Source organism: Castor canadensis, chromosome 2 (genome assembly GCF_047511655.1).
Source record: "Castor canadensis chromosome 2, mCasCan1.hap1v2, whole genome shotgun sequence".
NCBI lineage: Eukaryota > Metazoa > Chordata > Mammalia > Rodentia > Castoridae > Castor > Castor canadensis.
In genome coordinates this window covers 106,889,203-107,011,098 of record NC_133387.1, presented here as the reverse complement: position 1 = coordinate 107,011,098, position 121,896 = coordinate 106,889,203, and the positions used below count along the sequence as shown (strand labels likewise).

The 121,896-nt window shown below is 38.2% G+C and overlaps 1 protein-coding gene across 10 annotated transcripts; it reads left to right on the top strand.

Annotated features, from left to right (window-relative positions):
• Positions 1 to 3,657: 3,657 nt before the first annotated feature.
• On the top strand, positions 3,658 to 81,591 carry LOC141420747 (ral guanine nucleotide dissociation stimulator-like). 10 transcript variants are annotated; one of them, XR_012445306.1, is made up of 10 exons: positions 3,664 to 3,963; positions 20,439 to 20,632; positions 22,451 to 22,498; positions 24,775 to 24,843; positions 25,838 to 25,870; positions 26,178 to 26,299; positions 26,836 to 27,407; positions 27,879 to 27,993; positions 49,760 to 49,816; positions 70,526 to 80,279. XR_012445306.1 is itself a non-coding variant. In XM_074065484.1 (7 exons), exons 5-7 carry the CDS (start codon positions 27,363 to 27,365, stop codon positions 70,624 to 70,626), a joined length of 261 nt encoding a protein of 86 aa, XP_073921585.1. In that variant the 5' UTR covers positions 3,667 to 3,963; positions 24,775 to 24,843; positions 25,838 to 25,870; positions 26,178 to 26,299; positions 26,905 to 27,362; the 3' UTR covers positions 70,627 to 81,591. The 10 variants fall into 10 exon arrangements, 1 of the variants encoding a protein (XP_073921585.1); XR_012445307.1 differs by lacking the exon at positions 49,760 to 49,816 and having other exon boundaries at positions 3,660 to 3,963; positions 20,352 to 20,632; positions 70,526 to 80,269; XR_012445308.1 differs by lacking the exon at positions 49,760 to 49,816 and having other exon boundaries at positions 70,564 to 80,283.
• The last annotated feature ends 40,305 nt before the right edge of the window (positions 81,592 to 121,896 follow it).

Genomic DNA, 121,896 nt, shown 5'->3' with positions numbered 1-121,896 from the left:
AGAATTGATGATTTATAAGTACCAGGCTCTACTTACTCCAAGCCATTTGCATGCCAGATCCTATTTAATCTCCACCCAGGGCTGGGGAGATAGGTGTTATTCTTGCTCCTGGGACTGCCTTGTCATTATCCCACTGATTTGCTCACTTTTGGTACATGTCAACTTTGAAAAATTGGAATTCATAGTGGTTTTTTTTTTTTAAATCTGTACTAGAATGCTCAGGTTGCCATAACAAAATACCAAATATTGGGTGGGTTAAACATCAGACTTTGTAGTCTGGTACACACAGTCAAGATGTTAACTGTGGTTGGGCTCTGGTGAGGGCTTTCTTCCTGGGTTGCACACAGCCACCTGCTTGCTGTGTCCTCACATGACCTATTCTATTGTGCATTTATAGAGCTCTGGTGTCTCTTCCTCTCCCTCTAAAGATACCAGTCCTATGAGTATGGGGACCCAACATTAGGACTTCATTTAGGCTTACCTCCCTAGAGCCTTTCTCCAAATATTGTCACATTGGAGGTTAGGACTTCACCCTAGTCCATGACACATTCAAGGTCAATATCCACTTTGGTATCTAAATTTGTACTAACCACATTATTATTTATTGATATTTAAAAGATCCTTACAATTGGATAAGGTTCTACAATAACTGACTCTGCCTTGATTTTTCTCATGTTAAGGGGGAGGAAACTTAAGGCCTAGAGAAAAGGATTTTGCTCTGAGCAACACCTGAAGCTCAGTAGGATCAGACCTGAAGCTACTATGCATGACCCTCAGTTCTTGCTACTCAGTGTACGATCCATGGTGCATCAGCCTCTGCATATCTGGGAGGTTTTTTTTTTTAATGAATACAAGCTCTCCAGTCTCGCCCCAGGACCAGTGGGTCAGAACCTGCACTTTAATAAGAACGTCAGAAGCATTTTGTACATTTTCAAGTTCAGGACATTGTTCTAAGTTAGGTACCTCTACTACTGTCTTTGTGGGTCTTTGACTCCTGTGTCTGGGCTGAGTGTGTACTGTTGAGGCCTCAGAGGCCCAGCCAGGAGAAATGTTAGGCCTGAGAGGGGAATGAAGAAGATATGGATAGAGGGAGCTAAGAATGTTCCTCAAGTGGCCCACACTTGGCTGCTGCTGCACATACAGCAGCTCTTGCTTCTTGGGTCAGGAACTGGCATTGTTGACATACTGAGCTGTAGCTAGGGCCACCAGTTACAACTGGTACAAAGTTATAAGCAGGTGCTCTGCTGTGCTCAGTGACTAAAGATACAAAGACATAGCTTTCATCTGGGATGTAGGGATATGAGATCTGGAGAGCTGCAGTCAGACTGCCTGTCTCCATGTGATATCAGCCCAAATTGTCAAACACTTAACTACAAATCAAGGTGCCCTCTCTCAAAGCCATTTAAAAACATTTATCAGAATACCCCTTTTTTTTGCATGATCATAAAATATTTAAGGATGGTCAGTATCTGAAAAAGTGCTTATTTCTTGAAGGCCATTTGAAAGTATAGGGAAGAAGCCGTAAATAATATCTTTCCCCTTACCTGTGATTCTTCTATTTGCCCTTACCTGTGATTCTTCTATTTGCCATACTAGAAAGTCAAGAAGCACAGTAAAGAGAATGTCCTGCTCAAGGACCTTAAAGGTCAGATCAGTCTTGGTGTTAGTCCATGTCCTATTCCTGTTTCTCACCACCTGGCTGCAACAGCTATGCCCCCTTGTTTTCTTGTCCATTTTCTTATCTAGTTCCCTTTCTTAATTGCCACATTTATTATACAGAGGGGTTTCACTGTGATGTTTCCATATGTGCATTATAATGTATTTTGATCAACTCTACCCCCTCTGTTACTCTTTATCCTCCCCATTTTAAATAATTTTAGTGGGCTCATTAATCTATTTTTATACATGCATATAACATACTTCCATCATGCTCAACTCCTATCAACCTCTCCTTTCACTCTCTCCTGGTCCTTTTCTAGTTCTATCTGTTAGTGGCCATTCACACACGACACATATGGCTAGCACCTAGTAGATGCTTCAAAATTCCTGTTGACTTGCACAGTTTTGGAAAACAGCTATACATGGGTGGATCTGCTGGGACATTTACCCATGAGGGAGGATGGAGTAGCAATATTCACTCTCTCAGGCTCTGTGTCCTGTTCCACAGCTGGCACATAGGGTTGACAGGCCTAGGGCCCTGAGAACGCAGTTCCTCCTGCTGGTGGAAGTTGCCCTCTGCCTCCAGTGTGACAACTCAGTCTTCACCCTATAATATTTAGGGATACTGGTCACTTTTGTTTTTCTGAGTCTATGATGTTTGGTGGTTTCCAAGAGTCTGAGGCTCTCCAGGACAGAAACTAGGCCTCTTTTCTGGGACAGCAACCAGAAGCTCAGCCTATAGTGTCCATTCCCTTTCTGTAATCATTTTCCTTTACACTATCTCTTGGTGGAAACTCTTCATCAACGACCTGCTTATGACCTCCTGCTGCTCTCTTTGCCTACCATCTGAGACATTGGGTTGTTCTGTGCTTCTGCTGTTCCTTGGACACACAAGACTTACTTACTGTTGCTGCCTTCTCTAGTCCTTGGCTTACATGTCACCTCAGATCTAGTCTTCTTGGGGACCTCAGTGCTGTCTAGGCCCTGAGGCCTAGTTCTCAGCTAGTTCTAGTTCTCATCTCTGGCCCCTTCCAGACTACCCTTTCCCATAGTGGTGTCCAGAGTAAGGAGGAACCTCAGAGATCCTGGGAGGGAATTTCTGATACCTACACCAGAGTTGGAAGGATTCCTAAAGACTCATTTCATTCAGGGTACTCTTTATTTTCTAAAACCTGACTGCACCCTGCTACGCACTATCTGTAATGCTGAGAGTAGCAAATAAATCAGACAAGGGCCAATGTTCATTGAGGTTACATTCCAGAGGAGGAGATCCATGACAAATGCATGAATAAAATATCCACTGAATGATATGCACATGTGTATATTTATATTCCATGTACATTAATGTATATACCTGTATCTATTTAAGTACTTAAATAAATGTAAAATTTTATGCACACTTACATATAGGCAACATTTTATTTGTAAGTATAAGTAGACATAAAACACGAATATATTTATTTATATGAATATGCTTCTATAAACAGTGATAAATGCTCCATAGAAAAGCTAATCAGGACAGAGAAGCAGCATGGGATTGAGGGAGAGTGTGCTTTGGTACACAGGGGTCAGGAAAGGCCTCCACGGAGAATTGGCATCTGTGAGAGCTAAATGGGACAACCACTTTTCCTTCTGCTCTGTTCCCTTCCTACAGCCCACCTCCCCTTCCCTCCATGCACAGCCTCAGGTGTCAGGTGATTCCCAGGAGCTGGCGACCCGGGACCTCCCCTACACAAGCTCAGAAGTGGCACACTTCCACTGGGGAGTGGAACAAGAGGGAGGAAGCCCTCAGTGGGGTATCCTTTCCCCCCAGGGGCCACCACCCCACGGCAAGAGAGGCGCACAGGGCAGGCTCGCAGGCAGAGCAGCGGGGCGGGGCGGGGGCGGAGCGGGGGCGGAGCCAGGGGCCAGCGGAGGTGAGGCGCGGGCGGGGCCAGGGCCGAGCCTGGGCGTGCTGAACCAGCGTGGGTGGGCGGGGGCGCGGGCTGCGCGGGGAGGGGCCGGCGGCGGCGCGGGGCTGAGGCGAGGGGAGCAAGGTGTGCGCGCCCCCGCCCAGGCTTCTTAGCCGCACCCACCCCTCCCCGCGCAGCCGGCGCCCCCGCCCACCGGGGTTCGGTTCCAGGCGCTTCCGTCCTCTTCGCTGGGCCACTGTCCTCCGCCGGCTCTGCGTGGGAGGGCAATGGGTCGGCGTGGAAAAAGTGAATGAGGACTCCGGTGGCCTCGGCCAGAGCCTGACTCCGTGGGCCAGGGCCCGGCCGGCACCATGGACGCGTCGAGCTTCTTGGCGGCGAAGCCCCCCACAGGGTAAGCGGTGTTGGGCGGGCGCGGGATCCTCGCGGCGGGGCCTGGGGCAACTGGGCAGGGACTGCGGCGCGCACAGAGGGCTGGGGGGTGGCGGGGTGGCGCGGGTGCGCTGTGTACATGGGCGCCCCTGTCGTTGCTCAGGTAACCGTGTCAGGCCAGCTGCGAGCCTGCCTGGGTCCCTCCAAGTGCTGGCCCTGAGGGCTGAGGGACACAGGGGGACACCAGGTCTCTAAATCCAACTGACTCCCTATCCTGTGCCTTGGGGGCGTTCCAGTCAACCCCCCTCCCCCCATCAAGGGCCATGGTGGCCTCTTGTCCCCTGCCACCCAAAGGGGAGCCAGGACTTCAAAGGCCAGCAAGAGGCCTGTGTGGATGTTTTCAGGACAACTGTTGGTCCTGCCGCCGCCTTCAGTCCAGGGTTTACCTTGACAGTGCTGGGACACCCAGGGTGGGATCTGCCCCACCCAGACCCCAGCAGGACAAGGACTTCAGTGCTGCCATCCTTGCCCTGCCCAAACCTCTCCAGGTTTCTGTTTGCTCTCCCCACCACTTAGTGGGTAGGGATTCCATGGCACACTTGGAATTTAACTGTAGAAAGGGTAACTTCCCTAATACAGGATGATCTTGCCGGTAACCGGGTCCTGAGCAAGGTTGAACTGTGCCTGTCTGTGCCCATCCGGTCCAGGCCGCTTTCTGCTTGGCCTGCCCTGGGTCAGTGCACCCCTGGCGGACTGTGGATTTCAGCGCAGGCCCTGACCTTCCCCCTCGGGCTCCCTGGAGTCCTTGTGTTATGAGTGTTGCACATGGAATGAGTTGGGGTGTGCCCTGCACCTGCTCACCAAGTGGCCCACCCTCCATTTCAGCAACTGGATCCTAGAGGCAGCTTTGGGGACAATGGATCTCTTTTCTTTTGCAGTTGTGTCCCACTGACTCACTCTGCCCTATGCCCATAGGCGGTGTGTTGCTCAAGTGTATTAAAGGTTTTTAAACTGGCTCTTTAAAGAAAATAAAATAATTTTAATGCCAGCCAAAATTGAGCTTGGTTAGTAACTCAAATAATCTTAAGTATAGGGATATTGACAAAGTTTTGCATTGCACTTAAGTGTGGTTATGTAATTCCTTTTGAACAAACAGATAATCCCCAAAGAAAATAGATATGGTAAACCCTTTTTCATAGGCATCCCAAATAAACAGGGAATTGTGAGACAGAATTATCTTTAAATCTGTGGCTTTTGTAATCTATTAAATGATCCTGTTTAAGGGGACTGAAATATTTTGTCACTGTCACCTTAGAAGTAAACATGAGAACATTTAAGAGGCTAGCAAAACTGCATCCCTGGAATATCTGTAAAAGCGTGTAAAGGAGGCTGGTTATAGGACTGAAGCTGCTCTTTGCAGTCTGTTGCTGTAGCCAGAAGATGAACTTGTTCCCTTCCCCAGATTGCACAGCACCGACTGGCCTTCCCGTGTGAGTCACAAAGGAACAGGAAGGACTTGTCTTGTGGATATGATAACAAAGCTTGAAATTGTCATCACTGAGGCATTTGATTCTTTCCCCTCATATCCACACCATCCTATTGGCCTGTTTGTACCTTTGTCCAAGAAATGGAGAGGTGCTGTTTTGAACTTCTGTTATACCCGTTATTTTATCATTTGTCATTTGTTACTACTTTTAGTGAAGAAACATCAAGACAATATCAACATACTTATAATTTTCAGAAAAGAATTAGAAGTTTAATAATATTTTGTGTTAAAATATGAGGCCGGAAGTGGCATTTAGTCTTAAATGTTTTTTATTATTTAGGTGTACTGCTCGCCTGTCACAGGATAGATTAGGTTGTGAAATTTCTGGCTGTAGTACACTATTTGACCAGTCAGCTTCTGTTGGCTCATGTCTGAAATGACTGTTTTCTTTGTGCCTTGCAGCTAGTATTTGTGATATGGTTGATGGAACTTTGTGTTCTACCTGATATAGCAAAGGTTGGTTATAAAATCAAACTTTCAGTAAGCAATCATTTTTCCATGTGAAAACAAACAACTGATGTGACGAATTTGCTGTTGTTGTTGTCTGAAACTATGAATCATTCTTGTACCATGTTGTCACTGGCTAGAATGGGCACAATGAATTTGGGAGGTTGCACATTATAAAACACAGCCTGAAGAGCCCTTCTTTAAGATTACTGAAGGGACAAATGGGTTGTAGAATTAAATTCATCTGACTAAAATATTAGTAGATATTTATTAGCTATCTTTGTTAGGAACACAAATATAAATTTACTTGATTGAGATCATATTTTTATTAGTAATTTCACTAAAATAATGACCTATGACTACAACTTCTGGGGAAAGTGTCTTTTAGGAAGGAGGCTGTGTACAAAAACTAACAAGTGAGGCTTAATGGACTATTTGGGGAATTGTAGAGCTCAGTTTGATTAGTTTGAAGTGTAATAGCTGACAGACTATTTTAAAGCACAGATAAAGTCAAATTGCCTTTTGTTGAGGTTTTAAAATATATGTAAGTCCATATTTTAATTTTATTTGGTTAGGTTTAGTTTGAGCATTTGTGATATCCATCCATTGTTGGTTGTTATGGAACTCAGTGCTGAATTTTGCATTGCGCTCTAAGTGAATAAGGGACAGAAAGTTTGGGATTTGTTGGGATGGTAGTTATTTTTTCCTTGGAGGACACACATTTTGTGTAGAGTAGAAAAGATACCAATGACACAGAATGTCAAAACAGCAGGAGCATTTGATCAAAGGTTGTGTTCAGTTTGCTTATGTAAAAATCAGTTAGCTTCATGTAGATGTAACTGTTACTCACTTCTCCTCATAAACTTATATTTAATCATATGTAGTCCAGGCTGCCCTTGAACTCATCACCATCCTCCAACATTAGCTTCCCTAGTGCTCTGATTGTACAGGTATTCAAAACTATGCCCAGCTCAAAGTGGGTAACTTGAGCCTTTCTTATCATTGTCAGCAGCCAACAATATATCAACATAGAGGGCCAACCACAGTCACATTTTGTATTAAATCCTCATAAATGCTTAGCTATAAAATAAACATTAATAATTACACATTTAGGTTCCTTAGGCCTTCTTGCTTTTGGCTAAAATGTTGGAGAATGTGTTTACATCCTTGGAAACCAGAGAATAATAATAATCGGTTTTATAAAACTTTACCACTTAATTTGAGCTCTCTTTTTAAAAGATGTTACTTTTGAGCTACTCTTTCCTTTGGCAGTTCATTCAAGAGTGCTAGTGTTAGATATTTCTTGGTGGGAAGTTAAGAATATGCCTATTTTCTCTAGGGTTTTTTTTTTTCAGATACGATTTTTCTTAAGAGGATTTGAACATTTCCCTATCACAATATCAAGTAATCATACAGCATTTTCTTTATTTCTTAGTGATTGTGTCAGAATGATGGAACTGAAGTACCCCTGACATTCGGTGTAAAGATATTTGTAAACTGAGATTCCGACCTGCAGCCCCTCTGAGTTTTCTCTCATGCCCTTCTTCCGTGCACTGGGAGAACAGATTATTATTTGGTAGCACTGTGACCCTGGAGGGGTGTCAGTCTCCACATTTATGTGGGCCTCAATTCTGTGTCTCTTTTAATTTGGGACTTGGGAAATGAAGTCCTAACTTGTGTGCACCCAAGTGTACTTTCATAACTAGTAAGAAAAGAAAGCAGTAATTATAGGATATATCCATACACTAGAATAACTAGTTTAAAGTTCTAGGTCTTTTGTGTTTGTTATTAAATTTATGATTAAGCTTGATTTTGTGATTCATCAAATATTTTAAAAAGGGAGAAGAAACATTTGGTATCAACATAGTGTTTAGGTGGAGCATGTTCAAATTTGAAATAGAGTAACATTCAGTTATCATTTAGACTTGAACTAAGGAAATACATTTCAGAGGGAATTAGTGCATTTTTATGTGGTATTTCCTCATACTCCTTCTTCTTTCCCCATCCATATTTCATTATGAGCTCTGTGGATTTTACATGTCATTTAATTTTAGCAATGTGTTTCAGTTACCCGGTACTACACCTGACACAGTTATTATATCCAAGAACCTCTGAGGACTTTTATGTGTCCTCTCTTTGTCCTTTTTTATTTAAAATATGTAGTGTTGGTTTATATTATTGTCATATTGATAATGTGGGTTTTTGCTCTTTTATGAGTTTCATTTACTTAGTTATACATTTTAGTCCTCACCCCTCCTGCAGTCTGTGCCTCTGCTGTGTCACCTGCCTTTTCCCTCTAGCGTTTCTGTATTGTTCAGTGTCCCTCACTGGGTTTTAGTGCCTCAACTGATGGGTGGCATTGTTTTATATGATTTTTTTCTTCATGTTCCTATCATTCTGTATTCCCACCTGTCTCTTTCTTGAGTGGCATTAAATTATTTTTTCATGTATGCTTGATGTGGTTTCAGTTGGTTTTGATAAAGCTACTAATTAATAATGGTGATACCTTTCAAGACTAATGCTCATTACCTAGACTTTGCTGTGGAATCTGGAGTGACACATGAAAATGGGTCTCCAAAAGTATATGCATTTCCTACTGCTTGTCTCAGGGACCTTCTGCTTGTTTCTGAGTGAGCCCCTGGACAGAAGGATAGGAGAACCCTGTGGTCCTTAGGTTTTAGCATCTTCTTCCATCTAGTCTCCCTCATCAGGTGGTAAGTTGCTGCTGGCCAGGACCATGTCTCTGATGGGCCAAGAACAATTAGAATTCATTTCCCCGGCCAAAAACATTTCTATTAAAGAATAAATCAAAAGGTTTTAAAACCAACTGTTAAAATATATTTTGACACTTGTCCATTTGGTTGGACACATTCCCGTATCACAAAAGGTATCGCATAAATGCTTTTGTATATCCAACTCCCACCCTCCACCAAAGTCAGTGAGGCCATTTTGGAGATTTTGATTGATTTAGAGGAACCATTGAAGTCCTTTCCCTGAATAAAAGGATACAATCCACAAAGATGAGCCAGCTAAATCAGAAGTCCTGAGTCCTCTATCTCCCCACCCAGTGCTTACTCAATTTTCACTGCCCAAGAACCATGGGGAGGAGCCTTGATCTTAGGGTCACTGTTCCCACCTTCCTCCAGACCATGTCCAGCATGGGTACCTGCTGATGGCCTCACACCCCAAATGGGTGAGGACAAGGGGCATCTAAGGCCTTTCTTGGCCATGTAGGGCAACTTTCCTGATTCAAACTACCTTCTGATTGTTTGTCAATCCTAATTGGCTTTCTCCCATCATAGCCAGAAAAGGAGGGTGAGTGGAAAGAATTTTGGCCCAGGGATGAGAATATTTGGGCCCTGGTACCAGTCATGCAAAATTAAATTTACCCTTTGTAGCTTAGCCTGGGCCCTCCTGATGGGATTCCTGCATGTTGGCTAGTCCTGGGCTTTCTAGTAAAGCTCTTTGCCAGGGTGAATATGGTATGTCAGTGTCTGTCAATGCTGCTCTTGCTGGAGCATTGAGTGCTTGAGAAGTGGCCAGTGTGACTGAGGAAACTGTATTCCTCCTCTGCTTTACTTGTCAATTTAAACTTAAATAATTCTGTGTGTGGAGGAGGGAGGGAGAGGGAGAGGGAGGGAGAAAGGAAGGGAGGGAGGAAGGAGGAAGAAAGGGAGGAGGCACGGTACTGTGGCTCCATAATGGATGGCAGGGCTCCAGCCTCTAGTTTTCTCACTCTTGGTTGGCAGCTGCAGCTTTCCTGCTTGGAGGCCTCATACATCATCTCCCACCTTGCCCTGGAGGCCTTTTCTCCTTCCCTGGAGTAGTTAAGTCATTTTTCAGGCTGCAAGAGCCCCAGGACTCCAGAGGGACTCCCTCTGGCTCCAAGCTTTCTCCTATCAGAACTCCTCATTGTGATTATGATTTCCCCATTCACATGCCTCTCACCCATGGAATTCTGAACTTGGAGTCAGGCATCTCACTTTGCGTTTGTGTCATCTGTCTGCAGCACAGCTTGCTCAGTTAAAACCCAGTGAGAGAGCTCTACTTCCCCTTTGTTGGTGAGGCATTTGGATAAGATGAGCCCTAAAATGATATGACTCAAAGTGTTCCAGAATAGGCTATATCCCTCTTTCAAAAAATTGACTTTTTCTTAAATTGCCACTTAATTTTATTTCTGCCAGACCATGTGAGAACAGACAGATCAGCTGGCAAGAAACTATTTCTAACAGCTCTGCTCTGACTTGGCTTGCCAGAAACGCAGCCCTGTTCTTTGCAGATTTGAAAGGTGTTGATGCTGTATTTCGAGGACCATAAATCCATGGTGGTTTCAAGAGAAGTGTTTCTCTCTTATCTAAAAGTCTGTGTGGGTAGTCCATACTGGATTTGAGGTGTGAAATTATCAGGGAGTTGTTCCTTTCTCTGTTGTTCTGCTCACATGTTGTCTGCGTGTGGCTGCTACATGCTCTAGTCCTGACTGAGGAGGGGAGATGGAAGAAAGTACCTGCCCTTTCCTTTGGGGCACATGTTGCCCCTAATTCCTTCACTCATGTCTCCTATGGCTGTCCATAATCACAGTGTCATTAAACAGAGGCTCGGAGGCCATGGGACCAGAACCCTTTGCCTCCATGACCTCATTTCCAACCCGATGAGGGCTAGGAGTCTAGGCAAAAGTGGGCTGGGGGGCAGGTGGCCATGGTGAGCATGTGGCTCTTCTTCCTCCCTTCAGGGTCCTAGGAAGTCCCCAGCTGTCTCAGGAAGGCATGTCCAGAACAGTTTCCAGCCTCTGCTGAAAAATGTGTCCTTAGTTTGCTCAGAGTATAACTCACCAGAAATGGCCTAGGCTCCATGGCCAAGGTTTGACTTGATCCAGGCTTGTTGGCAGCTGCATTTCTGACTGCAGTCTCCATTCCAGTCCTGAGCATTGACAAGATGCAGACACTTCTCCCCACCTGTTCTGTATCAAAGGAAAGCACCTATCTACACAGCAGGCATTCTCCATCCACCCACATAGTTGAGGAAGTGACATTTAACTCAAAGGCTGGCGATAACCAGGGCTTTCTGTCTGACACATCAAGGTGCTGATATGCTTTGCTTTTCATGATGTCCATGCAACACCCACTTCTTGTGCCTGGTGGGTGCCAGCGAGGACAGATGGAGAAGAGGATATTTTAGGCAGTCATGGGGAAAGTCAGAGCCTCCTTCTTCCTGCTCTCTTGGTGGAGGGAGGCATGTGGGACATAGACCTGGCCTGAGGTGATGAGCTTTTACAAAGTGTATCATCTTAGATACCCCTGTGGCCTTGACAGTCAGTGATCTGGAAAAGGAGGGAGACCCGATGCACTGCTGTCACAGTCATGTGTAAGTAGCTTGAGCAATTAAATACCCAAGTAGCACCCTAAGGTTAAGGAAGCCTTTGGGAAAACCACCTGTATGTGTGCAAGTGTGCATGTCCACGCACACACACAGGGGTGGTGTATCTTCTAGTACTTGGCAAAGCAGGAGATTCCCAAATCAATTCTGGCAGTGTTTTTCCAAACTTAATGGTTTGGAAGTTGTGTTTAAAAATAGTGTTAGATGGGAGTGATAATTTAGAGAAGTGTACACTTTTGTTCTGGTGGTTAATTTTTTAGTTTCTAAATACAGTTTTGTTGGCTAGACTCCTACTAATTAAGAGCAAAATTCACTAATGTTCAATAAACAAACCATTAGTTGGAAAGAGCCTGGTTGAATGTGGCCAGAATCTAGACATTTACCATAGAGAATATGGCCTTGCCAAGAATCCCCATCCATCTGCCCACCCTTCTGTCTTGCTGCCTATAATTATCTTGTGGAATTGGTTTTGGGTGGATGTGAAATGTTGTCCCTCCTACTCAGTGCTTAAGCCATTTATTACATGGTAGTAGTTATCAGTGTTCTAACAACATCATGCATGTGAAGAATGAATTATGGACCTCTTTTGCCACTCCAAACCTCCTAATTTGATTTAAAAAGCTTAATGAGGGTACTGAAGTCTAAGAGATTCTTATGTTATATCAGTCCCCTACCTTGCTGTCTTTTACCTCTTCTCAGAGATATTTGATTGATGTAAAGGACTGATCCATAGTCAAAGAAAATGTAGTGTGCAAATTTCACAACATTCACAAAAGTAATGAAAACTAGTTTTGAAACGAGTCTGATTTTAAAGTTGAAAAGAAATTTCAATGTGGAATATTTCCATATTGTTTGATAATTTGTTTTTACTTACCATAATATTTTTCATTTTTGGGTTGATACTTTTTGGCCATAATTTTTCTAAAAGGAGGAAACAAATTAATCCTCACAGGACTTGCATTATGTGTTTCAGTCGTTTGTGGTGGGTTATAGCTGACAGAGATGGTCTGGCATATCCTGGGTGACTGGATCCTCCCAGTGGTGCCCACTGAAGTCAGCAGGATGATACTTGCCTTCTGCAATTTGCAGGTTAGATTGTTCCATGTCTCTTCAGTCAGGAGTCCAGCATCCAACTCCTCATCTGTTGGTAATCCCACTCTATCAAGTGGAAAACAGGACTCAGTTTCCAAAGTTTCCTTTGCAGGATTCTATGCTGGCTTCCTGCAGGGTTGCTGATGATGGCCCTCTTATGTGTTTCTGAACTGCTAAAGCTTCTCAACAGCATTTTTTGAAAGGAACAGTCATCTTGTTACGTATCTATGTGATTCCTTCCTTATCCACGAGACTCCATATGTCACTTGTTTGATCAGAACAGTACTAGTGCATAACTCACAAGATTCTTAGGTGGGATTGCAAATTTTTTTCGAAAGAAATGATGTGGAATGTGAAAGAGGAAGAGAGGGTGGGGCCTCGCTGGGATGGTTGGGGTGGCAGTGGCCCAGCTCTGAGGGACAGGGGCTTGGTCCGGCGACTCCATCGTGAATGAGCAGGAATGGGAGGCCTGTCCTGGATAGAGAGGAAAGGGGGAGCTGGATGAAGGGAGGGGGATCCTGAGGAAGTTGATTCACTTATCTGTTTGTCTAAATATTGTTGTTGAGTGTGATGCGTGCTGGTAAGAGGGTAAAGATGCATCCAGACACAACTCTGACCTCTGGGTCCCTGTTCCCCTTCAGGAAAGATGGACTGTGAGTGTGAACGGTCAGGGGATCAGAGGAGTGTAGTTCCAGCAAAGGGCAGGAGAGAAGACAGGATAACTGGGTCCAGGCCCCATAACAGCAACCAGCCTTGTGGGTGTTGATGGACACAGGCACAGTCTACTGCCCTTGCTCATATCCCCTATTTACTCCTTGCAATAATCTGTGACATGGATTGGAGGATTCTTCCTATTTAAAAAGGAACACAGTAGGATAATTGGTGAGCAAGGGCACTTTCATGTATTTACCCAGTAATCACAAAGCTCTAGTCTATCCATGCGTTCCTCGGGTGCTCATGAAAAGAAGCCTGGGGGCCCTAAAGAAGTCCTGAGTCTAGGCTGAGTGGGAAGGGCGTGTAGGAAGTCTTGTTGGATGTAGATGCAGTGGGGGCTACGTAAGGTCCTTGAAAGGTACAGGTGTCCCAAGAGGAAGGTGGGGACAGTGGTAGTACTCGGGTCCTAAGGATGTTGACCTGGCAGTTCTTTTACTTTATTTGCAGAGCTTCCCATGAGAAAGAATTGACCTTCCCTATTCACCCACGAGAACACTCAGTTGGCATTCACAGGACAGGCAGGTGGTAGTGACAAGACACACCTGGGTCATCACACTGTCCCTCCTAATGCACTGTATGTGACATGCTTAGTGAAGGGCATGGAGGGTCTGAAATCTAAGGCTGGTGTGAACACCTGGGTAAGTAAAGCAAGTAAAAAACTAGGCCATGGGCTGGGATCAGAGATGAGTAGCCGAGCTTGCTGCAGGCCTGGGTGGCACTACTCAAATGTGAACTGTAGGTTCCTTTGGTCTGCAGTGAGATAAGTGTGTGATTGAGTGACTGACCATTTTGTCATTGTGTAGCATTTGGACATTATGGTGACACCCAAGTGCACAATCAGGGAAGCTGCATCCATGAATGGTGTATAGACTACTCTGGTCTTGTGGAGCTCGAAGAAGCCACCTAAAGCACTGAGTGCTCTTCATGGGTTTTGCCACTCATCCTCCTCAGTAGAGCTGGGTGAGGTACCGTTACTGTCCCTCACATTGGGGATGAGCAAAATCCCCATATTGGAGTTGAGAGATTAAGCAGCTGACTCAGGCTTGCAGAGTGCATGCCTGTAACAAGTAGGCTATGTGCCGCCCCCTCCCTATGCACCATTTCTGTTAATAGCACCTGCCCTTTTCAGAGTAGGAATGCCAGGTTCCTCTGGACTGAGGGTCACAGTGTCCATCCTCATTACCATTGCTCCAGGCAGGCCATGGGTCAGTTCCCATGCAGCAACTGAAACTTGTGACATTGGGAAAAAGAGGGATAGCCAGGAGAAGTTAGGCAGATTCCTATAGTCACTGCTGATTTTCATCATTTTTGTTCTACAGTGGTGTTGAAGCAAAGGATTTGTATACGTTTTTTGGAATATAATATTTTCTTAACAGCTAACTTCCACAGCTTCCAGGCAGCCAGGTAGTAGGGCATGGCTGCATGTGAGGTTGCCTGGATGCCTCATTGCATTCCTTAGTTTCCTAAGACTGCCCAGCCCTGTGATCCTGTGATCCGGCCCAGGGTTGTCTGTGGCAGTACTGCATGCCGCTTAGCTCACCTCCTGGTCTGGGTCTTCCCAAGCCATGTGGATGCTGCCGTCTGGTGGCGGCGCAGGAGCCCTCCTGGTTTTTCCATTTAACATGAAGTGGGAATGTTACACGCAGGCTGGGGGTGTGGAGGAGTCAAAGTTTTGTCCCTTCTTGGTGGTTTTTCCTATAAGGTGTATCTCCAGTGTCTCTCCAAGGTTTTACTTTAGGAGGCACGCTTTCTGCTTCCTCCCTCTAGCCACCATCTTGAAATCTCCCTTAATGTGGTTTGGATTCACATTTCCTTTATGGCTAAAGATGGTGAGAATTTTTTCATATGTTTTTTGGCCATTTGAATTTTTTCTTTTGAGAAAGTTCTGTTAAATTCAGTTGCCCATTTCTATATTGATTCATTGATGTGGGGAGAGTTTAGTTTTTTAAGTTCCCTGCATATTCTGGTTATCAGTCCTTTATCTGATGTATAGCTGGCAAATATATTCTCCCACTCTGTGGGTGGTCTTTTCAGTTTAGAGATCATTTCTTTTTTTGTGCAGAAGGTGTTTAATTTTATGTAGTCCCATTTGTCCATTCTTTCTTTTAGTTGCTGGGGTTCTATTGCAGAGGTTCTTGCCTACACCTATTAGTTTCAGATTGTTTCCTGCTCCTTCCTGTAGTTACTTCAGAGTTTCAGGTCTGATATTTAGGTACTTGATCCATTTTGAGTTGATACTAGTACAGGGTGATAGATATTGATCTCGTTTCAGTTTCTTGCATACGGTAACCACTTTTTCCAGCAACATTTGTTGAAGAGGCTGTCTTTTCTCCATCATATGTTTTTATCGCCTGTGTCAAAAATAAAGTGGGCATAATTGTGTGAATTCATATCTGGGTCCTCTATTCTGTTCCACTGGTCTTCATGTCTGTTTTTGTGCCATTACCATGCTGTTTTTATTGCTATTGCTTTGTTATATAGTTTGAAGTCTGGTATTGTGATACCCCCAGCATTGGTGTTTTTGCTGTGTATTGACTTAGCTATTTGCAGTCTCTTGTGTTTCCAAATGAATTTTAAGGTAGATTTTTCAATCTCTGTGATGAGCATCATTGGGATTTTGGTGGCAGTTGCATTAAACACATAGATTGCTTTTGGTAGTATAGCCATTTTTAGTACGTTCTTTCTCCCAATCCATAAGCATGGGAGATATTTCCACCTTCTGTAGTCCTCCTCAATCTCTTTGTTCAGGGATTTGTAGTTCTCCTTGTAGAGGTCATTCACATCATTTGTTACATTTACTTGTAGGTAGTTGATATATTTTTTTTTTGGTGCTATTGTAAATGGAGCTGTTTCCATATATTCTTTCTCAGGTTGTTGGTTTTGGTGTATAGAACATCTAATGATTTCTGTAAATTGATTTTGTATCCTTCCACCTTGCTCTAGCTGTTCATGTGTCTAGGAGTTTTTGGGGTCTTAAAGGAATAGGAACGTATCATCTGCAAATAGGGACATTTTGACAGTTTCTTTACCTATTTGTATTCCTTCTTCTTGCTTAATTTCTCTGGCTAGAAATTCCAGTACTATGTTGAATACGAGTGGGGATAGTGGGCACCCTTGTGTCGTTCCTGATTTTAGGGGATATGGTTTCAGTTTTTCACCATTAAGTATGAAAACGTTGGCTTCAGGTTTGTCATATATAGCTTTACAATGTTGAGGTACATTCCTTCCATTCCTAGATCTCTTAGAGCCTTTATCATGAAGTGATGTTGGATCTTGTCAAAGTCTTTTTCTGCATCTACTGAGATGATCAGGTGGTTTTTGTCTCTGCTTCTATTAATGTGCTGCATTACATTTATAAATTTGCTTATGGTGAACTACCACTGCATCCCTAGGATGAAGCTGACTCAGTTGTGGTGAATGATTTCTAATGTGTTGTTGGATTCAGTTTCTTGTTATTTTTTAAGGATTTTTGTATCTATGTTCATTAAGGAAATTGGCCCATAGTTCTCCTTTTTGGAGGTATCTTTGTCTGGTTTTGGGATGAGTGTAATACTGGCTTCATAAAATGAGTTTGGCAGTTTTCCTTCCATTTCTATTTTGTGGAAAAATTTAGGAAGGGCTGGTATTAGTTCTTCTTTTAAAGGTCTGATAGAAATCAGCAGAGAATCCATCAGGTCCTGGAGTTTTCTTTTTTGGGAGGTTCTTTATTGCTGCTTCAGTTTCATTTTGTGTTATGTATCTATTCAGGTTGTTAATGTCCTCTTGGTTCAATTATGGATGGTCATAAGTCTCTAGAAATCTGTCCATTTCTTCAAGATTTTCAAATGTAATAGAATATAGGTTGTTAAAGAAGTCTCTGATGATTTCCGTTGTGTTGTTGTTATCTTGCTTTTTGAATTTATGATTTTACTGATTTGGGGTTTTTCTCTCCTCATTTTAGTCATATTTGCCAGGGGTCTGTCAATCTTACTTATTTTCTCAAAGAAACAACTTTTTGTTTCATTGACTCTGTATGTTTTTTTCGTTTTTCTATTTCATTGATTTTGGCTGTTATTATTTCTCTCCTGCTTATTTTGGGATGTGCTTGTTCTTGTTTTTCTAGTAGTTTGAGATGAAGCATCAGTCACTGATTTGAGATCTTTCTGTCCTTTTAATATATGCACTCATATCTATAAATTTTCCTCTTAGGACTATCTTTGCTTGCCTCATAAGTTCTGGTAGGTTGTGTTTTCATTTTCATTAACTTTCAGGAGCCTTTTAATTTCTTCTTTTATTTCATTAATGACCCATTTATCATTGAGCAATGTGTTGTTCAGTTTCCAATTGTTTGCATGTTTTTTACTGTTGTTTTTGTTGTGGAGTTCTATAGTTTTAATACATTGTGGTCAGATAGAATGCATGGGATTATTTCTATTTTCTTATATTTGCTGAGGCTTGCTTTGTACCCTAAGATATCAATTTTGGAGAAAGTTCCAATGGCTGCTAGAAGAATATATATTGTGCAGAAATTGGATGAAATATTCTGTAGACATCAGCTTGGTACATTTGATCTGTGGTGTGATTTAGATCTAGGATTTCTTTATTGATTTTTGTTTGGATGACCTATCTGTTGGTGATAGGGGGTATTGAAGTCTCTCATTACCACTGTGTTGAAGTTTATATATGTTTTTAAGTCCTTCAGAGTATGTTTGATGAAATTGGGTGCATTGACATTGGTTGCATATAGGTTGATAATTGTTACTTCCTTTTGGTGTATTTCCCCTTTTATTTGTATATAATTTCCTTCTTTATCTCGTTTGATCAATGTATGTTTGAAGTCTACTTTTTCTGAGTTAAGTATTGCTACCCCTGCCTGTTCTCGGGTGCCATTGACTTGGCAAATCTTCTTCCAGTCTTTTACCCTTAGTCAGTGCTTGTTTTTGTTGATGAGATGGGTCTCCTGCAAGCAACAGGTTGTTTGATCTTCCTTTTTAATCCAGTTTTCCAAAGGGTGTCTTTTGATAGGGAAATTAAGTCCATTAAAATTCAATGTTAGTATTGATAGGTATGTGGTGATTCGTATCATTTGGTTGTCTTTGTTGTTTAAGGGTTTGATTGTATGCAGCTGAATCAGTGTTACTCTCTGCTTTCTTGTCTTGTCATCTCCTGTGGTTTGGTACTGCATGTCCTGCCATGGTTTTGTTCACTTTCATTTTCTGTGTTCCGAATTCCTTGAAGAGTCTTTGGTAGTTGTGGCTTGGTGGCCATATATTGTCATAGTTTCTGCTTATTGTTTAAGACTTTTATTGCTCCATCTATTTTGAATGATAGTTTTGCTGGGTGAAGCATCCTAGGGTTGAAGTTATTTTCATTCAGTGCCCTGATGACCTCAGTCCATGCTCTTCTTCCTTTCTCAAGGTTTCCATTGAGAAATCTGCTGTGATTTTGATGGGTTTTCCTTTGTATGTTATTTGATTTTTCTCTCTTACAGCCTTCAGTATTCTTTCTCTGTTCTCTGTGCTTGTTGTTTTAATAATATGTCGCAGTGTAGTTCTATTTTGGTCACATTTGTTTAGTGCTCTTGTGTCATCCTGTACCTGAATGGGCATAGTTTTCTCTGGATTTAGGAAATTTTCTGTTATTATTTTGTTGAATATATTATGAATTTCTTTTGCTTGCACTGCTTCTTCTTCAATGCCCATGAATCTCAGGTTTGGTCTTTTCATGGTTTGGTGAAGTCTTGCATATTCCTTTCGCAGTTTCTGAGTTGTTTGAGTAGTAATTCTTCAGTTTTTCCTTGAAATGAATTTTATCCTCAAGTTCTGAGATTCTGTCTTTTGGTTGTTCTAGTCTGCTGGAGTGACCTTGCATTGTATTTTGTATTTCAGTTTCATTCTTTTTTCTGAGGTGTTTCATATCATGGGTCACTTTCTATGTAATATTTTCCATTTTCATCCTTAATTCATTTATCTCACTTTCTATTTAATATTGTCAATTTTCATCCTTAATTCATTTATCTCTCTATTTATGGTGTTCTCTCTTTCACTTTGGTATTTATTTAGGGCTCCTATGAGTTTACTTGTTTGTTTTTGTGTCTTCTCATATTCTTTATTTTTGTTCTTGGAATTTCTTGATTGCCTTCTGTACATTTTGGTTGACCTTGTCTAGTAACATCTCCGTGAAATTCTCAGTGATTTGTTGGAGGATTTCTTCTTTCAGTGTGTTCTTGTGGGCTTTGTTGGATTCCTTGGCTTAGTCTTTCTTTGTTTTGTTGGAGTCTGGAACTGGACATCCCTTTTTTTCATTTCTCTCTGAATCCTGTACTAATTAATATTTTGGGGGCAGAATGGTTTCCATCCCTTTTTCATCCTCCCATCATTCCACTCGGTGCTGTTTCTTTCCATGGTCTGTCTGTATTTAGTATTAGCTAACTTACAATACTAAAACTAATGAAACCAAGAAAGAGAGAAAAAACAAAAAGAGAAAAGAAATAGAGAACCAAAGAAGTCAACAGGGAGAGATGATGGACAAACAGTGAACAACACAAACACTTAGATTAAAAGGAAAAAAATCCTGGTTCAGGAACAATAGAATTTCAGTCTTAGTAGTTCTGGTATTACTTCTTCAGCATCCAGTCCTGGTGTTGGTATTTAAGCAGCAGCTCTGTTGTAGTCTTGCCATGTAGTTGGGTCAGGAGACGAGCTTTTTGGACCGCTATCTGGCCTGTTTCAGGTAGCGACTCATCACCTGCCTAATGTCAGCTCATCTACCTTTCTAGGGTTTGTTTATGGGAATATTGTTCAGAGTTCAGCTCCTTGCTCCTCCCCCCTTCTCATTGAGTTCAGTGTCCCCTGCCTCCTCTGCTGTGTGTCCTTTTCAGTTCCTTGTTTATTATTCAGTTTTTTAATTTTTTTTGTGGGGTGGGGTCAGTCTGTCAGGGGGCTATGCTAGTTTATCCCAGGCATAGCTGTGGGAATGCCTTGTGCCACTTATTTGCTCATCTGTTAGTCTGCAAGCAGGTTTGGAGCCATTGTCTGGTGGTGCGGGAGCCCTCCTGTTTTCTTAGTGAAATGTGGTATGGGCTGGGGGTTTGGGGTATCGGAGTTTTGCTTCTTCCTGGTGGTTTTTTTTCTGCCAAGTGTGGCTCCAGCATCTCAACAAGATTTTTGATTTATGGAGCTCATGCTGTCTACTTCCTCCCTCTAGTTGCCATCTTGGATCCTCTGTAGCCTAATTCTTTTTTTTTTTTTTTTTTGTAGCCTAATTCTTGATGGCTGTTTTACTTTATGCCAGTGAGCCTTTTCCAGTTTGTTACAGTTACGGTTTAAACTGTCTCCACAACCCAGAATGAAAATGACACAGCTGACAACTCAGATGGCTGGCAGAGCCTGGGGATCCTCAAGGCAGGCAGACTGGAGAAGTTGGTGGATCATCTGGTACCGTGTCTAGTGTTCAAGGACCCCCTTTTTGTCCCTACCTTCCTGTGCACCTACCAACATTTCACAACCACACAGCAGGTTCTGGACCTGCTGTTCACAAGGTAAACCCCATCTCCAAGCCCAAAGGAATCTCCTCTTTTGACTGTGCCTTGGAATGCTCTATGCTTCTCTTTCCCCAGTTTGACATTGGAGAATGGGAGCTCAAAGGACTACCCACATAGGGTTTTGCCTGGACCCAGTAGGATGAGCACTTAGTCCAGGACTACCCTGAGGTGTAAGCTGCCCAGGGATGTGGGTTCTTTGTATGACTACCCTTTTCTCTTGAAGAAGCTCTCTGTCTTGGTCCTCACTTATTTGGGGAATCAGGAAAAGCAGATTCTGGAGCTGCTGAGGAAGACAGACTCAGTGAAATGTCTGGGAAGGAGCACTGTGGTTGCTTTTTTTTGTACAAATACACATGAGGCATCAACTGTGTTCTGGGAAGATTTCTAGGGGCTTAGCATAATTAAGTAAAAGAGAAGGCAAATATCTGATATCCTGGACTCCATTTGCTGGGGTATACAGACAGTAATATCATGTTTTGAAGTAGGTACAGTAGATGTAACACCTTCTTGGACTCCTCTAGGTATAGCTTCAACAATGATGACAGACGAAAGATTAACTCAGATGGATGCTGTGAGTCACTGGACAGGGAGGGTGGTGGCACATGTCCTTCTGGCCTATTCTATCCACACTTGACATTCCCTGGCTTAGCTGATGTTCCCATTTAAATCCCCATTCTAACCCTGGAAGTCCCCTGATCAAGGCCACTTCCTAAACTCTTGAAAACTCATTTCCCCTTTGTACGATGGAGATGGGATCTCTCCAGTTACTGTGTAGGTTCACGTATAGGGCAGAGGTCTAGGCAGGCCCACAGAACACCATCTTCCCAGGATGGGTAATAAACCTCAGTACTCAGCACCTTATGTGTACCAGAGCTTATGGTAGTTGTAGGACAAGCCCTTGGTTATAACAATATGAGGAAATTGGAATTAGACAGCAGGTGTGCTGGAGGAGGGCAGAGGTACTTTCTGGTTATGCAGGTGTGGGACATTTCTAGTGTGTGGAGTGAGTTTGGATACTGAAAATTCCCTTCATGCCCCTCAAAACCTTATATTTGGGTCACTCATGTTCTGGATGTTTTTGATGGTCGTGCAACAAACCCAGAGAGTCCCACAGTCTTTATCCATATGCTCAGCATGCCAAGGTATAGCCACTACCACTGGCTCCAATCTTGGCCTGAAGGCTTGTTCTGTGTAGGGCTGATTGGACCCTCTTCCCCAGAAACTATTCAAGAAGGTGGTGCCCTACCACTGCCTGGTTCCATTTGGTCCCAGCGGGACAAGAAGGGCAATGAGCATCTCGCACCCACCATTCATGCCACCATCATCCAATTCAACAATGTGGCCACCTGTGTGATGACCACTTGCCTTGGTGATTGGAGTATGAAGGCCCCAGACAGGGCCAGAGTGGTAGAACACTGGATTGAGGTTGCTTGGGTATGCTACAGAAAGTGCCCAGGGATAACCTGTTCACCTTCCCTACCTATCAGGATATGGTTTGTGGTCTGAGCCCCTGCTAGGAACCCAGGTACCTCCTTTTCAGGGCTACATAGCCTGGACACTCACAGTCCTGGCCAGGGTGCTCATTCCCTCCTGAAACTGTGTACTGGTTGTGAGCTCATGTCTTTTTCTAGTTACATGTGGGTCCTTTTTGTGCCCCCAGAGCTTCCTAGTATTTATCTCCTTTAAAGGGTCTCATCAATGACAGCTGAGGTGGTTTACGGGCTGCTTTATCTGTGGCTCACAGTGTCATTTTTCTAGTAGTGTGGCGTTCTGAACAATTTCTCTTTCCTCTACGCCATTCTCTCTGCTCTGTAGAACATTGCCATCTACAGCCTGAAAGAGGACTTGGGAAGAAGTCTCCAGGTATGTGTGCCTCCCTCTGGAGAAGCTACTTGTGTATAGTAGGTGGCATTGGCCCTCAATTATCCCAGCCTCAAGCACTGAGGTCCAGGGCCACTGGGTGGGGGGCACAATTTGGTGTTTGTGGTACCTGATCAGTATGTATGGAAGGACAAGGCTTCCTTGTCTGCCAGACACTGGTTGGATCCATGTGGCAGATTTTCATGTCCTCACATTTGGGCAACAGAACTCTGTCCAGTTGATATTAAAACAGAGCCCCTCAGTAAATGGGGATGTGGCACCCATTGTGCCAGCACCAAGGTCCCCCTGCACAACCATCCGTGCTTAATACTCAGTGGAGCTACTTCAAAACCTCTTGTCCAGCAGTTTAGAGTCATGAACCTGCAAGAATATGGTGTCACTCTCTTACCACTCCCCACTCTTCTCACTGTCACCTTCTTTTTACCCTTCCTGCAGTGAAAACTTCCAGAAATTTGAGAAGCTGTCAAGAATTTTTTCTCCTGAAAACAATCACTCCATGAGCAGAAAGCTGCTCACCACAGTGGGTGGAGAACTTAGCATAGACATGGGAATACAGGAGGTTAAATTAGTTTCTCACTAAAAGTGGTCCTTGTGGGAACTTGAACACTGGTACTCATGATTGCTAGGTATCTGCTTTTCCACATCAACCACATCACCAGCCATTTTTCTTTTGGTTATTATTGAGATAGTGTTTCACTTTACTTCCAGACCTGTGTGGCCTGTGATCTCCCTATTTTTGCTTCCCTGGGATGGTGGGATGACAGGCACATGCCATCCAGCTGAGCCAATGATTGAGATGGGTCTTGAGAAGTAATTCCTAGGACCAGTGTAGAATTCTGATCTTCCTGATGTCTGACTCCTGTGTAGGTAGGATTACAGGCTTGGTCCACCATCCTGGTCACTAATAGTGTTTAACAGATTCCAGTAATATCTGTTCAGGATGAAGAGAAGAGACTGTGTTTGTCCATTAGGTACATAGTAGGCAGTTTTGGATTAAGAAAGTGCTGGTAATGGTATGCAGATTTTGTAGCATGATTGTTCTAGGAGAGTGGTTGAGGTGCAGGATTAAGGGATGTTTGGTTTTCTTCTGGGATTTAGCACCAGCCACCTTCTGTGTGGATGGAAGGGGATGTGACTGTCTTCCCTTAACAGCCCAACCTGACCTCATGAATTCAGGCCACTGTCACCCTTCATTGTGGGTATACAGTGCAGGGACCTGGGGCTTCAGGGGTCCCCAGTGGTCAGCCAGCAGCATAAGCTGAAGTCAAATTTAGATCCAAATGTCCAGACCCAGGATTTAAATCTGGATGCATCATATGTCCCTATATCTGCCCAAGAGCAGATGATGCAGAGGGTCAGCCCATCTGAGAGGACCCATGGGAGGTTAGCATCCACCTGAGAGTCCTGAAGTGCCCAGGTGCTTTAAATGTAACAAGGATTGATGAACTCACCATTGGCTTTTTCTGATTTAACTCGAGAAACTCTCATGAAAAAGAGGAAGAAAAGTGTCAATGCTGCACACCTCTGGTCAACCAGAGATAGTCCCTGGGATATTCTCAGACTTCAGTGGACAAAAGCAGAGTTTTATGCCAAGGGATATCCTGAGAGGCTCAGTGGAGTCTAGAAACATTTACCTTGACATTAGGTGCCACCTTGGTGCAGAGACTTGAGGGGACTCAGCAGGAAGATATCAAGCCTTCTTGTACCTTTCACTTTATGGCTCAGTTCAGCAAGTATCCTTAGTACAGGCCAAGGGGGTCATAGGATAGGACCATGGTTACTGTCCAGATGGGGGCTTAAGGCCTCCCCACCTTGAGCAGCTGAAGGACCCTGTGCTCTTAACAACCCTGTCCAGCCCTCAGTTTCCATATCTAACAAATGGATCAATCTTTAGTCTGAGAGCTTACATAAGGAGAGAAAATGGGTTCCAAGCAGCCAAAGACAGGTGCAGAAGTTCTGAGGAAGAGTTTGGCAAAGGCTGGAGTTAGGATAACAGATAACAGGAGGACAGGAAGGAGACATTGAGAACTCCCAGACCCCATAAGGCAGATGCCTTCACATGTGCACTTTGCATATGAGAAAACAGGAAGAAGGAATTCTACATGACCATCAGGGATTCTCAAAAAGAAGTGCTGGAATAGGGGCTTGGTGAATAATTTTTATATCCGTGGAAAGAGAGTTGGAATCAGCTCAAGTCCTTAGATAGTCAAGGGCTGAAAGAAGACAGGATTCCCTAATTCCATTCTCAATCTTGGCAGGGGAAAATATCCAAATTTGCAACCATAGGGTGGAAGTCCAAGAGGATTGAGAGGCATTCCAAGGAGATGGTAAGTGATCGTGTCTGAAGCCAGTGTGTCCCTGGGAACAGGTGGAGAGATGGGCTCAACAGGCCTTTCCCATTTGTTGTTGGACTTCCTAAAATGCCCTTCAGAACTGGTTCTGATCCCTGGTATATCTATGCCCTGACCAAGTGACATTGCAGAGGAAATACTGCCTTCTTCTGAAGCAGCAGAGTCTGTAAGGACAATGGGTAAGGGCCACATACTTTTGAGCTCTGCCAGAGACTAGTGTGGGAGTTACATAGAGGTATTTGCACTCCCAGTTGTCTGGGGAAACATCTCACTTAAGAGAGGTGTCCAAAGATCTGCAGGTTACTCTTGAGTGGGAATCCCTGGGATGAATGGGGTCAGACTGAACATCATTTATTGGAGGGGTGCTGGGACTTGTTTATTACCCCCTTTGTGAAGTCTGTGTTTCATCCTGGGCACCATCCCCTACCTGGGCATCTTTCTCACTGACCTAGTGATGTTGGACAATGCCATGAAGGACTATCTTAATGTGAGTGAACCTGAGCCAGGGGCAGGGGAGCAGGTTTCAGGGAGAGACCTTTGGCTGAGCCCTGCCCTCTAGCACTCCTGAGAGCCCCACCTCACCCAGTTTGTAAGCATCACACTCATCCTACCTAATAATGCCAGAGAGCTGCCTTATAGCACATCTGCAGTTTGGTTGGTTTGGCAAGGCCCTCACATAGTAACTGAGCAGAAGAGTGAAGCCAGCCCCTCCAAGTGGAGGCAGCTCCTGGAAAAATCATGGCCTTCACGCCTGAAATTTCAGTCTCTCCTATGTCCTTACTAAGTGTTGGGCAAAACAGTGCTTCAGATCTCTACCCCTATGTGTCCTTGCCATGGATTGAAAGAGGGGCCTAGTAGAGGTACACGTGCACCCTATCACCTGGTGGCCTTTCCTAGTATTGCAGAGGAGTTTGTGGTCCTCAATTGTTGAGAGGCCACATTCTAAGCACATTGCTTCTTTGCCTTATAGGAGAGAATCATCAACGTTGAGAAGATGAGGAAGGTGAGTAGATGCTGCCCTAACTCATGGAGTGGGTGAGGAGTATCTGACTGGCTAGTTCACTTAACTCCTTGCCCACCTATTGATTTATGGTGATATTTGATGGTGAGAGAAGGGGGTGTTCATTGGAAGGTTGGGGGGTCTCAGGTGGATCAGGACAGCTTTGTGGGAATGGCCATTCAAAGCAGGCTGTGAGAACAGGGAAGAAGGACCCTGGGTGGACTTGAGGGAAAGAGCCTTCCCAGAGCAAACCTGCCCCAGGTGACACCTGCTCACAGCGCTTACCATGTTGTTCTTCTCCATGGCTCAGGCGTTCCATGTGATCAACCAAATCAAGCAGCTGCAGGCTACTTATTATAAATACAACATTTCACCCCAGGAGCTCTTTGGGGCCTGGTTCTGGGGCATGGAGCATCTCAGTGAGGCACAAAGGTGAGGTTTGGGAAGCACTGTGGGTAACCAGAATGGGCTGTACCTTGGGCTGACTCACATGAGCATTTGTCATATGCCTTGGGTCAGTATCACATTGCTGGCTGGTGAGAGGTGGGCAGCCAGGCTCTTGTTTCCAAGTAGGCCCTGGGCAGGAGTCAGGATGTGGCTCTTTTTAGCCTCAACATAGCCTTCCATAGCTACAAGCTTTCATGTAATTCGGAGCCTCCATCCATGTCAGCTAGCACTACCCACAAGACCAAGAACACAGCCATTGGGAGCAAGTAAGTGCCTGGGTCCATGTTGGGATCCCATTCCACCTGTGAACACACTTGTAAATGGGTGAGTGCCCTCACCTGGTTTGGCCTCAGTTTCCTCTGTGGTGAAATGTGTTGATCACCCGGATGCCTGGGACAAAAGAATACAGAGGATTTACAGAGCTACTAGCACTGCTCCATGAACACAGACTGCTGAGGGGATGCTAGGGGTCGACTATGTCTTTGTGGAGGGCCCTCACTTAAGCCAGCCCCTTCATCTAGCTGCCAGGCCCCCAACACAGAGTGCTATACCAAGCCCCGTGACAAGCTCAAGTGTGACAATTTCAACAGTGGGTACATGGCTGACCAATTCTGCATGAACTCAACTGGGTCCTCCAGCTCAGACATACAATGGATCAACATGAGCTGTATCCTGGAGGCCAGGAAAAGGTGACTTTCCATCCTTTGACTCCTCTCCAAGGTGCCAGCCTTGTCCACTCAATGTCCAGACAAGGGGACCAGAAGCCCCAGCTCCTGAAGACAGCTTCTGGAATCCCTAGAGGTGACTCCCAAGCTGGTACACCCTGCAGGGTCTGGACATCTGATGTTGCTGTCTCTCACAGCTCTGCAAGTCAGCCTCTTAGTCTTCCAGCATTAGCTTCACCTCGAGCAACCCTCCTTGGTGCCAGCCTCCAGCAAGACTGCAGCCACCACTAGCAGCAACAAGTTCCCTATCTCTGGGGTCTGCAACACCTGCTGCACAAAGAGCCCTCTACAACCAGCAGGTGGGCGACTGCTCTATCATCTGTATGAACCTGGAGGTCAACAGTAGCATCTTCTACAAGAGCATCCCGGTGAGTAGGGTCAGGAAGTACAGACAGGGTCTTAGAAAGCAGTGGTCAGCACTCATGAGAGGATGGAGGGAGCAGTGTACCTAGACCCCAGGCCAAGTGTGCCTACAAGTTGGGGGACAGTGAGGAGAAATAAGGTGAAGGTACTGTGCTGAGGAGAGATGAGGTGGGGAACAGTAGAAGACCAACAGGGGCAAGATGGAGCCCCTGTTGTTTGAGTATAAGTTAGCTGTAACACTTGTCATCTCTATGGTGGGGGGTGGCGGTCTGTGACTTCCTTTCCAATCCAATTTTGGTATTATGAGCCACAAGACTCATGGCTCATTGGCTGTGGAGGTGGCCAGTTGTCAGATTTGTTGTGGTTTGAGCCCTGCATTTAGTGTGTGGTGGCTATGGAGTATCTCTCCTGGACACTACCCTGCTATGCCACTGTAGCATCCTTGTCCTAATGAGTTACCCCCTTCTCTGATCCAGGTGACCAGTCAGGATAAAACTCCAGCAATCATCCACAAGGCCATGGATAAACACAATCTAGACATGGATAATCCAGACGACTGTGAGCTGGTACAGATAATCTCAAAAAATTGCAGTAAGTTGAAGAATCAGATATCTGGGGAAATGGCAAAGGGTCAGGGATAGCACCATTCCCATCACAAGGTCCAAAATCCTGGACAGAAGTCAGTGCAACAGGGTTAGCATGGGCATGGTGCACAGTGAACTTTCTAGGAGCACCCTGGATCACATCAGAGTCTCTTCATTACCTGAACAGCTGAATAAGTCCACGTCTATGACATTTGATGTGAACAGTTAGTGCAAAGAGAACATCATGGTAAGGTATCTCACTGGCCCACTAGAATAGACACTTTATGGCTAATAAGTGAAAACATGCTTATGAATGGAGGTGTCAAATGTTAAAATCCATGTATGTAACATAAAATGTACACACTGTTGGCTTCTGAGTTAGTGATCTAGAAAGCAGAAGAACCACAGAACTGTTAGCAGTTCTGACTCAGAGAAGTTGGGCAGTTCCAAGACACCCGTGACTGTGTCCCTGTCAGGAAAAGTAGGCCAGAGTATACATCAGATTCCTCCTAGCGATAGAGAGAAAGAACATGGAATATATGTGACCCACAAAGTCTGCTGTACTCACTGTCATAGCTCTGCTTTCTTTCCATTGAACTGAACACCCATGTCCTGCCATTACCCAGACTCTCAGCACTGAACCTCACTGTCCCTACTTTTATCATAAATCTTCTTGTAGTGGCTTGCATGGTTTTCGATAGGTGGGCAGGATGGGATTGTCTCCCGTATTAGGAAAAAGAAGACTGAGGCCTAGGGAAAGCTAAAGACCTAGGTAGGAGTCCTATCTACCATTGATTCACACCAGACCTTGAGCCCAGAAACTGTGTAGAGGCTTCTTTGGAGCCCAGATGAGGAGGCCTGATCAAGTATTGGACTTTTCATGTCTTGTCCTAAGTAAGACAGCATTCAGGGAAGATGTCTTAGATTCTTGAAAGCTTGCTGTGGTTGGAGGCCCTCCCCAGAAGAAACAACTATATGGAAGGATAGAAAGACCCTTTAGCTGCCGGCTGAGATATGCAGCATGGTAGAATCCATGTATCTTTCTGAAAAAGAGTCGTTAGGTATTATGAAACTTCAGCATATCCTTCTGAAGCCAGGAGTCACAGGTATGAGATATAGGTGGTTCTGGAGCTTGATTGGGTAATCTCAGTGCTGTGGCTCAGATGGGTACTGGAGAAAGCTCCATGTGGTAGGGGTGGCACATCCACATGAGTATCCCTGAACAAAACTCTCTGTCTCACATACCAGAGATGAAGATTCCTGATAATTCTAATGTATATTATGCCATGAATTCATCTGCTAACTTCAGTTTATTCTGAAGAAAAGAACACTCAATAGGTGGATAGTGGGAAAGCATGGTGCCAGACCCACCCTGCCTTGGAGTAAGTGGAAAGGACTCCGATTTTCCAAAGGCATATTGTACAGATGTTTCCCAAGGGTCTAGATGGCTGGGGGCTAAGGCCTTTTCTAGAATAGAGTTGGTGAGGCCCGAAAGGTGTCTTCCATTTATGTTACACAAGTTGACATCCCTGCTGCATCCTGAGCTGTGGGAATCACGACTTGGAGGGAGGGGGAAGGAGAGTGAGTACTGGTATAAAAAGGAAAATTACACCCTTGTTTGAATGTGCTGATACCTATTTTTGGTTAATAGAATGTTGGATATGAATATTATATTAAATGCTCTATTATTGCACAGACATTGTGGTTTTGTTTTTCTCATTTCCTGTCCTGAAAAGAAGTAATGATTCTCACATGTTGAAATCAAAAACCTTTCCGGTTTCTGTCTTTATTTTATGCAAAAGTAGGATGAGGCAGTCATCCTTGTCAGGTTGCTGAAGAAACATATGTCCTTCTTGCACAGAGCAACTCTTCATTTCATTATTAAACTGTGTGATATGCTGAAATGACCCTCAGAACACCTGGGACTAGAGGTGGGATGTTCTGTAACAGCATAGAACAGCCTCTGAAATTTGAATTCCCATCAACAAGACAGAAGGACTCCAATTTTTTTCATATCCTCACCAACATTGCTTTCTTTTTCTCTTCCATTTCTTTTTTTTAAAATATAGCCACTCTAGTGGATAGGAGGAGATGGCTGTTGATTCAATGTACATGTCCCTAATGAATAATGATGTGGAACTTCTAGTGTGCTTATTGTCCATCTGAATATCTTTACTGGAGAAACGTAATTGTACATTTGTGACATTTACAGAAGTTCTTAGAATGTATCATAGTTTAATTTACCCCCTGTATCATTTTCCTTTATTCCCTCTTCCCCATTCCTGCAGTAGTTTGAACAGGTCTCATTTTTCTATTTACATGCATGCGTACATGTTTCCACCATATTTACCTGCAACAACTTTTCCTTGTATCCTCCTCCCTCCCATTGGTACCAGACCCCCAGGTAAGATTTGTTTTGCCTTCATATTTTCCGTTTTTGAAAAATAAATGACATTTTTTTTAGGATAGCTATACAGGGAGTTTCATCTTAGTATTTCTGTGTATATATGTATTATAACCCAAATTGTTTCATCCCCTATCTTTTTCTCCTTTCTTCCTTAGTCACCTTGTAGTGATTTCAACAGGATTAAAAATTCTATATTATTTTTGTATAGGAATTATATAAATCATATTCACCTAAACTCTTTCTTCTGCTCTTGTATGTGACCTCCCCTTAGCATGACCTGTTTTTCATAATACTTCTTGTATTTGTATTGTATCAATATTCCACATATGAGAGAAAACATGCAGCCTTTGACTTTCTGAACCTTACTAACTTCACTTAAGATGATGTTCTTCAGTTCCATCCATTTACTTGCCAGTGACAAATTTCATTCTTCGTTATGGCTAAATAACTTTCCATTGTAAATAAATACCACATTTTTCTTAATCCATTCATCAGTAGTGGGGTATCTTAGCTATTTCCATAGCTTAGCTGTGAATAATGCTGCAATAAACCTGGGTATGCAGGTGTCTTTATTATAACTTGACTTAATTCATTTAGATATAATCCCTAGGAGTGATATTTCTGGATCATATGGCAGTTCTAGTTTTAGGGTTTTGAGGAGCCTCCATACTGTTTTCCATGGTGGTTGTACTAATTTACATTCCCACCAACCATGTATGAGGGTTCCTTTATCCCCACATCCTCAACAACATTTGTTGTTTCTTTTCTTGGTGATACCCATTCCAACAGGTGTGAGGTAGAATCTAAATGTGGTTTTGATTTGTATTTCCTTTATGGCCTGGGATGTTGAGCATTTTTCTCATGTGTTTCTTTAAACCATTTGGACTTCTTCCTTTGAAAAAGCTCTGTTTAGTTCATTTGCCCATTTCTTCATTGGGTCTTTGGTTTTTTGGAGAGTTAAGTTTTTGAGCTCCCTGTATATTCTGGTTATTAATCCATCAGATATAAAGCTGTCCAGATTGTTTCTTTTCTGTGTGCAGCCTCCTAATTCTGGTGACCATTTTTTGGTTGTTGTATAGAAGATTTTTAATTTCATGTAGTCCCATTTGTCAGTCCTTTCTCTTAGATACAGAGCCATTTGAGTCCTATTGAGAAATTCATTGCCTTTGCCTGTTAATTCCTGCTCTTTCCTAAACTAGCTTCAAAGTTTCAGGTCTTATATTAAGGTTCTTCATCTACATTGAGTTGATACTTGTACAGGGTGATAGACATGGTCTAGTTTTAGTTTTCTGAATGTAGAACCCAGTTTTCCCAGGAACATTTGTTGACGAGGCTCCATTTTCTCCATCATATGTTTTGGGCACCTTTGTCAAAAATCATATGGGAGTAGCTGTGATTGGTCTTCATGTCAGTTTTTTTGGGGTTTTTTTTGCCAGTACCATGCTGTTTTTATTGTTACAATGCCTTCCTGTATACACCTTCAGAATTCATGAATACTGATAATTTTTACAGCTGGTCTGTCACCTCTTACCACACACTTGTCTGTGGGAAGGAGGAGAGAAGCAGATAAAAGCAGAGAGATAAGTCAACCTGGAATCCAGGCCCAAAGCCTCAGCCAACCTCAGAAGAAGTTCTGGAATAACATGACCAGTCACACCCTTTCCAAATCAGACAACAATGCCTCAGCTAGTTATTGCATAAGGATCATTCCCAGAAGGGTACAATTTTGGGTGACTTGGCTTTCTGTATGTGATGCAACCAACAGGCTTTCCTTGTAGGGTATTTTGTTCTGTTTTTAAAAGGATTCATTTGTTTATTTATTTATCTACTTGGAAAATGGAGATTGAGCTCAAGGCTTAGTGCTCTACCATTTGAGCCATCGTCCAAGCCAGCAGGTACTAATGAACCAGTAGACTGATGTTTAAAACCTTGTTGACACCGACATGGATATTCTGCTTGGCTGGAGACAGATTATCAATAGAGATGCAGATATAAAAATCATTGATGCTATTTTAACTTTCATTAGTTTAATATTAGTTTGAGATGTGCTTATCTCATGAAGAAGAGCTCAGGTTTAGAGTCTCAGTTCTTACTATTTTCTCTGTGATACTCGTTTCTGAAAAAGAGGGAAAATAATGCATTTGCCATTGAATTATTGAGAGGATTAAAAGATAGGGGATGATAATGATGGTACTAATAAAAGCTCACATGAAGTAAGTGGCAGACAATGCACTCTGATCTTGCCATATTTCTCCATTTCACCATATAATGGTGTCACGGCACACTGTTATTATCCCTTGCTTGCAAATGAGAAAACAGATTTACAGAGGTGAAGTGAGGCTGCTCTCCAGGATACACTTCAGTGCAGGTAGCCATGGGCTGTAGGAATTTCAGCACCTGTGCTGTCTTCCAGGGTGTGAATTGTTCCCATTCTTACTCCATTGCTCCTGTATTTTGAACACTATATCTTAAGGTATACAATTCATTATAATTGAGGTATTAAACTACTCTTTCTTTTTTTGATATGAATGCATTGATAGGAAGTGATTTTACATTTTATGTTTGTTCTGCAATTTGGAGATATACAAAAGACCTATTTTTACCTTTATGGGACATTTTGATATATATTTTTAATTTCTTATATTCTACTTTAAGATATGTCCATCCTTTCACATTCTTACAAAAGAGTTCACTTTGCCAAATCAAAATGCAGCACATTTTTTCAAGTACAATAGAGTGAACATGTCCTATTACTTTAATTTATAATGTGTCCTTTTTAAAGTAATAAGCACCAGGAGAAAGGAAATACTGTCATATCTGCTATTAGTGTCTGTCTCATTGATCTACACAGTCCATAGTTCTTGTTCACTTATGTATAGATTAAATTATTATTCTTTTATAAAGTTGTAAAATCTGGTTGGACTGATACTGTTTCCTGATTCATAAGATTTTATATACAAATATATGAATATATGAGACATAATAATAGTCATATTCATACACATAATTATATTTAGATGTGTATAATTAGATATGTATATACACACATGTACTTAATAATCTTATTCTTTCTTTTTCTCCTAATGGATGCATGGTTGGTTCCAAACTAGAGAGTCATTGGGTTCCTACACTTATATATGTGTGTGTGTGTGCATATATACATCTATATGTTTATGTATTTAATTAGTAGTTTTTATTTAAGACTTGAAATAGTTAAACTGGAAGTCCTTTAAAATAACCAGTGGACCCTTGCTTATCTTCTTCTACAAGTACTGTGCATCTCTCACATTTTTATTTCTAAATTACATTTGTTTGTATTTGTTTTATTAGTGTTGTCTTTTTTCATATTTCTTCTAATTAACCATAATCAGAAACATCTATTATTTCAGAATCTATTTGTATTTCAGCCATCATAATATTATTTTTAATGTCCAGACATTCCTTCTATCTGTTGGGCTGTTTTTTTTTCCTCTTTATACTCAGTTATTTTTTTATGGAGCAAATAAAGTAGGACATATTTACTGGGGTCTGGTTCTTAGAGGAAAAAAAACATTTCTCACAAATATTATCACATTGGAGGTTGAGGTTTCAAAATACCAGTTTTGAAAGATCACAGTTCAGTCGGGTGTGGTGTAGAAATATAAAATATAAATTAATCCTATTTCTCAATATATTTCTGATTCTTCTGTAGTTCATGACATTTTTCACTGTCATTATATGAGCCTGACAACTAGTATTTAATCTGTATGTTTTATAATAAAACAGATTATGTGAATAAATTTCATGCTTGTTTATAACATTTCATCAAGGACATTAAACTATCTGTGACAGTATTATTTTGGAGACTATTTTATTCATCATACATCTACTTATGCATTACCTCAGCATATATTTAATGAGTGGGCACTTGCTCTGCGACAGGCATTGACTCAATTTACAGAGCATTGTCTAGCATCGTTTTCTCCGATGTTCTTAAAACATCAAAAGATTTAGACTGTATGTGAGGTTTAGAATGACTTAGGAAAAAGGAATAAAAACAGTGTAGTATGAGAAAAGTTTTTACACTGTATTTTACAGAACAGTTGTCTTGAGGAATACTAATTCATATTACACAGATGTGTGACCAAATGCATTAGACAGGAATCAGGAGATGTATGCTGTATTCTCAGCAGCTGTTGTGCATCTATGGGCAAGTCTGTTTTGTGGCTTCTGTTTTCTCTTGCAAAATATGAAGGTTTAATTATTTAGTTTCTAAATATTTTCACCTCTGCTAAAAGAATTTGACCTACCCAATACATTGATCATTATTTTGACCAGCAATTTAATTTTATCCCATAGTCAAGGGCTTCAAAAGGCAACTATGGTGTCTTAGATTGAGGATTGTTTTGTCTTTTTGAAAAAAATGTATTTTAAGTGAGGAATCTCTTTAAATATTATACATACAAACCAAAAGTACTGTGAACAACTTACATTTTAGGACAATATAACATAAAAATCATAGCATAAAATGAGACTGACCTTGGAGTTGATGGAGTATAATAGCCAATCATCTAAAACATGTTATTACATGTTAAATTAAAAATAATTTACCATAACAGAACATTATGAGTGTGAGAAGTGTTAAAGCTGCAGCAATCCCTCTATCCTTATTCTCACATTTCTCAGTAGAATGCAGGCTCCATGAGACAGGCAATCTTTGTTACAACTGCTTTCTCAAAGCTCTAGAATGGTTTGGTACATAGGAGGCATTAAATACGTATTTTGAGTGGAGTGAATTGTCCTTTACATTTTATGTCAAACATTTTTAAGGTAGTATCTGTAGTATCTTCACTCACATAGTATGCTTTTCAATGTTGTCTTAGGGATAAACTTACAGGAAAAACAATTTCTTTTGTTATATGTGTTTCCTGAGTTTCTTTTTATTATATTATATTTAGGTTATGATTAATTCAAGGTTTGTTTTTTCATTAAGGTCACAAAACTTTACTGTTATCTTGCTATTTCTTCTGCCTTCTATAAACTTAATACCATTTTTTTCATATTTATTGTAGTTAAGTGCAAAGGTGAGCATATTATGTTTAAATTCATTGTAACCTATTTTTGCTATAATCAATACTGCCTAAAAGCAAAGGCTCTCAGGTCCTTACTTTAAAATACTTTGGATATCACATTAAGAACCAAGGTTTGTTTCTCAGTTTTCTGAATAAAAAGAGAATAAAAGATTTTGAACTTTCAATTGTTTATTGATGGTACTGTGAAAGTCATCTTCCATTTTCCTCATTCAGAGTTGCTTTGCCAGCACTCAGCCTCTTGCATATCTTGTGATCATTTAGAATTGTTCTCTAAACTCAACATACACACAAAATCTGCTTGCCTTTTTATTGGAATTTTAATGACTTCATTTATGTTTTAAAAATGCAAACCTAATTCCTGTCTTCCATGGTGATTTGTTATAATTTTATCAACTATAGCTTTTCAGTTAACTCTTGTTTTAAAAATTACTGTATTTCTTGTTTATACTTTATTGTAGTAGAGTTAAGGAAGGAGAGTTTATTTTAATAGCACATTGATCAAGAAAGAATAAAATTCACCTTTTTAAAAAAATCAAACCCCTTACAATAACCACTTTTGGCTAAGAGTAATGTATCATATCACAAATGCCCTTAATTTAGTTTTTTTGCTTATATTTCTTTTTAATTTTGGAAGAGTCATCCATCTTTATCTTCCATGAAGTTCCATTTGTGGAATTTGCCTGACTGATACTTGACGCATCACTGAGAGCTTGAATCCTAAATGAAGGAACCCTATAATTACTTATGTCTGTACTTCTTATTATGCAAGAGGATTGGTCCTCATAATTATCTTAACTACCCCTCAGTTAAAAGTGATACAAGGTAACAGATCCTAAAATGTTGATGGAGCTACTGGAAGGGAGAGGGCAATGAGAATTCCTCCATTCAAAGCTGGATGAATGAACATAACCATAAAGAGCAATTATTGGAAACCTTGAAAACTTTAATCTGTATTGTCTTCCTTCTGAGAATTGCAGCAAAATCATAGGAGGAGGTAAGGATGGATACAAGTGAAAGTCTGCTAGGGATTGATTTTAAAACAGAAAAAACAATGTTTGGTCATGATAAGTAAGCGGTCTCTGATTATGGCTTTCAACAAAAAAAAGATATGCGTTCTGGCTACTTGGATAAATGCACGCTCATGTCAATTAAAGAACAGTGAAGGGAAGTTAGGAAGATATTAGGAGATGTGGGTAGGACGCTGATGGCATCAACTGTCACCTTTATCATCATCAGTGTGTGTTGTGCATGTGTGTACCCATGCACAGTCCTTAAATACCTCCTTGCACTGATACACAGATGGCTTAAGAAGGATGCCAGGTCATTTCAACACAGATTGGTTGTATAAATCAAATACTGAAAAGATGCACACACTGTTGGCCTTCACAGGTGCTCAGTAATTAAATGTTAGGAAAACTAATGAATCAATAAGAATAGATAAGTACTTCTTTTATAAACCCTTCAGTGTTAAATACACTGCAGTATGATCTCACACCTTCAGTGTAGACCTGTGGCAATGCATCTTCTTTTTTATTATAATGCTTTTCATGTCTTAGGATTTCAGAAATAAACCTCCTTCACTGGAACTCTAGTCATGAACCTATAAATCCTACTAGGTATTTCTTTCTTGATTGTGGGTCAGAAAACCTGTAAAAAGATAAGACACTGAAGAGAAAGGGAGAGAGGATCATTTATTACTAGGAACAAGACTGTGCAGGTGGCTGGTGTCTTCTTTTCATAGTCAAATGAAGGATGTGCTGCTGCAGCAGGTAGGAAGGAGATGATTGAAACTTTGATTGCTGTGTTTTGCTGCAGTGAACCTCATATATGCATCAATCCATTCTATAGGCAGTGAATCACATGAAAGGTAAAGGTGAGCAGGTACCTTTTCCACACATGTTTGATTTATACAGAAAAGGCATCTTTGTTGCTTTAGAAGGACCAGCTAGCTCTAAATGATCAATGGATATGATGAAGAATAATGCTATTTTCTAAAATTATAATGATTTGAAGAATTGAAAATCAGTTCATTAAAGAAATGAAAATGATAAAAGCACAAGTCATCTGAATGATAAAAATACCATATTTTCTCAGTGGACATTCACATAAACATATCCAGTAAAATATGAATCTCAACTAGTAAGTGACATGGAATGATAAAATAACTTTATATAATAAAGCAAGAAATAATTTTAGTACTATTGTGATCTATTAAATATAGGACTACAAATTTCTATTTTTAAGTAAAAATGTATGATAATAATTTATTAGAATGATCTAAAGACCATGAATCAAAGCATGAATTTACTTGAAAATCAAAATGGAAAACGTGATTGTCATTGATTTGACTAGACAGAATATTGGAATAAGATATCTGGTCACAATAAAATATAGTTACAATATTATGGCCAGAATGAATGATGTCTTTAGGAGCATGTTGCATTTACACTTTGTTGTACTGACTATGGCTTCATCTCCTGAATCTGGCTACAGACTTGTGTTGTTGATTGAATCATATGTACTTTCTGGTTTTGCCTTTTTTAAGTTTTGGCCATGATCAGCTTTTTTCAGCTTCTCTATCCATCGCTGGCTGTCTCTAACATGCACTCTGACCACTGTAGCCTGTTTTGCAACCTCACCCTGAAGTGGAAGGACTTAAAATATAATGCAGCTATTCCTGAGTGTTTCTTCATAGTCTGGAAAGACACTTGGAGCCCAAACACATTATTGCTTATTTCTCTGTACTATCTTTTAGGGGATAACCTCTGCTGTTACCCTACTAGGAAGCAGAACAAATATATTGCTGCGAAGAGCTCTCAAGAAATACAGATAAAAATGGTTAACCATCTCTGCAGAAACCAAGAAAAGCTTTTCTCTAAAGTTGGTTTTTAGAAATGACTTTATAAGTAACCCTCACATCAAATTTCTTCAGTTGGAGTTGTTCTAAGGAGGTTTAAAATATTAAATTGATGATGCTTTCTCTATGTAATTCTAAGTTATGCCAATACTAAACTATAAAATAACTATTAAGGAACTCAGTAAAATTCTGATTACTTCTGAGCTTTATTTATAAATATTAGTAATACATATTTTGCATAAGTGCATGCTTATGTATTACTAGTCATGCTTCACTTCCTTTTGAGCATTATTTTTGCTGGTGCTGTATGCATGTGCTTTTTCTTCCTCTTGTGCAATGGAGTATGATTTCCACATTTTTCTAAAGCAGGGATTAGTTTCTTTAATTCCTCTGAGGTGAAGGATAGGCTTTTAGAGTCCATACAGTTAATATTTTTGGTTTCTACTGTAAAGCTATCTAACCTCAAATATACAGAAGATTAAGTGCATCCTCAATTGTCATAGTAAAAGTACAACCTTCATAATCTTGAGTCAAATATGTAATTCATATTCTATGGTGACTGAAGAAATGATATTGACTTATAATCTATAAAATACTTATACAATTTATAATAAAACAGGTCTATCACATTGTTTTGTAATCCCAAGGAATTATACTTTAATTGTAGCATGTTACACAATGCTATGTACATCTAAGAAAATTGATTCTCATTTCCTCCTATCCCAGCTTGCTCAGTTTCTTAATGTGCTAGTCACATATAATGCTCTTCTGCTTCCCAAGTATACTTTGAATATTCACGGCACTATGCCATTACTTTTCCACTTCTGTAATAGTTCTCTAATTCTTGCATTCTCCCAAAACTTCTGATAACCTTGAAAAAAGAAAGGTGCTGCCTTTTCTCAAAATGAACCTAATTTCTAGCAAATGTGCTTCCTCCCCTACATTACTTTGTAGTTACTTAGGTGTTAGTACACATTACACTACTTTTAGCTAGGTATTTATTTCCTTTGATAGATATTGAGGTCTAAAAAGGCAGAAATTTTGTTTGGTGACTCAGCATGGCTTTAAAATGAGACACATGGTTCAATGCATTAAGAAGTACATTTTTTAAAGTGGGTGTGCAAATTTGTGAAGAAATATCCTGAAGAGATTATCATTCAGGAGCTGAGATTATTATATTTTTTACAGATTCTCACATCACTTAAGCACAGAGGTTAACATTAAAAGGCTCTAAAGCCAGACTGATTCTATTTAAAACCCACCACTAAGTTTATTGGTTATGGTGTTTCCAAAATGTTCTTGCTATGTCTCTGCATCATTTCTCACCTTTTAAATGGAAATAATACTATTAAGTAGCTAGAATATTAGTGCACACTTGATAATCTAATCAACATAAATATTTCATAGTATTTGACAAAAGGTAGGCTTGAATTAATATTGATTACTGTTATTTTTTTCATAGTAGTATTTTGATGTTTAACCTGGAAAATTCTATATATGATAAAAAAATCGCCCACTAAATGCAACCTTTTTTTTTTCAACCACAAAAATTACATCAGAAACTATGCTCATCAGGTAGCATCATAGCCACAAGACTGTAAATACAGTGCTAAACCCACTTAAATTTCATGTCAATATAAACCCTGGTTTCAGCAGAAAAGCTAATATGTAATGAAAGTGTGAAATGCAATTTTAATAATGACTACAACTTATTTTTTGATAGAAAATATCATTCTATCCTATTTCATTCATCCCACATTTGCCAGTGCCTTGTAATGGAAAATATATCTTACTGAAATGGTTGAATATGCTAGGTGATCTTTGATGGCTAACTGTGTAGTGCAATGAATTTCCAAATTTATTTAACTAAGGATCATAGCCTGTAGGTCCCATTTTAACTCATTTCCCTTGGCGTTCCTTACTTGGTTTAATTTCGTGATGACTATTCATACATAAAATTTTATAGTGTTTATTGAGATGAAAATATCCCTCAAGAGAAAAGACCAGTGATTGAAAATTTAAAAGTGATTTTTGCTGCAATGGGGGAATCTAGAATAAAAATGAGTTTCATGATCATCTTAATGAATAACAAGTGAATTCATATGGATAATACATCTCTAAATAGTAGAATATTATAAAAAGTTCAGATTTGCATGAAATTTTGTATGCACACATTAATCACAAAGGCATATATTTTTAGAAAAGCATAAATTAAAATATATATCTCAAAACATACCAAGAGTTTATGACAAAGGATAATTCTTTTGATACAGAAGTAAATAGTACCAGATGAGATCACATTAAAATAGGAATGAATTTCAAATAAGAGAAACAAAGCCAAGTAAGTTAAGAAAAGATTTTTGCACTTTCCTTTTTATGTTGATCTATTTTTGCTTGATATAACATATATAAACATATATGACAATGCTACCTGAAGAACAAAGGTTTCATACAAGATTTAAATTTCAGTAAGGTCATTATTTTGACTTTGAAATAAGAAAGTACTAATTCATTGTAGACTTTCATGTGTCAAGTATGCTTGTTATATAGAATATCTATTATAGGACTGATAAAATGTACAATTGATGAAATAAAAATGTGAAAATTAAAATAATTTAAAAGTAAAATGATTTGAAGCAAGAAAAATTGGAAAAAGTGTACAGCCTAGAAACAAATTTAAATTAGAAAAATAAAATACTACTTTCTAGATAAAGCAATTATTTTATTAAATAGACCAAATAATCTGATTACCACTTGTGATAAAGTAGATTTTAAAAGAAAATGATCCTTATAGAAAAACACAATTTTCTGGTCTTCTGCCCTTTATGACTTTGTGTAATTCTGCATTTTCTCTGTTGCATCTCTGAGTGTAGTCAGGAGAGGTTATTCCAGAGTTGATGAATGGATGTTACTCCCTCATGACATTGCAATGCATTAAGCAAATCCTCATCATTCATCAGAACACTCTAGATACCTTCTTTGGATTTTTGATTGTTTGGTAGTATTGGAGTTTGAGCTCAGGGCCTCAGTGCTTGCTAGGCAGGTGCTCTAGCACTTGAGACACTCCACCACTGCTAGAGACCTTATTGATGGCTTGATGTCTTAAGCAAACCTGTTGGAAAAGCCAAAATAGTGAGCAACTTTGGTGAGCCTTGAGGAATTTTGTGAGTGAACTCAAGGACTTTATAAGAGCCTGCAGATGATAACCATGAGTAATTTTGGGCCCTCAAACACAAAGAAGTCAAAATCTTGACAGCAGGCTATGGACACTCACGCAGAGAAAACCAACTAGCCAACTCCAGGCTTGAGAACCACACAAAGCACGAGATACTATGTGTACATTGTTTAAGCTGTTAAATTTGTTGTTACTGTTAGGCAGCAAAATAAAATTAACATACAGTACCTATAAAAGAAAATCATTAAATATAAAGATCTTTTTTAAGGTTGCACACAAAATATAGACAAATACACATCAAGTAAACGTCAGCTCAAAAATACTCTGTGCAAGGTGGACTTCAACCCAAGGAATACAAAATTATAAACAGATATTCATAATGACAGAGGGTTATTCCAGAAAATGAGTTAGTCTTTTTTGTACTTAAAACACAGACTCAAAATATTTAACACAGAAACAATCCAATCTTCTCATTAAAAAAATGAGAAAATAGAGGAGAAGCAGCTTTGCTAACAAAACTGGGATTCATAGCCAGACTCTTCTGACACCAAAGATTGCTGTTAGTGTCCATATGCCATGCCACAGCCTGCCACCACACTTACCAAAGTTAGCTACAGCCATAAGGCATAAGGACAGGAGGAGATGGTGATGACCTTACTTTAGGCATGTTGGACCCATTGTTACTTCTCTTTTAAACTGAATAGATTAAGTTGTTCGGGGTGGGGCTGAGGTGGGAGCAACCTACCTTTTTGCATTGATAAACTCTCTTGTCTGGGTATTGGGAGTTGAAAGTGGAAAATTGACAATGGGGAAATCCCAACTGCTGTAAATTATCACAGGAATTACATTGGCATTCTTCAGAGAGTTTATGAAAACCAAACACACTGAGAGTTCTCACTATCTTAGAATCTTGAGCTGTTATGAGTGGCTTTTCAGTTGAAGACATTTGTACACATGTGTATGCTCATATAATTGTTTCCTTCTTTACATCCATGAACACATACACACAGGCATCACACCAAAAGGTTCCATAAGTATGAGAACCACTCATAATTTCTGTAATCTTATATTAGAGAAAAATAATTACATAAGCAAAATGGAAAAGATTGTTTATAATACTGAACTTTTAGGAAATCTGTTAGTTTATAGCTAGTGAGACTGATACAATGGAGAGAACAAATATCTATTACAAATCTTTGCAGTCAGTACTGAAAGTATTAGCCAGAGTATCACTTTGCCCCATGAACAGTGCACTGAAAATTGAGTTTAGACACCTATAACGCATAGCATCAGACAAGTTATTTTACCCTTCTGTGCTTATTTCCTAATTATTTATTAAAAGCTCTCTGTCTTCACCCTTCTATTTCTAAAACTTTTACCAATGCCAAAGGGTTGTTGTGAAGATTCATTAAGCTAACCATAGTAAAATGTGCTTGGGAATGTGCCTGCCTGTAGGAAGGACAAAAGGTGAGGCTCTTTATGTTCACAAATCCAGCTTGGCATCTGTCAGAGAGAAGACCTTGCAATACACATTTCCTAAATAAGCGCTTACAGGATCTATGAATAATAATAGGGTCTATTGCTGCCTTTTGTTTTTTTGTTTTGATAGTTCCCTTTTTGGATCAGAATTGAGAACAGAGGGAAAAAGTTTATCACTAGAAAGATTTCACTATAAGACTTCTCTTAAAATGATCCCCATCATAGCACCAGAGAACACTCTAGTAAGTGATGTAGCCCAATTCTCAAGCATCTGCTGGATGCAGGGCTCTCAGATCTTTGGTTGTAAACTATATTTTTGCAGAGTGCTACTCCTTTGCTTAAATCCCCATTCAAGGGGATTCCCCCATTCCCTACTGTTTTGCATAGTGCTCAGTGTCCAGTGGTCCTTTTAAAAACCTGAAATTCAGTATTCCTGGATTTCAACTACTTGTGTCTGTCTATTATTTACTGTTGCAATCCTGTGCATTTACATGCCATCCACCCTCTCTGAAGCCTTGCACCTAGTATTTCATTTTTGACACGTGGAAATGCATACATGTGCTGGTTGCTGTAATCCACCATTCCATCTCCCTCTTCTTGGGAGTCTCTAAATATCTTTTAGTCTTAATAGAATTTTTATTCAGAAAAAAGTGTCAGATATCAAGAAATTGGAAGCAGGTCTTGTGCATCCCTCTAAAAGAGTATTCAAAGGAGTTTTCTTGTAGAAGAAGCCTTCAGCATTCTGAATTTTCACGCTAGGTTTAGCACAGTTCTGAGGCTCTTTAGGAAAAAAAAACTATACTGACATAGATTTTCAACTTTCAACATGCTTCATTTATTTGTATAGATTGATATTTCTGCATTGTACCATATTCTTTCTACCTGAAAATGTTCCCTTAATATTTGCTATAATACCTTTCATTTTCTCTGTTAATTGTTGTCACATGTAGAATCCACCCACATAATTCAGGATAATTTTATCTCAGGCTCTTTAAATCACTTACGCAAATCTTTACCACTTATGATAACATCCACTGGTCCTAAGAATTAGGAAGTGAGCATCTTTGAGTAGAAGTGGGGGATTAGTGAGCCTAACACACAGTACATTGCTAATTGCAGGTCTTTGTCAAATACAATCTCTTCCTTCTATATATTTTGAAGATATTTTCCTGTGACTAAAATTGAATCCAATTTTACTACATTTTTCTTTTCTTTCTATTATTGCTTTATTATCTCTGGCCTATATAATTTCTCAGAAGTCTGAAAATATTCTTGTGTGTGTGTGCGTGTGTGCATATGTGTGTCTATGTGTATATGGTGGTAGTAGAGTTTGAACTCACCATCATGCTTGCCTAGCAGTCACTCTACCTCTGGAGCCATCCCTCCATCCCCTATATGATTTAGTTATTTCTAGGTAGAGTCTTATATTTTAACCCAGGGTCAACTTCAGACAGTGATCTTTCTGTCTATGACCTTTTGAGTAGATAGTACACTAGCATGTGACACTATACCCAGTTTATTGATTGAGATTGGGTGTCACTAACTTTTTGTCTGATCTGGTCTTGAACTGTGACCTTTCCAATCTCTATCTCCTCCTAGTAACTTGAATTACAGATGTGAGGCACTGTACCAAGCCAAAGTGTGTTTTTCATTCTCTGAATTTGCTGATCTGTAGTTTGTGTCTGTCATTAACTTCTAATGTTCACAGTCATTGTTTCTTCAAATAGTTTCTCTATCACATTCTCTCTCTTTCAACCTTTGTTTTTTTGTTTTTTTCAATTGCATTTATCTTAGGTCATTTGATAACTCAAAATTCTTCAATTATTTTTTCTGTTTTTGGTACTACTTTTCCCATTTTAGTTTTATTTGAGTGATTTATTTTGATTTCTTTGCAAGAGTCTACTGACTCTTTTTTGGCTGTTTTAAATACATACATAAGCCCCTCAAAGCCATTGCTTATCGCTGCCAATGTATCTAGCCTTTTGCTTTCATTCTTACTTACTTGTTTCATTTCTCTACCTAATTAACTGCCACTATCTTGTCCACTAAAAATTTAACGTATTAATTAATTTATCCAGAAAGTGAACTAGGTTTCAGATATGTTGTTTATGTGCTTATTTTCAGTGCACCTGAGGTCTCATATTCCTGTATGACTATTTATGTGTCAGCTGTGGGCTACTTTGCCAGAGGTTTTGTCTCAATACAAGTTTCACCTTCAGTTTTCCATTTTGTGTTACATTTTAGAGTTCTCTCTATACTCTTTCTCATATTCCAATCATATGCTGCTATTAATTTCATTTTATGTTTGTTAGCCTAGTAGAGGAGAACAAAAGAATATTCTTTGGTTTGTTGCTCAGACTCAGCATTAGATAGTTTCAATATGTACTAATGCCAAATCTTTTCTAAAAACACATATTAATTGTACACATTTAGTGGGATTCAGTATGAAATTTCCATTCATTCACACAGCAGGCATGCAGTGATCTTGAGATTAGTGCAACTGTCCATTATCTTTTTCTCAAGCCTGTTCTGTTCAGTGCCTGGCATGTATGCCTGAATGATGGGGAATGCATTGTGTGCACTTTTGACAATCTCCTTCAGAAGCATGTAGTGACACCAAGGAGAAGCAAATAATGGTGGGTACCAATTATTCCACTCTTTCACTGGCCCAGTAGCAACTGCCCATTAGAAATTCATTGAAGATGTTAGTGATTTCTGACTGATGTCCAGCAGTGTATGCCCCCAATTTTTTTCGTAGAGATGCTGGCTTTTTTTTATCACTTCAGTACAGCTGACTATCAAATGATCACATGATTCACATGGATTTTAGAGAAGTTTTGAACTTGCAGATTTTTTTATGTTAGTGGTATGACAGGAGGATTCTTCCCAATCATCTAACTCCTAAGGTGGTATTTTCTCATTAAAATAAATACTTTGGCCTCAATATTTAGGTAAATGATGCATTTTGAATCATTTTTAAAAGTATGAGTTAAATATTATTTTAATTATATATATATTATATATATAATTTTATATATTTTAATTTATGTACTTATGTATTTTAAGTATATAAATATTTAAATATATATTTGTGTTTCTGGGGCATGAACTCAGAGCATACAACTTGAGCCACTCCACCAGCCCTTTTTGTGAATGGTTTTCTCAAGATGAGGTCTCACAAAATATTTGCTTGGGCTGGCTTTGAATTATGAACCTCCTGATCTCTGCCTCCTGAGTAGCTAGGATTACAGGCATGAACCACTGATGCCCAGCTTAATTATAAGTTTGATCATAACATACACCTAAATTTTCAGTGGTTTTAGCATCTATTATTAAAATGACTCCTCCACCACTATTTTACTAATTAACATTTTGTCAGTACTTTTGAACATATATGTGAAAGTCTTTATTTATCTTTTATTGAATAATATTTCTTTTGTTTTACCATAGAAGCACTAAAAGGATAAAAATAACTTGTGACTAATAATTATGTCAGTGATACAGTCTGTTTAATTATTCTGTCTTAAAAAGGCTATTTTTGCCATGTAAATTTTCAAGTAATGCTAACATTAGCTTGGAAATGCATGCAAAAATTTCTGCTGAGATGTTTGTTTGTGTTTACATTCAACTTATAGATCATTTAAGGGAGAGCAAATATCTTAAAAAGATAGCAAGTCAGCTGGATACAGTGGCTCACACTTGTAATTGTAGCTACTTGTTAGGCTGAACTCAGGAAGATTATGGTTCTAGGACAGCAGGGCAAAAAAGTTAATGCCACCTCATATCAACCAATAGCTGGCTTATGGTGGTGCACAGCAAAAAGCACTGGAGGCATGGCTCAAGTAGAGCACCTGCCTAGCAAGCACGAAGCCCTGTGTTCAAACTCCAGTATATCCTCCCACAGTACAGAGAACCAGTAAATCTTCAGTCAACTACCTTAATATATCTCCCCTAATTAAGTTTTGTCAGTGAGCCAATAAATAAAATGTTCATCACTTAAAACATTTCCATTTCCAAGTCAGGAATATCCTGTGCTCTAAATTTACGTTCTGGAATCTTGCACTCTTAATAATATCTTTTGTTGATTTTCTGGTAAAGGACAATTTTCTATGCATCAAATTCTTGGATCACAGAATAATTTCCACCATTGTATTTATTTTTGACCTTTTTATACATTCTGAATATTAATGCCTTTAAAGGTTATTAACTGGCAAATGTATTCTCCATTCTGTAGGCTTTCTATTTGTGATTAAAGTATACCATTTTTATTTATTTTATTTTTAGTTTCTTTCATTTAATGAGTACAAGCTCTTTCCTCTGTTTTCTTATCATCTCCCCCTACGTTTGATTTGATCTCTGTCCAGACCACAACTTATTTAATTCAGTAGAAGGAGTCAAACCTTTAAATTTACTGCTCCTCCTTATCCGCTTGTCTCAGCAGTAACTGAGTTGGAGTTAACTTTCATTTCTCTGCTCTTCAGCACATTCACCACTCATGTTTTCATAGCAAACATTTGAGAGTGAGGGTTGAAGAATATTGGAAACCTTTTCTGGCAGTATTTGAGTTGAACTCAGAACCTTGCACTTTGGGGGCAAAGCTCCCAGCCCTTTTTGCTTTTGTTACTTTTTAAGTACAGTCTCCCTTTCCTGACTAGGGCCAGCCTGGACTAGGTAGTTGGGAAGACAAGTATGCACCACTATTCTCACCTTCTTATATTGGAGACGGGGTCTCACAGACTTTTTGCCTAGGCTAGCTTGAGCCATGATCCTCCCAATTTCTGTCTCACAAAATGCTATGATTACAGGCATGAGTCACTGTGCTTGATGAGACAACTATTTTTAATTTTTTTTGTATAGTGATTTTTTTAGAATTGTTTGAGTTACTTTTCCTCAAGCTTTGTAAGTAATTCTCTGTGAGCCCCTCCTCCATCCTCTCCTGTCTCCATCCCATGAAATAAACACTATCATGTTTTTCAGCCAAATATGAAGTGCTTCTTTTTCCTTGTAGTTTGTGCAGGTTTTTTTAGATACTCCAGATTTTAATTGACACATAGAAGACTATGTTATTTTAAATTTTCATGTAAATGTTTTTATTTTGGATAACATGAATATCATAAGTAATGAGAGCATCTTTATCTTCTTCACCTCACAATAGAGTATCTATAAATAGTACAAGTTTACAACTAGCATTAGTAAATGGGGAGTACATTTATCTATAATATGCAACAGGTCGATTTTCCCCTGAGATTAGTGCACTGCACACTGTGCTTAACCACAGCAATTAGCCACTGAGAAGAATATGAGATTTCAATATTTATATAATAGCTTTAAAATAGCCTACAGTTGCACTTTGTTTTATAAAAGGTGTCCTTAGCAGTCAGACACTCTAAAAAGAATGGAAAAGGATACTTTAAAAAATGAAAATGTTATGGACTATTTGCAAAATAGATTATTTATAAGATATTTTATACATATGACAGAGCTTTAAAATAATAGTAAATGGAGCAATGGCAAAGTATATATTCAGCAAATTAGCTTGAGAAGAAATAGAGACAAAAGTATATATGAATGTCACAGCTATGAGGCAGGGATACATCTCATTGTGAAGAATATATACACCTTTTGAAATTTTGAAGTGTGGATGGCATGTAATTTGTGCAGGACATGAATTTTCTGTTCAGATCATTATACTTTTTTAGAGTTAAAGCACTGCTATTAACAATATATTTGAAATTAGGAGTATGTTCTGGATTGTCTGGAAAAAGTGTAAAATATTTTGAACTAACTGAAACTTTGTATGTGACGAATGAGACTCTTATAGGGACACTCTACCCTGTGTTTCCTATGACTATGTCATGAATTGGGCAGCTCCCAGATCTTTCTAGAGGGCTTTCATAGCCTAGAATGGCTTCCAGTTGTTCCACCACTTTTGATTCAATATGATGCCATTGCATACTTGCTAATTCTTAGCAAGTCATTGAGAAATGCTGGACTTCATTTTCTTTGTATGAAAATGTGCAATTAACCAGAGAATTAAGATTTAAACTTTAAGTTGTATTATATGTGAGGCATGACTGTTATCAGAATTACTAAATCTTTATGGCTTTGACACTATGCACTTATTTTTAGGTTTGTGTAGCCTCTACTTTCAAAAATAAGGAGAAATAAAAAGTCAAGCTGTTATTAAATGAATACTTTCAGTAATCAGTATTAAAATATTTAGCCATTAATATCTTTCCCGTTGATATTACTTTTTATGAATATAGGCATTTTTTTAAACATTACCACATGGAGTTAATAAAATATGACACATCTTCATTTGTGATCTTCAAAATTTATAGCCATAATGCCCATTGTGTTTATTGTGATATGGAATGATCATTTATATGGTTAATTAAACATTAATTTGTTTGTTTATGAAAGATATGGCAATTTAAGAAAAATGTTAGAATATGTCTTATAGTGAATTCTCATTTATTATAGATGTTTATATTTAAAGTTGATGTGATTATTAAACATTAAATATACAAGTATTCAGGGTTATATCAATTAAAATACTGGGAACTTAGATAAATAAATAGACATGTTTTCAGTATATTAGCTCACTAAAATATTTACTTTCTATAATAATATTCTCATTGCAATGCTACGAGGTCAGTATCATAATGTTGCTTTTATACATGAGGAAAGTGAGATGAAATTATCAAATCCGTATTACAAGAAATTTCACCACTGTAACAAATTACATAATAAACAGTATGATTTCTTATCTACTTTCTACAGCTCCTCCAGGATTCACAAGAATATAGGAAAGTTAACATTATTCACCTCATTTTAGAGGTAAGAAATATGCCAGTGATAGCCTAGAGAGGCTAGAAGATTCAGAGAAGATCAAATTGTTAATAATTACAATATTTAGAAAAGAAAGATGATTGCTAATTTTAATGCAGTATTTCATCTGCATAATGCATCTTTAATTGTATTTATACAAAGTAATTATATCACTGATCTGATTGACAAAGTCCCATAGATGCATGTGAAATCATAACTTCTGTATGGTTATTGAAACACTGCTTATTCACTTTATCTCTGAAAATGCGAGGGAAAAAATCATGTTAAAGGAATTAGTGTAGCCAGATTATGTCATGCAGTTATTACTAGGTGATTTCAGCAATTTAATCTTGTAGAAAGAGGAAGTTCAAAAGATGAAGTTACCAAGCACAGACATTATTATTTGGTTAGTCTGTGCCAAAAATTGTAGCATAACTAGTGAGGTTTCAATAATTTAGCTTTAAATTTAGAATAAATCCACAATGAACTGTAGTCACTGTTCTCTTCCTACACCTTTTCTTGTCTTTTCTTATTTTAACATTTTCTCAGGCACTTGTTATAGAGATGGAAAGTTAACTAACTCACCAGGAATATGGGAGAAACATACAACATATTCCTTGGATGGGTTTGTAGACTATTTTTAAAGTCTAATCAGTAAATGAGCAATTTCTCCATCAGCGAGTAAGTTTTCCATTAATTAAGCAATTGTAGAATCTGGGATTTTACCCAACTCAATATAGATTCGATGTGCTAGAAGGGAGGCAGTTCAAATTTCCTAGAGAAAACCGATCTGGAGAAAAGTTAAATAATAGAAAAGTTTAAACTAAGATTAAGAAAAACTGAAACTTGAAGCAAGCCAGAGCTGCATAAATGATGAACAAAGGTGCCAATATGGGAAATAAAATAAGGCAAAATTCTGGAAAGAGTGAGTGTGGTTCATTCATAATACATGGCAGCTTGCTTGTGTGTGGACATGAAATTAAAAATGTAGGCAAAAATTATGAATTAAATGTACTTATTGTTTTTGTATTCACTCTGGAGGTTTAAGTAGAAAGGCTTTTAAAATCAAATTTATGTAGAGGAATAACTTGGTCATATTTGTAGAAGTGAGTTTAAAATGCCTATGATAGTCAGGAGTTTAAAATGCCTATAATATGAAAGGAAACAGGCCCATGGATAATCATATGTACAACGCTGGTCCTGAGGTCTGTGCTAATGTATATGCTTAGTATTCATTATTATATTTGCCATATTGAAGCCATAGGTATCCCTAATTTGAACTGGTAGTTACTTAGACTAAAAACTAGGAAAAAACTTTCAGGAAAGTCAGCATCATGGTCTACTGTGAACATAAAAGGAAAAATTATGTCCAAGAATTTACTCAACCTTTTATGTAATTGCTAAGTTTCTTGTATGAGTCCACAAAGAGATGGTATACATTCACTGGAGATAATTTCTTTAAATTCCTTTTCTAAAGGCAACTTTTTGGAAAGAAAATATCAAAGTGATACTTTTATCATGAAATCTTACTTTTTCTCCTGGTAAAAATTTCCTTCCTTATTTGATATTTTTGGCTCCAGATTATTATGCAGTTTTTAAATTCATCACACCTACAGTTCTGTTATCAGAAAGGTTTATATTCTAGTCCCATTTTATTTGAGTTCTACTTATTGTTTAATCTAACAGCAAACAGTGGTTAAGTAGCCAAAATGACGAAAGAGGAACTGGGGTGACACACAAGACAGGACTGGTTCAACTAAAAGATCTGGTCAACAAAGCTTGTGCATTAGAAAGTGAACTGAGGGGGAAAGGAGATAGAAGAGTGTCCATGGTTCAGGCTACGAAGAGTTCACTAAAGCAATCTTAATGAACAGTGGAATCTTAATGGACAGAGGCAATTTTGGTAGACTGTGGAATACATTAGACAAGGCAATAATAGTACTTAGCATAGACCAATTTTCTGATAAGCTTACCGGTGTGTGAAAAGTTGAAGAAAAATGGACATGCTGGAAGATATTAAGGAATAATGTCACCATTTGCTTGCTTTTGTTTGAATTTTGTGGATTTTTTTTTGTTCATTTCTATAACATGTTTTAAAATGGGAAGATAGTTGAATATTTTAGAAATATCCACTTGCTGTAAATTAACATTGGATTTTTTATTTGTTTTTTTTCTGTCAATTATATAACTTTTTCAGGCTGGTGTATTTCTCTTACTCTGTCCATGATCTGGGAGTTTTCAAATGTACCTCAATAATGTTAACTGCAGTTCCTCTAAAGCAGTTATACTTCTATGAAATAGAATTGCTGAAATTCCACTGAGAAGGGGTTTCTTAGGTATGCTTTAAAATTGCATACATCATGTGCATTCAATACATGCAAATATGAGCAAAGTTTGAATGTTAATATGCATCTGCATGTAGTACCTGTGAATAAGTATATAAAATACACAATTTAGTAGCTTTGCAAAATATTTACAACCTGAGGAAAAATGATGAGTAGTAAATTTGCATTTTTTAACACTATTAGATTATGGTGGTTTTACAAATATGACTGACAAAGAATTCTAGCAATTGAACAGAATGCATAATAATTTAGTTCATTATTAGACATTGTCCAGTTTTTATAGAACATGTTGAAATGTAGCAAATTAAAATGATCTTGCTTCTTTAAAAAAGATCTACTGATTGCTACTCATTTTCAAATTCCAAGTGCTTATCACTATTGCATTACTTGATGAACACAGATTTGAAATGATGAAATGAGACAACCACCTGTGTTCATATTTACTAATATGGCTTTGCATATGATGCAGTAAGCTGCATAACACACTTTGCTATTTTGGCATTTTGTTGGGAGCATTTGAAGGTTTTTTATGTGGCTACTTGTAATATTCTAGGAAAATGGTACAATTAATCATGTGAATTTTCATAAATCTGCCTATCTTTATAATGAGATCAGTTATAATTAAGTTTGAAAATTGCCATGCCCTTTCTACTTACGGGTGGCAAACGAGTTAATATTTATGCATAGTCAATAAACATTGAGAGAGATCTGGGAGTAATCAGAAGAAATAGCATATGTTCTCTGCTTTAGAAATATTTGGACAATTAGAAGAGACTGTATTTTGAGCAAGTAATTGCTTATCTACACTGCTATGAACAAAGTGTTGTGATAGCCCAAACAAGAGGAAAATTCTGCTTGCATTAGAATGTAGGAGGAACTTGTGAGAAAAAAAGTTACAAGAAGGTAATATTTGAATTGGAATCACACAGGTAAATCATGAGAAATTGCCTAAAATTGGAGAAAGAATAGTGTATGTGCAGAGGCAAATACTGACGCTGGCCAAAAATCAAAATAAAGTAAGCTGGTGAACATTATTTTAACTTTTCCTCAAAAGTGATATAAAAATATCAACATTGTGCTTTCCAAAGGAAGAAAGGAAGTAAGGAAATTATCCTCTTGGTTCTTTCAATGAACTGAGACACTTACAGGGGCTTTATAAGTATTTTCTTCCTTTTATCTTCACAGGGCAGTTAATGCAAGGGAATAAAACCAAGTTCTCTCTGAATTTGAAGCTACTGTCCTCAACCACTCTGTGTGTGGATGTGTGTGTGTTTGTGTATCAGTGTATACAGAAAAATTTCAATACATAATTATTATTAAAACATGTGTATTTTACTACCTATCCTATTAATTAGTCACCAAATGGTAATTAATATAGATGGCCTTCCCCACGGTGCATTGATGGGATATGAAATTACCTAGGTGGTGTGAGTGCCAGGTTGGGTTTATCTAAGATGCTACTCCATTAGGCAAGAGATTATAAAGGATGAAGATGATTACTTTGCTCCACAGGAATTCATTGGCTAGTAAGATTTAACTTGTTAAATCTTGTTGGAAGGATCTAACATTGTAACAAAAAACAAATATTACTAAATGTGGAGCATAATATAATGTTTTCAACAACTATGGTATGAAAAATAAGCATAAAGATCAAAGGAACATAAGTTCAAGTTATTTTGTGTAATTGAAGTAATATAACAAAGAGTAATAAAAATATGACTTCAAATTAGCAAAATCAGTCTATATTTTTAAAGTGAATCAGTGGTCTTCAAATCAGTACTACATGTATTCAGAATCTGTAATTCTTTTGTATTCATTTACCAACTGTCTTGTTTTCAAACAAACTTTAAAGGATCAAGTTGGGTTTTTTTTACAAATTAAAACCTCCATAAACATCTGGAAACATTTTATTATGCAGCATGTACAGAAAAATATAAGAAATACCACGCACAATTAGAATAATTATTCAACTCATATGGTATTCTCAATGCAAGTTATGTGATGTCCATCGCTCATCCTTTTGATGTTAATCTCAACTGTTTATAATATTTTATCCAGTACATTATTTCTTAGAAACATGCTATGGCCTTATTTCTCATTATTGTACATAAATACATATATCTTCTGTTACAGAATTACATATAGAAATATGTAAAAGGAATATAAGTGCAAAATATGGAGTTTATGCAACATTGCCTAAAATTGTATATCAATGGTAAAAACACATTTGATAATGAAAAGTTTCTGCTTTCAGAAATTAATATTTTTTGTATTATTTATTTATTCACATGTGCATACATTGTTTGGGTCATTTCTCTGCTCTGCCCCCCTCCACCACCCTCTCCCCACTTTCCCCCTCAGTTCCAGGCAGGTCCTGTTCTGCCTTTATCACTAATTTTGTTGAAGAAAAGAGACAAGCATAATAAGGAAGACAAAGTGTTTTTGCTAGTTGAGTTAAGGATAGCTATACAGAAATATTACTAGCATTGCTTTCGTGTACGTGTTATGACCCACATTGATTCAGCTCTAACTGATCTATACACTGATTACTGATCTCCTTCTCATGATAACCTCTGTCTCTTTAAGGTTTCTGTATTAGATCTTCTGGAGTGGGAAATCAAACGCTTTCATGTTTTGGATTTTCTACCTATTTCTATATCACCCATATGTGCTGTCCCCTTATCATGTGATCCGAGTCCAACCACATTGCTGCATTTGCCCTAGATCTAAAGTCCGCATATGAGGGAGAACATACGACTTTTGGTCTTCTGAGCTTTGCTGACCTCACTCAGAATGATGTTCTCTAGTTCCATCAATTTACCTGCAAATGATACGATTTCATTCTTCTTCATGGCTCAGTAAAATTCCATATTTACAAGTACCACATTTTCTTGATCCATTCATCAATAGTGGCACATCTTGGTTGTTTCAGTAACTTAGCTATTGTGAATAGTGATGCAATAAACATGGGTGTGCAGGTGCCTCTGGGGTAGCCTGTGTTGCATTCCTTTGGGTATATCCGCAGGAGTGGGATTGCTGGATCATATGGTGGGTCTTTGTTTAGATTTTTAAGAAGTCTCCAAATTTTTTTCCAGAGTGGTTGCACCAGCTTGCATTCCCACAAGCAATGGATTAGGGTTCCTTTTTCCCCACATTCTCGCCAACACCTGTTGTTGGTGGAATCATAGTGTGGTTTTGATTTGGATTTCCTTCATGGGTAGAGGTGGTAAGCATTTTTTCGTGTGCCTTTTTGCCATTTGAATTTCTTCTTTTGAGAAAGTTCTGTTAGTTGAGTTGCCCATTTTTTAATTGGTTCATTGATTCTAGGAGAGTTTAGTTTCTTAAGTTCCCTGGTATATTCTGGTTATCAGTCCCTTGTCTGATGGATAGCTGGCAAATATTTTCTCCCACTCTGTGGGTGGTATCTTCAGTTTAGAGACAATTTCTTTTGTTGTGCAGAAGCTTTTTAATTTTATGAAGTCCCATTTGTCCATTCTTTCTCTTAGGTGCTGGGCTGCCGAGTTTCTATTGAGGAAGTCTTTGCCTATACCTATTTTTGTTCCAGAGTGTGTCCTGCTCCTTCCTGTAGTAACTTCAGAGTTTCAGGTTTTTATTTAGGTCCTTGATCCATTTTGAGTTGCTACTAGTACAGGGTGATAGATATGGATCTCATTTCAGTTTCTTGCCATATGGGTAACCACTTTTCCCAGCAACATTTGTTGAAGAGACTGTCTTTTCTCCGTCATATGTTTTTGGCACCTTTGTCAAAAATGAGGTGGGTATAGTTGTGTGGATTCATATCCAGGTCCTCTATTCTGTTCCACTGGTCTTCATGTCTTTTTTTGTGCCAGTAACGTACTGTTTTTATTGCTATTGCTTTTGAACATAGTTTGAAGTCGGGTATTGTAATACCTCCAGCATTGGTCTTTTTGCTGAGTATTGCCTTGGCTATTCGTGGTCTCTTGTGTTTCCAAATGAACTTTAGGGTAGATTTTTCAATTTCTGTGATGAATGTCATTGAGATTTTGATGGGAATTGCATTAAACATGTAGATTGCTTTTGGTAGTATAGCCATTTTTACTATGTTGATTCTACCTATCCATGAGCACGGGAAATCTTTCCATCTTCTGTAGTGTTCCTTGATCTCTTTCTTCAGGATTTTGTAATTCTCCTTGTAGAGGTCATCCACATCCTTGTTAAATTTACTCTTAGGTATTTGATTTTTTTTTTGAGGCTATTGTGAATTGATTGTTTCCATATATTCCTTCTCAGTGTGTTCGTTGTTGGTGTATAGAAAAGCTAATGGTTTTTGTAAGTTGATTTTGTTGCTTTTAATGTTTCTGTTGAGAAGTCTGCTGTGATTTTGATGGGTTTACCTTTGCATGTTATTTGTTTTATCTCTCTTACAGCCTTCAATATTCTTTCTCTAGTCTCTGTACTTGTTGTTTTAATGATAATATGTCGTGGGGTAGTTGTGTTTTGGTCAGGTCTGTTTGGTGTTCTGGAGGCTTCCTGTACCTGAATAGGCATCGTTTTCTCTAGATTTGGGGAATTTTCTGTTATTATTTTGTTGAATATATTACAAATTCCTTTTTCTTGCACCTCTTCTCCTTCTTCAATGCCAATGATTCTCAGGTTTGGCCTTTTGATGGAGTCAGTGAGTTCTTGCATTTTCTTTTCACAGGTCTTGAGTTGTTTAATAGTTCTTCAGTTTTTCATTTAATTGCCATTTCATCTTCAAGTTCTGATATTTGGTCTTCTGGTTGTTCTATTCCTCTGGACTGGCCTCCCATTTTGTTTTGTATTTCTGTTTCATTCTTTTTTCTCAGGTTTTCCATATCATGGGTTACTTCTTCTTTAATATTTTCAGCTTTTGCCATTAATTCGTTTATCTCTCCGTTTATGGTGATCTCTGATTCAGTTTCGTATTTATTTAAAGTTCCTATGATTTCATTTATTTGTTTCTTTGTTTTCTCATATTCTTTGATTCTGTTTTCTTGGAATTTCTTGAGTGCCTCCTGTACATTTTGGTTGAGCATGTCTTGTAACATTTCTATGAAATTCTCGTTAATTACTTGTTGGATTTCTTCTTTCAGAGTGTTCTTGTGTGCTTCATTGGTTTCCTTGGGATAGTTTATCTTTGTTTTGTTGGAGTCTGGTTCTGGGTATCCTTTTCTTCATTTTGCTCTAAATCCTCTTATTTTTGTGGGGAGAATGGTTTCCATCCCTTTTTCTTCTTCCCATATTTCCACTAGGTACCATTTCTATCCCTGGACTATGTGTAATTTAGTATTAGTACTAACAAAACCAAGAGAGAGGGATTAAAAAGAGAAAGAGATGGAAAGATAAAAGGAAGAGAGAAGAGAGGAAAAAAATGAGAGAGATGATGAGTGATCAAATTGCAACCCAGGCAGCAAAACCCTTACAGAAGGGAAAAAAAAGAAAAAAAATCACCAGTTCTGCAACAGTGGAATTGCAGTCTTAGTTGTTCTTATATTACTTCTTTAGCATACAGACCTGTCTCTGTGTGTCTCTTAGGCAGTTTTGGAGCCCTCCTGTGGTGGTGGCATTTGGGTGGGGTCTCACAGGCCTACAGGCAGAGGCCTTTCATTGAGGTGAACTAGCATGCCTTTGGAATGTGGGCCTTGCATGCCTGAAGGGTGTGGGCCTGGCATAGTGGACATCATGTGTGTTTGTTGATTGCCAGCTTGGTAGGCTTTAAGGGCACAGTCCTGGTGGTGATCATGCAGGCCTGTGCAGGCCTGAGGTAAAGATCATGAATGCCTGTGGATCACTGGCTTGGCAGGCCCGAGTGGCATGGCCTGGTGGAAATTGATAATGCCTGTGGATCGCCAGCTTGGCATGCCTGAGGGGCACAGCCCGGTGGAGGTCATGCAGGCCTGTGCATGCCTGAGGGGCACGGCCCAGCAGAGATCGTGAATGTCTGTGGATTGCCAGCATGGCAGGTGTTAAGTGTTTGGTCTGGCAGAGATCATGCGGTGTGAGGGGTGGGAGTTTGGGGGGAGCGTGGCCCTGGTGGGGCTGTGGAGAGGGCCCAAGGATCAGAGATCCCACAGCCTGCAGAGCAGAGGCTCCGCAGGCCTAATGTGGCAGAGCTTGGTGTGCAGTGCCGGCTATTTTTTTAGTATATCATGGCATGAAGAAGCCTTCCACGAGCTAGGGATTCAGAGTGCCAATGTTTCAGCTCTCCTTTGTGCTTTACCTCAGCCAAGGGTGTCTCCAGCCTCTCAGCAAAGTCCCTGGTTCACATAGGTCAGGAGGTCTGAGGCTGTGTTCCCAGTCGCCATCTTGGATCTGTGGCCTATGCTTTCTTAAGCTAACATTAAATCCAAATTATTTTTATTATTTTTTTTAAGATTTACAATTTTATTTTATTTTTCCTTTTTCTTTTATGATTCATATGTGCATACAAGGCTTGGTTCATTTCTCCCCCCTGCCCCCACCCCCTCCCTTACCACCCACTCCGCCCCCTCCCTCTCTCCCCCCTCAATACCCAGCAGAAACTATTTTGCCCTTATTTCTAATTTTGTTGTAGAGAGAGTATAAGCAATAATAGGAAGGAACAAGGGTTTTTGCAAGTTGAGATAAGGATAGCTATACAGGGAGTTGACTCACATTGATTTCCTGTGCATGGGTTACCTTCTAGGTTAATTCTTTTTGATCTAACCTTTTCTCTAGTACCTGTTCCCCTTTTCCTATTGGCCTCAGTTGCTTTTAAGATATCTGCTTTAGTTTCTCTGCGTTAAGGGCAACACATGCAAGCTAGTTTTTTAGGTGTCTTACCTATCCTCACCCCTCCCTTGTGTGCTCTTGCTTTTATCAAGTGCTCATAGTCCAATCCCCTTGTTGTGTTTGCCCTTGATCTAATGTCCACATATGAGGGAGAACATACGATTTTTGGTCTTTTGGGCCAGGCTAACCTCACTCAGAATGATGTTCTCCAATTCCATCAATTTACCAGTGAATGATAACATTTCATTCTTCTTCATGGCTGCATAAAATTCCATTGTGTATAGATACCACATTTTCTTAATCCATTTGTCAGTAGTGGGGCATCTTGGCTGTTTCCATAACTTGGCTATTGTGAATAGTGCCACAATAAACAAGGATGTGCAGGTGCCTCTGGAGTAACCTGTGTCACAGTCTTTTGGGTATATCCCCAAGAGTGGTATTGCTGGATCATATGGTAGATCAATGTTTAGCTTAAGTAGCCTCCAAATTTTTTTCCAGAGTGGATGTACTAGTTTACATTCCCACCAGCAGTGTAAGAGGGTTCCTTTTTCCCCACATCCTCACCAACACCTGCTGTTAGTGATGTTGCTAATGATGGCTAATCTAACAGGGGTGAGGTGGAATCTTAGTGTGGTTTTAATTTGCATTTCCTTTATTGCTAGAGATGGTGAGCATTTTTTCATGTGTTTTCTGGCCATTTGAATTTCTTCTTTTGAGAAAGTTCTGTTTAGTTCACTTGCCCATTTCTTTATTGGTTCATTAGTTTTGGGAGAATTTAGTTTTTTAAGTTCCCTATATATTCTGGTTATCAGTCCTTTGTCTGATGTATAGTTGGCAAATATTTTCTCCCACTCTGTGGGTGTTCTCTTCAGTTTAGGAACCATTTCTTTTGATGAACAGAAGCTTTTTAGCTTTATGAGGTCCCATTTATCTATGCTGTCTCTTAGTTGCTGTGCTGCTGGGGTTTCATTGAGAAAGTTCTTACCTATACCTACTAACTCCAGAGTATTTCCTACTCTTTCCTGTATCTCTTTCTTCAGAAGTGTATAGTTTTCCTTGTAGAGGTCTTTCACATCTTTTGTTAGGTTTACACCTAGGTATTTGATTTTTTTTTGAGGCTATTGTAAATGGAATTGTTTTCATACATTCTTTTTCCATTTGCTCATTGTTAGTGTATAGAAATGCTAATGATTTTTCTATGTTGATTTTATATCCTGCTACCTTGCTATAGGTATTGATGATGTCTAGAAGCTTCTGAGTAGAGTTTTTTGGGTCTTTAAGGTATAGGATCATGTCGTCTGCAAATAGGGATATTTTGACAGTTTCTTTACCTATTTGTATTCCTTTTATTCCTTCTTCTTGCCTAATTGTTCTGGCTAGGAATTCCAGTACTATGTTGAATAGGAGTGGAGATAGTGGGCATCCTTGTCTGGTTCCTGATTTTAGAGGGAATGGTTTCAGTTTTTCTCCATTAAGTATAGTGCTGGCTGTAGGTTTGTCATATATAGCTTTTATAATGTTGAGGAACTTTCCTTCTATTCCTAGTTTTCTTAGAGCTTTTATCATGAAATGATGTTGGATCTTATCAAAGGCTTTTCCTGCATCTATTGAGATGATCAAGTGGTTTTTGTCTTTGCTTCTGTTAATGTGGTTTATTATGTTTATTGATTTTCATATGTTGGACCACCGCTGCATCCCTGGGATGAAGCCTACTTGGTTGTGGTGAATAATCTTTTTGATGTGTTGCTGAATTCGGTTTGCCATTATTTTGTTGAGGATTTTTGCATCAATGTTCATTAAGGAGATTGGCCTATAGTTCTCCTTTTTGGAGGTGTCTTTGCCTGGTTTTGGGATAAGTGTAATACTGGCTTCATAAAATGTGTTTGGCAGTTTTCCTTCCCTTTCTATTTCGTGGAACAGTTTAAGGAGGGTTGGTATCAGTTCTTCTTTAAAGGCCTGGTAGAATTCAGCAGAGAATCCATCAGGTCCTGGACTTTTCTTTTTGGGGAGACTCTTGATTGCTGCTTCAATTTCACTTTGTGTTATAGGTCTATTCAAGTGATTAATTTCCTCTTGGTTTTGTTTTGGATGATCATATGTATCTAGAAATCTGTCCATTTCTTTTAGATTTTCAAATTTATTTAAATATAGGTTCTCAAAGTAGTCTCTGATGATTTCCTGGACTTCCATGGTGTTTGTTGTTATCTCCCCTTTTGCATTCATGATTCTACTAATTTGGGTTTTTTCTCTCCTCATTTTAGTCAGGTTTGCCAGGGGTCTATTGATCTTGTTTATTTTTTCAAAGAACCAACTTTTTGTTTCATTAATTCTTTGTATGGTTTTTTTGGTTTCTATTTCGTTGATTTCAGCTCTTATTTTTATTATTTCTCTCCTTCTATTTGTTTTGGGATTTGCTTGTTCTTGTTTTTCTAGGAGTTTGAGATGTATCATTAGGTCATTGATTTGGGATCTTTCAATCTTTTTAATATATGCACTCAAGGCTATAAACTTTCCTCTCAGGACTGCCTTAGCTGTGTCCCATAGATTCTGGTAGGTTGTGTTTTCATTTTCATTGACTTCCAGGAAATTTTTAATTTCCTCTTTTATTTCATCGATGATCCATTCTTCATTAAGTAATGAGTTATTTAGTTTCCAGCTGTTTGCATATTTTTTGTCTTTACTTTTGTTGTTGAGTTCTACTTTTACTGCATTGTGATCAGATAGTATGCATGGTATTATTTCTGTTTTCTTATATTTGCTGAGGCTTGCTTTGTGCCCTAGGATATGATCTATTTTGGAGAAGGTTCCATGGGCTGCTGAGAAGAATGTATATTGTGTAGAGGTTGGATGAAATGTTCTGTAGACATCTACTAGGTCCATTTGATCTATTGCATATTTTAGATCTTGGATTTCTTTATTGATTTTTTTGTTTGGATGACCTATCTATTGATGATAATGGGGTGTTAAAGTCTCCCACAACCACTGTGTTGGCATTTATATATGCTTTTAGGTCTTTCAGGGTATGTTTGATGAAATTGGGTGCGTTGACATTGGGTGCATACAGATTGATGATTATTATTTCCTTTTGGTCTATTTCCCCTTTTATTAGTATGGAATGTCCTTCTTTATCTCGTTTGATCAATGTAGGTTTGAAGTCTACTTTGTCAGAGATAAGTATTGCTACTCCTGCCTGTTTTCGGGGGCCATTGGCTTGGTAAATCTTCTTCCAGCCTTTCATCCTAAGCATATGCTTATTTCTGTTGGTGAGATGAGTCTCCTGTAAGCAACAAATTGTTGGATCTTCTTTTTTAATCCATTTTGTCAAATGGTGTCTTTTGATGGGTGAATTAAGTCCATTAACATTAAGCGTTAGTATTGATAGGTATGTGGTGATTCCTGCCATTTAGTTTTCTTAGTTGTTTGAAGGTTTGATTGTGTGTACCTAACTTGATGTTACTCTCTACTGTCTTGCTTTTTCTTTTCCTGTGGTTTGGTGCTGCCTGCCTTTTCATGGTTAAGTTGGGTGTCACTTTCTGTGTGCAGAATCCCTTGCAGAATCTTTTGTAATGGTGGCTTTGTGGTGACATATTGTTTTAGTTTCTGCTTATCATGGAAGACTTTTATTGCTCCTTCTATTTTGAATGATAGCTTTGCTGGGTAGAGTATCCTGGGGTTGAAGTTATTTTCATTCAGTGCCCGGAAGATCTCACCCCACGCTCTTCTTGCTTTTAATGTTTCTGTTGAGAAGTCTGCTGTGATTTTGATGGGTTTACCTTTGTGTGTTACTTGTTTTTTCTCCCTTACAGCCTTCAATATTCTTTCCTTAGTTTCTGAACTTGTTGTTTTAATGATGATATGTCATGGAGTAGTTCTATTTTGATCTGGTCTGTTTGGTGTCCTGGAGGACTCTTGCATCTGTATGGGAATATCTTTCTCTAGATTTGGGAAATTTTCCGTTATTATTTTGTTGAATATATTATGCATTCCCTTCGCTTGCACCTCTTCTCCTTCTTTGATGCCCATGATTCTCAAGTTTGGTCTTTTGATGGAGTCAGTGAGTTCTTGCATTTTCTTTTCACAGGTCTTGAGTTGTTTAATTAATAGTTGTTTGGTTTTTCCTTTAATTACCATTTCATCTTCAAGTTCTGAGATTCTGTCTTCTGTTTGTTCTATTCTGCTGGATTGGCCTTCCATTTTGTTTTGCAGTTCTGTTTCGTTCTTTTTTCTGAGGTTTTCCATATCCTGGCAGTTTTCCTTTTTAATGTTGTCTATTATTGTCCTGAGTTCATTTATCCATTTATTCATTGTGTTCTCTCTTTTACTTTGGTGTTTATACAGTGCTTCTATGGTTTCCTTTATTTCTTCTTTTGCTTTTTCAAATTCTCTATTTTTGTTGTCTTGGAATTTCTTGAGTGTCTCCTGTACATTTTGGTTGACCCTATCCAGTATCATCTCATAAAATTCTCATTGAGTACTTGTAGTATGTCTTCTTTTAAATTATTCTGGTGGGCTTCATTGGTTCCTTTGGCATAGTTTATCTTCATTTTGTTGGAGTCTGGATCTGAGTTTCTGTTCTTTTCATTCCCCTCTGGTTCCTGTTCTAATTTTTTGCTGTGGGGAAACTGGTTTCCCTGTTTTTTCTGTCTTCCCGTCATTGTCTTTGGTGTTGTTACTGTCCCTGTACTGTGTGCAATTAAGTATTTTCTAGCTTGTAATAATAACAATGGTAATATTTAGAATGGAAGGGTGAGCTGAGATGGAAAGCAAGAAGTTAAAGAAAAGGGGAGAACAAATATACAGACAAGATGGAGAAAGCAGAACAAGGTATCAGACTAGAAAGTTTCAAAGGTATAAACAGGGAATGTTAGTGTACTAATCGACAGTAAGCTGAACAAACATTAGAGAGACAGAGGATTGAAAATCAAAGATAAAAAAAAATAAAAACTAAGTAAATGAAAGAAATATGTATATATAAAAATGAATTAAAATAAAATGGAAAATAGAAAATTAAAAAAAAACTTCCAAGTTTATATGCAATGCAGTTTCAGTCTTAATAATTTGGATGTCTGTCTCAATCTCCAGTCCTGGAGTTGGTGCCTCAGATGTGGCAGAGCTTGGTGTGCAGTGCCGGCTATTTTTTTAGTATATCATGGCATGGAGAAGCCTTCCACGAGCTAGGGATTCAGAGTGCTGATGTTTCAGCTCTCCTTTGTGCTTTACCTCAGCCAAGGGTATCTCCAGCCTCTCAGCAAAGGCCCTGGTTCACATAGCTCAGGAGGTCTGAGGCTGTGTTCCCAGTCGCCATCTTGGATCTGTGGCCTATGCTTTCTTAAGCTAACATTAAATCCAAATTATAGTCAAAAGTAAAATATGGTCACACATTTAGAAAATGATGTTTCCAACTATAACCAACTTGTCTTTGACAAAGGTGCTAAAAATATACGATGGAGAAATAGCAGCCTCTTCAACAAAAAGTGCTGGGAAAACTGGTTAGCAGTCTGCAAAAAACTGAAACTAGATCCATGTATATCACCCTATACCAATATTAACTCAAAATGGATCAAGGATCTTAATATCAGACCACAATCTCTAAAGTTGATAGAGGAAAGCGTAGGAAATACTCTGGAGTTAGTAGGTATAGGTAAGAACTTCCTCAACGGAACCCCAGCAGCACAGCAACTAAGAGATAGCATAGATAAATGAGACTTCATAAAGCTAAAAAGCTTCTGCTTATCAAAAGAAATGGTCTCTAAACTAAAGAGAACACCCACAGAGTGGGAGAAAATATTTGCCAGCTACACATCAGACAAAGGACTGATAACCAGAATATATAGGGAACTTAAAAAACTAAATTCTCCCAAAACTAATGAACTAAACAGAACTTTCTCAAAAGAAGAAATTCAAATGGCCAAAAACCACATGAAAAAATGTTCACCATCTCTAGCAATAAAGGAAATGCAAATTAAAACCACACTAAGATTCTACTCACCACTGTTAGAATAGCCATCATTAGCAACATCACTAACAGCAGGTGTTGGTGAGGATGTGGGGAAAAAGGAACCCTCTTACACTGCTGGTGGGAATGTAAACTAGTACATCCACTCTGGAAAAAAATTTGGAGGCTACTTAAGCTAAACATTGATCTACCATATGATCCAGCAATACCACTCTTGGGGATATACCCAAAAGACTGTGATACAGGTTACTCCAGAGGCACCTGCACACCCATGTTTATTGCAGCACTATTCACAATAGCCAAGTTATGGAAACAGCCAAGATGCCCCACTACTGACAAATGGATCAAGAAAATGTGGTATCTATACACAATGGAATTTTATGCAGCCATGAAGAAGAATGAAATGTTATCATTCGCTGGTAATTGGATGGAATTGGAGAACATCATTCTGAGTGAGGTTAGCCTGGCCCAAAAGACCAAAAATCGTATGTTCTCCCTCATATGTGGACATTAGATCAAGGGCAAACACAACAATGGGATTGGACTTTGAGCACATGATAAAAGCGAGAGCACACAAGGGAGGGGTGAGGATAGGTAAGACACCTAAAAAATTAGTTAGCATTTGTTGCCCTTAACACAGAGAAACTAAAGCAGATACCTTAAAAGCAACTGAGGCCAATACGAGAAGGGACCAGGAACTAGAGAAAAGGTTAGATCAAAAACAATTAACCTTGAAGGTAACACACATGCACAGGAAATTGTGAGTCAACTCCCTGTATAGCTATCCTTATCTCAACTTGCAAAAACCCTTGTTCCTTCCTATTATTGCTTATACTCTTTCTTCAAGAAAATTAGAGATAAGGGCAAAATAGTTTCTGCTGGGTATTGAGGGGGTCGGGGAGAGGGAGGGGGCAGAGAGGGTGGTAATGGAGGGGGTGGGGGGCAGGGGGAAGAAATGACCCAAGCCTTGTATGCACATATGAATAATAAAAAAATAAAATAAAAAAAAAAGAAAATGATGTTTCTTCATGTGTCTTGACACAAATACCAGAAAGGTACAGCGTCCTGAAACCAAAAGATTATATTTCATTTAATAAGTACTAGTTTATTCATAATCTTAGAAATTTTCATTCATTTTTTTAGAAAAATAAACATAGGTCTTTATGAAAAGACATTATTGCATTTGTATTTAGCAAATTATGTATAGAAAAATATCAAGCAGATCTCAGACTAAGCAGCAAGTAATCAGTAAGTAAGATAGCAGGAGAAAATGTTTCATTTCTACATTTAATTTCAACTTTTCAATATTAATTTATTTGTATTATTATTTTCTACAAATATAACTACTAAGGATAATTACACTGATGAGGTAGTTTTATTTTTTCCTGAAGATTGGTATAGTTCTGTTTTGTTGCAAGGTATATTTTAATGAAATTTTAAATGCCACATTGTATATGCGTTTAATGAAAATGCAAAAACATACTTACTTTCAAAGTACACAGTCTAGAATACATCATTCCATTTCATTAACTGTAAGAATTTTATAAAAATACTTTTATATATATTACTTTTACTTGAATTTATGATTTTTGAATTATAACTTAACTCAAATTCTAATTGTACTCAGAATGGAATCCAATCTGTCTCTGTGTTTTCACATATACAAATCCTCCTCAGGATAACTGAAATCAATATGACTGTATTTGAGCTCATTTATCCTCCAACTCAAATTTGTGGTGCTGTTCCTCTTCCCTGAGACTGTCAAAAAGTGATTATCAACAGAGGCCTCCCTATGGCCCATAATAGAGTTGTCATTGTTACTACATCTGTCATTATCCATGTATGGAACAGACTACATGTGGATTCTGTTTTCTAAAAGATTCCCAGTTTTTTCTATATTACTTTCAAATAATTTGACAATAATTTGAAACTTTAAATTGATGAAATACAAGAAAACTTAAATATAATCAAATCTGATGCAGTTCATCTTATATGACTAAAATATCAGCTAGAAATAGAGTCATCAGATTAATGCTGCTTACCCGATTATTTTCCAGATCTCAAGCTACAAAAACTACTGAGGGAAAAAAATTAACTGTTTTAAAATGAAGCATACAGATGGTTTGAACATTTTCTCTCTCTTGCTTTTTATGATTTTGAAAGATAACTGTTAGACATCTTATTTAAAAAACAAAGGTATTTAGCATGACCAATTGACATTTACTATCTAATTATAAGTGAATAAAACCTATCAGAAATACAGAATTTCCAATGGCTTTGACTCAACTACAACTAGATCCTGATTATGACTAATGCTTAGTAGACAGTATTTTATGCTGTCTTTAAAGTAGAGTAATAATGAACCAACTTTTAAATTCCAATCTCCCTTTAGTCACTAGTTAAACACAAGCTTGTGGGTGTCATCCCAACATTTAAAACATGCATACAAACATACATGCGTCTACACATACAAAAAAGAATGAAGGTGACACTGAATAAAGCTAATACAATCACAACTTTGATTTTCTATTTAAAGCTTCATGGAATCTAACCTTTTAAACTTGCATTTTGTGAGCACACAAATGACCTTTATTTTATTTTTATTTAAAAGTTTTTTTTCTTTTGCCCAAACAGTCTACTCCTTTTTTTCACATATTTTTATTCATTTATTCATATGTACATACATTGTTTGGGCCACTTCTCACTTTTGTCACTCACTTTTGTTCTGCCCTTTTCTCCAATTTTGTTGAAGAGTAGATATAAGCAATAATAAGAAATACATAGCGTTTTGCTAGTTGAGAAAAGGAGAACTATACAGAGATATTCCTAGCATTGCTTCCATGCACAAGTGTATTACAATCTGAATTGATTCATCTCCACCTGACATATTCACTACTTCCTGGTCACTTCCCTATATTGACCTCTGTCATTTTAAGGTTACTCTCTTAAGCTCCTCTGCAGTGGGGACATCAAACACTTTCAAGTTTTGGGTTTCCTACCTGTCCTCATTCCTCCCATATGTGCTCTCCCCTTAGCACGTGACCCAAGTCCAACAACATTGCTGCCTTTGCCCTCGATCTAAGGTCTGCATATGAGGGAGAACATATGATTTTTGGTCTTCTAAACTTGGCTAACCTCTCTCAGGATGATGTTCTCCACTTCCATCCATTTACCGGCAAATGATAAGATATCACTCTTCTTCATGGCTGAGTAAAATTCCATTGTGTACAAATACCACATTTTCTTAATCCATTCATCAGCAGTAAGGCATCTTGGCTGTTTCCATAACTTGGCTATTGTAAATAGCACTGCAATAAACATGGGTGTGCAGGTGTCTCTGTAGTAACCTGAGTCGCATTCCTTCAGGTATATCCCTAGGAGTGGGATTGCTGAATCATATGGCAGATCTACTTTTAGTTTTTAAAGAAGCCTCCATATATTTAAAAGCAGTGGTTCCACTGTTGCCATTGAGGCTGTAGCATGGATAATTTTAATGAGTCAACTTGTCTGGGATAAGGAGTGTCCAAATTAAACATTATATCAGGATATGTCTGAAAGGTATTTTCAGAAGAGATAGCATTTGAATTGGTGCATTCAGTAAAAGTGGATGATCCTTCTCAATGTATGTGCGCATCATCCAATGTGTTGAGGACTGACTACAAGAAAAGGAGGAAGAAAAGAAGTATCTTCTATTCCCTCTCTACTTGAGCTGGGACATCAGTCCTTTCCTGCCCTTAGAAAGGTATTTACACAACCAGCATCCATAGCCCTCAAGTTTTCAGACTCAGTAGAATAACATCACCACCTTTCCCAGATCTCCAGCTTGCAGAACAGATAATGGAAATTTACAGTCTCCATAAACATCTAAGCCAATTCCTCATAATAAATTTGTCATCCCAAAAATACTGTTCTTGTTCTGAAAGGCAGAAGAGGTCATTGATTCTGATCAAATTATGAGTGACCATGGCCCAGGGTCATGGATTCATGTTTCACTGTGGAAAAGGTTACATAGTTTTCATAATCACATGACCAAGAAACTCATAAAATCAATATATCTACCAAATGCACTGGTGACTATATCAGTAGGAGGGCCATGGGATAGTAGGAAAATCTCTATTAAATTTTTCAGACGTTTCTTGTAACAGTCTTAACTTTGGGGTTTTTAGAAACTAATAGTGTGCTCAGTATAACAATACATCCCAAAGTTTTACCTAATAGTCACAAGGATGTGAATAAAGATTCAGGTGTTAGTGGTAAAGAGCTATTAACTACTAAAGATAGTCCAAGAAAATTTTGACCTCAATCTGCAACATCCCGTCTCTCCACAATCATGTTGTTCTGCTTAGTCAAGCAGTCTGCAGGGTCTTCAACACAGATGTGGCCTCCTTAGAGAATTTGAGTTCAAAATTCTCTTTATACAGAAATAAATTTCCTTATATGTGATCTATCTGTCTATCATCTGTGCATCTAGATATGTGCTATTTGTTCTATTTCTGTGAAAAAGATCCGACTAATACATGATATTCATTATAGAAATTAAGTAGACATGTGGTTTGAGAAAAAGTAGCCTTTTATATTCCCTTTTGTAATCTTATAGATGAGTCTAGGACTAGCACTTTCCATAAGAGATTTTGTTGAGGATCGAATAAGCATTTATAAACCAATTGTTTTGGTGCAGGATCAGAAGTCAATATAGTTGAGAAATTATTACAGACATCCAGGAAAACATTTATATCCATTTGTACTTTTGTATTTTATAATTTCTGATATTTTCATAATTGTTGATTTATTGTTATATTCATATATGTTACTTTTAATCATATTAGGAGGATTATAACTCCATAAGTACAGTTTTTGTATTAAATTTGAAACTATAGTTAGGTCATAATATAGAGGTGTTTACTAAAAACCTAGGTTTATGATCTCCACTGGGAGTGGGAAATTTTGAAAAGAAAGATAGTAATTGTGACTGAAGAGAAACAAACATGTTAAGGTTGTTCTCATTTAGGATAAAGATAGATCTTTTTTATGTGCTGCAGGTGTTTCTCCTGGGTAGAAATTGACAGGGAGACACTTAACTTTTCTAGTATATTTACACTTTTCCTGCATGATCATGACAAAAAGTAAGCCCAAGATAAGGCTGTTTAAAAGGCTGTGATAAGCAAATTATAACTTCATGAAAAACATAAAGCAATACAGAAATTTTTTGTAAAGATACTCTATTTTCCACATACACAGCTATTGAAAAGGCAAAACAGCTTAAGGCTATTTCATCACCAAAGCTATTTGTTTCCTGAACTTTAAAAAATGTGTAACTCCCAAGTTCCTTATAGTGTTTGTACTAAAAGGAAAGGAGAAAAGTTTCACTGTTTTTAGATAATAACCATGGTGACTAAAGTTTTCAGAATTATTATTTTATTGTGAAATAGTTTAAGAAAAATACTTTTCACATATAAAGAACTAAAACTTTCTTTTTTTGACCAACCACAATTTGTGGACTTCATTTGAATTGTGATTTACAGCCTGTAAAGGAAAAAAGTAGTATTTTCTCCTGTTTTTAATCTTTATCCCAGTGTAATAACTCTAGATTAGTTTTTGTAAAGTATTCATCTAGTCAGTTTACCTCTTTACTTACATTCATTCAATAACTTCCCATATCTACAGATAAACCCAAGAGCAATTTCTCTATGCCCTACTTTAAGGAGGAAGTTAGAAATGTGAGCTCCGGGGAAGGCTTCTTGGAAGAGGTAGAAACTGATAACTAAAGAAGCACAAGAAAGAAACAGAAGAAGAAGAAGACTTTCTGAGAGGGGCATCAGCATTTTGTGTGGGACTGAGTGGGAATCTGGGGCCTTTCAAGGTAGAGAGTTCTTGTGCAGCTGGACGGATGAACAGTTGTGAAAATCAAGTCTGGGAGGTGGAATTTTGTACAGTAGGATTCATCATTGCATTAAAGAACTAAAATTTTCTTAAATGTTGATTTGATGATTATAATAAAATATTAATAAAATGATTGATTGACAGAAGGACAGCATCTTGAACAAATGAAGGTTTATTAAGACTCACAAGCCCAACAGATCCTCTCAGCAGTGCTAGGAAACTGGAAAGAAATGTGATCTCTCTCAGCCTTGGTGAATGAGAAACTGTGAAATTTGTTCCCAGTAATCTGCTTTGTAACCAGACCTCTGGTAACTTAAACTACACCTTTGTAATCATTAACCAACTATTATATTCACATTGGAGATACCAAAGACAAAAAATACATAGCAATAAGGTACATCACTTTAATTTGAGTTTCAGGGCAACAGCAAATGTTTACAAAAGCATGCCCTAAATAGTGCATGGCACATGCTCATAGTAAAGCTCATTAATTTATCTAAAATTGAAATTTAATTAAATGTTTTATATGTTATGGGGCAGCTTTAACTTGACAGAAAGAATGAGCAATAGTTAGGTAAGTTCACTTGCTCATTTGAATTGTAAGAATACTCAAGTTTAAGATATTACCTCAAATGTCTGTGAGCTAGATTTGGTTTATTTACGATAGTTAAGTGTCAATATGTTGTTTTACTTCACTCGGTGCTCTTTTAATTATTCTTGGCTTATCCTAAAATCAATGACTGCTTGTGCATTACTGAAGTTTCATAAACAGTACTATAGACTGGGTGACTTAAACAAAAGGAATTTATTTTTCTAGAAGTTTAATCATAGAGAGACAGCCTGATGAATTCTCATGAGGGCCCTCCTCTGCCTATCTTGCAGATGTCTGCCACCCTGCTAAATCCTAACACTGTAAAGGGTGAACAAGATGTCTGCTTTCTTTTCTCGTAAGGACAATAATGCCATCAAGATTGTCCTACCCATATGAGTTAATCTAAACCTAATTATTTTCTAAGTAATATCACCTTGGGGGCTTAAGGTTTCATCCTTAAATGGGGGATGAACCTTATTCTGTTCATAGCAAGTGCTATATTTTTAAATGATAAATGAAAATGAACCACAATTTTACCTTGAAATATTTTTTATATATTTAATGTAAAGAAAATAAATGCCTAAGAAAATATAATATTTAGGAAAATTCGAGTGCTTTTCTTCTGAATTATTCACATTCCTATAGTTCTATGTTGTGCAATGGTCACTGAAGCCACACAACTTAGCAAATACACTGAATTTGATTATGTTATGTACACCAAAATGTATCATGTCTAACTACCAAAATTCACTTTATAAAATTAATATTTCATTTTTTGAGCAGTTTCAGATTTGAAGAAAGTGCAGAGCTCACATATATCTCCTTACCCTCTCCTTTCAGTGCCTCTAGTTTATCATCTTTTATTAGCGTGGTAAATTTGCTATAACTGATGAATCCTTATCAATATATTAAGATTAATTTTAGTTCATAGTTTACATTAATCTGGTCTTACTATTTGACTGCACGCTTTATGTTTTGATAAATATATTCCACCATGTATCTAACATTATACTATCACACATCATAATTTCAATGTCCTAAATTCTATGCTGAAAGATTCATTTTTCAATTGAATGTTTTCATGGAAAAGATTTCAGATATCAAAAATGAATTATGTGAAAAATGAAAGAGCAATACTTTAATTCTTATTCCTGTGCAAGCATTTTTACAGGTGAAAATATGCCATGTTCTTATTTTTTTCTAGAAAGTTCAAGGGTCTAGGTTATATGGACTTTTTGACACTAAACTTTTCATTTTTCAAAATTCACCAAAATGCCACCAACTTAAATTAAATGAAACACGGGAAATGAAAATAATTAGAAAAGAATCACAGAAAATCAGACTCTTCTGTGAGTCTTTTGGAAACACTAAGTGACATAAAGGAGAAATTAATGTTTTGTTTCTGACAGCAATCTTTTAAAAAAATTCTCTGTATTTAAGCATAAGTGTCTGGTTGGGAACATTTCAGCAAAATTTCATGTTGTTAATAGTCTGTATATTCTGTTTCAAAATGTATCTTTCTGCAGCCATGTCCAATATTATATTTGTTCTTAGCCCTTTCTGGGGTACATTAATATGTTCATTTTACACTAATCAAAACTGTTTGCCAAATAGTTACTCTGCAATTTGGAATGGAACATCTAATTTTGTCTTGCATGAAATTTTGCCTGCATACAAAAAATGAGGTATGCATTTCCTTCTTAACAATCCTCAATGTTAAAAACTTTAAAAATTAGGATTGATTTAAAAGTTAAGAATGTTTGATATTAAAAGAATATTTTAACGTCAATTTTAGGAAAAACTCCTAAATTGCATAAGATGTACTTTATTCTAAATATTATATCAATTTTTATTGGTTGTGCTTGTCATGTATCACTGTGACAAAATATTTGACATAACTTAAAAGGGGGAAAGATTTATTTTGTCTTACAGTCCTAGATTTCAGTCCATGGTAGATTGACTCCCTTCATATTAGGCATATGGCAAAGCAGAAACTTATGGTAGGGAAGGTATGGCAGAACAGAAATGCTCATTTCATGGTGGTTGAGAAGCATAGAAAGACAGGAAGAGGCCAAGCATAAGACGTACCCTTCCAAGGGCACACCCCCTATAACCTGGTTCATCCTTCTGTTATCCTCCTCCTAGTTTCATCCAGTTCCCAATAATGTTATCAAGTTATGAATCCATGAGCATATCGATGCACTGATTAGGTAAGAGTAATTGAAGCCTTCAACATCTGAGCTTTTTGGGGAGACACTTTGTAGCCAAACCACACACTTGTAAATGCAGATAAAATTTTTTGAAATATTAATAAAGAAGGAAATTTGTCTGAATCAATCACTTGTGATCTTTCTTTAGCTTTTATATCTAAACTTATATTAAATATCACTGTAGCCACTGATGGTCTCCTTCCTTGTCATTTTTATCAAGGTAGATTGTATGTAACGCATAGGTATTTACTCAAATAACCTCTCGATTTAGTTTGCTGTGGTTGAGACAGCCTTCTTCCAGAAGCAAAGGACACTTCTGTACCATTGCATGTTAGAGTCTGACCCAGAAAGTAGACCAATGTGGCAAAACTCTTCAGTTTTCACTCTCACATTTTTTCAATATGTATTGTTTAAAATATAATTTTGAATTTTAAAATCAATTTGGTTTCTTTTTCTTTTGAAGATGTGCTATAACTCCTTGATTTTAGGAAAAAAATGGGACAACTCAAGAATGTTCTTTATTCTAAACCAGTATTCTTTAAGTGCCATTTTTTGACATTTAAATGTGTATTTAAAACTCAAAGCATTATGTTTTGAATTGTCTAGGAAAGTTTCATCTTGCTTATGGAATTATTTCAGCCATGATCTATTGTATTTTATTTTGATTTGAAAGTAAGAACACTTATTTTCTATTCTATAAACTATTTTTATGTAAAGTTATATATTTAATAAAACATGTTGGAAAAGTACTGCACTTTTACAGTAATTTAATAATGAATCATACCTAAAACTCTATGTAGAACATGCCAATTTTACAGCTGCTCCTGGTGTTTTTGCTTTTTGTCTTATTTTGTTTCATTGTTAGGTATTCTCAGTGAATTTTAGGCACAGGTCTCAGAAACAATGGCATGTTCTTCTCTATCACCAGTGTTTTCATTTCTATCTAATTCTGGATATTGTATCCTCAAGATTTCTCTTCCTTATAATTTGAGATAATGGTGATGCTTTCAGGAGAATAGTCAAACGTGAATTTAACCTTTCGAAATATTCTTCCAAAGAATGTGTTTCTTTAGGTGTTACCATTTTTCATTATTCTATATAAGCTTCCACATAATAGTAAGCTTTGAAATTTCATTACATTAAAATCTATAAAAATAAACACCTATAAAAACATAGATGAAGAGGCCTGCAATAAAAATAGCCAAAACTATCCTATCAGCAATAGAAAAGCACAGTGGGCTTTTTATGGTGATACTTGGGTTTGAACTCAAGGGCCTTGCATGTATAGGCAGGTGCACTGCCACTTGAGCCAGGCCTCAGTCCTCCAAAGCACCTTTAAAATGAACTGAAAAAATTTTTTTAATTGGAAAGGAAATAAAGTGGAATATTATTGAAATGTATAATATGTGTTAATAATCCAAAACCCATTAGACATTTTTACATTTTGCTTTAAAGGATTATTATAAATATTTAAGAAATAATAACAATTGCTTCTACATGAACAGAAGTTTGAGTATTCCAGCTAAAACTGGGGTAGTGCAAATATACATTTAATGAGATAGTATTTCTAATTTCTACATATGGTTCATAAAAAATAGTGTTGAAATTCTACATAAGGGGCTATACACATAATAGTAACTAAAAATTAGTATTTTGTCCTGAGGCAGATAGTTTGTTCTGTGATGAACAGGAATATACATTAAAATTCAACTCCTAGTGCAATGAAATATCCAAGATGTAAGACAAGTGTAATATTTCATTAACTGAATTTTGATTTGAAAAAGCAAACTTCAATAAAATATTGTAACTAATGAGAAGTTAGTTCACATACTTCTGGGTGTATTTCCAAAGGAATAATATCTTTTTTCAAAGAGATATGTACACCACTATATTTATTACAGAATCACTGAAAATATTCAAGATGTGGAAACAACTTGTGTGTCCATGAGGAAATGAATGAAGAAATAAATTAAGGTGTTCATATGTGTATGCATGTATATTTTATGTATATAACTATCTAGGCAAATTACATGTATATATAGTTTTACATACATATACATGTATGTGCAATGCATGTGAGATGGGATATTACTAAACTGTAATAAATGAGGAAATCACAACATACGTGACAAGATAAATGAACCTGCACGATGTCAGGTTAAGAAAAAATTGTCAGACACAGAAATCAAAATATTGTAAGATCTCAATTATATGTGTATCTAAGAAAGAAAGAGAGAGAGAGGGAGAGAAGGAGGAAGGGAAGGAGATAGAGAGAAGGGGAGAGGGAGAGAAAGGAAGGAAGGGAGAGAGAAAGAGAGATCATACTTACGGAAATAGAATGGTAAACATCATGTACTAGACAAGGTGAGAGATACTGATCAAGCATTCAGTTACAAAAACCTTTGAGTTTTTGAGATCTAATGTACAGCATGGATTTTATAATCAGTAATGTGTATTTGAAATTTGAAAATGTATCTAAATTGTGCTTGAAAATATATCTAAATTGTGCTTACCACACATACAAAATCATAACTGGGACTAAATACATTTTGTGATCCCACGAACATACCATTATCTTTTTTGTGCAAATCATTTCACAATGCATACCTAAAACAAAAACAGCATGCTGTATACAATAAATATATGTAATTGTAGTTTGCCAGTTATGTTGTAACAAAGTTGGAAAATATCTGTTTAAGGACTATTAATATACTACCAGAACAAAATAATCTGGAGAAAAAAAGAAATATAATTTCAAAGAAATACTATGAAAAATATGAACATAGCAATGCATAAGATTGAATTTGGGGAGTATTAGAGCAAAAAAAAAGTCAGAAAGAAGAGAGGCAGGTATTGCTTGCTGGCCTCTAAAACCTACATGTAATTTGTGTAGTTTTATCCTTAATTATCAATACCTCCAGCTTAACTGCTTCTTTTTAATCATTTTACTAGTATATCATTTGAGAGAATTATTTTAAACCCAGCTCAAGTTAGAGGCATGAAGGCAGAAAAGTTCCTGTGATAACATCCTCATTCCTGGGACCACAAAGGAGAAGCTTGGAGGAGTTAAGAGGGAGCACAGGAGAGGAGGAAGACTTTGCATGATCTTCCCAGGTTGCTTCACATTTAAGAGTGATAATATCATGAGAGAACAGGTTCTTCTGTGTTGGAATGAGGTAAGGGAAGATTCTGAATACTCTATATACCTGAAGCTCCTTTGGTATATTTTTACTCAAGATTAAGAGGTTTGTTCAAGTCAGTAGCAATGTAATGTGGTATTGGAGAGTTGGTCATATAAGGAAAAGGGGGAAATCACCATAACTCAAACTAATACTGTGGATGATCAAATTAGTGGTATAGAAATTATGTAAAGCATGTATACTTTCTTACAGGTAATTAATTTTTCTATATTTGAAGATCAAACCAAAGGCAAAGCTTTAAAATTTGTCTTTGAGAAGGGCTCATTTTACAAATTTCATGTTAAAATGACTATTACAAAGGCAAAACTGAGTAAGTTTCAAAAGTCATAAGTCACATTTGTATTTTCCATATGTGTATCTTCAACAAAGCTATGTGAAACACACTCTGTGAGACCCTTAGGTGAATTAACTCAGTAAGAATTAAAAACCTATTGAACAAAGAAAGAAGTCCACAAATTGAAGTACTTTTTATAGCTAGTGTAAAATGTGATAAATACAAACACTGCCAAACCAAATTAGCTCTCTCAGTTTTACTCAAAATGTGAGATGGCCAGTTTCTAAAGAAGTGCGTTTTGGTCTCATCCCACTAAGATTAGGTTAAGGTGAAATAAAAATGAATGACACTACCTTTAGTTACATATAATTTTAATGTACTCTTTCTTTTATCTCATTCTCTTTCCTTCTTTTTCTCTTTGCCTGCTTTCTTGTCTTACAGGAAGTCTTTGGTCAAAGAAAGAATTTTTACCATTAACACTTTCACTTAAGTGTGAAGTATTTGTTTTGTTCCCTCTGCTCTCTGAGTGCTCACCTTGCATTAGGAATCTGTCCTATTCACTTGGAGTCACTAGTGCAACTCCATGTATTATGAGCAGGAGAATATTACCTACATACGCTAATTAATTGAATGTGGTAATGAGGGTATAACTACAAAGTCAAAGTAAGAGAAAATGAGCATTGAAGAATGTATTTGCCATGAAGAAACAGCGAAAGCGTACCTAACTCTCCTTAATACAATTTTTAAAAGTTGTATACTGTACTTAAGTTATAAACTAAAATTTGAATAGATGTACCAAGTTCATTTTTTCTTAGTTGTCTTTTTATTGAAAATAGTGATTTTTTTAAGCTTAATACATCAAGCTAAGCTATGAGGGCATTGTATTAACTCTGCTTCCAAATTACTTTCAAAATGCTTTTCTTTTTATATAATCATTAAAATTGCTTTCCTGAGCAATAGTACAGCATACTTCATCTAAATTTTTGTATAATGAACTATATATAGAAGAGAAAGATTCTTGGTCATCTGCATCATGACATAAGAACAAAATTAAAGCTCTCTTTGGCAACTAATAAGGTTTTGTAATAATTACAAAATAATTTCAGCAAATTCAATTTTTAAAAGAAAACTAGTAAGATTCAATATTTAATCACAAAGGAATGTTTTTTAATTCATGAAATGTTAACTTTCTGCTTAATTTTAAAAGTCTGTATTCATCCAACCCAACCCACAAAAATAAAATCAGTGACAATTTAACTAGAAATAAGAAAATAAGATGCAGCTTTTCTTAGCTTGTAGCTCCACAATTTCCCTCATATATCAGGATGCTTTCCATGCAAGTGTGAAGTTAGCCTACAATATACATAAACTGGATCAAGGACATGTGCTTATTTTATAGTTCCACACACTGTTTGGAGCAAGCAAAGGAGATTAAAGTTGAATGGAGTTGGACATCATAGACAAGTAAACTATGATGGTTTTCCAGAAAATGACACTTTTGTTACTGCTGGAGAGAGACTTTACATCAGTTTCACACTTGCTCATGAAGTTGAGCTTAGTTTCTTGTCTTAGTAAATTTAATAAAAACAGAGTATTGTTAATTGATTGACATCTGCACGACAATCCACAGAATTTTGTGTATTTTAAAAATCATGTGAGAAAATATTTTTCCACCAGGGTTGACTGCTCCCGACCTAAGAAAGAGAGAGGAGTGAAGAAATTTATATGTAAATGTAGATTTAATAACCTCATAGTACTTGATTAGAGCAGAATCAGTGATCTTGAAATCTAGAAATATTCCCATGAAAAGTAGAAGTGATCACATTTGATATTCTCTCCAGAAATATCAGAAGTAACTGTTATATATTGATGTCTTTCTCTCATTTTCTTTCTCTGGTGTGTTTGTGTTTGTACAGATGTATGCATGTAAGAATAAATGTAAGCATGTGTTTATATATGTATATTTGTATATATTTGCATGTTTGTGTATGTATAAAAATCACTATACCTCCCTGTTAAAATTTTATTTCATTCTTTATTGCCCAAATTACATATATAATTGAAAATAATTCTTTTTTAATGTATCTTTATGTACCTCAACTGAAGGATCATTTTCTCAATTTCCTTGTTCATGTTTTTCCATAATGACAACCCACCTTCATAGTTATTTTCCCTTTCTAGATCAATCCCTTCCTTTTTTCAGCCTCTCCTTTATGAGTTAAAATACATGTGAAAATCACTGTTTTTAAAGTTAATACATGGATAAAAACCAAAGTAAATCTTCTCACTCAAACATGATTCCTGATTTTTAAAAGAAAGACTTTAGAATGTTTTCTTTCTGTATCTTTCCACTTAGTCAAATATAGCTAAAGTGACTTTTCAGAAAATATTCCTAGAACATCACCATGTCAGAGCAAGCATAGACCGATGCAGAAATTTGAGGTGGCTACATCTAAAGCAGTGCTTCATTAAACATAATGGATGTCTGAATCATCTGGGGTTGCTTGCTAAGCAGGCAGATAATTGGATCCGCCTCTACAGTCATTCAGGCACAGTTTCTGTGGAGAATATTTTACACAGATAAATATGCATTATGATTTGGCAAAAACTTAGCTAGCTGAGTGAAACTAGCTAGGCTCATATAACTGCAGATTTAAATTCCTTCTGTGTTAATGAAACTCAACTTAAAATTCACAGAATGCAATAAAATTGTCAGTTTTCTTTCTTATAAAAGGGAAGCTAACATTTCTGAAAAAGTTAGAAGGTGGAAAACCATGGTTCACGATGAGATCTGTCTGGCTTGCAAATCTGTGTGCTTGCTGCAACAATATGAACATCAGCTATAGTTAGAGTTTCTTGTATGAATTTATGATTTCTTTGGTGTCTTCTGTTATGCAATCATATGGACAAAAAAGAAGAAAATCTGGGGTTAGATTTTGTCTGCCATTAAGTTGCAGCTCTAACATTACCATTAGTTTATAATAAGGAAAGTAATGGGCATGAATGCTTTACTTCCACTAACCCCTACAACGGATTTCATATTGCAATGTTCTTTTTTTTCCTATCCTACAATTAATTCCTCCTTAATTTTTAATCATTTAGAATTTAATAACTTTTTTTGTATTTTGAGTCCTGTATTAATTTTATATGACTTGGTTCTTGACCATTATCTAAATTACTGCCTCAAAAAGAATGGAAATTCATAAATATAAGTAGATAACACTCTAATGCACTTTGATTTTTTAAATTTTGAATAAATTCCATATATGAAGAAGAATTGCAGAAAGAATATGAAAATTTTCCTTATATACTTTTTCTATAAATCAAAAATGTTAACATTTTATTACTTCATTTCAACCCTCTCTTCATATATGGAATATGACTTACATACTCACAATGTAGTTATCAAAACAATAAAATTAGTGTTAGTACAATATTATTCTTTAATCAACTGATGTTATGGTTTCTTCAGTTTCCTTGCTAATGTGCTATTATACACAATTTCACCAAGACTCAATTATAGATCAATGATGAATTAGCAATATCTTTTTAGTTTCTCCATTTTGGAAATTTTCCTCACCATATTTATCAAGACAGTGAATTTTTTCAGAGGATTGGATAATTACTGTGTATACACTCACATAATATGACTTGGTAATCAATCTTGATTATATATTCAAATTCTGCATTTATGTCAGAAATACACAGAATAGCTTTTCAATTTTTAATGGGTATAGTAGCAAAAAGTATATGATGAAGACATATTCTAAAACTGTTGGTGTTAACTGTCACAAGTTTTTAAGGGTGGGTGCTACACAGTTCTCCAGATGTCTTTCAAAAGGCAGTATGCTTTCCCATTTTTCATTAACAGTTCTTAAGAAATACTCTAAAACGTGCTTGGACTGCAACACCTTGAGATAGGAAGGTGTGGTCTGGGACTATGGGACAGGTCTCCCCACCATCATGTTGTCCTTTAACACTTTAACCTAGTGAGCCATTTTAACTTGGTATAAACCACAAAATGGGCCACATTCTTGGTTCTCAGCTGCGGTTCAAGCTCCATCACCTTCACCAGACTTCCTAAGCCTTTCAGGAACACTTCTAGGTGAACCCCTGTTTTCTGTTGTCCCTTACTCTCTATCTGTAAGTAATAAACCCACCTCCTGCGACTTGTGTGAATGGATGCTCTGTCTCATCCAGCTCAGATAAACTGGGCATCAGTGAACACTGGAGTCTTCTTCACAGTGGGTCTCTGTCAGTTTTCTCATGAAAAGTTGTGATTTTTTTTTCTTTAACTCCCTTGTGAGGAGATACTTGTGACAATATGGTCTCATGTTTATCATTATTTGCCCAAACTACGTGGATGATTAATACCTTGAATTATCATTGCAATTTACTAATGATTTTGCCCCCTAAATTTTGATTAGTAACTGTCCTTCTCTTACATTCATAACTTGTAAATAAATGTGCCTATAATTTAAAGCTTGCTTTTTTCTTTTGTCTATCTACCTATCTATCTATATGTATCTATCCACCTATGTATCTAACATAATTTATTATTAATCATCTACCTTTCTATTGTCCTATAAATCTATCACAGTTATCCATAATCTATAAATATATTATTTAATATTAATATGTATAAGACTTCATGAATTCTTTCTTTTTTCAGTGAGTTTTAAAGTATTGTGAGTTATAGTTTGAAGACAGAAATTAAACCACAGAATATTTTCTTTATTGATTGCATTCAGAATTTCATTTATTTATATTTAGGTACCTGATAAAATTGAGAATGTAGTCTTCTGCATGGTGTTACATATGTTTTTAATAATTTTTTCTGTATGTCCAAAATGTTCTGTTGAGTTTTCCACCAATATTAATTTTAAATGTTCATTCTCTTACCTATCAGATATTCATAATTCAGATACCTTGTGTTATATGATATTTCAAAATTTGTAAGTATCTATGATAGGACTTTTTATTTATGTTGTTTATGTCTTTTCTGTCTCATTTCTATTTTGTCTACTCAGTCTTTTAATAAGTTTTTGAATTTCCTTTTGATTTATAGAGGTGGCTTCTTTTTTTTAAATATTCATGTAAATTGTGAGTTGTCACTATTTACCTTTTAAAAATATAAAATTTAAGCTTGCATTTTAATTTCAGGAGAAATGATTTAAAGTGGTCCATTGTGTAATGTAATGATTATAGTTAATAAAAACTATTTTATATTTGAAAATCACTAAAAGAATAGATTTCAATCTTCTCACCATAAAATGATAAATATAAAATCATATATGTTGATCAGCTCAAGTTGGCCATACCCTAAAAATACATACTTCAATTATCATGCTGTCGATCATAAATAAAGTCTTACACCACATTACTGTAACTTTACTAATGATAGACCACATATAGAAGGTGTTATTTCAAGGTTCTGTCTCCTAGTGTCTTAAACTATCTTAGTTTGAATAAAAGGACTCTTTGAAGTTCACACTACACTTTGCCTAATGATAAATTTCTCAGCATGTATCTCCATCCTTAAATAACAAATGACTATATACACAATATTTTGACAGTTTAAAAAACTCCCGATGAAAAGGGAAAATTGTCATTGTTTCCATTAAATGTGTTTTCATATGAATTTCATTTGTCTAATGCAAATCCAGCAGCTCAATTGTTCAAATTTCCCTGATGTATCTTCAAAGAGCCCTCATTTTGAGCCTTCTTCTGATCACTTTTTGAGTCTCCTGAATAAATAGTTGAATCTTTTTAATATATATAAACAAAGTTAGGAATAACTGTGTTTCCCACTTATTGATATGTCTGATGTATTTTGGCTCATACATTATTTTCTCGTTCTATCACTTTGGATACATAGCACAATACCTGCATCACCAAGTTACAAGGTCACTACTAAGAAAGAAGCATGAAATTTGGAGGCCAGGACAAAGGAATGGGCTTTGAAGGGACTGGACATGAGACTCTCAGCTTCCTGGATTATTTCATCTTATTATGGCCTGCAGTAAAAATTGATCAGTATAAAGGATGGTGGAACAGGAAGCATGGGAAGGACTCACGGGCCTTCTTTCATTCCTAAAGAGCAACAACACCACCGAGAAGACTCAGATGTAGGGGAACAGAGAACAACATAATATTAAATTCTATATACTTTGGTTCCAAGCAGGAAGTAATATAAATGATGGCCACTGTTTTCCATCAAGTACCTATAATTGAAGACCCTACATATAGCAGGCATGAGCCAAGGTATACTAGAAGATTAGTATATATATAATCTTAGTGTGTCTATCCCTAAAATCTGTTTTTTATAAGTGACTCCATTCTACTGCTCCAAGGGAGATGATTCAATCTAGGCATGGCAGACAAGTTGCCTCATAACTTGCTGAGGTGAGCTGTTCTGCAAACTGTAGGGTTTTAGTACTGCCCCCAACCTTTTCCAATTAGATGTCAGGAGAACATTACCACCTTTTACAACCAAAAATATCTCCAGATATTGCCAATTTTCCTCTGGGGGGGAACCACCCTTAATTGAGAATATTAATTTGAAATGAGTCACAGAAAGTTTCACCAACATAGAAAGAACAAGTCAGGTTTTAGTGCCTCATTTTTAATTAACCAGGATGTTAGGAAACCTTCCAACAAAGGAAGAACTCAAGATAAGCAAATAGCAAAAATTACTAACAATAATAAAACAAGATGTTAAAGATAAAAATGACATGTTTAATGGAAGGAAAAATATCACACAAATAATGACAAAAATATTCCCTTAATTAAAAGATAATGGTGCTCCATTTAAAAGCATTGAAGAAATTTCTGCCAAAAGTAGCAAAAGACAGCTTCTAGCTTACCGATTTTCCTAACAGGATCAACTAAAAAATGTAAGTGATATTTCAAAAATATTTATGACTGCTTCAAGGAGCAACTGAGGCAGAAGACACAAATTTGAGAGAAAAGGGACACATAGGAGGCCTGGTATTTGGTGCCACCAAGGACTGAGAAGTTCATTCTCCAATAATCATGGGGCTTGTATTTCAGGGCATACTAAGGACATGGACCCTAGGAAACTCAGGATTTTCAGACAGATGGGACCCTTTCCACCCCAGTAGGACTAGGTCTTAAGAGTAGAAAGAAACTGAAAATAAGCTCCTGATTACATTAAAAGAATGTGGCTGCATCATAGTTTTCTGCCAGATACAGTGAATGGACATGATCTGAAGGAAGATAACACCATGGGGAGACCCAAATTATTTTTACAATTTATCATTAATGTCTAGTACTCAATGAAAAATACTTAATATTCCTGAAGGTAAAACAGAATAACCAAAAAAAAGAGAAAAACAAACTCCCATGAAAAACACAAACTTCAAAAAGGTGACTATTTTGTCCAAAAATTAGATGTCAATAGAGGGACTTTTAATGAAAAACTAAAAAATATATAAATAAAAGAAAAAATTTAAATGTAAAACATGGTAACTGAAATAAAAACTCCATTAGAATATTTAATAATAGATTAGAACCAGATGAAGGGACAATTAGTAGCTTAGAAAATTGCTACTACAAAAATTCACAAACTGTAGCAGAGAGAGAAAAGCCTGAGAAACACTGAAACAGAATCTAAAATTATAGGGACAGTGTGAAAAGATTCAATCATGTTTAACTGCATTCTAAAAGGAATGCAGAGAATTAGTAAGAAGCAGGGTTTTAAGAGGTGATGGCTAAGATTTTTTCAAAATGAAAGATATTAAACCACTGCCTCAGGGAGCACAAAAAACCAAAGCAGGATTCTCACAGTGAAAACCATACCTAGTAAGTCATAGTAAAAAAGACATAAAGGAAATGAAAGCTAATAGAAGGGGAGAGAAGGAAGAATAGAGAGCAGACAGGGGAAGGAGAGAAAGACAGGGAAAAGAAGGAAGAGGGAAGGGGAGACGGGGAAGGAAGGAAGGAAAATTGTAAATACTGATGGGAAAATGAAATCTGACCCATGTTATTAATGGAAAATAAAATACACTCTAAAATATGAGGCTGAAATTAACAGATTTGAAAGGAGAAATAGACAAATCCACAATAATAAGCACCAGGCTCAATGCTAAAGCAAACCCTCACTCTATGCAGATTTTAACACAAACCAATACCCTAACCAAAAACCCAAACACAAACCTAACACTAGCCCTCCCCATACCCCCATACATAACCTTTACTCTAACACTAACCCAAGTCCTGACTCTAAACCTATTCCTAGCTCTACCACTCAACCTAGAAGTAAGGCTCACCCTAACCCTCGCCTTTAACATAGCCTTAATCATCATCCTAAACATAACCCAAGCCCTAACCATAGCACTAACTCTTACCAATCACCACTACTAGCCCTAAACCAAACTTTAAACTATCCTTACTAATCCCCAAAACAATATCACTAATTTTAAACCAAAACTAAAATCAAACAGTTACATTAACAATAACTGTTGCCATAACAAAATAGAACACTGACACAGGGACTAAATCTAACAATAAGGTTAACCCTAAAGCTAACTTTATCCATGGCACAGGTACAGCACTAGCTTTGACCCACACTCCATAACTTGCTTAGAACTTAAACCTACTACTAGCTCTTCTCCTAACTTTCAATCTAACTCACATTAATCACAATATAAACTAACCATGACCCAAATCCTCATCCTACAGATAACCCTAACACTTCCCATAAACATAACTCTAATACAACCTTAGCCCTAGAACAAATCAAAACCCAATACTAACCTTAGCCATATCAATAAACCTAATCTAATACTAATTCTGACAGCCCTGAAAATAATCTTAAACATAATTCTAAGTCTAATTCTAAACTCTAAGCATAACCTTAACCATAACTCTAACCTTAAATCATAGGTTTAGCCATAAGCCTCTCCTTAGAATGAGCCCTGATTCTATCTTAAATTTAACCCATGTCTACAACTGACCCTAGCCCATGAATTACCAGGAAGGCAAGCCCTAACACTAACCCAACAAAAGCATTCACCCTCAAATAAACATTCCTAAACCTCACACTAACACTACACTTAGCCCTAGCCCTAGATCTAACACTAGTACCAGCACTGCTTCTAAACCAAAATCTAAACCTAATCATATCATAAATGCTAACACTTCTCTAGCCCTAGGCTAACTCTGAACTTGCCTAGCCATCACCACAGTCCTTACCATACCAAGGAGAGGAAACCTAACCTTACCATAAGGTAAAACCTACCCCTAATGGCAATTAACTCTAGCCCTAGGACTCTACCTTGATCCTTAACCCTAACCTCATCCTTGATCCTACCATAATCTAAACCTTAATCCTAGCCCTCTCTCCCAGCCCTAACATTAGGCCTAGAACTAGCCATAAAACTAAGAAAAACCCTAAAGCTAAATATAAGGGTAACAGTATCATTCACCTAAGATCTAACCCTAAAACTAATTCTAACCCTAATCTAAGACTATGCTAACACGAGTTCCAGTCTTAACCTTATCACTAGAACTAACCCTATCCTAAGACTAGGATTACCACTAACCCAATCAAAACCACTCACGGAACCCTCAAATACAAACTATCCCTAAATCTCACACTAACACTTGCCTAGACCTAGTCTTAGATCTAACAGTAGTCCCAGCACTACTTAAATCAAAACTTAAACTTAGCTCTATCTTACACTTCTCTAACCCCAGCTTACCTCTAAACTGGCCCTAGCCATAGCCTCTGTCCTAGCTATAGCACTAAATCTAACCTTATCATAAAGCAAACCCTACTCCTAACTCTAATCTTAACTGCAGCCCTAGAACTAACCCTATCTTTATCACTAAACCTTGATGCTACCATAATCTGAGCTTTATTCCTAGCCCTGACACAGACCCTAACTCTAGCCCTACACCTAGGTATAAAAATAAGCCTTACTGTAATCAAAACCTAAGAGTAACATTAGTATTTGCCTAAACCAAAACTTAAATCTCATCCAACATTAGGCTAAGCCTAATGCTAACACTAGCTCTATAGCTCTATCCTTAATCCTGTCACTAGACTTGACCATAAGATAAGACAAAGGCTCAAACCTTAACCTATCCTAACCCTAGTCCTAGACTTCACACTACCCTAACCCTTAATCTAATCCTTGTGCTACATCTAGACCTAAACTATAGCCACAATCATAACTTTAAACTTTGATCCATAACCCTCAATCTAACCCTTATCCTAACACTAATCCTACCACTAGCCCTAGGACTAACCCTAACACTATTCCTAACTATAACTCCAACCTTGACCCCACTATAATCTAAGCCTTAATTCCAACACTATCCCTAACCTTAACCATGGCTCTAGACTTAAACATAAACCTACCCTAACCCTAATAGCCATACTCGGATTTGCCTTAGACTCAGTCCTAAAATTAACCCTAACACTAGTATAAGCGTAACAGGAACACTAGCACTAGCTGGAACCTATCACTATACCAATGTGTGATCTCAGACTAGATCTAGCCCTAAACTTAACCTTGCCTAATCTTATCCACCCTAATCATAACCCTAGCACTAGAGTTAAACCTATCCTAAACCTACTCCTAGATTTCACCTTAAAGCTAACCATAATCTATGTCTAGTGCCACATATACCCCTAAGCCATAGCCTTAACCTCTGTCCTAGCCATAACCCTAATCCTAATCTTAACCCTAAACTTCATACTTCCCATAACCATTACTCTAACCAAAACCTATCCTAACACTAATCACAATCCTAAAGTATTGCTAAACATTGGACAAGAGCAAGCCTTAGTCCTAACCCTAGTCACAGCTATTGCCATATTCCTAGACCTATCCCTACATTTAACTATACACCTGAGTATAATCCTGATAATAACCCTAGCTCTTGACTTATTCCTAGCCTAACACAACTGTAGCCCTGGTCTTCTTATGAACACTGTCCATAATCCTAAACCTAATCCTAAACCTAGGCATTGCTCAGAACTCAGCCTAAACCTAGCCATAACATAACAATTTAGGTTAAGCCTAAATTCTAACCCTAAATGTAATGCTAGCCCAACCCTAGACTAATCCCTTACCCTAACCATAAGGAATTTTCTCCATACAGAAGAGTTCTTATTTTGTACCAATATTCAATATTGATCAAAATGCATTCATGTTCTCTAAGAGAAAGAAATATATACCCATTATAAAGCTCACCCTATCTTAAATAATCCTACATGTAAAACTAAACAAATCCTAGACCTCTCCTAAACCTAAACTTAGCCCTAAACTTACACCATAGCCCAAGATCGAATTTAACTACAACCTTAACCTTAATTTGCAATACTTTTCTCTATATGATTCATGGGACACAAGCATGAGGTTCTGTCCTAAAAGTGACTTAACATTTACATGCTACAGTTTATACTCCAGGAAATCACTCTGTTCCTAGTAGGACTTTTATCTATTGTAAATAAGACATTGTTTTGAAGCAATTTTAACTTTTGCTCATAAATCCCTAACATTAGGACAAAACTCTTGTTCTACCCCTAAACTGAGCATAAATTTAATCCTAACTGTAATCCCAGTCATTGACTTAACACTAACTATAGCCCTTACCATAAACCAGCCTCAGTCCTAACCACCGTTCTAAGCTTAATCCTACACCAAACTCTAACTCTAGCCATCCCTTATCCTTAACCAATACCTTAACCCTAAACCTAAATACACTCCTAACACTAGCCCTACACATAACCCTGACTCCAACAGTAACCTACACCTTAAATCTAACCCTATTCCTAGTCCTCCTATTAAAACCTAAAACCAAAACCTTTCACCTAACCCTCAAATAAAAACCTATCCCTAAACCTCCCAATACCAGTAATCCTAGCCTAACACAAGTCCCACCACAACTACTAAACTAAAAATAAAGGTAACACTAACACTTCTCTAACACTACCTTAGTGTTAAACTAGCCCAGCCATAGCCATAGCTCTAGCCACGGCAGTTAACCTAGCCTTACCCTAAGGCTATTCTTATGCCTAACAATAATCCTAACTATCCCTATGACTCACCCTATCTCTATCCCAAACCATGACCTCAACTTTAACTCTACCATATTTGTGTCATAGTTCTAGGCCTATACCTAACCCTAATCCTAGCCCTATACCTAGCCCGAAAACTAAGCCTCTTAACCTTAATGTGAGAATCAGCTTAGTTTGGGTCTTTTCTGTCAAAGGATTTAGTAGCCACAGCTGTTACAAATATTAGTCTCACTAACTTGCTCCCCATATGCTCCCTTAATGGACTCTACTTAATCTGATAAAAGTGTCTGTTAAGAACAAAGGATTGTTATTCTCAGCTGGACAAAATTCTGTCAGATGCTCTGATTCCAGAGCTGACAACCTAAAACAGTAATTACTTCCTGAAACTTTTAAACTTCTTTGTCTTCAAAACCACCTCCTGATGTTCCCTTTAAAACTAGCCATTCACACAGACTGTAAACCCAAAACCTGGCCAATTCAGGGGAGGGGCAGCATTGCATTAGAGGTAAAACCCAAGTGGACTTCCTGCTGGGTGTGCTCACTATTTGGATGCACCCTTCTGCGAAAGTAAATGTTGACTTCCCTGTTGACTTCTGAATTGTATCATCTCTCTCATGACACCCCAATAGCTTAAAAATATTTCTAACGCCTAACACTAAACCTAATATTTACACTGCCATTTACCTACAACCTAATGCTAAACATAACCCTAAATTTAACCTTTGCCTTAGCCATAACCCTAATCCTAAACCTCACACTTGCCCTCACACAAATCTACCCTAACACAAGCCGCAATTCTAACCTAATGCTAAATAAACATAGGATTTGAGTAAGACTTAGCACTAATCCTACCCACAGTGATAGCCTTCCAATTAGTCATAAGCCTATTCCTAGAATTAACTATCCCCCTGACCATAATCCTATTTTTAACTCTAGCTGTTGATGTATCCCTAGCCAAATAACAACTATAGTTCTAGTCCTGTTTTGAACTCTGACCAAACACTAAACCTATCCCTAAAACTAGCCCTATCCCTGGACTCAGTTGTAGGGCTAACCCTAACCACTAACCCTAAAGCTAAGCACAGCCTAAGTCTTAACCTAAAAACTAATCCTAGCCCAAACCCTAAACTAATCCCTAAAGCTAACCCTAAGGAATTTTCTCCACTTAGAAGTGTTGTTATTTTGTTAGAGGTAACATTCAATATTACTTCTAATGTGTTTATATCTCGAGGAGAAATATGTAAGTACCATTATAAACAGCAGGATATATCTAATCCTATAGCTAACACTAAACACAACCATGGCCCTCTTCTAAACTCAGACCAACCATAAACCTATTCCTAATCCAAGACCATGATTATCCCTATCCTTAACCCTAACACAAAAGGTTTTTCTTTATGTTGAATAGTTCTTTTCTCTTTTTATACCTGTCGTATTATCTTCGTACTGGAGCTACATTGTGACATTTACGCATTTCTTGCAATCTATCATGGTTGAATTTACTCCTTCAGTTACTCTCCTATATAATCACACCCCTATTTTCCAGAATACCTTCAAGAAGTCTCATTTTTCTATTTACATAGATGAATTCATATTATGTCCACCACATTCATCATCATACACCCACAGAATAGTTCTTATTTGGTAATGAAATTCATTTTTCTTCATAAGGCAATTATATCATCCACTGGAAAGAAACACATAGTTGCTATACTGTAAGCAACTTAAGGTTTAGAAAGGTATACAATGTTATATAACAGGAAATCAATCTGTACCTCATACAACTTCCACCAATTTTAAATAGACGTTATTTTTAAGCAAATTAATTATTGCTCATAATATCCTAACCCAAATTTAGCCCAAATAGGGACCCAACCCAGATACTTCCCCTAAATATAAACACGTTTCTAGTCCTAAATATAACCCTGGTTGGTGACTGAAAATGAACCACAACCCTAACCCTAATCTAGCTTTGGTCTAGCTGTAGGCCTAGTCTAAATACTAAACCAAACCCTAACTCTAGCCACAGCCCCAAATCTAACCAATATCCTAACCATAAACTTACATCCAGCTGATACACTAGACATAGCCATAAACATGAATCTAACTCAACACAGTATTCCAACCCATAACTCTAACCCTATTCCTAGTCCTACCACTAAACCTAGACCTAAAGCTAAACCTAATTCTTATCCTAGCCTTAAACATAATCCTAAACCTAATCCAACCCTAACCATAGAATTAACCCTAAGCCAATCCCCACTTTTAACCATAATATAACCTTGCCTATCCTTACCAATTTCCCTAACAGTTTCTACTAACCATAAACCAAAAATAAAATCAAACCATTACCCAATCAGTAACTGTAACCATAAAAAAAAAAAAACCAGAGCACCAAATTCTATGCCTAACCCTAACAATAACGTTAACCCTAAACCTAACCCTATATTAGGCCCCAGACTAAATACTAGCACTACCCGTGTCCTTAACTTTCAATCTACCTCTAAATTTTAAAAATAAACAACCACAACCCAAATCCTCATCCTACAACTAACTCTAACACAAGTTATAAATATAAGCCACAAAATATATATATTACCCTGTGCCTCATAGGACTTCTATCACTTTTAAATAGGTATTATTTTGAAGCAACTTTCAATCTTGTTCATAATGCTCTAACTCACATATAGTGCATCAAATCTGACCTAGCTGTGGAACTACCCTGAAACATTAACGTATGTTTAAACCTAATTATAACCATAACTACTGACTTAACACTAACCCCAGCCCACGTCCTACCTGGGCACAGTCCTAGCCATAGGCTTAGGCTTAGTTATAAACCAAACACTAACTCTAGCCATAGCCCTAAATCTAAATACTGACCTAGCACAAAACACAGACACAGCCCCAACACTGTCCTTTTCCCTAGCCTTAAACATAACCCTAAGTCTAACACTAACCTAACCCCTAACTCTAATGCTATACATAATCCTACCACTAAACCTAGACCCAAGCTAACTGTGACCATCCCTCTTAACCAGGCCTTAATTATAACCCTAAACTGAATCCAAGCCCTAATGACAGCACTAACCCTAATCCAATCCCCATTTCTACTCTTAATCCAAAACATGCCCTATCCTTAGCAATATCCCTAATGATACCACTAAATGTAAAATCAAAACTAAAATCAATCCAATACCCTAGCACTAATCAAAGCGTAACAAAACAGAACACTAACCAGAGGTATAATTAACCCTAAACCTAATTTTATCCCTAGCCCAGGCAAAGCACTATACTTGACCCAGGTCCCACCTTTTGCCCAAAACATAATCCTAAATAACCCACTCCCTAACTTTCAATCTAACTCTAAATTTAACCACAACATAAACCTAACCACATCCAAAATCCTCATCCAACAACCCTATCAATAGCCATAAACATAACCCTAACACTTCACCATAGCCCTGTCCCTAAAAGAAACCAAAATGCAATAATAACCCTAGCCATATCTGAAAACCTAACACTATCCCTAATGGTAACACTAACCTTATCCCAAATATAAGCCTAAACCTAACTCTAACCCTAAGCATGACCATCACCCAAACTCTAACATTAATCATAGGTCTAGCCGGAAGTCTCATCTTAATATTAGCCCTGATTCTACCATAAATCTAATCCTAACCCAAACATCAAATTTTACCCAGCCTTGAGTTAACCCTAGTCTATGTCCTAACATGATGTCTAACTCTAACCCACCCAGCCAAAACCATTCAACATACCCTCAAATTAAAAAGATTCCTATACCTCACTAACAATAGGCCTAGCCCTAGCCCTACATATAACATTAATCCCTGCATTCCATCAAACCAACATCTAAAGCTAACCCCATCATAAACCCTAACACTTCTAACCCTAGGTCTGCTGCTCTAAACTTGATCAGCCATAGCCTCAGTCTTAGCCATAGCAATAAACCTAACCTCACCCTCAAGCAAAGTTACCCCTACACTAATCCTAACTCCAGCCCTAGGAATAACCCTATCTCTATCCCTAACCATTACCTCAACGTTGAGCCTACCATATTATGATCCTGAATCCTAGCCATATCCCAATCCCTAACACTAGCCCAAGACTTATCCAGAAATTAATCCACCTAACCTATCCCTAAACTTAATGGAAAAACTATCATTCACCTACGATCTACACTAAATATAAGCCTAACTGGGGAATAAGCCTAATGTTAACAGTAGTTCTTACCTTAACACTATCACTAGACCTACCCCTAATCTAAGACTCAGAACAACCCTAACCATAGCCTTGCTAACACTATCCTAATCCTACTCTTATACCTAGTCCTAGATTTAAACCTATTCTAAACCTAATCCTGGATTTCACTCCAACCTTAACCCTAAATCTAAGCACCATGCTAAAATTATCCCTAAACCATAGCCATGAATATAACCTTAAACTTTCCCCAGTCATAACCCACAACCTAACCCTAACTGTAACACTGATCCTAACTCTATTCCTAACCCTAACTCCAACGTTGACTTTACCATAATCTTAGCCTTAATCCTAGTGCTGTCGCTACCCTAAAACCTAGCCTAGAGCTAGTCATAAACCTAACCACAACCCTAACCCTAAAGGTAAAACTAACCTTTGCCTTATACCCATTCCTACAACTAACCTTAACCCTAGAATAAGCCTAATACTACCACAAACTCTAGCCTTAACTCTAACCTACCCAAACCTCATTCCCTAGTTCTAGACTTAAAATTGTCCTAAACCTAGCCCTAGATTTCAACCAAAACCTAACCTTATATCTAACATTATTGCTTCCTCTATATCTAAACTATAGTCATAGCCTTAAAACTTTTTTATCTATAAAATGAAACCTAATCCTCACCTTAATCCACACACTTGCCATAGCAATAACTCTAACCCAAACCTACCCTAACACTAACCAGATAATGCATTTTTATTGTGTAGAAGAAAGAATGTAATGCTCTTATAAAGTGAACCTTTTCTCTAAACTTACACCTGAAACTAAACTCAACCCTGGCCCAATCTTAAACCTAAACTTAACCTGAAATCTAGCACATGCCCATGATCAAGCCTCTCCCTACCCCGAACCCTAAAGCAAAGGATTTTTTTCTTTATATACGATAGTTATTTTTTCCATTTCTATTACCATGTTATTGTTGTACTGGGGGTACATTGTGACATTTACAGAAGATCTTATAATATATCATGAGTGAATTCACCCCCTCCATCATTCTCCTTTTTTTTTTCTTTTTTCTTTTATTATTCATATGTGCATACAAGGCTTGGTTCATTTCTCCCCACTGCCCCCACCCCCTCCCTTACCACCCACTCCGCCCCCTCCCTCTCCCCACCCCCTCAATACCCAGCAGAAACTATTTTGCCCTTATTTCTAATTTTGTTGTAGAGAGAGTATAAGCAATAATAGGAAGGAACAAGGGTTTTTGCTGGTTGAGATAAGGATAGCTATACAGGACATTGACTCACATTGATTTCCTGTGCGTGGGTGTTACCTTCTAGGTTAATTCTTTTTGATCTAACCTTTTCTCTAGTACCTGTTCCCCTTTTCCTATTGGCCTCAGTTGCTTTAAGGTATCTGCTTTAGTTTCTCTGAGTTAAGGGCAACAAATGCTAGCTAGTTTTTTAGGTGTCTTACCTATCCTCATCCCTCCCTTGTGTGCTCTTGCTTTTATCATGTGCTCATAGTCCAATCCCCTTGTTGTGTTTGCCCTTGATCTAATGTCCACATATGAGGGAGAACATACAATTTTTGGTTTTTTGAGCCAGGGTAACCTCACTCAGAATGATGTTCTCCAATTCCATCCATTTACCAGCGAATGATAACATTTCGTTCTTCTTCATGGCTGCATAAAATTCCATTGTGTATAGATACCACATTTTCTTAATCCATTCGTCAGTGGTGGGACATCTTGGCTGTTTCCATAACTTGGCTATTGTGAATAGTGCCACGATAAACATGGATGTGCAGGTGCCTCTGGAGTAACAGTCTTTTGGGTATATCCCCAAGAGTGGTATTGCTGGATCAAATGGTAGATCGATGTCCAGCTTTTTAAGTAGCCTCCAGATTTTTTTCCATAGTGGTTGTACTAGTCTACATTCCCACCAACAGTGTAAGAGGGTTCCTTTTTCCCCGCATCCTCACCAACACCTGTTGGTGGTGGTGTTGCTGATGATGGCTACTCTAACAGGGGTGAGGTGGAATCTTAGCGTGGTTTTAATTTGCATTTCCTTTATTGCTAGAGATGGTGAGCATTTTTTCATGTGTTTTCTGGCCATTTGAATTTCTTCTTTTGAGAAAGTTCTATTTAGTTCACATGCCCATTTCTTTATTGGTTCATTAGTTTTGGGAGAATTTAGTTTTTTAAGTTCCCTGTATATTCTGGTTATCAGTCCTTTGTCTGATGTATAGTTGGCAAATATTTTCTCCCACTCTGTGGGTGTTCTCTTCAGTTTAGAGACCATTTCTTTTGATGAACAGAAGCTTTTTAGTTTTATGAGGTCCCATTTATCTATGCTATCTCTTAGTTGCTGTGCTGCTGGGGTTTCATTGAGAAAGTTCTTACCTATACCTACTAACTCCAGAGTATTTCCTACTCTTTCTTGTATCAACTTAAGAGTTTGGGGTCTGATATTAAGATCCTTGATCCATTTTGAGTTAATCTTGGTATAGGGTGATATACATGGATCTAGTTTCAGTTTTTTGCAGACTGCTAACCAGTTTTCCCAGCAGTTTTTGTTGAAGAGGCTGCTATTTCTCCATTGTATATTTTTAGCTCCTTTGTCAAAGATAAGTTGCTTGTAGTTGTGTGGCTTCATATCTGGATCTTCTATTCTGTTCCACTGGTCTTCATGTCTGTTTTTGTGCCAGTACCATGCTGTTTTTATTGTTATTGCTTTGTAATATAGTTTGAAGTCAGGTATTGTGATACCTCCTGCATTGTTCTTTTGACTGAGTATGCCTTGCTATTCGTGGCCTCTTGTGTTTCCATATAAATTTAACAGTAGATTTTTCAATCTCTTTAATGAATGTCATTGGAATTTTGATGGGAATTGCATTAAACATGTAGATTACTTTTGGGAGTATTGACATTTTTACTATGTTGATTCTACCAATCCATGAGCATGGGAGACCTCTCTACTTTCTATAGTCTTCCTCAATCTCTTTCTTCAGAAGTGTATAGTTTTCCTTGTAGAGGTCTTTCACATCTTTTGTTAGATTTACACCTAGGTATTTGATTTTTTTGAGGCTATTGTAAATGGAATTGTTTTCATATATTCTTTTTCAGTTTGTTCATTCATCATTCTCCTTTATAGTCACACTCCTTGTTTCTGGAATAGTTTCAAGATGTCATTTTTTCATTTACATATGTGAATATACAATTTTCCACCACATTGACCCTCCTACACCCATAGAACAGTACTTAATTGGGAGAAAAATTCATTTTTCCTCACAAGGCAATTATATGATCCATGAGAAAGAAGCATGTAGTTGCTCTTCTAAAATCAACTTAAAGGTTTAGAATGCTAGACAGTATTATATTCCAGGAAATCACTCTCTTCCTCATAGACGTTCTATCAATTTTAAATAGATGTTATTTTGAAGCAACTTTAATTATAGCTCATAATGTCCTAACTCAAATGTAGTCCAAATTTGGACCTAACCCAAGTACTACCACTATACATGAACATAAATCTAAGCCTAATTATAACCCAAGCCATTGAATTAACACTAACCCTAGCCATAGTCCTAACACAGCCATGGTCCTAGCCATAACCTTGGGCTTAATTCAAACCAAACCCTAACTCTAGCCAAAGGCCAAACTCTAATCAATACTCTTAGCCCAAACCTAATCCCTGTCATAACACTAGCCCTAACCATACACATAACGCTAATACTTCACAAAGACCTAAAACTAACCCTACCCCTCACCCTTAAACCTAGCCTTAATCGTAATCCTAAATATAACCCAAGCCCTAACCATAGCACTAACCCAAAACTTGCCCAATCCTTTGCAATGTCTAAAAACACCACTAGCCATAAACCAAAAATAAAATCAAACCTTTACCCTACCACTAACTGTAACCAAAAAGAAAAAAAAAACCAGAACAATATGAGGCCAAACTCTAAAGATAACACTAATCCTACATCTAATCCTATCCCTAGCCCAAGCAAAGCACTAGCCATGACTCAGACACAACCCTTGCCCAAGAATAAATACTAGCACTAGCTCTGTCCTTAAATTTCAATCTAACTGTAACATTAACCATAACATAAACCTAAACATGATACAATCCTCACCCTACAACTAACCCTAACAGAAGCCATGAATGTAAGCGTTACAACTATCCCAAGTCCTAAAACACAGCAAAACACAATACTAAACCCAGCCATATATAAAATCCTAACCCTAAATGATAAACCTAAACTTAGTTATGACAAAATCCTAAACATAAGCCTAAACCTAACACAAACCCTAAGCATTAACTTCACCCTAACTCTCACCTTAATCATAGTCCTAGCCAAAACCTCCTAACACTATCCCAAATTCTACCTTAAATCTAACCCTAACACTAACTCTATCCCAGACCTTGAACTAACACTAGACTAAGTCCTAATACAAGTACTAGCCCTAACACTACACCAAGCAAAACCATTTAGCCACATCTGAAAAGATATCCCTAAACCTCCCAGTAACACTAGTCCCTGCACTAGTTCTAAACCAAAATCTAACCAAACACTATCATAAACACTAATACTTCTCTAACCCTAGCTTAGTTCTTAACTTGCCCTAGCCACAGCCACAGTCCTAGCCATAGCAGTACACCTATCTTAACCTATGGCAAACTCTAACATTAATCATAACTCTATCCCTAGGATTATCCTTACCTCAAACTTGATTCTACCATAATCTGAGTCTTAATCCTAGCCCTATCCCTAACATTACCCTAACCCTAGACCAAACCATAAAATTATGCCATGTAACCATACCCTACACCTAATAGTAACAATAACATTCACCTAAGACCTAACTTTAATAATAACCCTACTCCCTGTCTAAGACTAATGCTAACAATAGTGTTGCGTGAAATGGCCAGGTAAACAAAGTCACCAAGACCACTTTGGAGGAAGCAGGAATTTTATTATGCTAGCAGACTCAGAGGAGATAAATTCTCAAAGCCCCGAGCCCCAGTCAGAGTTAGGAGATGAGTTAATATACCCTCCATGTGGTTTATGTAACCAGGAGGTTTTTACAGTATATGGCTCGCAGGGGGTCAGAGAGACAAGTCAGTTACACAGAAACAAGCTGGTTACAGAATTTCCCCTCAACCCCCTACAGACTGTGGTCACAGTCACAGGAAACCTTGCAGAGCCTAGCTGAAGGTCTGTGACACTTTTGAGCTTCCAGAAAGCTGCTTGTAGCCCTGAGTAGGGAATTCAAGGTAAATTATAGACACACAGTAAATCCCAGAAAAATAGCCACATTGGCTCCAACAATAGCTCTAGCATTAATTCTATCACTAGACCTAACCCTAAGTCAAGTCCTAGCCCTAACCTTAACCTATTCTAACCCTCTCCTAACCCTAGTCCTAGACTTAAACCTATCTTAACCCTAGTCCTAATCTTGATCCTAACACCAATCCTAAATCAAAGCCTTCTACTCTCTCAAACCCTAAACCACAGCTATATCACATCTTTAACCTTTGCCCTAGCCATAACCCTAACCTAACCCTAAACCTAACACTACCACTATCTCTAGCCCTAGGACTACCCCTATCTGTATTTCTATCCCTAACTCCAATCTTGACCCTAACAAAATCTGACCTTTAATCACAGTCCTATACCTAACTTTAATCCTGGCCCTAGATGTAGCCATAGCCATAAACCTAACCCTATCCTTAACCTGAATAGTAAAACTCGTTTGTACTTAGACCAAGCCCTAAACCTAACCATAACCCTAATGTAAGACTACTGATAACACTATCTCTACTCTTACACTAGATGTATCATTAATCTAAGATTAAGTCTAGTACTTACCTTAACCTAGCCTAACCCTATCTTGACCCTAGTCATAACCATAAATCTAGGTTTTAACCTACCTAAAGCTACTCCCAGACTTTACCCAAAACTTAAGTCTGCTCTAAGCCTAGTGTTACTTCTGGCCCAAAACCATAGCCATAACCATAATCTTATCATTTGCCCTAGCCATAACCCTAACCCTAGTCCAAACCATAACCCTTTCACTTACCCTAGCCTTAATCCTAACCCAAATTTACCCTAACACTAACAAGTATCTTTACCTAATAGTAAACACAGAAGTACAGTCAGCCTTAATTCTAATCTTTGTCAAAGCTAGAGCTGTAGTTCGAGACCAGTATCTATCCCTAGACTTAATTATACCCAACCTTAATCCTTAACAGTAACCGTGGCCATTGACGTGACCTAGCCTAACATAATTACATACCTAGCCTTATTTTGAACTCTCACCAAACCCTAAATCTACAGTCAGTCATAGGGATAACTGTAACCAAAGTAATAACCCTAATGCTAAGCCAAGGGTTAAATCCTAATCCCAAACCTAATACTACTCAAAAGTAGAAACTAATACACACCCCTAACCAAAAGAAATTTTCTCCATATAGAGGAGTTCTTATTTTGCATCAACATTCAATGTTGCTCATAATGCATTTATATTCGCTAGAAAAAGTATGTAACTAGAGTTATAAAGCACACCATATCTCTAAACATATACCTAAAATTAAACCAAACTCTGGCCCTCCCCTAAACTTAAACTAAGTCCTACACCTAGCACTAGCAAAGACCAGCCCTAATCCCATCCTTAACCATAATGTGAAAGATTTTCTCTATATGGGATAGCCGTTTTGCTTTTCTTCATTATATTATCATATCATTTTACCAGGGTACATTGTGACATTTACAAAAGTTCTTGCCTAGTCCATAATTCTCTGATATAATCACACACCTTATCCCTGTAAATAGTTTCAACAGATATCATTTTTATATTTACATACATGAATACATAGTATTTCCACCACATTTGCTCTCATCCAACCACAGAAATGTTCTAATTTGGGGAAAAAATCATTTTTCCTCAGAAGGCAATTATATGATCCATGGGAAAGAAGCGTGCAGTTGCTGTTCTTAAAAGCAACAAGGTTAAGATACTACACAATATTATATTCCAGGAAATCAATCTATGCCTCATAGGACTTCTATCAATTTTAAATAGACATTATTTTGGAACAATGTTAATTTTTGCTCATGATGCTCTCACTCAATGCAGCCTTAAAGTGGGACCTAACCCTGCACTAACCCAAAATATAAACATAAATCTAAACCTGAATAAAACCCTAGCTATTAACTTAACACTAACACTAGCCCTACCCCTAACCAGCTATAGTCCTACCCACAGCCCTAGGCTTACTCTTAAACCAAACCCTCACTATAGCCATAGCCCTAAACCTAACTAATACCTTAACTCAAAACCTAAACACAGCCCCAACAATAGACTTATGCCTAACCCTAAACATTACTCTAACACTAAAAGAACCCCTAACTCTAACACTATTGCTATCCTACCACTAAACATACACCTAAGATGACTATACCCATCACCCTTAACCAGACTTTAATCATAATCTTAAACCTAATCCAGGCCATAATCAGACCACTTACCCAAAGCTTACCTTATCCTTAACAATCTCCCTAATGGTACCACTAACTATACACCTGAAAAAACAATCAAGCCATTAAATAAGACTATCCATAGCCATAACAAAACAGAACACTAATCCAAGGTATAACCAAACAATAACATAACTCTAAACCTAATCTTATCCCTGTGCCAGGCGAAGCACTAGCCTTGTTCAAAATCCCACTCCTCGTCCAAACTTAAACCGAGCAAGTAATCCTGTCCCGAACTTTCAGTCCAACTCTAAACTTAACAACATCAACCTAACTATAACCAAAATCCTGAACCAACAAGTACCTGTTACAATAGTCATAAACATAACACTAACACTAGCTGAAGGTCTGAAAGAAACCAAACCTAATAACAAAACTAGCCGTATCTGAAAACCTAAGCTATGCCTAGTATTAATACTAACCTTAGCTCTAAAAATAATACCAAATACAAGCCTAAACTTAACTCTAACCCTAAAATAACCAACAACCTAACTCTAAACTTCATCATAGGTCTAGCCATAAACCTCATTTTAACATCAGCCTTAATTCTACCTAAATCTATTCCTAACCCTAACAGTAAATGTAACTCACCTTTGAGCTAATCCTAGCCGGAGATGCAATTTGAGAATTAGCCCTAATCCTAAACCCAATCAAACCACTCACCTAACTCCCAAACAAAAAATATCCGAATCCTCACATTAACACTAGTCCTAGACCTAGACCCTAGGCCTAACACTAAGCCCAGCACTACTTTTAAACCACAATCTAAACTTCACCCTATAATAAACTCTAACACTTCTCTAACCCTAGTTTAGCTCTAAACTTGCTCTATCTCTAGCCATAGTCCTGGCCAAAGCATTAAACCTAACCTTAGAATAAGGCAAACCCTAAAACTAATCCTAACTCTAGATACTGGACTAACTCTATTGCTACACCTAACCCTTATCTCAACCTTGATCCTTCCTTAGTCTGTGCCTTAATCCTAGCCCTGTTCCCAACCCAACACTATACCTAGACTTAGCTGTAAACCTTAGCTGCCTAACCCTAACCATAAACCTAATGGTAGCACAAGCATTTGCCTAAAACCTAATCCTAACCTTAACCACAGTCCAAGTCTAATGTTAACATTTCTAGTCTTAACCCTAGCACTAGACCTAACCCAAATCTAAGACTAGGACTACTCCCAACATTAAACTATCCTAACCTTGTATGAACATGAAATTAACCCTAGACCTACACTTAAATCTATTCTATCCCTAGTACTTGAGTTCACCCTAAAACTAACCCTAACTCAAAGCCTTATCCTGCCTTGAGGCCTAAACTATAGTCATGACCGTTACCTCATCCTTTGCCCGAGCCATAACTCTATATTTAACCTTAATCCTAACACTAATTTTACCCATAGTATTAACCCTAACTCTATTCCTAACCCTAACTCCATTTTATAACTTCCATAATCTGTTCCTTAATCCCACCTCTATCCCCGTATTAACCCTGGCCCCAGTCTCACCACTATTTCTAAACCAAAATCCAACCCTAATACAATCATACACATTAACACTTTTCTAATCCTAGATTAGATTTAAACTTTCTCTATGCCTAGCCCCAGTCCTAGCCAGAGCAGTAAACCTAACCTAACCCTAAGACAAACCCTATCCCTAACACTACTCCTAACTCTAGCCATAGGACTAACCTATCTCTATCCCTAATCCTTACCTCAACCTTGATCCTACCTTAGTCTCATCCCTAACCTTAACACTACACCTAAGACAACCCATAAAACTAAGCTGCCTAACCCTAGCTATAAACTTAATATTAATACTAACAGCAATCCTTCACCCTTTCCTTATGCCGTACCAACTCCTGGACTTGTTTTATCCTCGTATCCTTCATATTTTTATAAAAGTCATTTTTTTGTTTATGATGGTTATATAGGGAATTTCATTGTGACATTTCCATACATGTATGATTCTTCCCCATTATAAATCAGATTTTTTGAAGCAAGACAAAATCCAGCTTTGGAACTGTTCAATGAAGGGGCATATGTGAATTTTCATGAGAGACAAGTGAACAATTGAGTTCTTTATGGGTTGGAACTGTGCACCTAAATAGTTTTCATACATTTACTAACAAGATAGTGCTTGCTCCTGAGGGCTACAGAGCAGTTTCACTCACCCAAGGACACTAGGCTGCTGTAGGTTTCCAGGATCACCTCCCTTTATAGAGTCCTCTGAGCATTATCCAGGTCCCACCACTCCTCCCAGGTAAAGTCCACAGTCATGGCCTCAAAGGACACCAACTCCTGGAACACCATATTTCTTCTCAACTCACTAGTCCTTAGAATATGGAAGTTCTGGCTTCTGTATGTAGGGATGGGAGTGGGAGGATTCTTATATGTATTATGCAGAAAAATGCACCTTGTTTTTTACTGTATTGGTAAAGGAGTCACAGAAATGAATGGCCATTGTAATAATTTATTAAGTCCTAAAAATTCTATGACAAAGTTAACCTTATATATCTAAAAAATTTTTATTATTAGCTGAGTGCCAGTGGCTCACTCTTATGAGTCTAGCTGCACAGGAAACAGAGATAAGGAGAATCCTGGCTCAAAGCCAACTGGGTCCAATAGTTTAAGACACCATATCTTGAAAGCATCCATCACAAAAAAATGGCTGGTGGAGTGCCTCAAGGTGGAGGCCCTGAATTCAAAGCCCAGTACTGAAAAAAAAAAGAAAGAAAGAAAAAAGAAAAGAAAAATTCTTATTGCTAGGATTAAAATATGACTAAATATAGGCCTGGTGGTACATAGCTCTAATCCCAGCTCTGTATAGTATGAGATAGGAGTACTGTGAGTTCAAGATGAACCTTGGCTACATAGCAAGTCCCATCCTATTTTTAAAAACTATGAATAAACTTTTGCAAAAAGAGAAAAACAATAGTAAGAATTACAAGTAGAATCAGTGAAATTGAGACAGAAACTCAACAAAGAAAATCAATAATGGGAAAAAATCTTTAAACATCAATACAGAGGAAAATAGATGACATGAACCAATTTAGGTTATAATACAGAGGTACCCTATGACCTGAGCTACACCTCTGGTCCATTTTGCTGTGGTTATTTTGGAGGTAAGGTCCTGTGAGTTATTTGCCTGGGGCCAGGTTTAAACCAATATCTTCCTGATTTCTGCCTCCTTGTCAGCTAGAATTATAGGTATGAGCCTCTGCCTCCTGGTTCAAAAAAATTTTGAGACAGACTCCTGATATGTACCTTGGCTTGCCTTGTATTCTCAATCTTCCTGCTTCTGTCTCCTGAGAGATGTTGTCTGCCAGCATGCCTGGCTTCTCATGGACTTGAATTGCCTGATATTTATTCATAAATTATTTATGTTTCAGCACATCCTGCTGGAGCTGATTTTAAAACACTGGTAATTTTGTAGTTGCATTGATGACAGAAATTATCCAAATAATGTCTCTTTCATCAAATTTTCTGCCTAATCAGAGACTTAATATCTAAACAGACTCAAAGTATGCTTTACTCATGCTTCATGCATATGCAAGCTTCTGGAAAGAGAGATGGCACCTGACTGGGAAAAAGACTCTATCAGACATCAGAAAGAATCACTTCTAACTCCTAGAGGTCATAGAGCTGCCCAAGAAAATGGCAGTAATTCACTGGTAGGCACCAAATTGTCCTGGCTGATAAGGAAGCAAAGCAGATTGCCATAGGCCCTATCCTTCAGCAATGCCACTGTTGCCTTCTTCTACATCTTTATCAGTTAACTAAAGCCCTGAGGAAGAAATGGATGCACCCCAAAGAGGAGGGACAAACCAAGGTGATCGTTGAAAGTTAGGAAACAAATTGTACCTCCTATGGCTATCCAGTAAAAGATAATAATACCTCTACAATATTCCTTCCACTTGGGAAGGGAGGCTACTCTAGGACTAATCATCTGATTTTTGTTGAAACAGGAATATACAACACTATGCAGCAGGTTTTTCAGGCCTGCTCTTTGTGTTCTTACAATAACCCTGGGTCTATCCCACTCCTGCCAATGGAAGCCATCTGAAAAGAGGAACTCAGCCCATGGAAGACTCACAGATAGACTTTACTCTTATGCCTCCTTGTGGGGGCTACAAACTTTTGTTGGTCCTAGTGGATACCTTCACCAAGTGGGTTGAGGCCTTTCCATTCTGAAAGGAAAAGTCTCTGAAAGTAACTAAGGTACTCCACAAGGAGATCATTCCTACAATTGAATTTTCAAGGTCTCTCCAAAGTAATAATGGACTTGCATTCACCTCCCAGATCACTCAGGCAACAACCCAGAAACCTATTTATTAACCTATTGGAAGACTCAAGTCTCAGGACAGGTGGAAAGTGATAATCAGTCTCTAAAAAAGACTCTGGCCAGACTTTGTTAGGAAACCTGGAGAAATGGTTCACTCTTCTATCCATAGCCCTCATTAAACTGAAAAGTACCCCCAAAACATTTGAACATTTAAGATCACGTGAAATCCTGTGTGGAAGGCCATTTTCTTTCCAATACCTGCTAAGTGGTTTAGAGTTCAGAGAATTGACGAGGTATGTAACCCATTTAGCACAATTCCAGGAGGCCATGAAGGAACTGGGGGAAAAGATTATGTCTGGTCCTCAACCAGGGGGAGCACTTCAGATGAGGCCTGGGGATCATGTGCTCATTAGTACCTGGCAGGAAAAAACACTCCAGGATCAATTGCCACCTAAGGAAAAGGTCATAGCCAGTGATGTTGGCCACTCTACAGCTGTAAAGGTCCAGGGAATAGATAACTGCATTCACCTTTGTAGGTGAAGTGTAAACCAGAGGAAAACATCCCTGATGCACAGGAACCTGAGCCTGACTATTCATTGTGAGCCCCTGGATGATATGAAATTCCTCTTCATAAGAAAAAGGCCAGAGCTTCAGCAAACAGATATGTTTGCTTTTCCTCTGTTTTAAAACATCTGCTATTCTCAGCAATTCTCAGAGCGTAGCTCTTAATTGTGATTTTAGACTGCTGTTGTCTGAACTGTGATTTGCCCCAAAGATGGAATTATACTGTTTACTGCTCAGATGCCTCCTTCTAGCAGTCCCCTGGGTCCTCATATGTTGGCCCCCCAATCACAGCCATAGTACCTACCTAACATCCTTATAGAAAGTTGATTGCCTCCATCTTTAACCTACTTGGATATGTGTGAACTCTTCTCCAGGTGGGATGTGAACAGCCTATCTGATTAGCTTTAGGAATTGGTAACAACTGAGGTCAAACTTTGAGATCCATTTCTGTTCACTTTGAACATTACAAAATAAACGGCCTCCTGTTAATGGGAAAATCTTTGAAAACATGGATCTCCAGGTGACTCTGGGTACAAGTAAGCTGGCACCAAAGGCCCGGAGGATTACTGACCTCAAAAGACATTCAATCTTTTCAAAAAATAAGACTCAGGGTGCTATGCCTAACTATCCTTACACTATCCCTAACTGCCATGGCCCTAACTGGCCACTATACAGTAGAATACTGTGAACCAAGAGGGACCATGGCAGAAGTGAAAGCTTGGCACATTCAGACTTGTGTCCCCTCAACTCAGTGACATCCTCCACAGTGATGTACTTCCTATGTGGGAGACAGGCATACCTATAACTACCTACCAACTGGACAGGGATGCACCTTGACTTACCTGTTTCCTGCTATTATTCATCTGGTTCCCAGAGAGGGTTTGGAACCCTAACCCAAGGTCCAGATGAGAATGTGAACATGGGCCATACCACTGGTTCCTTTGCTGCTGCAAATGGGGGTGTCACATCAGGAATCTCAGCAGGTATTGGGGGTATTGTCTCTGCCACTTGGTTATGCAAAAACCTACTCTGGAAATATCTGAGACCCTAAATAAGATAGCTACCACTTTCCTAGACCTCGAAATGCAGGATGTTTGTCTAGCAGCTATCATACTGCAGAACAGACATGCATTGGATTTGATCAAGGTCCTCCTAGGGTGGACCTTGTGCCATGTTAGGAAAAGAATGTTGCTTTTATGTTAACAAATCTGAGGAAATACAAGAGAACATAAAACAGGTATGGAAATGTCCAGAGATCTAAGAGAAAGAACTGCAAAAAAATGACTCTCTTGGTCAGGAACTTGGCTATCTCCCTTCCTTGGAACCTTGCTTATAATCCACTGATTTTGCTCATTGACCCTATCTTGTGAAGTGCTTTTACAGGATGGTCTCACCCAGGGGTCAAGCTGTATGCTTTGAGAACTAGCCAAAGGTTTGGGGCCCAATGAACTGGACATGACTGGAGAATGCTTCCACTACCCATATTCCCTGGTCCCAAGTTCAGACAGATTTAGGACAAGGATTCCCTGCAGCTTGGGTTCACTGCTCCTGATAAACAAGAAAGAAGTTACAAAAAAAAAGAAAGAAAGAAAGAAAGAAAGAGAGAGAGAAAGACCTTCTCTTCCTCAACAATCCCCAAATGATTTGGGGGGATCTTGTATCTCAGGGTGAAGTTGATGTAGGGGTCCAGGGCCTATAGGGTTATTGTGAAGACTGGCAGGAGAGATAGAATCCACACCTCCCCGACTTACAGACCTTGAGGTCTTCTGAATCCTGCAAAGTGGGGAAAAGCAATAACTGGTTCCAACCAGTTCTGAAGGTAGATGCAGTGTACCCAACCTGTCACCTGTAGTAAAATTTTAGATGTTTTTCCCTATGTAAGTCTTCATGAATGTTACTGGTATCTCATGCATACAATTATAGCACACTGAAATATGGGGAAAACATGCATAATCAGAAATCTATTATCATCTAGCTGTTAATCAAATCTGCTAACTATCCTAACCCCACCTGCAGAAACACCCAGATTTCTCCCACCAGCATGGCTCAAAACACATAAAAGTCAGGGAGACCCCAGACTTGACCTGCATGGGCATAGCCTTCAGTTTCTCCCATGACAGAGATACCCTCACCTTCCACTTTCAGTAAGCTTTGCCACACATTCCTTGTCTCTCAGATGAATTATTTGATCATGATCCCAGACAACGGCCTGACATGACCCCACACCCCAATAACCACCAAGATCTGAACTAATTGAGCTTCCCACCAGTGGCAAAACAGGAAAAGACCTGTGGACGACCTGAGAGAGGCCAAGTTTATTTTGAACTTTAGCAAAATGTGAGTCATTTATGGCCAGATGGCAAACTTCATGCCATTAGTACCCTTCAACTGGGACAAGAGACATTGTGGAGCTGACCATTCTGCCTTGAAGCAAACCAGAGACACAATGAAACACCATGACATACACAACACAAGCTTTACTGCCCTGTCCAGCTTAGAATTTCAATTTAAGCCAGTAAGTTTTCTAGTTGGAGCACCTTAAATGTAATTTTGTGAGTAACATTGCTGCACCCTTTTCATATTGTTTGCAAGAATCATATATCTGGTCCTTTCCACATTCTGGAAGAGCATTTATTTGAGGATGTGATTCATTAGGTTCACATTAGTGCATGTGGAGAATAGTTCCTTGTATTTAGAACAGTGAACTTGTGGGTTTCTATTTCTTAAAATTTTCATGACAGGTTAATGTTATAACATTTATTCACTTTGGAAATATTGCAAATTGCACGTCCAGAGCAGAAATGCTACTTTTGAGAACATGTTCAAGGATGGCCATTATTTTATCCAGAATCACTCCAAGCACCAGATAGTTATTCTATTGTTTGCATACTTACACTTGCTTTTGTTGTTGGTACTGTGGTTTAACCTCAGGACCTCATGTTTGCCATGCAGGTGCTGTACCACTTGAGCCAGCCTCCCATCCTAAATGAGTTTGTACATTATATATTTTATATTCAGAGAACATTCTTCTTGGAACATAAATATCAAGTGTTAAACTGTTTCAAGTGTATATCATTGAAATTAAATGTCCATTGATGGCTCTGTCTGGTGTTGCTTGACAAGATTTGGGGTGAGGTGAGTACTTAGCTTTACTTCCAATCTTACTTCCCTATGCTATATCTTATAGTGTAATTTACTTATCAACCATTCTGATTTTTCTGCTTAGACTGCCATAACAAAATATCACAGTTCTGTGGTCCCCCAAGATTTTCTGTGTTGAAATTTAACCATCATTGTGAGTTATTACAATAATAGAAACTTAGCCCAACTGTAGTGCTTAGCAGTGGGAACTTTGGGACTTGATTTAGGATTAGATAAATCAAAGGAAGAGGCACAATGATTGAATTCTCATGGACTTATAGTGAGGAGACCAGAGGAGACACAAATTCACATCCAGGCTCCCTGTCCCTTGTCATGTGCTGCTCTGCCTCACACTGACAGAAAGAAGGCCACTGCCACATGTATCACTCCATCTTGTACCAACACAACTTTGGGCCAAAATAAATCTCTTCATTGTAGTTTATCCAGTCTTGTGACAGTGTATGTGTGATGAGCAACTGAGAGCCCAGAAAAACACAACCTGGATGATTTAAACTGTAGGTATAGATTGAACCCAGGGCCTCCCATGTGCCGGGCAAGTGTTTTAACACAGAGCTACATTCCCCCAACCCAAATGATGTTTGTGTTCTCACAGTTCAGATGCCAAAAGTGCAAGTTCCACAAACTGACAGGTTTATTTCATAAAAGGCTTTTCACCCAGGCAGCCATCTTTTTTTTCCTGTGTCTTCACGTGGCCTCATGCTTTCCTGATGAGAGAGAAAGCTCTAGTGTCTCTTCCTTTTATAACAGCAGCAGTGCTGTGGGCCCTGACCTAACTCATCTCTTAAAATTTCCTGTGTGCAATGCTATCTCACTGAGGACTAGGGGTTCCACATGGTGATTTAGGGAGAACACAAACATTCTGTCCATAACACCTCCTGATTTGAAATTCTGTTTCCATCCTGTTGTAGAGGATTATTTTGGGTGACTGTTACTTTCATCTACCAACATTTCTTCCCCATGGTACTTTATAACAAGCCACCATTGTGACCATACAGATGTCACCTGAGGCTGATGTGCCAGCCATAATGTAATGCTGCATATACAGTCTTCATAGCAGGTCTTCTGACCAGGGCATGGAGTAAATGTCCATTTACCCTGTAATCTTGGTAACCACTGACTTTGTGTGTGAGCCTGGAGTGTCCACACTGTTGTAGGAGGGCTCAGACTAAAAGGGCACCAAAGCTTTTGGAATGCAAGTTTATTAAGCAAGTCAGCAGAGACTCAGTGGACTCGAGTTCAAAGGCTGAGCCCCAAGAACAAAGAGGGCCTTCCTTATATACCAGGTAGAGCAGGTTACAGAAAGTTGGGTATAGCTTGTCCCATACATAATCATGTTATTTCATTGGCTGCTTAACCTCTAGGTTGAGGTGACACTTTTTTGATCTCCAGGTAACATTCCCCAAGTCTGGATTTTCTTTGTTTCACTGTAGCACTCATTAATCTCCCTTCCCCTTTCCTGCCTTCCTGCCACACTTCCCCCTTTGATGCTCAGAATCGCTTCTGGGTCAAAGATCATCATCTTGATTTAGGGGTTTATATCTTTGTAGCATCATTATATGGGCAGTTGTCTTTTTTTAATATACAGTGGCTTTTATAATGGCCCTGAAAGACCACAGTACTAGGGGGATTAGGCAGGGTGATATCAGGCATGCTCCTAAGACAAGGAACATTGCCCCTATTAAGTTTTTGAACCCATCTAGGGTTGAGAATCAGCCCCCAAATAGATAATTTGTGCTCCATCCTTTTTACGTCTGTACAGGGACATGGGCAAATTTTTTTATCTTGTCAGTAATCTCTTTAATTACATTTTCCTCATCATCAATCTGTAAACAGCAATTATTCAGATTGAGATTATTCCAGGCTATTTTAGCTAGTGGATGAGATTGGGAGCCTTCCACCACTGAGTCTCTTGAGTAGCATCATTGTAAAACTTTTGTCCCAAGCAGATTAAGTCCCCTACAAGGGTGGAGAATTGGTCTTTTGGACAGGAGATACAGTAATTTCCAATAATAGAGGTGTTTAGGAGCCAAACACTATCCCTGAGGCTATGGAGAGTGGTTGCATTAAAGGGCTCTTGTAGGTTTAGCTGTTTTGCCTCCCATGGCCAATGATCTCCCATATTCATTTCTCCACAAACATAGCATGAAATTGCATTCAGAGTTTTTGTTGTGGACTCATCTGGGAAAAAGAACAGGTTTTTGGTTTTAACTGAGATGGGAAACTCACTTTGTATCTCCTCATAAAAGGAATGAAAGACCTTGTATGTGGCGCTCTCATGAATGATCATGATGAGTTGAAAATACAGCAAAATACCAGGGTCAGTTTCCTTTTTATAGATCAAAATGCCAAGCTTTTCTCCAACTTTCCAGCATGTTTCATTGAGGTTGAAAACAGTGAAATTTAAAGGGCTTCAGGCACCAAGAGCGCAGTCAGGGGTTGCTTCCCCTTTTTGTAAGCCAAGTTGCCCACCTTTCATAACTCCAATAAGGGCAGTAGAGTTGTTTATAGTATGCACAACCAGATGTTTCACTGTCATCTTTTGGGCATATATACTTGTCATTTAACCTATGGGTCCTTTTCCAAGCTATCCCCCCATAGATGCTTCAGGGCCCTGTGTTTTCAGCTGTTGAGGCACACACATCAAAGTATATGGACACAAGTTCGTTGGGGTCATCAACCTAGGTGCAGTTAATGAGCTTCCCAGTGCTGGTAAAACTTTTGACCTCTAGCCATTGTTCTCAAGATTGATAGATGGGCTTACTGACCATCATGAAATCATACTGAGTAGGTGGTATGGTTGTGGGTGCATGACACAACAATGGTGCCTGCACAGGAATAAGTATGGAAAACCAGAGTTTTGGCAACAGCACTCCCTGCTCAGGCAGTGCGGATACATGTGTCATAATCCAAAGCCTGGGGGGGGGGGGCAGTCGCCAGGTAGAAAGCTGACCAAGATTAGCAAGAAAAAAGCACAGAAAGGCCTCAACCTCAAAGGTGAGATGGGAGACTCCTCAAGCTTCTGCCTTGCATGTACTGATTAGCTTCCAGGGTGACTAGAGCAGGGCTGACATCTCATTGTCTGTGGTCTCCTGTTATCTCCTAGGAAGCAGGGTCTTGTCAGGGAAGGGCACAGGCATTGTACCTTGTATGGTGAGCTGGGAAAGGGATGCACTCCAATTCAAGGGAAGCTGGCTTCATTCGGCTGGGGTGGATCCAGGGAACCATCTCTGTTACTTTAACTGTGGTGGGGGTGGACAAAACAACAACAAAATGGTCCCTTCAGTTGGGCTTTAGCCACATGAGTCACCTGAGGACTGCATCCTGTCAGCAGTCAATTCCCCTACAACCACTTTAAAAACCCTATTGACTATGACCTTATCTAATGAACCCTCTGGGGGGCTGCTGAGCTGAGAGGGTGAGTTCTGGTTGCACAAAGGAATGGGAAAAGATTGGGAACCAACCTGGGATCCCTGTTCATCAAACTGGTAAGATCCCAGGTTCGAATTCAGACCTGCCTCAGGTCCTAAGCTTATCAGGAGTCAGCTTGGCCCTGTAATCTCTATTAAATCCCCTCTTAAAGTTCTTAAGTATGTATTGAGGGGGTGGGGGTTCTTACTCTGACCTCCTCCTATTCTTGCTGTTTGTCAGACATCAAGACAGAGACAAAGGCAGAAGGGATGAGGACTGTGAAGAGGAGGTAAGGGGTCCTCCTCTCTAGCACACAGAGGAAAACAAATAACACCACTCATTTTCTCCATTCCTGCTGCTCCCCTCACAGGAATTTAGGCATCTGTTAGCCATAGTGAGTCCGTATAAACCCCAGACCAGAGACCCTGGTAGGGCTCACCCTAGACCATATGAGTTCACCACGGACCCATGGATCAGTACTCTGCACTCGAGTCTTGACCAGGCTAAGCCTCAGACTCACACTTTCTCACACTCACACAGTACAGTATTTCTGCCCAACTCCCTGCACCTGAAAGACAGTTTCACACCCAAGAAGGGAGTTACTCAGGTGTCTTCAGGTGATCAGTCTCTCCTTCTGTCTCCTGAGACAGGTCTGAATTCTAACCCAGGATCTTACCAGCCTGATGAGCAGGGCCCCCAGGTTGGTTCCTGAGCCTTTCCAGGTTCCTTTGTGCAACCAGAATTCACCTCCTCAGCTCAAGAGGAGAGAGGCTCCTTCCCCTCAGAAGGAGGTACCTGGCAGGGGCAGTCCTCCCAATGGGCTGGAGACATTGAGCTGTTGACAGGAGGTGAAAACTCCATCCTCCAAATCCCAGGTGGGCCCCCAGAAATCTTGCAGCAGGTCTCAGAGAGAGACTGAGAGGGCAGCAAAATTTTCAGGAAGCAACTTTATTAAGCAAGCCAGCAATGACTCAGTGGACTCGAGTCCAAAGTCTGAGCCCCAGGAACAAACAAGACCTTCATTATATACCATTTACAGCAGGTTATAGAAATGGGAGGGGGGAGGTACAGCTTGTCCCGTACAAAATCACATGTTATTTTGTTGACTGCTTTAACCTCTGGGGTAAAGTGCTTTAACCACTGGGGTGAGGTAACCCTTTTTTGGTCTCCAGGTAACATCCCCAACTCTGTTTTGTTTGTTTGTTTCACTGTAGCACTCATTAATTTCCCCTTCCCTACCTGACTTCCTGCCATAACATCATTAGAAGTCTGTGTTTATAGGATACAGAGAAGCTGTGAGCAGTGTGTCCTAAAGGATTCAAGGTCTAGGTATTCTGAACATCCCTGAGGCCCAGCCCACATGATTGATAGAAGACCCTGTATTTTTTTCAGCATGTTGTTTTGTCTTTAGTTCCCACTCTATAGAGGTGGGTAACATCTGTTTGTAATTGAGTCCTGCCTTGACTGAATTTGCTGTCTGACCTCTTTCTTTTAATATCTGAAAATTATCTTCTCTGTATGTTGTACAGTGATTATTTTTTTCTTTATGACCACTGATAGTGGCCCATAATTTCACTTATGACCTGTTTTGACTTCCTTCCCACATCCACAAGCCTTTTCAGAATTCTGATTGGATTTGCATTGATCTTAGATCTCAGTGTACACCCTCTTGGAGTGGATCACTTCACCCAGATAGCATGGACTTTCCTGGGAGACCAGACTACAAGTATAGTAGTGGTGGTTCTGACTACAATTGATCAGACCCCAGTTCCCATCCTAGAACAGATGTCAAAGTCATGCTTTTGCCACCTCCACCACTGCTCACTGGGGATTCCCCATACTATTTACAGTCCTGTTATATTCCAAAAGCTGACCTCAAGGTACAGACTTTAAATAGCAGTGTGAGTACACATGCAAGGGAAAGAAATGCCTAGGTGTATCTTAAGGAAAAGCAAACCAAAAATAAAAGTTAGAGTACCTATCCTTATTTCAGATACACTGGATTTAAATTTTAAAAAATGATTCTTAGAGCTTGTCCCAAATCTATAATGAGTGATAAAATATTCTACCTGTTAGGCTGCTAAACAATTCTAAGTGTGTGTGCACCTTAGTACACAGGTTTAGCATGTATAAAGTGAACCTAAAGGAGAAAGTAATTCCACACAGTAGTTTAAAACAGTCCACATGTGCTACACTCTGATGTACTTTTATATTATCTTGTATTTCAATTGGCAAGTAAATCTCATGATCTCCTGAGAATTCACAATGCAAGTTAAGCATTGGCTTAGAGGAGCCTGTGGTGTCAGGCCATAGAAAGATCCAGTCTGGAGCTCTGCAGAGTACTTTGGAAATAAGATAAAATAAAGGACTGGGGAAAATATTTAAAGGTTTCATCCACGAGGGTTTCCAGAATGTTCTGCAGCCAGGGTGGAGTTTTTCAACTGCAAAGTGAAATAACACTGATTCTTTCATCACCCAAATAGAAACTCTGTTTGCATGAAATGCTTACTCCCCTTTTCCCTCTCCATCAATTCCTAGTAACAGCTACTATGTACCTATGAATTCTGTCTCTTAAATAGAATCATAATGCACAAGGTTTGTCCATGTTCTCATTTCTATCAGTGCCCATCCCTGCTCATGGTTGAGTAGTACTCAATTGCATGGTGCTGGCATGCAGTATTATATAGTACTCATAATCCTTTTTATTTCTGCAATGTTGATAAATGTTCCCACTCAATTTCAAATTTTATTACTTGACTCCTCTACTTTTCTTCTTTGCTACTCTAGCTAAATGTTTGTGAAGTTTGTTAGTTTTTGTCAATGAACAAATATAGTGTTACTGTCTTTTCTCTTGCTTCTTATTCTCTACTTGATTTATTTCTGATGTAAACTTTATCATTTCCTTACTTTAGCTAGGTTTGTGTTTAGATTTTCTTTTTCATGAAATATCATTCTTTTTTTTAAAACACAGGTGAGAAGTATAAATTTGTCTCTGAGCAGTGCTTTTGATTTCATTGGGTGAGTAGATTTTGGTACACTGTGTTTTTCTTTTCATTGTCCCTGAGTGTCTATTCCTTTTCTGTGTGAACTTTTTGACCCCTTGGTGGAGTGTATTATTTATATGCACATATTATTATCATACGTAAACTTCCAGTTTTCTTTCTGCTGTACATTTCTGGTTTTATACTACTGTAGCTGAAGAAAAAATGCCTGGTTTGATTTCAGTCCTTTTACATGTATTAAGACTCGTTGCCTAACACATGATCTGTTCCTGGAGAATGTTCTATGAGGACTTGAAAAGAAGGTGTATCCTGCTGGAGATGATTTCAGTGCTCTGTATAGTCGCCTGGACTGATTGGATTATCATGTTGGTCAAGTTCTCTGTTTCCCCATGGATCTCAGATATGGCATGTTAAAGTTTTTATTGCATCTAGTATTGCTTCATATATTTTGGGGGTATTCATATATTTGGAGGTATTATGATAAAAATTGTCATATCTTGGTGAATTGTGACATTTAACAATATATACTGACCTTGACCAGGTGCCAGTGGCTCACACCTATATTTCTAGCTACTCAGGAGGCAGAGATCAGGAGGTTTGCAGTTTGAAGCCAGCCCAGGCATATAGTCCTGAGATACCCTGTCTTGAAAAAAATCTTCACAAAAAAGGGTTGGCAGAGTGGCTCAAGGTGTAGGCCCTGAGTTCAAGCCCAAGTATTAAAAAAAAAAGCAATATATACTGCACTTTCTTGCTACCTTTTTGATGTAAAATCTACCTTGCATGCTAATGTATTCATTATTGAAATATACTGTTTTCAAGGAAAAGTTTTCTCATCATTCAATTATTGTGTTTCTTTGTACTCAAAGTGAGTCTCTCTGAATGCAGCCTATGTACATCATGGTTTTCAAATCCATTCTGCCAGTCTCTGCCTTTAGCTGGACAGTTTAACATGTTTCTATTTTAGGAATTCCTGAGAAGGAAGGTGTAACTCCTACCATTTAGCTGTTTGTTCTCTGTATGTCTTTTCCTTTTCTTCTGGGACTGGAGTTTGAACTCAGGGCTTCATATTTTCAAAGCAGGCACTCTACCACTCGAGCCACACCTCTAGTTCATTTTGCTCTGGTTATTTTGGAGATGGGGTCTCATGAATTATGTGTCTGGGCTAGCCTGGAACTGTGATCCTCTCTATCTCAGCCTCCCAAGTAGCTAGGATGACAGATGTGAGCCATCAGTGTCTATCTTACATGCTTGTTTCATTTAATTCCTGCCTCACCATTTTTTATGGATTTAATTAGGTTTTTAGTGCTGGGGATTTTACTCTAAGATTTCATGCAAGCTAGACAAGGACTCTACTGCTGAGTTACTCACAGCCCTTTCAGTTGAGTTTTGTTACTGTATGATTTTGATTCCCTTTTTCTTTCCTTTTCTGAATTCCTTTCAGTTATTTTTTTTATTGATTGCCTTTGGGATTACAATGAATACCTTAAATACATAGCAACCTAGTTGGAATAATATCAGTTTAGTTTCAGTGGTATGAAAATACTCTGCTCTTATACAGCTCCATTCCTTCCCTGTATATATTCTACATCACAGATTACATCTATGTATATTGTGTTCCTCTTCACATGGATTTGTCACTCATTTCATATATTTAACTTTAAAATCAAACAAAAAAAGAAGAGTAATTAACCCAAAGTACGATAGCACTGGCTTTTCTAATACCTTATTAGTTGCCTCTAGTAATGTTCTTCATTTGGCTTTGAGTTACTGTCTCTGCTTTTTTATCTCAGCCCATAGGACTCCTGTTCACATTTCTGGTTAGGCCCATCTATTTTTAACAATTTTGCTTATCTGGAAATGCCTCGATGTCTCCTTCATCCTGAAAGGATGTTTGCTTTTGTCTTTCAGAACATTTTAAATGTGTCATCACACTGCCTTCTGGACTGCCATATTTTCTGGAGAGAAACCAGCTGTTTATTTTACTGAGAATGGCTTAAAGCATTTTGGGGAAGGGGCTTGGTTATAACAGCAAGCTCTCCGCTTCTCAGATGCTATGAGGTAAGAAGTTTGTTCTACCACACTCTCCTGACCATAATGTTCTTCCTCACCACAGGCCAAAAATCAATAAAGCCAGCTGACTATGGACTTAAACCTTTATAATGGTGACCCCAAATCATCTTCCATCCTTGTATATTGATGATCGTGGGTATATTATCACAGTATTGGACAGCTAAGTGTTGCAGAATGTTGGCACAGGAAAATAGGGTCATGTGTTTGACTGTACCTGATAATGTGGTTCAGAACCTTTGGAATTGGTTTGGGGGAGGAGTTAGGAAATGTTTGGAGATGTGGGCTACAGAAGCCATACACCACTGTAAATGGAGCTCAGTGGGCAATTCTGGTGAGGACTCAGAAGGCCAGGAAATCAGGCACAAAACTCTACTATAAAGTTCAGATGGGAACCAGTCCACAGGCCTTGAGAATGACAATTTGGCAAAGAACTTGTGTACATTTTGTCTATTCCCTGATATTTATGAGTGGCTGTGTTCATAGGAGGTGGACTAGTTCATATGATGGAGGACAGTGGAAAGCAGCACATTACTCAGGGCATGGCATGGATATGGATGACTGTTCTTAGTCGCACATCCATGAGAATTGGGAGCAAAAACCAGGGCAAAAGTTTTGAAAACTTGTCTTTTGTTCAAGAAAGAAGCATGTGTAAAATTTCAGTCAAGGGGTACTTGCTACAGAGATTAGTGTTTTTAAGAGTAAGTGAAATAATTTGCAGCAGGACTTTGGAAACGTGCATTGAGGGCATTGCAAGAATCAGCACAACCCCCTGCAGCACAGATCCAGGGTTTGAAAGTGTAAACTCCTTTCAGAGACTTTTTTTTTGGAGGGTGGACTGAGGTTTGAACTGAGGGCTTCCTGGCTTTACCACATAAGCCACAACTCTAGCCCATTTTGCTGTGGACATTTTGGAGGTGGAGTCTTAAAAACTATTTTCCCTAGCTGGCCTCAAACCATGATCCTCCTGATCTCAGCTTCCCAAGTAGCTAGGAGTACAGTTGTGAGCCATAGTGGCCCAGCTATTTCAGAGACTGTGTGAGGAGAGACTTGAGGTTCTCTGCTTTCACTGACCCCCTAGGGAATTATCTCTCTGGCATTCATTTCCCCATGGTCAGCCATCTGGATACTCAGAGGCTGCTGAACCTAATGCTCAAGTGGGTCCAAGCTGTACTGTATAAGTAGGTGGCCAACTTTGGCATCCTTCACATAATGCTTGTTTTTAGGTCTTCAGAATGCAAGAAATATGGGGTCATAGAGGATTCCATCAAGAATTCTGAGGAAAACCTGGGAGGTCAAGCAGTATATAGTAGGGCCAGAGTCTCTGCAAGCAGCCATTGAGAGGTCAAGGTGTGAAGCTATGACATTGAACCTGAGCTACCACTGGGACTCTGGGAGGTCAGTTGCCAGGAAGTTTGATGTTATGCAGAGGGAAGGCCACAGGCAGTGAGCGCAACCAGCCTAATAGCAGCCATGTTCATTGTACCTGTCAAGGCCATGTGAACATTACTCCCTGAGATCTTTGGAGTTCAGATCACAGCAACAGGGGTCCCTGATCCTGTACCTGATGCTAAAGGGTTTATTGTTTGCCATGTTGCTCTTGGTCTTGCTTTGGTCTGATTTCTTCTTACTTTTTGCTTTTCCTCACCTATGGAATGAAAAGGTTTACTCTTGAACCACTATACCTTGAAATATGTAAGTCTCTTTTTGATTTTCTGGGATTTCACAGCTCAGAGTTTGCCTTGGGTCTCAGAAAAAACTCTGGACTTTTGAACAGCTCTGGAACTATTAAGACTATGGGAACTCATGCAGATGAACTGAATCCATTTTCCATTGTGAGAAGGACCTGATCCTTTGGGGGCATGGATTCAGTGTTGTGGCATAGATTGTAAATGCCCTCAAATATTCATGTGTTGAACAGTCTTGTCTGTTCAGAAGTACTATTGATCATTACCTGCTGTTGGGGTGACCTAGATAGGTCTCTGAAATGGCTTTTCCCTTAGGCTTTTGGATACTTGCCATTCCAGCATCACTTCCCCTGCTCTGATGAAGCAAGTACAAGGAGAGTACAAGATAGTGGAAGACCTGTGATTCTCATTCAGGAAAATCAATTTAGTATAAAGTTCATGAGAAACAGAAATTTATAAGTACAGAGCAAATGCATGAAGGGAAATAGTGTCTAATTTTTTCCCCTTGTAGAGACTTGGGCTTCTCATCTACAGGGAACCTGGAGCGGGATGTCCTCTTGTCCGTGTGCCTTTGCAATCCTTCCTCATACTCAGGACTGAGTCCTCTGCATTCGGTGTTCACTGCAGCATCAACTTTCTGCTTAGCTCCCTCCTGTATATGTTTCTGTCATACTTTGTCCATGCCACCAACCATGACATCAGGATGCATGGAATCCTGGGTTCTCTTTCTGCTTAATATGCAGGGAGACATGTGAAATGGTCTCTCAGTGACTTTGAACTACACAGGATGGGATTCATGGTCACCCTGCTCTGTGATATCTCCTGTCTGACCCTGTGACCCATATCTCCTTCAACCCTAACTCCCTGCCTCTCCCACCCTCAGTATCTGTAACCATCACCTGCCTATTTCTAGTTCAACTTTTTTTATGCTTACAGTGTTTTATTTTTAAATTTCTAAAAGTTAAAGGCATTCCTGGCATAACTAAAAATGAAATGATCCTAACTACATTAAAACATATTCTTGGGTACTCTATTTGTACCCATGTCCTGAAGACTTGAAGGTTAATCCATACTGACCTATTTTAGAATATACAAGAAAAGAAATAACTACTTTTAATACTGGGCTTTAAATTACCTATGCATTTTGGTAAAGAATAATAGTACATGTAGTATAAGCATGGGCAGAACTTTGAAAATTCATTCTATAAGATATAAAATACTCAGCATTTAAATCTGAACTTGGGCAATCAGTGTTAACATTACATGTGTTGTGTTTCACATTTGTGAATAATGTTAAAAATACAAATATAATACTTAATATTTGGCAGCATGTTTTTACAAAATAAAACCTAATTCAATAAGCTTTGATCATATGTTCTCATTATTTTTCAAATCACTGTAAGATATTACTTGTTGTATATTACAATTTACCTTTAAACTCAACACCCCCTCCCAAACCTAGGGTACCATCAAGCATGACCACAAGAATTCTCTCTCTCTACCACTTGTCTTCAAGCTACTTCCAGTTTTTTTCAGCTTTATAGCAGACATTAATTTTCCAAGGTGGATTCAATGTGACAATTCTGTATAGTCTTATGTGGAACATTGATAGGTTGCCCCCACTATCTCTCCCTCTGTTCCCCTCCCCACCCCACTTAAAATAATTATAACAGGTGTCATTGTTCTGTTTCATAGGTGTACACCCTAGTCACCCTTCTCCCTCCTTCAACTATTCCCCCTCATGACCTATTTTACAGTCCTGTCCTTAATTTTTAATTTGAAATTCTAGTGTACAAAGGAGTGAATACATTGTATTTTGATCAGTTCCATTCCCTCTACCACTCTCCTTTACCCTTCACCTCCTATCCTCCAGCACTCAATAGCTTTCATATATATCATTACGTCCTCTACCCGCACAGATGTAATATGTTTTGATATTGTTGACTCTTTATCATTCTCTTTTCCTTTGCGTCCTCCCCACGTTCCATAGAATTGTTCCATTATTGTAAACATGATAGATATATAAATGTGTGTATGATCATGTTTGCTTTTGTGTAAACATTTATCACTTGGATCTATCATCCACATAAAGGAGAAAATGTGGCCTTTTTCTTTCTGAACCTGGCTTACTATACTTCATGTGACGTCCTCTAATTCCATTCATGTACCTCCAAACAATGTAATTTCATTCTTCTTTAAGGCTGAGTAACACTCCATTGTGTACCACATTTTCTTTTTTCTATCTTTTTATTTTTTGGTGTTACTAGGGTTTGAAGTCAGGGCCTCAGGCTTACTAGGCAGGTGCTCTACCACTTGAGCCACTCCATCAGCTCTTTGTTGTATTCGTCATTTTCAAGATAGGATCTCTTGAACCATTTGCCTGGGGTTGGCTTCAGACTGATCCTCCTGATCCCAGCCTCCTGAGTACCTAGGATTACAGGAATGAGATATTGGCACCCAGATCACTCTTTCTTAATTGTATGTCAAATGGCATACTCTAAACTGATGTTACCTGAGATTTGCTAAATTACAGTGCCTGTCAGGGCTGGTGTTGGGCAGTTTGTACCAAAGTAAGCATTGCCTGTAAATACTCCAGCTCCTTAAATGTGCTGAATTAGCCTGGGAAAGGAAAATACTTTTCTCTTTTTTGAGTAAGTAATAAAATTATTTGGACATAAACCTATCTGAGTTCCTCTAAGATCAGCAAAATTACATCAGAGTGTAGCTTTGTGAGCACTGCTGAGTGAGGGCTGCAGAGGGGAGCCAAGCTGACCTTGGTACAATTTTTCCTTTCCTTCCTTAGCCCAGGTTTGGTTCATGACTTTCAGTGCTCAGCTCACAACAACCACACCCTGAACTCTGCTTTCTCCATGCTGTTGTTGGGTG

Excerpts from the sequence above, each read along its gene's own strand:
- LOC141420747 (XM_074065484.1), top strand. The coding sequence starts at position 27,363 with ATGAACCTGGAGGTCAACAGTAGCATCTTCTACAAGAGCATCCCG. Across the intron at positions 27,408-27,878 it reads TCTTCTACAAGAGCATCCCG|GTGACCAGTCAGGATAAAAC; the intron begins GTGAGTAGGGTC and ends TCTCTGATCCAG. Across the intron at positions 27,994-70,525 it reads GATAATCTCAAAAAATTGCA|ATAAACCCAAGAGCAATTTC; the intron begins GTAAGTTGAAGA and ends CCATATCTACAG.